Source organism: Schistocerca gregaria, chromosome 8 (assembly GCF_023897955.1).
Source record: "Schistocerca gregaria isolate iqSchGreg1 chromosome 8, iqSchGreg1.2, whole genome shotgun sequence".
NCBI classification, from domain to species: domain Eukaryota; kingdom Metazoa; phylum Arthropoda; class Insecta; order Orthoptera; family Acrididae; genus Schistocerca; species Schistocerca gregaria.
The window spans coordinates 373,360,410-373,482,305 of NC_064927.1; the positions used below are offsets into that span (position 1 = coordinate 373,360,410).

The 121,896-nt window shown below is 39.8% G+C and overlaps 1 protein-coding gene across 3 annotated transcripts; it reads right to left on the minus strand.

Moving 5' to 3' along the window:
• Positions 1-44,522: 44,522 nt before the first annotated feature.
• LOC126284500 (uncharacterized) lies at positions 44,523-121,663 on the minus strand. 3 transcript variants are annotated; one of them, XM_049983474.1, is made up of 4 exons: positions 121,568-121,663; positions 66,686-66,768; positions 51,781-51,939; positions 44,523-45,934 (listed from the first exon to the last, which is right to left on the minus strand). In XM_049983474.1, exons 1-4 carry the CDS (start codon positions 121,605-121,607, stop codon positions 45,716-45,718), a joined length of 501 nt encoding a protein of 166 aa, XP_049839431.1. In that variant the 5' UTR covers positions 121,608-121,663; the 3' UTR covers positions 44,523-45,715. The 3 variants fall into 3 exon arrangements, with proteins under 3 accessions (XP_049839431.1, XP_049839429.1, XP_049839430.1); XM_049983472.1 differs by having other exon boundaries at positions 121,356-121,583; XM_049983473.1 differs by lacking the exon at positions 121,568-121,663 and adding an exon at positions 121,362-121,561.
• Positions 121,664-121,896: the final 233 nt, after the last annotated feature.

The window sequence follows — 121,896 nt, forward strand, 5'->3', positions numbered from 1 at the left end:
ACCCCCCTGATTTCAAAGACGCAGGAAAAAAACCACAGTAGATACAACAACCAAAACTGCGCTACATTGTAGAGCATCTCAAAGAATTTATTTATTTATCATCAGTACACCTCTAAATGTGCACCATTTGTAGCACAGAGAATATCGAGTCTGTATTCAATTTCTTGGTAAGTTCTTTCTAACATTTCCTCTGTTATTCTTGCAATCACATTATTGATACAATGTTGCAATGTAGGAATATCGTCCGCTTTGCTCACATACACGTGATCCTTCATTAATCCCCACATGAAGAAATCAAGCAGTGTAATGTCAGGAGAACACGGTGCCCAGGCAATGGGTCCTCTACATAGATGAAAGGCTACCTCATCTGAGAATAAATATCTTTGCAGGAATCTAGCATCCATATCAATACCCTGCAGCATATCCGCAGCAAATTGTTGTCAGCATTGTTTGTCGTTTGGCGTCAGATGCTGCAGAATTTGCACTTCGTAAGCACATATACGAAGAAACTGGTGAACTACACGATGCAGTGTTGATCAGGGTACATCAAGTTGCCTAGGTGCTTGACAAATTGACTTTCGTGGGCTTCTGAGAAACGTTTGTCTGATGTCCTCCACTGTCTCTTCTGAAACTCCGTAATGTGCACTGCCAGAATGTTTCAGAATACTTCCTGTTGCCAGAAACTTCCTATACCATTAATTGTTTTCACACCAGGTGGATCACATTCACACAGACAAGGATAATTTCTTTGCACAGTAATCACCGATTTTGCTCCTGCAAACCACACTACTGCTTGTGCACACTGCTGCGGAGTCACCATTTTCACTTCATGCAATCATGCAGCACTCTGGCGACGATACTTGACACTTCTGACGCGGGAATATAAATTCTTTGAGATGCTCTACAATGTGGTGCATTTTTCACTGCCTATCTACTGTGGTTTCTCTTTAAATGCTCTACAATGTGGTGCATTGTTCACTGTCGTATCTACTGTGGTTTTTCTCTCCTTGGTCCTTGTAGTCTGGGAGGTTTGAGTGGGACATCCTGTATTTCTTACCAGATCGTAACTAATACGTGTACCAAATTTGAATCATGCATGTATTTGTACAGTTTTTCCACTTGTATGTCTATGGATCTTCGCGCATAGAGTTTGTAGTAACGAAGTAATAAATTTAAATGCCTTGCATGATGCGATAGTTTTACACAAATTCAGTGTTTATGATGTCATATCGCCTAAACCAAGTGGCGTACAGTGGTGTTATTTCCTCGTACATTCGGTGTTACATATGAATACTGTCTTCAAAATAAGTCATGAATACAGTTATCCAAATCTCTTCGCAACTGAGACCGTTTGGAGCATTATGTGCTGGGCACGCCAACCACCTTGGGTTTTGAACATCAAAAGCTGCTGTTGGACAGAATGTGGCACGATGGCCTTCAGGAGGACATGCAACAACTTTATCAATCACTGCCGAGCCGAGTAGCTGATTGTGTAAGGGCCAGAGCTAGAGCAACGCGTCACTGACTTTCTCAATCTGTGGAGCTGTTTCTCTTGAATAAATCATCCAGTTTTTCGGAAATGGTAATAATTTGTTTTTCTACACATGTATATCATATCTACCAATTCGGATAATTCCTTCGCAGTTTTCATTTTTTCTCCTGTTAGTGTAAATTGTGAAGACTATAGAAAAAAGAAAGATCTTAAACGGAAGACTTCTGCTCTGAAAAGGGCTATGTAGGATCTCGTTATTACGAAAGTATATCTCTTCATGATACACAGCATCTCACTAGCGATTTTTGAAGATACCAGTAATGTTCTCGCGGTTATTAAAATATCCGTACCAAAACGTGCCTCTGTTCTCTCTCTCTCTCTCTCTCTCTCTCTCTCTCTCTCTCTCTCTCCAAACAATAAAACCTTGTAAGGCTTCCAGACTGATGGAGAATACTAAAGAATCGATCAAGTGTTTTGTATGCCCCATTTTTCGTACACAAACTATATTCTTTTAAGATTGTTCCAGATTCTTTAAGATTTTGATGCTGGCATCTACTTTCCCTTTTTTCCTGAGTCATAAAGTCTTCTGGCTGATTTGATGGGGCCCGACACGAATTCCTCTCCTGTGCCAACCTCTTCATCTCAGAGAAGCACTTGCATCGTACGTACTCAATTATTTGTTGGATGTATTTCAATCTCTGTAAGTTATTCCCTGATATCTTAACAGATGTCTTATCATCCGTTTCTCTCTAATTCTGTGCAGAACCTCCACATTTCTTACCTTATCAGTGCACCTAATTTTCAACATTCTTCTGTAGTATCACATCTCAAATACTTCGATTATCTTCTGTTCCGGTTTTCCCACAGTCCATGTTTCACTGTTATAAACTATAGGCTTTGAACGTACGTACATTCTCAGAAATTTCTTCCTCAAATTCAGACCTATATTTGGTACTAGTACACTGCTCATGGCCAGGAATGCCCTTTTAGCCAGTGCTAGTCTTCTTTTGATGTCCTCCTAGCTTCGTCCGTCATGGGTTATTTTGCTACCCGGTCAGTAGAATTCCTTAACTTCAACTACTTCATGACCATCAGTCCTGTGTTAAGTATCTCGCTTTTCTTATTTCTGCTGCTTCTCATTAATTTCGTCTTTCTTAGATGTACTCTTCATCCACATTCTGTACTCATTAAATTGTTCGTTTCACGCAGCAGATCCTGTAATTATTCTTTACTTTCACTCAGGATAGCAATGGCGTCAACGAATTTTATCATTGATATCCTTGCACTTGAATTTTAATTCCACACTTAAGCCATTTTTTAATTTCTAACATTGCTGCTTCGATGTATAGATTGAAAAGTAGGGGCTAAAGACTACATCCCTGTCTTATGCCCTTTTTAATCTGAGCACTTCTTTCTTGGTCATCCACTCTTGTAATTTCCTCTTGGCTCTTGTACATGTTGTATATTACACGTCTCCCTCTATGAGTACCTCTATTTACCTCAGAATTTTGGACATCTTGCACCATTTGACATTGTTGGACGCTTTTTGCAGATCGACTAATCCTGTGGAAGTGTCTTGATTTTTCTTTAATTTTGCATCCATTGTCAACCGCAACGTCAGAACTGTCTATATGATGCATTCGCTTTCCTAAACCAAAACTGATCGTTATCTAACATACATTATACACACCAACGTGAATAGTCGTTTTGTTGCCACTTCCCCCACTGATTATAGAAATTATGATGGAGTGTTATCTACCTCTTCTGCCTTACTTGATCTAAAGTCTTCCTAAGCTCTTTTAAAATGCCTATTCCAATACTTTATCCCTATCTCTTCTAAAACTACTCTTGCTTCTTCTTCTATCACATAAGACAAGTCTTCCCCTTTTTAAATAGCTTCAAAATACTCTTTCCACCTATTCGCTCTCTCCTCTGCATCTAATAGTTGAATTCCCATTGCACTCTTGAAGTTACCGTCGCTGCTATTGTCTGACTTTTGTACATGCTCGGTCAATCCTTCCGACAAACTGTTCCTTTTAGATTTCTTCACATTTTTCATGCAATCATTTCGCCTTAGCTTTCCTGCACTACCTGTTTATTTCATTCGCAAGCGACTTGTATTTCCCGAATTTTCCTGAACAGTTTTGTGTTTCCTTTTTTATCTATCAACTGAAGTTTTTCTTCAGTCACCCATAGTTTCCTCGGAGTTACCTTCCTTGTACCTATATTTTTCTTTCCAGTTTCTGTGATTGCCCGTTTTAAGGATGACTATTCCTCTTAACTGGTTCATCCTGACTAATGTCTTAAACTTCAGCCTACTCATTACTAAAGAGTAAACTGAGTCTATATCTACGTCTGGGTAGGCCTTAAAATCCAGTATCTGATTTCTGAATCTCTGCATTTCCATGACGTAATCTAAGTGAAAATTTCCCGTACACGCCGGTCTTTTCCAAGTATTCCTCCTCCTCTTGTGATTCTTGAACGAAGTGTTCACTGTTCCTAGCTGAAATTTAAAGCGAAACTCAATTAGTCTTTCTCCTTCCTCATTCCTATTTCCAAGCCCATATTCTCCGTTAACCCTGTCTTCCAGTCCCCAGTGGCTATTACATTTTAATCTCCCTTTACCTACTGACTTATACGTTCAACGTCCTCATGTACTTTCTCTATCACGTCATCTTCTGCTTGTGACGTCGGCATAGATAAAAACTATAGTTGTTGGTTTGTTTTCGATTCTGATAAGAACGACCCTGTCACTGAACTGTTCACAGTAACTCACTCTCTGCCCTACGTTCCTGGTCTTAATTAATACTACTCCGATTATACCTTTCTCTGTTGATTTTGATATCACCCTATATTTATCTGACCAGAAATCCTTTTCTTTTTCGCATTTCACTTCACTAACCCTGCTGTACCTAGATTGAGCCTTAAAATTTCTCTTCCCAGATTTTCTAGCTTCCCTACCACATTCAGACTTCTGACATTCCACGCCCCGAATTGCAGAACTTTAGCCTTTCTTTGATTATTCAATCTTTTTCTCATGGTCACCTCCCCCTTGGCAGTTCCCTGCTGGAAATCCGCATTGAGTATGAAATCCCTCATGAGGACATCCAGCAAACCTATCAGTCAATGCCAAGCTGAATAACTGCTTGCATAAGGACCAGGGGAAGCACTTTCTCTTGAATAAAACATTCATTTTTCTGAAATTTTTGTCATTTGTTTGTATACGAACATCATGTCTACTGATTTCAGTCCCATTCGAATTGTTCCTTCGTGGTCCGACGTTTTTTTCGCCTTTTTTGCAATGAGAAAAAGTTCATTAAAGCGAAGCTGTTTTGAGACCTGGTCGACGTAATAAAGAGTATTGTCGCGGATGGAATTGACGTCGCGTTATTATGCAAGTACATTAGTATGGGGTTACAAACTGTAAGCTAAGACGTCACACACGCAGAATGTATTTAAATATTGGTGGAGGTGGACGAAGAAGGAAGAGATGCAGATTGATGGATAGAAGAAGAAGCTGAATTTATTTGATGGAGAAGATTTCAAGTAAGACGAGTAGATTATAAGAGATCAAGATTTGTCTAACCGCAGTCGAGTTTCAAGAATTTGTATTAACTTTTCGGACTCCGTAAAGTGACGGGCGAGACAGATGAAAGAAAAATATAACGGCAAGTGCAGCCACAAGAAAGATTTTGTCAGCGAAGAGGAAGTGGTGTGTAGACTCTTTTGGACAGACTGTCGCAGCTGAATGAACTGTATTTATAAATAAGAGCCTGTTAGGTGGACTTTGTACTTCCATGGTATAGGAGTAGCGTCTTTGATTAGAAATCAAAACGCCCTCGGTCCCGTAATCGAAACACTTACATTAGAACGATCACATAGATAACGTTGCGGGGAAAGTAAACCAAAAATTGAGTTTTATGGGCAGAGCATTTGGAATACGCAACCGGTCTACTGAAGAAACTGCCTACACTACACTTGTGCGTCCTCTGCTGCGGTATGAGATCCTTAACCGATAGGACTGACGGACGACATCGGGAAAGTCCAACTCGTTTTGTATTATCATGAAATAGAATGATATTGACGATGATAACTCTTTGCACAACGCATCGTCTTCAGTGATGAAGCTACTTTATTTTGTGGGAAAGTGTGGCTGACCAAGCATAGACTGCCCATATAATTACACAAGTTAAACATTTTAAGCAAGCTTCTTCCACTAATTTCAGGACTGTCATATTAACTGATTAAGTGCGCTTCTTGTACCTGTATCTGAAGCTTTTATTCAATACTAGCTCAGTAACCAACTTTTATTCGTGTATCTCCTCCTTCTCCCTCTCCAGTCCGCCCGCTGGTGGATCCATCTTCGGACATACGAAACATCTCCAGATTTAGTGCGTTGCACATCCACTTTGGAACTTTATCACGGATGAGGTGTATTGTGGATCCACATCTAAACATTGCTCTGGATGTAACGCATGGTGGATCCACACTTGAACATTAACTCGGGACTACACTTGGTCTTGGGAGACATCCACGACACATTCACATACACATACATACAGAAAACAGAGTAAACGCACAGCAACTGTAGAACATGTGGTAAGAGGTGACTGGATGCATTTGAGTACAGTGCTATAGTATACTATACTGTCCAACCAGAAAAATTGTGCATTTCAACTGGGTGTTGACAACTGTACTACATTTCCAAGCAATTTTATAACACATGGTGAGAAGTGATGTCATGATCACATGTGCAGAAGTAACATGAAATAGATAAAGTTACGAAAAATACGTATAAAGTGAAGGAAAATACTCCAAAATGTGGGGGGAGGGGGAAATTGAGGGAGTACTTGCATGTGTTTTGCTCGGTACAGGAAAATTTTTGTACATGGGAACGAGTATGTGGCAGTAAGAAGAATTCGAGAAGTTGACGTGGAAGAACTTGAAACCATGGAACGAGTCACTTTTCGTCGACAGAGATAAGACGGCTGGAATAGAATGTTTTAATGTGGATGAGTGCCAAATATAGAGTAGTAAATTTATATATGTCGAAATGCAAGCCGTATTTGACCCCAAAATTATTGGCAACCACTTTAAAGATTTTAATAAAGTGTCCTTAGCTAAAGAGCGTTGTATTACCAGCTGTGGGATTTCAATGTACAACCACAGAATAGATCGCATGTTTGATTCTGTTCTGGACTGTTTCGGTGTTTGTAACTCTAACAAACAGTACTTACAATGTGCGTCTCTGTATTCTCCCACAACCGCGTGGTGCCAGCTAACAGATAACTCACAAACAGTTGCTGTGTCGTCTTTTAACAACGTTCTACTGTAAATCTATTTATGTAATTGTGATACAAGCGAGTTGACTGCTGTCTTTGATGCTTTCCTGGAAAAGAGGACCATCTGCCACTAAATTGAATTGCATCTGCGTTAAAGGATGTTAGAAAATGGATGGAGTGATCGGCTGAGATGGGGTTGTAAAGAGGTATGATTTAGTTGTAGACTGATGATAAATTTTAAGCCGGCCATTTATCACGTATTTCACCATTTTTTCCGTTGTCCTCTCGTGGTGTATCAGTTTTGTGGTATAACCTGTGTTCGACTCGTATAAAACTGCGTGTTCTGTGAGTGACTTACAGCACTCTCTACCTGAGCACATTAACAGCAAACCTCTCCAACCACAATAAAAGAACTTCCAACTCGTGTGTGATGAAACAGGTCCATCTATAGAAAACCTCTTTCAGTAGCCTCGCTTAGACGAACAAAGATTTAAGCGATTTGCTCCACTCCCCTGCTTCATCTTCTGCACAAATTGAATCTTCAGTTTCATATGGGAACGAAGTGACTGTTACTATACATTTCATGTCCGTCCTATTCAAAAGGCTTGCATGTAGATCATCGGGGAAAGGGCAAGTCTTCGGATTATTTAGTAGGTTGGTGCATAAGATGCGCAAAAATCCCCCTACAATATCAAACAGCACATGGGTATGTCAGCAATATGATCATACCGTGGAAAAAATATGAAAAACGTCATAAAATCGGTAAAATTCGAGGAAAGCCTAGTGTAATCACGAAAAATTGATGTGAAATACTTAAAAATTGTGGAAAATACAATGAAATACGTAAAATCCCCAAAAGATGATCAATCGTAATCGTAAATTAGTCACTTTGATTGAAGTACGAGGAACATGTAGATCGGTGTAGGATGCTGTGTGGTATACATTGATATATGTATTCCAGAGTTAACCGTGAGTGGATGTACTGTGCAGTCCTCTATCTACATTTGCAATCTACAGTATGAAATTCTCAAACTAGTGGAGATACAGAAATTGGGAAGCATACTGGTGTGTCATGGGTTGGTGTTAAAATTACGGAAAAAACTAGTAATATTAGTAAAATTTATTACACTGTCAGCTGAGGTGCTGACTGCAGTACATTGTGCCATATCGATGGTGTCTTTTCCAACCCATCCATCCACTGGTACACTGTTGATTACCACATAATGATTGGCTGATGCCACCTGTTTGAAATGGAGAGAGAGTCTTGGTGAGAGCAACCACTTCAGGGGATGGTCTGCACAAAAGAGTGATCATGTGCATGATTTCAATACGAGTAATCAATCGAAACAGAACACCGTGACATCTACTACCCAGATACTGTGGAAGATGAACTTAAATATAGAGGTCATCAATCACTTTCGTGTAGCTGTTTGGAAATGCTCCACAACGCTGCAAAAGTCTTAGAGTTTCCATATGACACGATGAATTGGAAATTTTTGTCAATGAGAAACATAGCCTTTGTCTTATTTCATTCATCCTGTGTGTTGTGAGAGCAGTAGCAGCATAATTTACACTGAGCAATGTCTAGCTTTCTGTGAAAGCCAGTGGATTGAGACGTGTTAATGTGATTTTGGTCAAGGTGGAAAAACAAAATATATGACGGTGTACAAAGTTACAGTCATACACTGCCTGGATGTGTTGCAGCAGAAAACACAATGTATCAGACAACAACACAGCGACCCTCTCTCGCGACTGATAGTCTGTGGGATATGATCCTCCTACAGTACAGGCGATGAAACTTTACACTGACCTGTGAAAGTGACTTTGATCACTGGCCACCTGCTCCAGTGGACCAACACATGTGTATTTAATGGGGTTGCCACATATGGCCAATGTCAACACACAGACAACACCTGTTTTCGATGTATCAGAAGAAAGAGATGCAGTAAAATCTTATCGAGTTAGTGGAGTTTTATAGTTTGCAATTTTTCTATGTCTGATGGTGCAAAATAATGAGGATAGAGAGAATTTTTGGGTGACAGACATGAATGCTCCCTGAGCGATGCAGATCTTCTTCAGACTGCAGTACCGGTATGTAGTTTGGAGAATTACTGTAATGCAGTCGCAAAATCCTCATCCTTCTTGCAGTTCCCGCAGTAGCTCATACTGTCTTTTCTACTAACACCTGTTGCAGGAGGAAGCTTCGTTGGCGGAGCTACAAAAACATGTCCCCATTTCCAGTGAGTAGAACAAAGCTTCAGGGACGATGGGGCAGAGAATGAGGAACAGTTACGAGATGCTGAGGAAGTATCCAAAAAGCCACACTGGAGTTTAGCTATATGGGATCCTTAGGTTCAAAAAAAGTGACTTGTTTCGTGATATGGGAGCATCACAAATATGACTCACCTGTCGCTGTGGTCCTTAAAAGACTTCTTCATAGGATTCACTGCAAGTATGTGCTTGAACACTATCAGTGACTCTTGAACCAAGACCGCTTTTTATACGGGATGACGATAACATTGTTATTGTGATTGTGTTCTTAATAGCACAGTCCTTACATGAAATGTATGTTGCCAGTGATATAATCCTTTTGCAGTTAGCTTAATATTCTCAGCCGACCGTTGTGATCGAGGGGTTCTAGGCGCTTCAGTCTAGAACTGTACGACCGCTACGGTCGCGGTTTGGAATCGTGCCTCGGGCATGGATGTGTGTAATGTCCTTAGGTTAGTTAGGTTAAAGTAGTTCTAGTTTCTAGGGGACTGATGACCTCAGATGTTGAGTCCCATAGTGCTCAGAGCCATTTGAACCTTTCTTTTTTTTAAATTCTCATTTCAGCTGCCTGGTGAGTGTTCTATCACCGCTGAAAAAAATTACTCGCCATACAAAGTGACTATCATGTTCAATTTAATTAATTGGGCTATAAATGTTATTTAATTAATCAGGCTATAAATTTTATATTAATGGCATAGTGTCTGGCGGGTGGAAGCTGTGGCTGGAGTACCACAGATATGATTTGGGAGTGGGAGTGGTAATCAGACATATTTTCATAGTGGTGATATCTTTTAAAGAAATTTTAATCTTCCACCTGTACAGGGAGACACGATCATCGTAATAAAATCAGATGTATTATCTACACATAAATTTATAAAGTTACATGTATTATAAGCCTCATATTTATAACTTCTCTGTGATGTTATCTGAAGAGACTTCGTATGTGGCGAAGCATTTGGTTACTTTAATGGAGTTCGAAAATGAGGAGGCATCCTGTAACAAGGTAGATCTTGGAGCTCCATCATGGGCCAAAAAGGAGTTTAATATTCTAATCAGGACATAAAACAAAACAAGCTGATTCGAACCGATTTGTTTTCTACCTGCTGAGAGAATACTAATAAATGTAGACTACACCACACTGTTACAGGATTTTCACAAGTAGCTATGTGAAAACGTGTGTGTGTATGTGTGCCCCTATTTCTTCTGTCTTGGAAAATAAACTGTATAAAAAGGAGAAACCTACATTTTGCGTGGAAAATAATTTGAGATGTATGGCCAACAACATTGCTGTCTCGGGTTTTCAAACTGGTGGGCAGGGGGGGTCTACGTTGAAATGGAACCGGTTAGAATTACTGGGTATATCCAAGACTCAGGTGTTTATTTCGCAGTGCACCGCATTTGGCGGTGTTTGTTTCACTGTACACCGCGACTTTCGGCAGAAGTGGTCACGAGGCTTCTGAAACTGTAAGTTGCGAATTATCTCAGCCCTTGATGGGCAGTTAAGTAAAAGAATGCACCAACCTGTCTGATCTAGCTTACAGCAGGGGAAGGGGGGGGGGGCTGGAGAAGTTAGCAGTGTGCTGGATTAGTGGGGATAGAAACGGACATGTGTAGTGTGTTGTACACTACTGCCCATTAAAATTGCTACACCACGAAGATGACGTGCTACAGACGCGAAATTTAACCGACAGGAACAAGATACTATGATATCAAATGATCAAATGATTAGATTTTCAGAGCATTCACACAAGGTTGGCGCCGGTGGCGACACTTACAATGTGCTGACATGAGGAAAGTTTCCAACCGATTTCTCACACACAAACAACAGTTGACCGGCGTTGCCTGATGAAATGTAGTTGTGATGCCTCGTGTAAGGAGGAGAAATGCGTACCACTACGTTTCCGAATTTGATAAAGGTCGGATTGTAGCCCATTGCGATTGCGGATTATCGTATCGCGACATTGCTGCTCGCGTTGGTCGAGATCCAATGACTGTTAGTAGAATATGGAATCGATGGGTTCAGGAGGGTAATACGGGACGCCGTGCTGGATCCCAACGGCCTCGTATCACTAGCAGTCGAGAAGACAGGCATCTTATCCGCATGGCAGTAACGGATCGTGCAGCCACGTCTTGATCCCTGAGTCAACAGATGGGGACATTTGCAAGACAACAACCATCTGCACGAACAGTTCGACGACGTTGGCAGCAGCATGAACTATTAGCTCGGAGACCATGGCTGCGGTTACCCTTGACGCTGCATCACAGACAGGAGCGCCTATTATTGTGTTCTCAACGACGAACCTGGGTGAACGAATGACAAAACGCCATTTTTCGGATGAATCCAGGTTCTGTTTACAGCATCGTGAAGGTCGCATCCGTGTTTGGCAACATCGCGTTGAACGCACATTGGAACCGTGTATTCGTCATCGCCATGCTGGTGTATCACCCAGCGTGATGGTATGGGCTCTGCCATTGGTTACACGTCTCGGTCACCTCTTGTTCGCATTGACGGCACTTTGAACAGTGGACGATACATTTCAGATGTGCTACGACCCGTGGCTCTACCCTTCATTCGATCTCTGCGAAACCTTACATTTCAGCAGGACAATGCACGTCCACATGTTGCAGGTCCTGTACGGGCCTTTCTGGATACAGAAAATGTTCGACTGCTGCCCTGGCCAGCACATTCTCCAGATCTCTCACCGTCTGGTCCTTGGTAGCCGCGCAACTGGCTCGTCAAAATACGCCAGTCACTACTCTTGATGAACTGTGGTATCGTGTTGAAGTTGCATGAGCAGCTGTACCTGTACACGCCATCCAAGCTCCGTTTGACTCAATGCCCAGGCGTATCAAGGCCGTTCTGACGGCCAGAGGTGGTTGTTGTGAGTACTGATTTCTCAGGATCTATGCACCCAAACTGCATGAAAAAGTAATCACTTTTCAGGCCTAGTATAATATATTTGTCCAATGAATACCCGTTTATCATCTGAGTTTATTCTCGGTGTAGCAATTTTAATGGCCAGTAGTGTAGAAGATTCAAAATGACGGGTGTTTGCACTGGACGTATTGATAACATTTCCTATCACTCCAGATGCCCTCCTAGGCAGGGTGTGGTGTACTCTGGCATATCTGCACATCCATGACCGCAGGAACTCTGACATCTAGGCATGACAACTTATTACTACGGATTGGATCGCGGTTTAAGTGTGTTGTTTATTGCTTCTCAATACATCACAGTGGGATTTGTTGTTGCTGTCACGCAGTATTCCCTTCCTCCTTCCAAGTGTAATGGAAAGGACCAATTTAGGAATTCTATAGTGCTTTAAAAAGCAATCACGATGTCTTAATCCGATTGATAGTAATCTCTGATATCTAGCCATGACAAATTATTACTAGCGTCTGGATCACTGTTTAAGTGTGTCACTTTTAGTGCTTTTCAATACATCATAGTGGACTCTGTTTTTCAGTGGTATTTGTAATTGTTACTATCCAATCGCATGGTAGGCCATCCCCCGTTCCGAATGTAGCGGAAAGAACCAATTTAGGAATTCTATAGTGCTTTAAAAACCCGATCGTGACGTCAAATTCCCGATTGCTGGCGATCTGTGACATCTATCCATGACAACTTATTACTACATATTGGGTAGATGTTTAAGTGTGTCATGTTTAGTGTTTCACAATCCATTGCAGTGGACTCTGTCTTGTAGAGGTACTTATTGTTGTTGTTACTTTCCCACCTTGCAGTAGGCGCTTCCACCTCCTTCCGAATGTAGCAGTGGGAACCAGTTTAGGAATTCTATAATGCTGTAAATACCCAATCGCAATGTCAAATTCTGACTGATCAATTTTTTTTTCGATAGTTATATTGCAAGCACGCTTTTGTCCAGCCCCTCCCACAAATTGTTTAGGGACATAGCATGCAACTGAGATGAAATTTGAAATTTCCGGATATGGAATTCATACCAAATGACCTAACTGTGTCAGTATCCACTGATAGGAGGCAAGGGAAAACAAATCCAGTAGGGTTTGGAAACTGAGTAGTTGCAGGATCGACTCCCACCAAATACTCCAATCCTAGCATCCACCAGTAGGAGCAAAGGAAAAACTGTCCCACACAAAGGGTTTCGATTTAATTAGTTAGTCAATCAATGTGATAGAGTGAGGGAATATTTCCAAGACATCCACAGCTGGGGGTTTACCAGGTAAACGCTGCTTTGTTAACAGTTCAGTCCACCTGTGACCGTCGGCATATGCAGATCCAGTAGTGGCACACGGCATGACATGGCGCTCCTTGAGAGAGAGAGAGAGAGAGAGAGAGAGAGAGAGAGAGAGAGAGATAGGGAGAGAGAGAGAGAGAGAGAGAGAGAGAGAGAGCACGTGTTTCAACAGGAGTGCCTCAGGTATCCATATAAAAGGTGTGCAGCCACCTGACACTTTTGTTCTGGGATTAACGTGGCACTTTACATAGCTTTGGGGCAGCTGATGACCGAAAGCAGTGCACTGAGTCTGCTGACATTTCCAGGTCTCTCTGGTGCGCCCCAGCTCTGGGCAGCCTGCACAGATGGCAAGACACGAGAGGATTTTCCACATAAGTTTAAGTAATCTTTGACAGTTTGATTACGAGGGCTATTCGGAAAGTAAGGAACGATAGGTCGCGAAATGGAAACCACAGTGGAAATCAAAACTGTTTTATTTGCAACAGTGAGCTTCAACTTCCAGCTACTTATCTCCATAGCCGCCGGTCCGATTTACACGTTTCTTCTAGCGTTGTACCAACTTTCCAATACCATCGTCGTAGAAGGCAGCCGCCAATGCTTTCCGCCAATTCTCTACGTTGGCCTACAGCTCGTTGTGTGCCAAAATGTTGTCTTCGTAGTCAGCGGTTTATGTGAGCAGAGAGGAAACTCAGAGGGAGACAATTACGGGCTGTATTGAGGGTAATCAAACATTTCTAATTGAAAACGATACAGGAGCATCTTCATTGCCACTGCAGAGTGCGGCTGAGAATTGTCTTGAAGAAGAAACCGCACGACAGTTATGTAATGTTGGCTGCATAGCTTCAGGCGTCATTTCTCGCCAGGCCCTCGTACTTGGCGGAAGACACGATTGTTCTAGGTATCTTTTTGTGCTCCCTGGGTGCTCAGAACTAAGAAGAACGACGTAACGCGATCGACGGGCGTACTAGAGACACTGCCCAGCACACCTGAGCAAAACTTCATCTGATTTTCACTGTGGTTTCCAATTCGCGACCGATCGTTACTTACTTTCTGAATAACCCTCGCACATGTTTCCTTCTATGACCAGAACGAAGAAGATCCACGATTGTTTAAATATTCCACAAACTTCAATCGATTTCTTGGCAAATTCTTTAAGTAAACCATATTCCACACACCACTTTGTATCCTGTATATTGTTCAAATAAACAGTATTCAATATACTGCAGTAAACTTTCAGTCAATTCTTTAAATAAATAAATAAACTATATTCCAAACACTGCCTTGTATCCCATAAATTGTTTAAATAAACAATATTCAACATATTGTCTAAATTGTTTAAACAATATTCCATACACTGCAATCAATTTTCCACCAATTTCTATACCTGAATAAATATACCTTTCATACACTACCTTGTATCCCAGAAATTGCTTAAATAAACAATATTCCACTCATTGTCTGAGTTGTTTAGACAATTTACTATACACTGCAATCGATTCCCCACCAAATTGTCAGTCAACTCAGTCTTTTCCCACCAATTTCCAGGTAGTGAGGGGGAAGGGAACGGATAGGCGTTTCCCAGAGTGGGCAGGTGTAATTAATTGGGCGAATTAAACCATTAGTGACGGAATTAATTTTTTCGTGATTTTTTTAAAAAAAAATCCAAGTGTAGACTCTCTGCCGGTCTTCCTGAATTTGGTTCTCTTTTTCTAGCGTTACGTCTCTATATCCGATGGGCATCCAATAAGTAATGCAACAAATTTTTTCCTCAGGCATGTACGCTTGAAAAACTGTGGAATTTGTCGTGGAACATAGTGTAATATTCTCGCTTCAGCCCCTATAGTTCCATAAAGTTCCGATAGGTGGGTAACTATATTCAGCCTTCAAAATTGCGTCTGTACCATAGATGAGTTCCATCTGTCATTGCTTTTCTTGTGGTGGAACTCCAGAGCGTCGCAGATGTTCATAGGTGCTTGCAAAATGTCTACGGAGACCTAACAGAAGCCGGCCTTTGTGGGCGAGCGGTTCTAGGCGCTTCAGTCCGGAACCGCGCTGCTGCTACTGTCGCAGGTTCGAATTCTACCGCGGGCATGGATGTGTTTGATGTCCTTAGGTTAGTTAGGTTTACGTAGTTCTAAGTCTAGGGGACTGATGACTTCAGATGTTAGTTCTCATAGTGCTTAGAGCCATTCGAACCATTTTGAACCTAACAGAAAACGATAAACAGTTACCCTCAGCGTGTTCATTACCACAAAAGTGCAAACGAATTTCTCCTTCTCGATGGCAATGCAACTCTTCACACACGTCTACGCACTGTAGAGGACCTCGAAAATCTTCACTGGACTGTTAGCCCTCATCAACCCTGCAGCACGCATCTCACACCTTCCGACTTCCATCGGTTTGTCCCAATGAAGACTGTACTCCGCAGGAAACAGTAGTGGTTGATGAAGAGGTTATTTATGCAGCAAGACGTTGGCTCTGACATCGAGCAGTAGAGTATACCACGCAGGCATACAGGTCCTCCCAGTAAGGTGGCGTAAAGCGGACACAATGAATGGACATTATCTTGAAAAATAGGGTGTTGTATCAAAAACAGCAAGGAATATGATAAGGGTTGGAATCCTGAAAAAAATCCAACCGGTTTCCAGAAAAAAATGTGTTGGATTACTTACTAGGCGTAATAAGTTGTAATAGTTATAGGTAAATAAATAGTATATCTAGTATGACTAACAGTGCTGTGCAAATTATCTACTTCCATTTCAGTGACGGCCGTGTCAGATGACGGGCATCAGCTGTTGTCGTTGACATAGTGTGACATCTACAAGGTAGATACCTATATCGTGTGTATCACGACCAGTGGTCGAATCTCTGAATGGTGCACGCTACTTTGGCAGGCAACTTCTCCTTTAGTTAGAGTGACAAAGTGTACATAGTCTGTGCTTTAAATGGCCCTTAGAGGCTTGTTAACAAATGATTCAAATAGCTCTGAGCACTATGGGACTTAACTTCTGAGGTCATCAGTCCCCTAGAACTTAGAACTACTTAAACCTAATTAACCTAAGGACATCACACACATCCGTGGCCGAGGCAGGATTCGAACCTGCGACCGTAGCGGTCGCGCGGTTCCAGACTGTAGCGCTTAGAACCGCTCGGCCACCCCGGCTGACAACAGCTTGTTAACAGACTGAACACTGTACCCAAGACATACCATCCTATTCACGACAGTAGACATGGTGTGCTCAACTGAACTGCATCGACTGTGAGGGTGCAAGTTTGCCTTTGCCTCCAATATACAGATGGCTGTACCAAGCAATTGCATGTTATAAAAAGTGTAGTGAGAAACATATTTCTGATCAGAACACAAAAAGTGTGCAAGGCATGAGAGAGGTTCTAAACCTTTTTTCGAGGACTTTGTCTTTCTTACTCACAAAAGGCGATTGAAATACCTGGACACTGTAAAGTCCCACTGGTTAGTGAGTAGTTAAAAATGGTTTAAATACCTGTGAATATCTTGATTTCAGTGTCCGTTGACGACTGCATACATGAGTTAAAATATGCTTGTTCAATAAATACAGGATACCATAATGGATTTCACTACAAAGATGTAGGTCATAACTGAAGTAAAGTATGTAGATTTATTCACTTCAAAACCTGTATCTTATGAGCTCATGATCAATCTTCGGTGTAATAAGCCTCGTTGTTCCTACTACAGCTAACGGATGGTAGCACATACTACACTGGCGATATTAAATAGTCCAGATGCAGTAATTTCATATAAATGCTTGTGTGTGGTCCCTTGCATTGTTCAACATATTATACTCAACGAAGTACGAATATAAAATCACATATTATTCTACCTTTTGCAATATTAAATCAAGCTGTTTAACACTCCGAAATAATCCATCACTGCACTGTTCTTATATGCTGTTTTAGACTATGTCCAACACTCGAGTTGCTTTATTGTAAATCCAAACGTGAATCATGCACGAAGAACTTATCTCAATTGTATGCACAGATTTTTCCTCTAGTGGGTCCAACACTCATCTGCCCTAAAAATACTCGAGGCCTAGTATTTATACTCTTCCTACAATTTACTACTGGTTATGATAATGCAGAACATAATTTGTAATATGAAACAGTTTTACATCATCAAACACTCTATAATATTCCCTACTTAGCTAGATAACCTTAAGACATTCTCTAAACACAGAAAAAACACATTAATATTGAAATTGGATAAATAAACATCTTAACATTGTTAAACAATCAATTATCTATATTTTGTTGATTAGACTCGAGATTTAATTCCTACCATTTACAGATGATGAGAACGAAATATATTATTCTTTTATCTAACTTTTTCCATATATTTATTTCCTGGATCTGATTCTGATTGTTTATGGTACAAAGAGTATTGTAACTACTATTGTTTGGTGTTGCTATTATTCTTCTTAAAGCCATTTTCCTATTATCGAAAAGTAATAGAATTTAATTATAGCTGGAGATTTAAGAGTATTGATCTAGTAATACATAATGCATGGATGGTAACCATACGCCTGGAATGTTACAACACCTATTAGCAGATATTATAGTGGGCCTGTCCACCCCTCGTTTTTGTGATGTTTGGAGTCGACTGGGATCTGAATGTGTGTGAGGAAAAACGGCAACTCACTGTAACTCAAGATTCAAAGCAGAGGGGTTCAGAGCGAACTTGACGTTCTTGTTCACCCCGAATGTGTTCCATTGGGTTCATGTCAGAACTCTGGGGAGGGCAGGGCAGGGTAGTCTATTTCAGGAACACTATCGTCCACAAACAATTGCCTCAAACGTACTGCTTTATGACTAGGTGCACAGTCATGCTGATAGAAGGAGTCATCGTCTCCGAACTCCTCCTCTAGTGTATGCAATACACATTCCCGTAAAATGTGTTCAAATGCTTGAGCATTTAGCGTTTTCGTAAGCACAATAAGGGGACCTCATCCTAACTACATCCCCATACCGTAACACCACTTTCTCCTCACTTCACTGTTGGCGCTGCACATAACGGCAGGTGAAGTTCTCCAGGCATTATCCAAACCCAAATCCTTCCATAGGATTATCACATTGTATAGCATGATTCATTATTTTGAATCATTCGCCACCAGCCTTCTGCTGTCCAGTGACATCACTCTCTATTCCACATCAAGTGTCACTTAACATTAACTACAGAAATGTGTGGCTTACCACTTGGCCACCGAACCCTGTTATTTTTAACTCGCAAAATGCAGTCATTGCGCCATCAGAACTACTGGCACGACTTTGGAAGTCACAAATGTTTACATCTGCTGATATCAAGCGATTGTTTTCAGTAAACCTCCGCAATGCTCGAAGGTCGCTCTCCGTTTATAGATGAGATTTGAATGTTCTTAGTTTAGCTGTGACTGTTCCTTCGTGTTTCCACACCACAATCACAACACCAGCAGTCGACTTGGGCAGCTTTAGATAAGTTGAAATGTCACTGCTGGATTTGTCATTAAGGTGGCATACACTGACTAGTCCACACAGAAGCCACTGATCCCTCATGACCGACCTATTTTCTTGTATACTATTTCTCTAATAATAACACAACTTTACGAACTAGAGGTTGTACAGAGTTTCAGGGAGAGAATTGGAGAAAGAAATACAGTAGAAAAAGAATGGGTAGCTTTGAGGGATGAAGTAGTGAAGGCAGCAGAGGATCAAGTAGGTAAAAAGACGAGGGCTAGTTGAAATCCTTGGGTAACAGAAGAAATATTGAATTTAATTGATGAAAGGAGAAAATATAAAAACGCAGTAAATGAAGCAGGCAAAAAGGAATACAAACGTCTCAAAAATGAGATAGAAAGGAAGTGCAAAGTGGCTAAGCAGGGGTCTATACAAGGGCGATGTAATTGAGGACAATATTATGGAAATGGAAGAGGACGTAGATGAAGATGAAATGGGAGATACGATACTGCGTGAAGAGTTTGACAGAGCACTGAAAGACCTGAGTCGAAACAAGGCCCCCGGAGTAGACAACATTCCATTGGAACTACTGAAGGCCTTGGGAGAGCCAGTCCTGACAAAACTCTACCATCTGGTGAGCAAGATGTATGAAACAAGCGAAATACCCTCAGACTTCAAGAAGAATACAATAATTCCAATCCCAAAGAAAGCAGGTGTTGACAGATGTGAAAATTACCAAACTATCAGTTTAATAAGTCACAGCTGCAAAATACTAACGCGAATTCTTTACAGACGAATGGAAAAACTAGTAGAAGCCGACCTCGGGGAAGATCAGTTTGGATTCCGTAGAAATACTGGAACACGTGAGGCAATACTGACCCTACGACTTATCTTAGAAGATAGGTTAAGGAAAGGCAGGCCTACATTTATAGAATTTGTAGACTTAGAGAAAGCTTTTGACAATGTTGACTGGAATACTCTCTTTCAAATTCTGAAAGTAGCAGGGGTAAAATACAGGGAGCGAAAAGCTATTTGCAATTTGTACAGAAATCAGATGGCAGTTTTAAAAGTCGAGGGACATGAAAGGGACGCAGTGGTTGGGAAGGAAATAAGACTGGGTTGTAGCCCCTCCCTGATGTTATTCAATCTGTATATTGAGCAAGCAGTGAAGGAAACAAAAGAAAAATTCGGAGTAGGTATTAAAATCCATGGAGAAGAAATAAAAACTTTGAGGTTCGCCGATGACATTGTAATTCTGTCAGAGACAAAAAAATGCCTCTGAGCACTATGGGACTTAACTACTGTGGTCATCAGTCCCCTAGAACTTAGAACTACTTAAACCTAACTAACCAAAGGACATCACACACATCCATGCCCGAGGCAGGACTCGAACCTGCGACCGTAGCAGTCGCGCGGTTCCAGACTGCGCGCCTAGAAAGGCTAGACCACCGCGGCCGGCTGTCAGAGACAGCAAAGGACTTGGAAGAGCAATTAAACGGAATGGACAGGGTCTTGAAAGGAGGATATAAGATGAACATCAACAAAAGTAAAACGAGGATAACGGATTGTAGTCGAATTAAGTCGGGTGATGCTGAGGGAATCAGATTAGGAAATGAGACACTTAAAGTAGTAAAGGAGTTTTGCTATTTGGGGAGCAAAATAACTGATGATGGTCGAAGTAGAGAGGATATAAAATGTAGACTGGCAATGGCAAGGAAAGCGTTTCTGAAGAAGAGAAATTTGTTAACATCGAATATAGATTTAAGTGTCAGGAAGTCATTTCTGAAAGTATTTGTATGGAGTGTAGCCATGTATGGAAGTGAAACGTGGACGATAAATAGTTTGGATAAGAATAGAATAGAAGCTTTCGAAATGTGGTGCTACAGAAGAATGCTGAAGATTAGATGGGTAGATCACATAACTAATGAGGAAGTGTTGAATAGGATTGGGGAGAAGAGAAGTTTGTGGCACAACTTGACCAGAAGAAGGGATCGGTTGGTTGGACATGTTCTGAGGCATCAAGGGATCATGAATTTAGCAATGGAGGGCAGCGTGGAGGGTAAAAATCGTAGAGGGAGACCAAGAGATGAATACACTAAGCAGATTCAGAAGGATGTAGGCTGCAGTAGGTACTGGGAGATGAAGAAGAATGCACAGGATAGAGTAGCATGGAGAACTGCATCAAACCAGTCTCTGGACTGAAGACCACAACAACAACAACACAACTTTATCCACTTCCTTTTACACTTACTGGTCTGCCTCTAGTGACATCTGGAGATCAATTTCGCATTATGTAGCGGTGTCCGTACACTTTTCATAAGATAGTGTATGTTCCATGTTATGGTGAAGATTTCCATACTGGTTACTTCTGGTTTCAAATAAATCCCACTGCTGATATGTTGTAGAGGCAACTGCTTTCTGAGTTCAGAGACTTCGATAGGAATGCTTCGGAAGTTAATTATAACAAATGGTTCAAATGCCTCTAAGCACTATGGGACTTAACATCTGAGGTCATCAGTCTCCTAGACTTAGAATTGAAACCTAATTAACCGAATGACATCACACACATCCATGCCCGAGGCGGGATTTGAACCTGCGACCGTAGCAGCAGCGCGGCTCCGGACTGAAGTGCCTAGAACCGCTCAACCACAGTGGCCGGCGATGTTAATAATTACATTTTAAAATTCCACGTATGCTATATGGCCTGCTGTTCTAATTTGTTTATCTATTGCGTGTTTGGTTTCTATTACGTGTGACGATGTTTCTCCTGACTTGACAAAACATGCGTTCTACACCCACTCTGCCTGTCAGTGATTTTTTGTAATGTGTAATAGACATCTGATCTACCGAGGGCGACTTTAAAAGAGTCCACCCAGTGTGCAGGCAGACGAGATCATCACAGGGCCGTTTAGTCTCTCAACTCGGGTCCACCACAAAGGACTCATCCAGTCCTTGGAACAGATCTGCAGATTGACAATTGAGACATGATGAGTGAGACTAGTTTATTTGCCACCTCCAGCAGTCTCCGTAAGGAACAATAATTTTCTTAGATCTCGGCCGACAGGCCTCTTTGGTGCATAAATGAGGAAAGAAAAAAACATTAGTTTTTGCTATTGCAAACAATAACTCTTGTCCACATTACATGAAAAGGTACATTGTTAACAAAGAGAAATTTACGCAAGGATAGTAACACGCAAATCCAGACATCTATAAAAACGGATGTCGGGCAACAATCGCTCTGGGGGTAACAACCACCTACATAACATAGTTAAGGAAGTGTGACGTCATAACTAGATGCGTGGAAAACTGCCGCATCATGCATGACGCTTGGAGTATTACTTCTGTACTACTAACAGTATTCCCAATAAATTTCATAGACAGTATCCACTGATACTGTTGAATGTACCTACAGAAGTATATCATGGTGCCAAACATAGATCAGGAGTTGTGACGTCATAAACTCTGAGATGCGTGAAAGACTGATGCATTGTGTGTGACTCTTAAATTTATTAATTCCTTTCTGCTAACTCTCTTCTCAACATATTTTGCATGTCGTATCTACATGTATCGCTGAATGTAACTACAAAATTCGTCATTGTATGGCACACAGAGATATGACATCATAAACACTAAGGTGTGTGAAAACTAGCACATCATACTTGAAGTTTAAATTTATTACTGCTATGCTACTAACTCTATAACAACATATTTCGCAGACAGTATCCTCATTTCCCACTGAATGTAGCTACACAAATACATCACTGTACGACACACCTACAGTGAAACTGTACTTCATTCATAAATAACAAGTTACAAGCAGCAGCTGTTTTCTGTGATTTGTCAAAGGCATTCGATTGTGTAAACCACAACATCCTTTTAAATAAATTAGAGTTCTATGGTGTCACGAGCAGTGCTTCGAAATGGTTCAAGTCATACCTCGCTAACAGGAAAGAAAGGGAGTCAGTGAAAGTGACTAGTGAATTAAGTCATCAGTCATCATCAGAATGGGAAGAAATTACATGTGGTGTGCCACAAGGATCCATCTTAGGGCCATTGCTTTTTCTTGTGTACATTAATGATCTCTCATCAGTTACACTGCCAGAAGCAGAGTTCGTTTTGTTTGCAGATGACACAAGTATTGCAATAAGTAGTATGTTGAGTGTAGTTCGAGAAAGATCTGCTAATGATATTTTCATGGACATTAATAAATGGTTTAAAGCCAACTCACTGACATTAAACTTCGAAAAGACTCACTATACGAAATTCAGAACCTGTAAGAGGTTTCCACCCAGCATATGCATAAAGTATGAAGAAGAGCAGATAGAAGAGGTCGACAGTCTTAAATTCCTGGGATTACAACTTGATAATAAATTCAGTTGGTAGGAGCACACCACAGAACTGCAGACACGCCTTAACAAATTTGTACTTGCAATTCGTGTGTTAGCAGACATAGGCGACATAAAAATGAAAAAGCTTGCATACTTTGCCTACTTTCATTCTATAATGTCATATACCGACAATCCTTCTTTCCACGTACAATACGAGACTGGAATAGAAGGGAGAACCGATAGAGGTACTCAGGGTGCCCTCCGCCACACACCGTCAGGTGGCTTGCGGAGTATGGATGTAGATGTAGATGTAGATGGTATAACATTTTGGGGTAACTCTTCAAGTCAAACAAAAGTTTTCAGAGTCCAAAAGCTCGTAATACGTATTATTTGTGGAGTAAATTCACGGACATCCTGTAGAAACCTATTCAAAGAACTGGGTATACTAACTACTGCCTCTCAGTATATTTACTCTAATGAAATTTGTCCTAAATAATATATCTCTTTTTCCAACAAATAGCTCAGTTCATACATACAATACCAGGAACAAAAATGATCTGCACAAGGACTTAAAACTACTTACTTTAGTTCAAAAAGGGGTCCACTACTCAGGAACACTCATCTTCAATAATTTGCCAGGAAACATAAAAAATTTAGTTACAAATAAAGATCAGTTTAAAAGTAGCCTGTAAGACTTACTAGTGGCCAACTCCTTCTACTCCATTGATGAATTTTTTAATAGAAACATACAGGGTGTTACAAAAATGACCGGTATATTTGAAACGGCAATAAAAACTAAACGAGCAGTGATAGAAATACACCGTTTGTTGCAATATGCTTGGGACAACAGTACATTTTCAGGCGGACAAACTTTCGAAATTACAGTAGTTACAATTTTCAACAACAGATGGCGCTCCAAGTGATGTGAAAGATATAGAAGACAACGCAGTTTGTGGGTGCACCATTCTGTACGTCGTCTTTCTGCTGTAAGCGTGTGCTGTTCACAACGTGCAAGTGTGCTGTGGACAACATGGTTTATTCCTTAGAACAGAGGATTTTTCTGGTGTTGGAATTCCACCGCCTAGAACACAGTGTTGTTGCAACAAGACGAAGTTTTCAACGGAGGTTTAATGTAACCAAAGGACCGAAAAGCGATACAATAAAGGATCTGTTTGAAAAATTTCAACGGACTGGGAACGTGACGGATGAACGTGCTGGAAAGGTAGGGAGACCGCGTACGGCAACCACAGAGGGCAACGCGCAGCTGGTGCAGCAGGTGATCCAACAGCGGCCTCGGGTTTCCGTTCGCCGTGTTGCAGCTGCGGTCCAAATGACGCCAACGTCCACGTATCGTTTCATGCGCAGATTTAACACCTCTATCCATACAAAATTCAAACGCGGCAACCCCTCAGCGCCGCTACCATTGCTGCACGAAAGACATTCGCTTACGATATAGTGCACAGGATTGATGACGGCGATATGCATGTGGGCAGCATTTGGTTTACTGACGAAGCTTATTTTTACCTGGACGGCTTCGTCAATAAACAGCACTGGCCCATATGGGGTACCGAAAAGCCCCATGTTGCAGTCCCATCGTCCCTGCATCCTCAAAAAGTACTGGTCTGGGCCGCCATTTCTTCCACAGGAATCATTGGCCCATTTTTCAGATCCGAAACGATTACTGCATCACGCTGTCTGGACATTCTTCGTGAATTTGTGGCGGTACAAACTGCCTTAGACGACACTGCGAACACCTCGTGGTTTATGCAAGATGGTGCCCGGACACATCGCACGGCCGACGTCTTTAATTTCCTGAATGAATATTTCGATGATCGTGTGATTGCTTTGGGCTATCCGAAACATACAGGAGGCGGCGTGGATTGGCCTCCCTATTCGCCAGACATGAACCCCTGTGACTTCTTTCTGTGGGGACACTTGAAAGACCAGGTGTACCGCCAGAATCCAGAAACAATTGAACAGCTGAAACAGTATATATCATCAGCATGTGAAGCCATTCCGCCAGACACGTTATCAAAGGTTTCGGGTAATTTCATTCAGAGACTACGCCATATTATTGCTACGCATGGTGGATATGTGGAAAATATCGTACTACAGAGTTTCCCAGACCGCAGCGCCATCTGTTGTTGACAATTGTAACTACTGTAATTTCGAAAGTTTGTCTGCTTGAAAATGTACTGTTGTCCCAAGCATATTGCAACAAACGGTGTATTTCTATCGCTGCTCGTTTAGTTTGTATTGCCGTTTCAAATATAACGGTCATTTTTGAAACACCCTGTATATTCGTACTATTAGTATTGTTATTTCAGCATTAAAAAAAATTTACATGTTCCACATCCACAAGGATCTCTCTCCTTATTTCAGCTTAATTTTTTTTTTTAAATTGACATGTTCCACATCCACTAGGATCTCCTCAGCACGGATCTATGGAACGAAAAACTAATCTAATCTAATCACACAATTCAAGAGAGATGATGTCATAAACACTGCGAAACGTGAAAGATTTCCGCATCATGCATAAAGTTTTATTACATTTGTTCTATACTACTAGTAGACTCGTACAGTCGAGTCAAATTAAGGAAATCGCTGACACACTTTTGACAGCTTTCAAGTGCGAAGCGCAAGCGGCTTGCACAGGCGAAAACAGTAGCCGACTGTAGAGCTATAAAGAGGCGTTGCCATAGAGACGTTTAGAAAAACGCGTTGTAGACACGCGAAGCAGCTGCGCCAAGCGTACAGCAGTTGATGGGATCGTGTTTCTTACTCGTAATTTGGATACTGTACTTATGCACTTGTACTGTTTCATAATTTCAAGGCGTTTTCACGAATTTTTTTCAATACTTCACTACAAAAACAGTTATTTTTTTAGTTTCTAATTTAAAATTTTCAAATGTATACTTCGCCAATTCCGGGTTTGATGAAAGAAACAAAATATATTGTATGTAAAATTTCAGAAAAACTGAATTGTTATACTTTTTTCCCGCTTTATAAAATATATATAGAAAACTATTCCACTCATTCTGAAGAATGCCGCTGTATACAAAATCACACGGATATTTCCACCTTTCAATCACAAATACACTCCTGGAAATTGAAATAAGAACACCGTGAATTCATTGTCCCAGGAAAGGGGAAACTTTATTGAAACATTCCTGGGGTCAGATACATCACATGATCACACTGACACAACCACAGGCACATAGACACAGGCAACAGAGCATGCACAATGTCGGCACTAGTACAGTGTATATCCACCTTTCGCAGCAATGCAGGCTGCTATTCTCCCATGGAGACGATCGTAGAGATGCTGGATGTAGTCCTGTGCAACGGCTTGCCATGCCATTTCCACCTGGAGCCTCAGCTGGACCAGCGTTCGTGCTGGACGTGCAGACCGCGTGAGACGACGCTTCATCCAGTCCCAAACATGCTCAATGGGGGACAGATCCGGAGATCTTGCTGGCCACGGTAGTTGACTTACACCTTCTAGAGTACGTTGGGTGGCACGGGATACATGCGGATGTGCATTGTCCTGTTGGAACAGCAAGTTCCCTTGCCGGTCTAGGAATGGTAGAACGATGGGTTCGATGACGGTTTGGATGTACCGTGCACTATTCAGTGTCCCCTCGACGATCACCAAGGGGTGTACGACCAGTGTAGGAGATCGCTCCCCACACCATGATGCCGGGTGTTGGCCCTGTGTGCCTCGGTCGTATGCAGTCCTGATTGTGGCGCTCACCTGCACGGCGCCAAACACGCATACGAACATCATTGGCACCAAGGCAGAAGCGACTCTCATCGCTGAAGATGACACATCTCCATTCGTCCCTCCATTCACGCCTGTCGCGACACCACTGGAGGCGGGCTGCACGATGTTGGGGCGTGAGCGGAAGACTGCCTAACGGTGTGCGGGACCGTAGCCCAGCTTCATGGAGACGGTTGCAAATGGTCCTCGCCGATACCCCAGGAGCAACAGTGTCCCTAATTTGCTGGGAAGTGGCGGTGCGGTCCCCTACGGCACTGCGTAGGATCCTACGGTCTTGGCGTGCATCCGTTCGTCGCTGCGGTCCAGTCCCAGGTCGACGGCACGTGCACCTTCCGCCGACCACTGGCGACAACATCGATGTACTGTGGAGACCTCACGCCCCACGTGTTGAGCAATTCGGCGGTACGTCCACCAGGCCTCCCGCATGCCCACTATACGCCCTCGCTCAAAGTCTGTCAACTGCACATACGGTTCACGTCCACACTGTCGCGGCATGCTACCAGTGTTAAAGACTGCGATGGAGCTCCGTATGCTACGGAAACTGGCTTACACTGACGGCGGCGGTGCACAAAAGCTGCGCAGCTAGCGCCATTCGACGGCCAACACCGCGGTTCCTGGTGTGTCCGCTGTGCCGAGCGTGTGATCATTGCTTGTACAGCCCTCTCGCAGTGTCCGGAGCAAGTATGGTGGGTCTGACACACCGGTGTCAATGTGTTCTTTTTTCCATTTCCGTGAGTGTATTACAGTGCGCTGTCACGGTGCGTATAGTCGCTAATGACATCACAATTTAAGAAGAACAGTGCTGTATATACCTAGAACACTAGAGGGGAAAATTATCTGTACTACCCACTGTTTCGGCTGCCAATGGCTCACAGAGGAGTGCAATAAGCAGCAACAAAATGTTTTGCTCATTTGCACAGTAACATAAAATGTCTGAAAGGTTGCGAACCAAATTTTAAATATGATTTAAAATTATTTTTAATGTAAAACACCTCCTATTCCACTGGCGGATTTCTACTTCAAAACTGATACCCAGCAAAAAAAAAAAAAAAAAAAAAAAAAAAAAAAAAAAAGTGTAATTGCATATGTAGGATTTAAAAAAAATAATGAGTTCATTGATGTTAACACTAATCATGTAAACATATCGTGTAAACTCACTCGTTCCACATCATTTTGGTAAAATAACCGTTGAAATGATTTATGGAAGATTTAACTATCTGTGGTGTTTATGTTGTCTCACGCGTAGCTCTGGCTGGCCGAGACTGACATGCACACGAAAAATCGTTTGTTTTGAAAGGTTCATTGTTATTGGTCCAGAGCAAGCAAAGACGTCAACAGATTTCCGTAGGTGAACATGTATGTGTGAGCGAATTACAACTTTGTTTGCTGTGGAGGGATGCCCCCCCCCCCATTCCCCCGTGCCCCCCTCAATTTCAAATTTTCGTATGAGTGCCTTTTGCACCAGCCACAGAGTTGGACACGATTGCACGTACATCTTGTTAAAAGCAGCGGAAAATGCCTCTATCATAGCACAAAAAGCGAATATGCTCCTCTTTATTAAAGTACTCTGACTGAAAAGTGGGGGTACCAGCTACCTCGTTCTACCTTCCCCAGAAACTTCAAATTTTTTTAAAAAATATTGGCATGCAAACATAGTCGCACTCTTTTTAAAAGTATGTTTTATACTTCTGTCAATCGGGGAAAGGACGACTATAAATATCCTAAAGTCAGTGTACCATGCTCTTTTTCACTCAATCATAACATATGGCCTCATATTCTGGGGCCACAGTTCTGACTCCAACAAAATATTTAAGCTCCAAAAGAAATCTGTCAGGATAATGTTATTTAAAAAGCAGAGAGACTCGCATAAACAAATATTTCGAAAACTAAGTATTTTTCCACTTCCATGCTAGTACATATTGGAGATACTAAGTTTTACCAAGCTATATATTGGCAGCCTGAAGCAGAATCTTGACTATCACCAGCACGACACTACAGGGGAATACTTGCTGATACAGTTTCCCCATTCTTCCAAATTATATGCTGTTAGTGGGGATTAAAAAATTTAGGCTTAAATCGATATTATTAAAATATTGTTTTTATAACTTACGTGAATATTTTGAATGTGATTTTTCTATGTAATATCTTTGCACAGTTATCTTTCTGTACTATAATTCATCTTCAAAAAGTAAACTTCTGTAAGGCCTAATTGACTGTTATAAATTAATCTACTTGTATGTACTTATTATATTTATCTAGTAAATCTTTTTATAAATTATAAGTTATACTTATCTGTACTTAATTTCATTTTTAATGTATCCACAAATTTTATTTTTAATTTTCAACAACTTGTGAGTATACTAATACTATATCTTGTAATCTATAACTATTATACAATTGTGTAAGTCTAGGTGTATTTAATTTGGTGTTTTGAATTTTTTAAATGTTTAGCTACTATAATGTGCTCTCTGTACACAAAATGATTCAGCGTATCAATAAAGAATGAATGAATGAGTGAACTTGCAACTCACCTCGAATTCCCACAAGCTCCCCTAACTGTAACTCGCTCTCACTCCCTAGCCCATTGCTGTCAAGTCTCTCATTTTCATCCACTCCCAGTTGCTGCGTCTCACTCACTCATTTGGCCCAACTCATTGTCATTATCTCTTTGTGTCTCTCTGTTACTGTCTCCTGCCTCACAGCCACAGTCACCTTCATTCTTTCCTACTACTAGTACCTCCTCTTCCTGCCTCCCCTTTGCTGTCTCTTACTGCTACTACCTCATTCATTCTGTCCCACTGTTGCTGTCTCTTCTCACTGTCACTATATCTCTCTTCCTCGTTGTCATTCTCATAGACTCTGTCTCTCATTATCACTGGCTCTCACCTGCTTCTACTTTCTCCTTCTCTTTATTCCTCTCCCATTGGCACTGTCTCCCTCACTCTCTTCCTAGAACTGTTCTCTCACTGTCTGCTACACTCTGCTGCCACTATGTCCCTCTCTCTCACATACTGCTATTGTCTCATTCGATCTTTTTATATAACAACCACTGTCTACTATCTTCCAGTACTTGTTACCTCTCCATCTCTTTCCTGCTGCTACTGTCACCTTCCCTCTCAACATGTGCTACAATAGGGGCATTTTTTCGCTGGTCTCTCTCTTTTCCCTGCCACAACTGGGCGTGGCACTCATGGAAAAAAATTATGTATCGGTATAATTTTGACAGTTTATCTACTTGAAGCTGAAATAATGCAAAACTAATTTTACGGCTCAGACAGGGTTTTACACGCACAAAAATATTTCATGTCCTTCAGTACTACAGTGTGGAGTTTCCATAACCCTTCTGATGATAATTGAGACACTTGACACTCCTCCGTGCCGTGTCACTTTGTAAACTACGTTTTCGCCTCACATCACATTTTACATGCATATTTTACGTTCACAAGTAGCGTAACATTGAACCTCTATCTCTCAGAAATGGATACGAATATCTAGAAATTTTCAGATTTATTCTAGATCAGAATCATGGGAGTATACCATAAAAATTACATCAATTTGCCGTGCACAACCATCTTGGTATCCACGACCGGGGTTTGGGTGGCTCCTGAAGGCGAAAAAATGGCAAAAAACGCTTTTTGGTTATTTCCTCAGGAAGATCTGTTTAGTTCAAATGCGTTATTCATTTATTCTCATATTCATTCACTAGTATACCCGTCAATTTAATTAAATCATGGCTTTATAACAGGTATATCTGTCATCAATCAATCAATTTAATTTTTACTTGCATATTTTACATGTACAAGTAGGATAACTTTGAACCTCTGTATCTGGGAAAACGATAAAGATAGCAAAAAAAATTTTCAATGTTGTTAGAGATCGGATCTTAGGAATACATCGTAAGAAGTTCAGCTATTTGATGTGCGTAGCCATCTTGGAATCCGAGGCTGGGGTTCGGTATCCAAAAATCATCATTGCAAAAAATTTTTAAGACTGCGGGTAATACAATTTGATGAATCGTTTCTGCAAAATGCATTATTCAATCATTCATCACGGGTATACCCGTCAATTTAAACTAGGCGATATCACAGATATAACCATCACCATCAGTCAATTTATTCAGCAAATTTTACGTGCTTATTTTACTCATACCAGTAGTGTAGATAAAGACATCAAGAATATTTTCAGGGTGTTTGTAGATTTGGATCTTAGGTATACATCGTAGCAATTTCAACTATTTACTGTGCACAGTCGTCTTGGTACCCGCTCCTGGCGTGTGGTCCACTGCTGACGGCGGAAAAATGGCGAAAAACACCTTCTTGCCGGTTTTGTCGGGAACCACCCATGAATTTACGCAAATAAATCACTCTGTAATTCATTCATTCACGGGTCTATTTAATTAAATCAGGAGTTTTTCACGGCTATACCCGTCATCAACCAATCTGTTTAACTTTTACGTGCATGTTTTACGTGTAGAATAGGGTAACCTTGAACCTCAGCATCTGGGAAGTTTTCAGGATTGTTCGAGGTCGGTATCTGAAGAGCACATAGTAAAACTTTCAGCCATTTCCTGTGCATCCTCTGGTGGGTTTTGGTCCGCTGGTGACGACGAAAATATGGTAAAAAACCCTTTTTAGGTTTTTTTCCAAGGAACCGCCCGTGAATTGATCGTGCCTCCATAAGTCCCATCAATCCAACAATAGAACACACTACATGCAAATAGAACCAATCGATTTGTTCCATTTGCCTAAACAGAGCAAGTATGTAATATTCGTACTTTGAGCCTTCACTGTAGGATAGTGACACTAAGAAAATCCTTCTGTTGGATATAGAAATGGTCCCTAGCCCAAGGGCTGTCCTAAACACTTGACCCTACCTTTTCACCACCAAAGAACCCGCGGCATGAGCCCCGGAAAATCTCGTTTTTATGAGCGACGTTTTGGAACATATTGTTAAGCTTACTGTTCATGCATACTGATAATTCACATTTCTTTACCATTCCTGGAGAGATAGTTCGGTGTAGAGTTGGGCAATCATGTGGAGCACTCTAGAGATTTGGTGGCGGCCCCAGCTGCCTAGTATGTTCCATAACCGTGCCGACAACTCACTTGGCTCGGCATCTCACTGGCCCGCCACATGCAAATGCAAGGGAGAGTTCCCCATAATCTAGGTGTGCGTTTCTAGCAGTGTGCCAATTATTATACTTACCGTATTTATACTTGTCTTTGGGTGAAAGTAATGCAAATCTGTAAAACTGCGATGCTTAAGAATTTTCCTTTGACCGCCACGTCCTGATGTCCTATAGTTCATTAATATTTACTGGAATATGCCATGACGTCATTATTTATATCAATCCCAACAAGCTAACCTCATCAAGCTGACAGATACACACAGTTCAGGTGGAAGCGTGGACAGACTGTCACTTTGCTAAAAAAAAAAAAAAAATCTAATAACTAGCAAGAACCATATTTAGAAACAATGTCTTCCATTGTAATGAACATATTTTTGTCTTGCACCTTCCTGGACACATTTGTACACTATTTTTGCGTAATATGTCGTGACATCATTAATTTACCACACACTTCATTACGTTAGTATTTCCAGCGATTTTGCATTATGTATCGTGACGTCATTGATTTGGCCACACACAGCACTGTCATAATGTCTTACCAATGTTCATGACTATATTCAACAGGCCCGTGTTAGAGGAGTTCTCTACCCTGCAGTATACACGTTGTCCCTCTGTTGCTTAGATGTATCTACCTCAAATGACTCTCAGTGGTTGGACATACTGGTCACCTCTCTAGGTGTGTGTTTTGAAGCGATGTACCAATACTTACAGGCACAGTAACTTTCATGACAGCACACACTCCGCTGCAGAGTGAAAATCTCATTTTGTAAATAGTAACTTTGGTTGGAAATCACTAAACCTCACATATTTGCTATGATAACATAAATTTATTGATGTCATTATTTCTATCAACACACTCATTTAATATATAAACTATGACATCACACACAGATCATTTAGTGGTGGCTTAGCCATGGTTTATCTATTGCAGTGTAGTATTTCTTTACATACAGAATTTTAAACTGGAAGTCAATAGTGCTTATAGAATTACCTATGACATCATTTTTGTACCAGCAAGTTCATTTCTGATACATACACTATGATATCATACAGACACTAGTAATGTAGGGATGGCTTACCAGTGGTAAATAATTCAGGTATGTGCTACATTATAACTGGCTGAGAATATCGTGACCACCGGGAGCGGTGTGGTGAACTTTCCCTAACTGTATTAAATCTTGGAAAAATTTTGAAAACATGGAAAAACACTTGAAGTTGCGGAAAATAAGGAAAAATACGAAAATGAGTGTAAAACACATACAAGTATTGAAAAATTGTGGGAAAAATTGTAATATTGTGAGTGAATGAGAGTACCTACAAACTGCCAGGTGTGGTCTCTGCTGGAGCCTTTAATGACGAAGTACTGGAATTGTTATTATGAAGCGCAACTGAAGTGATGTGACTTAATGTAAGTACAACGATTTGTTATTGTTGTTGTTGTTGTCTTCAGTCCTGAGACTGGTTTGATGCAGCTCTCCATGCTACTCTATCCTGTGCAAGCTTCTTCAACTCCCAGTACCTACTGCAACCTACATCCTTCTGAATCTGCTTAGTGTATTCATCTCTTGGTCTCCCTCTACGATTTTTACCCTCCACGCTGCCCTCCAATGCTAATTTTGTGATTGTCCATGTTTCACTTCCATACATGGCTACACTCCAAACAAATACTTTCAGAAACGACTTCCTGATACATAAATCTATATTCGATGTTAACAACTTTCTGTTCTTCAGAAACGCTTTCCTTGCCATTGCCAGTCTACATTTTATTCCTCTCTACTTCGACCATTGTCAGTTATTTTACTTCCTAAATAGCAAAACTCCTTTACTACTTTAAGTGTCTCATTTCCTAATCTAATTCCCTCAGCATCACCCGATTTAATTTGACTGCATTCCATTATCCTGGTTTTGCTTTTGTTGATTTTCATCTTATATCCTCCTTTCAAGACACTGTCCATTCCGTTCAACTGCTCTTCCAAGTCCTTTGCCATCTCTGACAGAATTACAATGTCATCGGCGAACTTCAAAGTTTTTACTTCTTCTCCATGAATTTTAATACCTACTCCAAATTTTTCTTTTGTTTCCTTTACTGCTTGCTCAATATACAGATTGAATAACATCGAGGAGAGGCTACAACCCTGTCTCACTCCTTTCCCAACCACTGCTTCCCTTTCCTGCCCCTCGACTCTTATGACTGCCATCTGGTTTCTGTACAAATTGTAAATAGCCTTTCGCTCCCTGGATTTTACCCCTGCCACTTTCAGAATTTGAAAGAGAGTATTCCAGTCAACATTGTCAAAAGCTTTCTCTAAGTCTACAATTGCTAGAAACATAGGTTTGCCTTTTCTTAATCTTTCTTCTAACAAATTATTAACAAATAGATAAAGCTTGATCTTCTCCCTGTGCTGCCCCACTCCAAGGTGAACACCATCCACTCAAGTGTCACAGTTATAAAAGATGAAGATGGGATGAAGGGTGCTTTAATCTCATTGGTCCAGATGGAAAGGGAAGGGGTTGGGGTTCCCCTCAGTGACCTTGGTCAATCCTCAGTGGTTCTCAGGGAAGGGGTTTGTGGGAGTGACCTTGATTATAAGTCGCCCAAGTGTATAACTTGACACCAGAAGTCCTTATCAGTGACAATGAGGTGAGGTAGTTATATGACCCAGTTCTGTCCTTGTTGTATTACTTCACTCAGTGTTTGAGAGTGAAACAGTAAAGAAACAGCTTGAAGGTGGTTCATTGAACCCTCTGCCAGGCACTTTATTGTTGATAGTAGAATAATCATGTTGATGTTGATGTAGAAATTGAGAATGTGTGGAGCATTATGTGTAAGGCCTGACAACCATCATGGGATTTTGACAATCTAATGCACCAGTCATGGAATTTGTCATGATATTCCTCTGCAGGACATCTACCAACTCTGTTAATCAATGTCAAGCTGTATAGCTGCTTGTATAAGGGCTGAGGTGGACCAATGCATTACTGACTTACTCAGTTTGTGAAGATATTTCTCTTGAATGAATCATCCATTTTTTCTGAAACTGTAATAATTTGTCTGTCTGTACATCCACATCACATCTACTGATTTCTATCAAATTTAGTTAATATCTTCATGGCGCACCTTTTTGTTTTTCTTAGAGTGGACTTCAGTGTATGAGATATATTTTTGTGATCCACATGGTTAATGGCTTTGGTAAGCTCACAAATTATACCAAAAGGATAACAGATCTTATAGCAGTGCCAGCTCTTCTTTTAAGTTCTTTGTTGTCTCTGACAAAATTACAGTGTCATCAGAAAACCTCAAATTTTTTATTTCTTCTCCCTGAATTTTAATTCCTACTCCAGATTTTTCTTTTTTTCCATTACTGCTCGTTCATTATATGCATTGAATAACATCTGGAATAGGCTACAACCCTCTCTCACTCCCTTTTCAACTAGTGCTTCCCTTTCATGCCCCTCATCTCTTATAACTGCCAGCTGGTGTCTGTATGAATTGTAAATAGTGTTTCACTCCCCGTATTTTATCCTTACCAACTTTATAATTTGAAAGAGAGTATTCCAAATGACATTGTCTAAAGCTTTCTCTAAGTCTACAAATTCTATAAATGTAGGCCTGCCTTTCCTTAACCTATCTTCTATGCGAAGTTGTAGGGTCAATATTGCCTTGAGTGTTCCTACATTTCTCTAGAGTACAAACTGATCTTCACTGAGGTCAGCTTCTACCAGTTTTTCCTTTGTTCTGTAAAAGATTCAAGTTAGTATTTTGCAACTGTGACTTATTAAACAGATAGTTTGGTAATTTTCACACCTGTCTGCACTTGCTTTCTTTGGAATTGGAACTGTTATATTATTCTTGAAGTCTGAGGGTATTTCATCTTTCTCATACATCTTGCTTGCCAGATGGAAGAGTTTTGTCATGTCTGGCTCTCCGAAGGCTATCAGTAGCTCTAATGGAATGTTGTCTACACCTGGGGCCTTTTTTCAACTTGAGTCTTTCAGTGCTTTGCCAAATTCTTCACACAGCATCATATCTCCCTTCTCATCTATGTTTATGTCCTGTCCCATTTCCTTAATATTGCCCTCAAGTACATTTCCCTTGTATAGACTCTCTATATACTCCTTCCACTTTCCTGCTTTCCCCTCTTTGATTAGGACTGATTTTCCATCGGAGCTCTTGATATTCATACAGGTTGTTCTCTTTCCTCCCAAGGTATCTCTAACTTTCTTGTAGGCAGCATCTATATTACCCCTAGTGATATATACTTCTACATCCTTACATTTGTCCTCTAGCCAGTCCTGCTTAGTCATTTTGCACTTCCCGTTGATTCACTTTCACCTGCTTCATTTACTGCATTTTTATATATTCTCCTTTCATTGATTAAATTCAATATCCCTTGTGTTACCCAAGTATTTCTACTAGCCCTTGTCTTTTACCTACTTGATTCTCTACTGCCTCTCCTCTCTCAAAGCTACCCATTCTTCTTCCACTGTATTCCTTTCCCTTGTTCTTGTCAATCATTCCCTAATGCTCCCTCTGAAACTCTCTACAACCTCTGGTTCTTTCAGTTTATCAAGGTCCCATCTCCTTAAATTCCTGCCTTTTTGCAGTTTCTTCAGTTTTAATCTGCAGTTCATATCCAATAAATTGTGGTTGAGTCCACATCTGCCCCTGTAAATGTCTTTCAATTCAGTACCTGATTCCAAAATCTCTGTCTTACCATTATATAATCAATCTGAAACCTTATGGTGTCTCCAGGTTTCTTCCATGTATACAACCTTCTTTCATGATTCTTCAAACAAGTGTTAGCTATGATTAAATTATGCTCTGTGCAAAATTCTACCAAGTGGCTGCTATTTCATTCCTTTCTCCCAGTCCATATCCACCTAATACTTTTCCTTCTCTTCCTTTTCCTATTATCGAATTCCAGCAACCTTTGACTATTAAATTTTTGTCTTCCTTAACTACTTGAATAATTTCTTTTATCTCATCATACATTTCCTCATTTTCTTCATTATCTGCAGAGCTAGCTGGCATATATACTTATACTACTGTGTTGGGTATGGGCTTAACTTCTATCTTGGCTACAATTATGCATTCACTATGCTATTCTTAGTAGCTTACCTGTGTTCCTATTTTGTTATTCATTATTAAACCTACTCCTGCATTACCCCTATTTGGTTTTGTGTTTATAACCCTGTATTCACCTGACCAAGTCATGTTCCTCCTGCCATTGAACTTCACTAATTCCCACTATATCTAATTTTAACCTATCCATTTCCCTTTTTAAATTTTCTAACCTGTCTGTCCAATTAAGGGATCTGACATTCCACACTCCGATCTGTAGAATGCCAGTTTTTTTTTCTCCTGATAATGACGTCCTCCTGAATAGTCGCTGTCTGGAGTTCCTAATCGGGGACTATTTTACCTTCAGAATATTTTATCCAATAGGATTCCACCATCATTTAATCATGCAGTAGAGCTGCATATCCTTGAGAAAAATTATGGCTGTAGTTTCCCCTTGCTTTCAGCCATTCACAGTACCAGCAATGCAAGGCCGTTTCGCTTTATGTTAAAAGGCCAGATCAGTCAATTATCCAGATTGTTGCCTTTGCAACTACTGAAAAGACTGCTGCTCCTCTTTAGGAACCACAAATTTGTCTGGCTTCTCAACAGATACCCCTCTGTTGTGGTTGCACCTACAGTACAACTATCTGTATCATTGAGGCACACAAGCCTCCCCACCAACGGGGGTGGGGGGGGGGGGGGGGGGGGCAGTATTACAGCTTATGAGTGAACTGATAAATTTTGTAATGTCCTTATGGGTTGTGTTTTTATAACTGATACCTGTTGGTGGTGCACACAGTGTCTGCACAAGTAAATGTAACACATTTGTATTTGGTCGTTTATTTCTGAGTTCAGTGTTTATGGCCACTGTGAGGAATTAATCATTGCATTTGGTGATCAATATTTTGACAATGTCATAATATCTGTCATAGCTATTTTCTGGGGACTCCATTTTATTTGAGTCACTGTTTTTGTTTGTTTCTTGTTAAATAATGTTCCAAAAACTTTTTCCTTTATTGTTAGTGTTTCATTTTAGGGGAATATTGCATGTATCTCTCTGTTTTAACAACACATGGAGAAGTTCACAATACAGATGGTAGCTGAGTTCAAAACTTGACTATGGATTATCCTCTGACTTAGGCAGAGCTCTCTCTTTCTAGAACAAAATGCACTTTATTCCCAGAAATTATTTACTTCTTATCCTTGCTGCTATTTGTTTTAGGAGAAATTAAATACTATAAGAATATGTTTAAGAAAGAATTCAGTTTTCCAACACTGTCTTCTTTCTAAATTTCTCCCCAGAAACTTCCCTTAATTTCTCTCTAAATGCTGTCATTGAGTCATTGTTTATGATTGTGCGATGCTTTATTTTTTTTCTTTGATCTGTTCTATTTTATTGTTAACATTTGAGGGTCATAATCAGGTAAACTACTGAGTATTAGGTTTACATCAAAACCACAGCAGGTTTTTTAGCTTGAAATGAATTGTCAATAGATGTTACACTATGTCATTCAGTTCTCATATAGAATGTACACATAGCCAATATGCTACTATTTGACATTAAAGTCTCTACAAACAGTGATTCTCCAGTTATATCTGCATAATATTACTGAAACTATTTCATCTGCTTTGTGAACTGTATGATACTTCCTTCTGATGGCTTTTAAACAGTTGGTACTCAGGCTTATATAGTTGGTGGACAAAAATATCAAAACACAAAAAACGCACCACATTACAATGCCTAATACAGTATAAGAACATTGATGCCATTAGAAACAGCTTCCAGTCATCTCAGACTGTATAAATACAGGTGCAAATGGTTTTCAGGTGATTCTTATACCATTCTTTTTGTAAAATAGTGACAACTTGAGATAACAACAATGTGGTTGGATAGTAATCATGTACCCTTCTCTCCATAGTAGACCACAAACACTCGATAATATTCAGATCTGGTGGCTGTGGTGCCAGGGTAGATACAACATTCATGCTCATAGAAAACCAGTGATGGATGATGTGAGTAGGGTGGACAGGAGCCCTCTTATCTTGGAACATTAAAACATAGGATTGTCCTGATCAGCTAAAATACTAAGCAGTACTGAGATCTTGCAGAGTAACCACAGAGCCCAAGGAATACTACAAAAAGGCTGTCAAAATCATTACCAAAACCGCACCATGTTTCACTCTTGGAATGTAAACTCAGCCAGAAGTTGAAAACATTGTTCAACTAGACTCCCCCAACCAAATGACAATCTTCCATTGCTCCATAGTCCAGTTTTTATGGCTTTGTCACTACATTTTCCTGTTATGGAACATTTGCATCACTGATAAGTTGTTTTGGAATTCCAGCTCACCCTGCAGTTTCCATCTTATGTAGCTCACTTCATGCTGTTTTGGTGCTGACAGGTTTCGTGAGTATGAGTTTCAGCTCTGCTGTGGCTTTTGCACTGTCATGACCATTCGAAACATTTATCTGTATAGTGTCTTAGCATAGGATGCTTTTCTTCTTTCTCTGTATGTAGTATAAATCCTTGATATGGTGCCTCTTTAAACACCAAACTCTTTTGCTCTCTTGGTTACAGGAGCCCCCACCATAAGGGCACCAACAGTTTGTCCACATTCAAATTCACTTAGATATCACATAATGCACTCACAGCTGCACAGATCACTATTCTGACCATGAATGACACTTGCAACATGTTGAGGACATTGCACAGGAGACAGTGACAGTCAAATAAAACAGCACAACCTACTGTTCACTAACATCTGTATTTATGTTCAAGCATACATTTCTCTTGGTGTTTCCATATTTTTGTCCAATCCCTGTATGTTTCATGATCTACTATGGTGATACAGCGTCACATTATTGTGACAAGCTGTTCAACACAATGCCCATTAATTTCAAGGGCCTGAAACTTGACTTTATTTTTTTATCATTTATAGCCACTCCCTCTTTCTTCTTGTTGGTTGTATAGTAGTATGATACTAGCTTATTTCTGCCAAGATGAATCTGTTAAATTTCAGTAATTTCCATCTGATGTTCTCATATGTATAACAATTTTTCTGAAATTATATACATCCTTCAATTTTTGTGTGTGTGGGAGAAGTACATCCTTTCTGTTTGCTGCCATTAATTTCAGTATCTGTTTCATCCATGGGTACCTGGACACTAAATGTGGTGCTACAGATGAGCTTGACATACGAATAGAATTTCCTTGAATTTTGTGAGAAGTCTTTGTAAGATTCTCCTACATAATCAGTGATTTTTGCTGCAACAACCTCATGGTCACTGATTTTTGGTTTGGACATCCTCAAAAAGATTAGGACTATTTATTGCCATCTAATATATTTCTCTCATTAGTAGATTTCCAAACTATTTGCTGTAAGTGGATTTTCATAAAAAGCATTCAGCATTGTTTAGCGGTACGTTTTGTCATGTCCACCACTTACTAAACTGTGATTATCCCTTTCAATTGTTGGATGATTACAGTTAACTCTAATCATTGCAATCTGATTAGGGAATATATGTATTGGTAAACTGAGGTTCCTTCTAAAACTTCAGTTTCATCTGAGAGTGAGTCTGGTGGTCAGCAGAAAGACCTGTTTATAAGTTTATGAAGAAGAAAATATTATAGAATCAGCCCTCTTTTATAGGGAATGTATAGTTTACCAGTGGATCTACCCCACTGATAAACTGTGCCACTTGTTTTGAAATGTAACTACACTCCTGGAAATGGGAAAAAGAACACATTGACACCGGTGTGTCAGACCCACCATACTTGCTTCGGACACTGCGAGAGGGCTGTACAAGCAATGATCACACGCACGGCACAGCGGACACACCAGGAACCGTGGTGTTGGCCGTCGAATGGCGCTAGCTGCACAGCATTTGTGCACCGCCGCCGTCAGTGTCAGCCAGTTTGCCGTGGCATACGGAGCTCCATCGCAGTCTTTAACACTGGTAGCATGCCACGACAGTGTGGACGTGAACCGTATGTGCGGTTGACGGGCTTTGAGCGAAGGCATATAGTGGGCATGCGGGAGGCCTGGTGGACGTACCGCCGAATTGCTCAACACGTGGGGCGTGAGGTCTCCACAGTACATCGATGTTGTCGCCAGTAGTCGGCGGAAGGTGCACGTGTTTGTCGACCTGGGACCGGACCGCAGCTCTAGAAGGTGTAAGTCAACTACCCTGGCCAGCAAGATCTCCGGATCTGTCCCCCATTGAGCATGTTTGGGACTGGATGAAGCGTCGTCTCATGCGGTCTGCACGTCCAGCACAAATGTTGGTCCAACTGAGGCACCAGGTGGAAATGGCATGGCAAGCCGTTCTACAGGACTACATCCAGCATCTCTACGATCGTCTCCATGGGAGAATAGCAGCCTGCATTGCTGCAAAAGGTGGATATACACTGTACTAGTGCCGACATTGTGCATGCTCTGTTGCCTGTGTCTATGTGCCTGTGGTTGTGTCAGTGTGATCATGTGATGTATCTGACCCCAGGAATGTGTCAATAAAGTTTCCCCTTCCTGGGACAATGAATTCACAGTGTTCTTATTTCAATTTCCAGGAGTGTATTTTTATGGATACGCATATGCCTTTCATAGCTGCATCTCTGTTGAATCGGGCTGAAAAGTGATTATTGAAAGTAGCCTTTTTTAAATTATATTTTCACACCAAGCTACAGTTTATTAGAAGATTGAGTCTCATTTACTTAAATTATGCACATCTAATCAGTTAGGCACATATTACACTCAGTTATTGTCCTATAATCTGATTTTTTGATTGCTGTAAGCAAACACTAAAATGACACAAAAATTCTTGTGTGGCAAACAAATATTTAACATAGTCACAGAATTATATCTGTACTACACTATCAGTCAAATCAGAATGAAAATGATGTGCACCTGTAATTATAATTTGGAAATAACATAGTTCATGTCTGATACCTTTGCCACAGTAAGCATTATAACAGTTACAACTTCACAATTCAATGAATCATTTAAACAGTCCTGGAATAAACTTCTGGACATGAAAATTTAATTAAAATGGTGTCCACCTTACCTTGTATACAAACTTACACTAATTATACCTATACGCTGGATATTGTTGTTTGCTGGATTTTCATAGCTTACAATTGTAGACCTACATTTCTGAGTAATTGAATATTGGGGGGATATTCATTTTAACTAGTACTTTTATGTATTGTAATTTATGTTGAATTATGCTAGCTAGTTTAGCTAATATGGAATTTTATTTCTGTAACAATGTTTGTGCTAAGAAACTAATTACACTGAAACTAAATGAGAGCAAAAGTTGCTAACATATTCTCACTAATAGCTGTATAAGTGCTATAGTTATTTATATGCCTTTTTCAGCTACTCTATCATTAAGTTAGTAATCAGGTGTGTGTTTACAAATGAACAATGATAGCAAAAACTGAGATTACAAGTATTGTGTAATTAACACAGTTTTCATATAAACTAATCACACTAAGAGATAATGGAACAAATGTCATAGATAATAAAATTAGTTTGAATAAGCTCTGATTCAATATTCAAAGTCTTTAGGTACTGTGTCCATTCCATACAAATGATAATATTGAAGGTATTTTAAAATGGCAATAATAATTTTTGTGCGAGAGAGAAATATAACAGATGAAGGGGATCCACCTGCTTTGTTACAACTTCAACTATAGTTACACTTCATATTTGAGTTACTCTGAGGTATTCACAGAACATGGCTCAGTTTGATTGTGAATCATTATTCATGTATTCAAAGATACTGTTCTTCTACTTTTTATGAACTGCACAATTTAATTTGTCTATCACAATGTTTCCAGTCTTTGCTTCAAATTGATATTGTGTCAAGATCTATTACAATTTTTATCAGATAACACTTCCAAATCAATAACTGCATCATCTGAAATTCCAACTAATAGCATCTTCTAAATTTATGAAGATATTAATCTATTTCTGTGGGTAACTTCTGGCCCTGTATATGATGCTCCAGTCTACAAATCAGACACATTGATAGATGTTTCATACAAATATATTTTCTGTGGTAGACTTTGGTGAGCTAAGTATAAATGAACAAGAGGATGCAAAAATGTAGAATAGCAGAAAATCTGAGAGCCCACAGACACTAACCTCAGCACAAGGGTGTAGAGTAATTCAGTATCAAATACTAAAAACTGTTTTATAATATCATTGTCAGAGCCTTTGGTGAATGTTGTGATTCATTTCAATGTACTGTGATTAGATTTTTTGGGTTAGGATAATGATGGAACTGTATGTGGTGTTACCTCTGTGTATTACTTCAAATATAATGGGTGATTGGTATGATGTGAAAAATATATTTTGTGGTTCAGTGTGTGAAGGAATCTAATATTATGTCCTATGCTTTGCTCCTTTACCTGTGACAACCTATAAAATATACGAGGTCTGTTAAAAAAATTCCAGAACTCCATTCACAAAAATTTTCTGCACTTACCTTTTAATTATTGTGCATGGTCTCCTTCCAAATCTCTCTACCACAACTGATACACTGCTCCCAACAATGTAAGCCTCTTGCTGGATTATGTGAAGTGCCATCTATGAATTTTCTTTTGTCTCATCTTCATTGCAAATCTTCATCCTTTTAATGAGGTTTTCAACTTTGCAAGTAAAAACAAAGTCTACAGGAGCCATGTCTTGAGATTATGGGGGATGAGGCAGCACAGTGATTTCGTTTCTTGTGGAATAGTCATGCACCAACAGGGATGAATGTGTGGACACATTATAATGATACAAGAGCCATGAATTGGCTTGCCGCATTTCAGGCTGTTTCCTTCTCACATTTTCTTGCAGGCATTGCAACACATCATGAATACCACTGATTAACAGTTTGTCCATGTGGCATAAATTCATGATTAAATAATCCTTCAAAGTCAAAGAAATCTATCAGCATGGCTTTGACATGTGAGCCAACCTGACAAGACATTGAAGGGCATCCTGAATGAGGGTCATCTTCAACTTTTGTGGGGTCATTTTTAAACCATGTGAAACATTTGTAACACTTAATATGACTTAATCACATACCACTGCAGGCTTCCTGCATCATTTAGTGTGTCTCTGTAAAGGGTTTTTTGAGTTTCATGAAAAATTTAATGCAGACACATTTCTTCTGTTCATTACACATTAAACGTAGGTGTGTCTAGGTATGCCAACTGCATTTTGCTCCAACATGCAATTGGCAGGAAATTAGGAATGTTCCAAAAATTTTTGAGCAGGCTTCATACACAAGCCAGAGCTTGCTTTGCTCATTGATCTCTCCCCCTCCCCCCTTCCCCCTCTCTTTCTCACCTCCTCCTCCTCCTGAAATTTCATTCAAGTAAAGATTATGAAATACTTCAGAGAAGATTACTGCATTTACAAAAATATTTTTTTCCCTTTTCACTGCACACAAAAGCAGCTTTGTGTATCTTGCTAGAAGGATTGTAGACTTAAGTAAAAAGAGAAAAATAATCAAACTTCTGCATTTCCATAATCAACAGTGTCCTCAACCAGCTAAAATCACAGTAACATCCATACAAAGGAAAATATTATACTTAACACGAGGAACTTCACAGTGCAATAAATGTTAATACTTGTTCATTAAGAGATGACTCATCATATAATAGTTAGTGGTACAAAATGTTCAAATGTGAATAACAGTTTGTATGTGGAAATGTTATACTATGAAGTTATTTCATTAGCCACAGAAGAACAGCTCAGGAAGTAGTTTGAAAATGAACAAGTACATTTTAACTGGTAATCATTAACTCAAACATGAATGCAACTGCAACAAAAATTAAGAAATAGTATAAAATAAAAAGTGATGCCAATACTGTGATACAAATGCTGCAGAATAAGTTTTACAAGCATAGACAACAGGAATACTGTCCTTACATCCTACTTAAAGAGAAAAATACCTTTATTGATGGAATATTGGAATGTAGCACAACGTTTCCTTGTGTAAGCACAGTTATTCATTTTTCAACCTCAGGTGCAGCAATAGATTTAATCATGAGCATATTGTAAGAAAACAGAAACTTACTTACTGTTCAATGGTTTTACACATTAATTATGAAAATCGAGTTGGGGCATACATATAAATAATCACAAATGAAAACATAAGATTTCGCTATTAGATGTAATTCTTAAAAAAATGATGAGAACACAGCTACTCAAACTTACACAATAAATTACCATATTGCGTATTTATGCATTTTATTCATGATAAATATAACAAAATAAATTATGAACTCACAGCTCTTCAACTTTCCACAGTAAATAATACATTAATAAGTTATATTTACATATTACCTGCTTTCCTCCTGTAGATTACCTTTAACCCTGCAGATATATGTATTGCTGGCATAAATTCGTTTATGTGTCTTGAGGGTCCATGACCAGTACTGTATTACAAAGTTATCAGAATAGAATCTTGTTCCGTGTCATATAAATATTACAACTGTGATGACTCCCTCAGTGCTTCAGTCAATTAAATTGGAATATTTGAAAGAACACAGTCAGCTTCAGCACTTATTGCTCTCCTACAGTTTTTGGCAGGTATGGCATATTGAGATAAAATGAATGTACTAAGTGATGTAGCATTAACAGTGATGTGAGACAGTCTATGTAGAAGAACTTTTGGTTGATTTTCATGACCATCTAGACAAATGCAGCTCTGGAACGCAAGCTCTGGCGTGACCATTGTATCTTGACATCCTCTCTATAGCACCAGACAACAAAAATATCACTGAAGAAGAGTACACCTTCTAGTATTGAGATTATTCCTGCACACACAGCACCAATAGTCTTCCTCACTTGTAGCAGACACACTCCAGAAGTGATGAACATAATGCAACCAAATACTGATGACAGTACCATCTGGAGCACATAAAAGTAAGAATTAACTTTAGTTTTTGAATTAACACTACAGTTTCTAAAAACTACATTGTGTAAGATTATGCATTTTAAAATCATAGCATAGTTATGAGAGAAACACAAAACTTTTTTTTAATACTTGAAATTTTTATACTACATATGCATCATGCATTGCCAATTTTCTTATGACTAGAAACAGTATTTTGTGCTTAATCCATTTCACATAATATGATAATCTGTTTAATCATTTTGGATTTGCGAGACAAACTGTGGATGCCTAGACAAATTTTTCATTTAAATTTAATCAGAAGGTTTTGATTCCCTGTTGTCATTACACTTTTTGCTGATCCAGTAATGTTTTCAGTTTTGTTAATATGCCTATTAAATGCTCAATAGTTCATGTTTATGTACATAAAAATGCACAAACACTCTGTGGTTCTTTTTCCATGTTTCACTGTGTCACTCCCAGCTATTAGAAATCTGAGGAGAAGCAAGAAATTAAAGTGTTATTTGATTAATAGTGATTTGAAGAACTACTTTTAGTGAATGTTCCCATATCACTGTCACCAAATCATCATTTCTTCCAGTTATTATGTGCTGAAAGAATAAGAGTTAATTCGAAACTACCAGCTACATTGGTCAAGCTTAGACAGTATATCTATTGCTTCTGTATACTGTACAAGTCATCTGGACTGCACACTTTCAAAGGAAAATTTGCCAGTACTAAGCAAAGTTTCAAATTACAACTCTTAAATCTCAGGAAACAAGTTCACAGTGAAGCAATAGCACAGTCAGCTAATATAAGCCATACCTCTGGGAACCTCTTTAACAAATACCATAAAACATGTACAAACACATATGAGGAAGCAATAAATACAAATCAGACATGAAGGACAACTGATAAAAGACCAAGAAACTATTTGTAACATTCTTAACAACCATTTTACCTACCCAAATGGCACCATAACTCCAGACACAGATCCACTCAACATCCTAATACTTTGCTACATAGCAGATAAGGACTCAGAATTGGTGGAAGTAAAATAACAAGGGATCAACAAAATAATTCTATGGCTAAAAAACAAACACTCAGGTTGTTGGGATGGTCTTTACAACACAGAACTTAAAGAATGCACAAACATTGTAGTTAAATCAATTACATATCTTGTCAGTTGTAGCATCAAAGAAGGTCATATCAATACACTAAAAAGAATCAAAGATTGAAGACCAATATCTCTGACTTATACATTTAGTAAGATTTTTGAATCAGTGATTTTAGAACATCTTAGTGTGTTTCCACTACAAAGAATGTCCTTGCAGAGACCCAACATGGATTTTGTAAAGATCTCAACACCACAATAACTGTCACAGAATTTTTGCACCAACTCTAGCTATATAGATGAAGGAAAGCATACTTTAGGCATAATCTCGGTCTCACAAAGGCTTTTGAACTCATAATCATGCACATCTCTTTCAGAAACTTAGGGCATACACTGTCATGCACACATCTCTTGAACTCCTGTCGACTTACCTAAAAAACTGTAAACTTTGTACAAACACAAAATAATCAAAATGGGATCAGAAAAATCAACATTCAGTCCACATTGAGGTGACAAAAGTAATAATATGTAAATAATAATATATGAGACCTTCGTTTGCCTAGTGTAGTGCAACAATGAGATGTGGGATGGACTCAACAAGTTATTGTAAGTTCCTCTAAGAATTATTGAGCCATGCTACCCCTACAGCATTCATAATTGCAAAAGTGTCACCACTGCTGGATTTTGTGCACAAACTGATCTATAGATTATGTTCCATAAATATTCAATGGGATTCATATTGTGCAGTCTGGATGGGCAATTCATTTCCCCCATTTTTCAAGAATGTTTATGATGAAGCAAGCCGGGATCTTTTTGCTTCCTCCCTTGTTTTACCATCTGTCTCCTTAAAATTAATTTCTTCATTTTTTTAACTAATTATGATTAACATACATGAACATAATCTGCATTTTCATAAAAGAGAAAGGTTGGCCCTCAGTTTCAAAGAATATAACACCAGATCAAATTTTGTGCTTAGTTTTTTGTGTATGTCATCAATTTCCTAATTTATTTTGACTATTCCTAGTTAGTATCTTTTGTTATAGGGTGAAATCAGTAATTGTTTCATAACTTAAATACTACTCTTGACTTATAAACAAATATAAATTCTGTACTAATTATAAACATTTGGAAGATGAAACAATGGCGTTCTTTAAGTATTTATTTGGCTCTAATAAAAAACATGTTTGCAAAGCCAGCCCTAAATTAATTCCAAAGTAAATAACAGTTTTGTCAAAAGTGTTTTTTGTGTATCTATATCTGCTAATTTCATGATTTAAACAAGTAATACGGCTTAACCCTTGTAATAGAAGAAATTGTTAAAAAGACGGAATTTTTCTATATATTCAGATAATTGAATGAAGTATGTCCCAGTTGTAATTTCTGTAACTCAAACATTGAACAATGTTTAGTTCCAGTACCTATTATTGTGATGATATAGAAGGGCCCAATTTTTGGACTCGAGACAGTCAGCCCGCAGCTGATTTTCAGATGAGAAACGCATCCTGGTTAAGTCAACAATAATGCATCAGCTTATCTGTGAAATAAGTGTAAGAGAAATAGGCCATGTGTTAAAACAATGATAGTGTCTGTTCAACATGTATTGTATTATTCTACAAGAACTGTGAACTGTGTAGTTCAGTTTTTACTGCTCACAGATATTCAACAGTAAACTGTTGTAGCAGTATGCTCACATATGCCTGCAAACTATTAATGAGGCTTATCAAAGTTAACCAGCAGTGGACTGGCCATATAACTGTGTGTTGTTGGGGTGGGAATGAACATTGAAAGTAAAGAACTGTGAAACACAAATGTGCATCTGTTGGCTACATCATTTAAAGTAGTCAGTTTTGAACTCCTCCCCCCCTCCCCCCCCCCCCCTCACTTTTCTGCCAGTATAGCAACACAGTATGTTGACACTGAGGACAATCAACAAGGAAATAAAGCAGGCAAATGTCACATGTTCTTCAAACCAATTGTGAACAATTGTGGCCCGGTGACATGGAGCATTGTCATCCACAAAAATTGCATTCATTGTTTGGGAATATGACATCCATCAATGGCTGAAAATGGTCTCCTAGGTAGCCAGACATAACCACATCCAGTCAATGATCAGTTCAGTCCATGTAAACACAGCTCATGCCATTATGGAGCCACCACCAGCTTGCAAAGTGCCTTATTGGCAACTTGAGCCCATGACTTCGTGGGATCTGCATCACTCTTGAACCCCACCATTAGCTCTTACTAGCTGAAATTAGGGCTCATCTGACCAGGTCATGGTTTTCCAGTCATCTATGATCCAACTGATATGGTCATGAACCCAGGAGAGATGCTGTAAGCAATGTCATGTTGTTAGCAAAAGCACTCGCATTGTGCATATGCTGCCATAGCCCATTAATTTCAGATTTTGCATCGTTGTCCTAATGTATAAGTTCTTCACACATCCCACATTATTTCCTGTAATTATTTGATGAAGTGATGCTTCTCTGTTAGCACTGAAAACTTTATATAAACACTGCTGTCAGTCATTAAGTGAAGGCTGTCAGCCACTGCATTGTCCATAGTGAGAGGTTATGTGTGAATGTGATATTCACACTCTCGACACTGGGGATTTTTGAATATTGAATTCCCTAATGATTTCTGAAATGCCTGTCCAATGCACCTAGCTCCAATTAACATTCCACTTTCAAAGTTTGTTAATTCCCATCGTGTGGCCATAATCACCTCATACACCTGTTCACATGAAGCACCTGAGTACAAACTACAACTCTGCCAACTCACTGCCCTTTTATACCTTGTGTATGCAGTACTACCCCATCTTTATATGTGCATACTGCTCTCCCATGACTTTTGTCACTTCAGCATATGACAGAAACAGTAATGCAGGGTGTGACACTGGGGCCAATATTATGATTATTTGCTTTTATTGTGTATGTAAATAATATGCATCTTTCAAATTCCCATATACCTGCTCACACTGAAGGCACCTCTCTACTGTTTTATGGTGACCATGAGATGGATATAACATATTTTTCTATATACGGGATATGTGAGGCGATTAAATATTTTAGTAACCAAGGCCCAAGAGCAAGTAACATGAAACCATAGTTACTGGAGTTAAAATAAGTCAATTCATGTCAAACTTATGGGAAATATTTTTGGAATTTCATCTACAGACCTCAAAGACAGTGAATTTCTTGGTCTACACTTGTATGCCAGTCTTTGGTGAGAAAACCATGTTAACTACATATGTGGGACAATAAACAGTGCATTGTATTTGTGTAGCCAACTGTCCAAAATTGTATGTAATGAAACACTAAAAAACAGTGTACTATGCCATTTATAAGCTGTGGGGTAGAGTTGTAGGGATGTGCTACTGTTGTGCACTTGAACTGAAGAAAGATGTTAGGCTGATACATGGTCGGGGATATAGGTAAACCTGTTGTGATTCTCTTGTCAAAAATAAATATCTCACTGTGCTATGATGTACATAGTTGCAACACAAGAAATAAGAACAGTTATTACAGTCAAAGAAGAAAATTATAAGTAATAGATCACCATCCATATATCAGTGGCTCAATGTTGTACAACGAACTGCCAGAATCGATAGGACTATGTGCTGGGGATCCATTTAAAACAAATTTAGAAACTTTTCTTGTAAGTAAATCTGGGTTCATTGAAAGAATTCTAAGCTATATCTGTTATTTATTAACCTTTGTAGGTAAATATGTTGTTACTAAACCTTTGTACACAAATGTGATATGTATTATATCTTTGTAGCATTATTACTTTTGCAAAAGCCATCATTTGATGACTGCATACAAAAAGAAATAAAAGTATATGTGGCACCAATGAGATCGACACCAGTATCAATCTGAGCATCATCTTTGAACTAAGCAAAACATTATCTTTGTGCAGTTTCACCAACCAGTTCTCTCTAACCCTTACTTGTGTGTAGGGTAAATAAATGCACTCATGATTATAAGGCGATGTTTGGTGCATCTCACCCGAACATCCACCTCATATGTATTAGGATTACAAATCTGAATTGTTGTTTATGTTTGGGAATGAAAATGTTAAAACAGATATATTAAATGTTAATTCTTAATAGCTGCTTGTCTACTGAGTAACGAGATCACACTAACTAACAAGCAAGTCAGTGCTTGTATTTGGTTGTTACTGAGCTTTTCCTTGATGAATATGCCCAGTGATATTCTGCTATGCAGGCTACTTAACCTTTCTTAGTTGAAGCACATACATACAACTGAATACATCTGTTACACTTGGATTTCAGAAGAGAATAACTCATGAAGTACAGTTATGAACAATATCATCTCTAATAGTATGTGTTTGTACATGATTATTTAACTTACAGAAATATAAAATTGATATACTATTGTGAAAAGTTATATAAAAATGGTACAATTACATATATTTGTTGTTTGTTAGTTTTGTGCAAAGAGAACTTAGAGGAAAATGTAAAACTGTTATTCATGTTTTTAATATTTTAATTGGGGAGAGTACTCATCTCCTAAGAGAACTTTTTGCATTAATTTACAAACAGTCAGAAACTTCCACAAAATTTTCTGTTAATACGACTTCCCTCTTTTTTTATAACAAAAAGGTAATGAATCCTCATAGTGGTAGGTAAAATACTTTTTTAAAATACTTGTAAATATATAACTTTGTCATGTTTATTAATTATAAAAGCATTATCCCTTATCTCTGTTTCAAAAAAACTTATTACTGTACCGGTGCTTTGCCTATTGGCTGTGTAAGTTCAGCAAAAACTATAAGTCCATTGATCATAATAAAACCAATTGTTGTTCCATGTACTATTTCTGTTTTCAGTATGGTGTTTGTTATATCCTCTGCTTCAGACAGCAATCCAGCAGCCAAGCATGCAAACACCTGAAATGCATCAATTTGGTCAATATCAGCTGTTTATGTGTAAATAAACTGTTGTACCTGTAAGGCTAGCAATCAGCACAGTAAAAAAAAATAGTTTCATAGCATGCATGTTGTCGGTGTTATGTTCTATCCAAATTTACACTGTACCTGCTTCTACTGCACCAGGAATTAGGAGAGTGTACACACCAACTCCCCTCAGGAAAAAAAATTGAATTAAATTTTTAGAGACTGAACTTGCATCTTGCCCTGTCCAATAGACATATTAAGTGTGTATCAGTTCAAAGAAAGCTAGAGCATCTAATTGCATGTTCACCTTCAGCAATATCTAAACTGCAAGCAGTCATCATAAAGTTTTGATTGTGATTTTAAAATCATAAAGTTATATAATTAAGCCCCTGTTTATTTGCAAAATCATGTCTTCAGTACTGGTACACACTGAAATCCCCATGCCTCCTCTTACTGTACCATGTTGCTAGAGAAGCCTACATAAAGTAGGACAGCCCTTTGATAAGGTATTGTGTAGTAATTTTTTTCTTCAACACACTTAATCATTGGCACAGTGTTTGGATGATGTGGATGCATGCGGTGTTGTTAAAGAAGTCCAGCTGACATGTCTTTCTTTGAAGAACCATAAATAACAAGAGAAGTAGAGTCACTGGTGCAGAAAGACATACATACCACAATCAAGATAAGGTAGAAAACATGAAAAATCAGGCATGGATCAGTTTTCAGCATCTTGCATGACATGTTGAAGATGATAAAGCTTCCCACTATATTCTGCAACTGCTCACATCCATTAAAGAAGCCTGCTGAACTGAGGCAGCAGTGGAAATAATTCACCTGTGTCAGAACAATCCATATAACTTCTTTAGCTGCCCATCACCAATATACAAAAAGAAATCAAAGCAAGCAATATGGATTTACCACCACTAAAAGACCCAACCATCATTTGGCAAGGTGATGCAGAGTGTTTTCTGAGACTGCCATGGTGTGACTATGCCCACAAGGGGCAAACCTTCACAAGAGCAAACTGCCAAGATCACCCAATGAAGCTACAGGAGGCTTTCAAAACAAAGTGTCGTGAGAAGCTACAAGGGAGATGTTTTTGCTCCATGACAATGTCTTAGCTCATTCTCCACTGGACTGCTACTTATTTTGACTATCAAATGTGACAAGTCACTCAATGAGTTCTTCATTGGGTGAAGATACCCCATCCCCCTCCCCCCTTACTTTGTCTTTCTCTGTGAATCTAATACAAATTGCCTCCTTCAAGCCACCTCGCCAGTCAGGTCCTGGGTACACTCTTGCTTCTACAGTCTATAAATCAGGGTAAATAATGTGCATTCCTTTATATAACTTATAGACTAGGGATTTTCAAACAGTGCATTGTGGCTCCCAGGGATGTAGTGGACTTAACAGTAGGGACATTGCAGACTTGGCAGTGGGGACATTGTGGTGCTTTCATAACAAAAATTGTTTGGTTAATTTGCTTTCTGAGTGAAGGAACAACTTGTGCACTAGTAGTTACTCCTAGCATGCCAGCAAGTAACTATTGTTATGACAAGAGTAGAAGGTGGAATGTAGAAAAATAGATAGAAGTTGCAATATCAGAACTTGTGCCAATATGATGAAGAACTAATGACGAAGCAGCAAGTTAATCCTTTATATTGATTTCATTGCAACAATAAGATGTAATGACATAAAAAATAGATTCAAATGTGTTACGTCAGCAATCAAGAAAGAAATATCTACTCTCAATCATTTTCTTTAAGGTTAAGTTTATCCCCCCCTCCCCCCCCTCCCCCCCCCCCCCCCAACTTCATATTGGGTGTTATATACTCAGGAGAAGAAGAACTTCTCAGCTGAGATCGCTATAAAAGCTTTGTTGTAGATAATCGGTTTTGGTAAAACTAAGCTACCATCTTCAGATCTTCATAAAGATTATTGCAAACATCTTGTGCCAGCTACACAGAAAATCTTTTCATTGAATTTCCAGGTACTTAAACATGAAATAAGCAATGTATTGTCATATAAAAAATTAAAAAATTAACAATTACTGTGTGAATCACAATTCACCAAAACATCATTCCCAGCATATAAGATATCATGTTTACCAGGGCACCACAAGACTAACTGCCAATAGCTAAAGCATGAGGCAAACTCCTGCATTGGCTATTAACAGTTAGTCTTACAAATTCATGCATTGGCTATTGACAGATAGTCTTTTGGCACCCTGTTTATGGAAGATACGAAAATGGTAATTTAGTTTTACCAAAACCAGTTATCTACAATAAAGTTTTATGGTGATGTCAACTAAGTAGTTCTTCTTCTCCTAAGTAATCACTACAGATCACCCCTTCAAGCTCAGTATGAATAAACTAATGGGTGTCATGTGTGTAATGTTTAAGCCAAGGTAGCTGTGGACTCACAAAGTTTGAAAACCACTGTTATAGACAAAAGAAACTTTTAGCTGTTGGAGTACCCATGGGAGTAAGAACATTTTGCATTTGGTTCACCATTGTAAGCCGAGGCAATTCTTGTACTTATATTATTACACAGCACAAAACAGACAGCATTGCAAGGGAATGGTAGTAAATCGCAAAATAGTTTTGAGACTCATAAATAATGGCCATGGGTACATTTGCTGCTAGTCAGTGCTCGTTATCTGTCCTGGCTTTCTTCAAACAGATACTTCATTAAATCTTTCATTGTGGGGTAGGCCAGGATGCAAGTTTGGTTTGCCAAGATCATAATTCTATTTTTGTAGGGTTTGGGGGTGGGTGGGGGATGCTGCTGCTGCCCTTGCTGCTGTATTTACATGTTATTTTGGTGCCAGGCAGGCATTATTCACATAGATGTGTGTACTTTCTGTTATCGCATATTTGGTAGTTGTGGACAGAGGTTGGTAACTCAAGAAAAAATGCTGCAGCTAAATATACACCACTATCAGAAGCTTTTAAAATTAAATGCATCTGTGGTCTTTACACTTTTCTTTTTTTTTTTTTTCGAAGTAATGACTTTTAGTAGTTTACTTCACCATTTAACTTATTACAGAAGGCCAGTAGACAACACTGTGAAATGTGACATTGATATTGTTTTAAAACTTGTGATTTGTTATTGTTACAAAAGTGGCAGCACAGAAATTGGCCAAGTAGTTTGTTTACAGTGAATGTGTAATGTAACAGTGCAGCAAAAAAAAAAAAAAAAAAAAAAAAAAAAAAAAAAAAAAAGAAAAAGAAAAAAGAAAATTTCACAAGGAATTTTTCATCTGATGATTTTTTTTTCAGATTTCATAAAGGCTTAATCCAAGAATACCTCAAAACCCTTCTTTCAATTTTAAATGTCACTTACCTTCAGGAGAAACTGTTTATAATTGTTATGCAGCATTTATTTTGTGGTCTTGCTTCCAAAAGTAGTGAACTTTGTGAGAGTAGAGTGGAACTGATTGGTGCTCCAAAAATAAATAAATACAAATCAGCTCTACATGCAGCATGATTAAGGAGGATCTGTATGTAGCTTTCCACAATACAGAGGAATCTTTAGGAATACTGATGACTGAAGATGCAGAACATTTTGCATTAATATTTATGTATGAAAAGATCCATTCCTAATGGATTCTGTACAATTTAACTGACACTCAGAAACAGGGTTGTAAATGCTAAAATAAATTCAACTGAGAAAATTCAGAACCTGAGTACAACAACAAAGTCAAAACTTGGAGATGTCTGCATGATCCAGAAACCAAGCAGCAATAAACTGTTTGGGGATTCCAAGATGAACCAAAACAAAAATAAATTATTCAATCAAAACAAATTTCCAAAATATGACCATTTTTTTCTTTGCTTACATTGGACATGTTGCAACCAATGTTTTAGACTTTTAGACAATTAAAAAAATTATAGAAATATAAAAAAATTGGCTTTAATATCAAAGTGGGAAAAATATCAATTTTAAAGGCAAATAGTTTGAGAAACAATAAAATGATTTGTGCAAAAAGTGATTTTCTTTCATTGTTTTGCTAAAAATTTAAAAGGCAGCCTTCTTACTGTTAAGCAGTATGGTGGCAGTTTATTGTCAATACCGTATATAGATTAAGTTTCTATGATACTCTTGTCTTTTGTTAATGTATACGTGGATCACTGCACATCCTTCAAGGTACCATTGCTCGACAAGTATTACGGAACATGATGAATGTATGAATGAATTAACAGATCAGATGGTGAAGGGGCTTATACCCATAAAACATGCAAATAACAGTGGTAGTGGTACTAAAACACCAATAAAATAGTTCATTTCTTTGAGAAAAACCTTGTAAAAAAAAAAGAACTGGAGGAAAACAAGTGAACACTTACAGGAGGCAAATCCTTGTGCAAAGTGATGAAGAAAATGTCTAATGATTCTTAAGTTACAGGTTTTATCAAGTTTCTTAACATCAAGCCAGTAAGTGTGATGTCTGTAAATAGGAGCAGCATCTTTCATTAAAACCCTATACAAACATAATTGTATCACTAATCTCTTGACTGTTAAAGTATGCTGTTGTCAATGCTGGAATAACTAGAGGCTGTGGAATAAAAAACTTGAATATATGCAGATATGAAATGGACCACAATACCAAGTATTAACAGTAATGTTTATTTCATCCTTCTTCCTTTAATTGTTGTTATTTTAATTTAAAGCACGTTAAATAGGCAAGTGAATGTTCCTATCCCTATAGATATTGAAATGTATATTTTGAAGACAGAAATCCCAAAGTTCATTTGGCCTTCCTAACTGTTATGTCTGGTCTAGGTTTTCAATAGAAGAACTTACATTCTATCTCATACTTATAAAAAGCGTAAGAAAGAAAGGTAACTAGTCACCCTGTAGTTTAGTTTTTGAGTGACTGACAAATACAAGAGGCATTCAATCAGTAATGTAACACTTTTTTTCTGAAAGCAGATTGGTTTTGTATGAATGCAGAGTCTCGTGGTAATAATATTGAATAAAATGTTCTTGGGTTTCCAAAAGACACTATATCAAATCAATCTTCAGGCCTCCAGCAAAATCCATCAATTATTGAGACCAGTTAAAGATGCAGTAGGTCTCAGAACACCTGGAGTGTGGCCAGAAGTACACCGGACAAACAGTGTACACTGTAGAACAATGCAGGAAAGAACATGAGAGGTATTATCGCCTACACTATCCAGAGAAATCGGCTTTAGTTGAGCAAGTGTTAGAAAACGGTCACTACATAAAATTTGACAATATCTCTATCATGACCTGCACTAATGGCTTCTGGGACAGTTTAATAAATGAAACTATTGAAGTAAAAATTACCGCAAACACCCTGAACAGAGATGGTGGCTTGTAGTTCAGCACTGCGTGGGATCCAGCGATCATATGGTTGAAGAGGGCACATCAAACGCCGACTCAAAACATACCCATATATGGCAATGTCACGGGCACCAGTGACATCACAGCGGGCAGCTAGCATATATAAGGGTGCACCAACAGCCCGCTGGCAGTCATAACACTTGACAATGGCCAAGGAGTGCTTGGCCAAAAGCTCCTGGAGTTTTAAGCAATTGACGGGGTCAGAAACCTGAGAACATTTTATTTAGATTGGTTTTATTCAGGATTCCAATACAACATATTATTTCCCAATCTTTCAGCTACAAAACCCTATTTTTCAACATAATCTCTGTTCAATGCAACAGCCTAATGCCATCTTACTGACAGAGCCTAGATACCCAAATGGTGTATAGCCTCTTACTTTACTGCTCAACAACACAGCCAATAACTTGTGTCATCAATAACCTCCTCATCATTCATGTACTGCTTTATGTGGAGTGCATCCTTCATTGGGCCAAACAGACAGATGTCAAAAGGTGCAAGACCTGGACTATAGAGTGGATAAGGGAGAACAGTCCAATGAAGTTTTATGAGCTGTCTCAGGTCTGCAGACTTGTATGAGACCTTGCATTGGCTGGGAGAAGGAGAAGTTCATTTGCATTTTTCTGGCAACAAATACACTGAAGTCATTCTTCAATTTCCTAAGGGTAGCACATTACACCTCTGATCTGATGATTGCACCATGAGGGAAAACACTGAACAGAATAACCCCATCAGTGTCTCAGAAGACTGTCATGACTTTACTGGCTGAGGGTGCTGTTTCAAACTTATTCAAAGGAAAGGCATCACTCCATGGATTTCTGTTTCTTTTCTGGTTCAAAGTTGTTTCATTGCCTGTGATGATGTCTGAAAAAAAAATTGTCATTATCAGCCTTGTAATGAGCAAGCAATTCAGCACATATTGTCCTCTGTTGCTCTTTGTGTTCTTGGCAAGGAACTTAGTGTTTATTCACACCTTTGAGTACCCCAGCTGGTGGACAAGTGTATCAGCACTACAAACAGGGATGTCCTGCTGTGCAGCAAGGTGTTTGATTTGCAGTCAACCAGCACACAGGACATAGGACAGGTATGTGTGATGATGATAGATGCCTTACCCAGTGACCACCGTGCTTTTGTTCACTTCACTGTCAGGTCTCTGTAGACATTCTACAAGTACCTACAAATTTCTGCAATACTCTGGTTTTCCACCAAAATAACCTCAATGACAGCTTTCTGCTTGGAATGCACCTCTGTCATTGACACCATTTTCAAGGGTACATGTAGGGCTTCCACCAATTGGAACTTCATGAAACTATAGAGGTTTTGGCAGGAATATTGCTCAATGTCCCACACCAAATTCCGCATATTTTTAACTGAAATTGGCCAGGAAAAAAGTGTTGCATTACTTATTGAATGCTCATAATACATGACGAGCTTTGGAACAATGTTGTTCTTTAGAGATGACTAATACAAAATATAGATTCACAGAAACATAGACATCCTTGATCTGTCATTCAGATTGGCTGAAGATGAGGGACTGTGTTGAGTGTGAAAAACTCCTTACATCTCTTACTTGCAGCCTTGGTGGCACTGTGTGAAGTTCCACTCACAGACATTGCTAGTATTCAAACCCTGTATTTCACTAGAGACAAATTAGAGAACATACTGTTCTGCAGATTTACTCAGAAAAAAGTTGATTGGTGGAACCAATCTATTTCTCTGCCCTGCTTTAACATACAAGACAGCTTTTGCACTTCTCCCAAATAAATAATTACTGCCCTCTAGCTATCTAACTACATTCAGCAAGATTCTGAGACGTGACCACTGTATTGGAATACATATACCACAAATAATCGATACACTGCCTCCATCTGGTTTCTGGCGATTTATGCTGTGCTCTGGTGAGAAGACTCTTTCTATTAAAAACATGCACAGTCACTAAAGTGGAATACTTGCTTCAAAATTCAAAAAGCATTGGCACAATGGAATGCATTTTCTCTAAGTCTTGCAGGCTTTATGAAATGGAAAAATAGCTTTTATGATCACTGAGGACCACTCACTCCTGATGTGATGTACTTAAAGTATCAAAACATCACCTCCACTCCAAAAGGCCCACAACTCACTTGCTACAGCGGTGAGGGTTGTTGGCCCACTCCTCAATTTTGCAAGCTCCCAGCCACCCAACAAAACTGTTTCAATACTCAGACTTTTCAGCTAGTTGACAACAAGAGCAAAATACATGCATTTTCATTGCCAGATTCCTTCTCCGTCTGATAGCAGTCCTCAGCAAACTGCTGCTTCCTTCCAGGTTTTCCAAAAGTTTGTTTCAACAGATGCTTCAGCATGCATCATAATGGGAAAGACATTACTGGAAACTGGCTCTGGTGTCCACAGTTGCCATGAATGACATGTTACAAGTACAAGTGGAGTGGGTAAGAGAGGAAAGGGGATGGGGATGGAGAGGAGGATGGAGGAATGACGTAAAGAGTGGCTGAGGGCTGGGAGGGAGAGGCAGCCAGACAAGTGGATCAATCTGCTGTGCCATGATGAGGAATATGACATAACAATGTAGACACACTTATGTATGTGCATTTGGTGTTAGTTAGTTCTGAAAAAGGTCATTGTTTGAAGGCTGAGCAATGTTTTGAGTCTTTTTAGGTGCCTAATAAACAAATAATTATTTTTAATGTGGTCAGTTTTGTTGCACATACTTCAAATTCATACTCTATAGATTGAGTTCCAATGAACACCGATAGTGTTCAGATCATGTCCTAACAGATATACATATTCTTCAATGAGCAGATACTTTTCTACAGATACATAAAGTTAAACTAAAAACTTCAATGCATTGTCAACACTAGAATATCTTTGGTTGAACTGCATTCACTAAAATATGTTATAAACATAATTTCCATCTTATCTGACAGTAATATTCCCATATTATTAGGCACTGACTTAACATTTTGATAAACTAGCATGAAATATGACACACTACTCTGTGGTGGCATATTATGTGTGCATTTCATGTGTCATAATAGGGGGTATATTCCTAACATTAAGTTTGCTACCATTGACATATAGAATTTCTCTTTTTGGTGTGTTACTATCTTTCTAGTACATAAATCTGATGTAGCTAATGATAACACCTTTGCTCCTAGTTGATCAAACTTTGGAGAAATTATGGAATTCTCTATGTGTGAGCATAGCTTGTCAAACATGAATGGGCAGCAGTTTGGCTAATCCCTTGGCAACACTGGATGCAGTTGTCACATCTGTGTGCACAGCTTATTCACAGACTCTAATGGATCAATGGATTCATCTTGTACACTGGTGAAGAACTCACCAGCAAGGCATACTGGTTGAGCAACATAAGCTCTGATGTAGCTGCTTGGAGGTCTTCCTTCAGGGATGCACGTAGACCTAAGAGAATGATAGGTAGTGTCACTGTCCATTGTTACAAATCATGGTATCACAGTGATACTTCATGCCAAGTAAGAAAGTAAGTTCTTTGAAGAGATATGATTCAAACTGTCTCCCTGGTCAATTGTGATCCACAGGGGTGTACCGAAATGGCTGATTCAACCATGAAAGAATGTGGTTGTGACAGCTTCAGCAGTTATATCAGTTATTGGGAGTACTTAAGGCCAGCATATATAATGGTCTACAGCTATGATACAGTGAGTGAATCCTTCCAATGGTGGAAGAGATTCTACGACATGATCAAATTGTAGATTCAGAATGATGAAGCTTCCCAGCACTGATCTGACAAGTCTGCTAACTTTGTTGCATTAATAGGCCATGCGTTTTGTACAAGCTGCTTACAGTCTCTGTCCATATATGGCCAGACAAGTACTCATTTCAGCATCTGTGCTGTGGTTCTAACCCCTGGGTGTATCATGTTGTGCAGCAAGGTGATTGCCTTTTGTCAGGACTTGGCAGTCACGAATGGCCATGGTCTGTTGTCAGCAATATCACAATATAATTGGACACCTGACAGTGGTAGTGTGATGTGACAGGGTTGCATGCCTGATGTTTGTGTTAACAAATTAAGTAATTAATGATCTGATTGTTGCACTGCAGTGAGAGCTTCAAAGCGAAATACTTCAGAAATAGATTCTATGTCTGAGAGCCCATCAACCGGCACACTCAGTTTGTCTTCAGCCAGTATCCATCCATGCATTGTTGTATTGCAGCACTTATTTTGGAGGCAGATGCATCAACCACCAGTGCAAGTTGTGCCTACAGTACTGGGTGCACCAAGAGTGCTGCTTCAGTCGTGGCAGTCTTCAAATCAGACATTGCCACATCAGCTTCTGGATTCCACTGAAGTTTATCCTTAGGTCTTGGTCTGACTTGTACGAATTTGTCCAGTAATGCAGCTAGGAGTGCATAATGATAATAATAGTTCATGACACCACAAAAGTGTTGTAGTTCCTTGATTGTTTTATGTCATGGAAAAACACGTATTATGTCTACCTTCTCTTTCGATGGCCAAATTCCTTGAGGATTAATGGTATATCCAAGAAATTGAACATCTGACCCAAAGTCGCATTTTGACGTATTAATAATGAGTCCATTGTCATGTACTATGCTATACTTCAATGACTTGGATCCAAATTGGTGGTGGTACTTTCATAGCTGTATGTGAATAGCTGCATTTTCCGTTTGAGTGATAGCGATGGGATTGGCAACTGTTGTCCTGAGCTCACAATGCAGTGACTTGTGTGGTGAGTTTGATGGTCTGAGCTTGTACCACAGCAAAATTGCTGTCTATCAGCAGTTGTGGGCTAACTGCTGCAACACACACAGATGGATACATTTCAAATATACTATTGGCAGTTTGTACTAGCTCATCTAGATTGCTGGTGCACACAGCTAAAATCTTTTGAGCGTCAGGTGGTACCCATGTAGCCAAATGCTCTGCAAAAGTTTGTCACTTGCTGCATTGCTTGCCAATGTATGTAATTGGTGCAGCAGCTACGATGATATGCAGTCACCCAGTCTCTGGTACGAAGTAATTTTGTCAGTCTCTTCACCTCAGACTGTGAAAGTCAAATGATTAAGATGTCCTTAATTGCTCAATATTGGTTCACATTTGGCAGTGATAACAGAACACTCTACACTTCCAGTGCCATTTCTTCACTGAGTGCTGTGACAGCATACACAGGTGTACCACAGGGCTCAATCCTTGGACCCTTTCTCTTCCTTATATGTATTAATGACATACCACAACTCATTAACTCCCATATTGTAAGCTATACAGATGACATGTCAATCTTATTCTATGGAAGTGAATCTAATGGGCTAGAATCTCTTGCTACTAGGAGTGTAACAGAAGTAACAAAATACTTCAATGATCAGTGACTCAAGATGAATGTCACCAAATCTCACCTACTGGCATTTAAAACAGTCAGTTCTCACCACAACAATATGAATAGTGTGTGTAATATCTCTGCAACAGAAAATGTTAACTGTAATTTCCTTGGTGTGTATGTTGATGAAAATTTGTGGTGGACATACCACATTAATTCCGTATGCAGAAAAGTCAGTAGTGCCATATATTTCCTCAGCCAGCTCGCAAAGATAGTACCTAGCCAAGCACTGAAATTAGTATATTATGGAACACTTCACCCCTTTTTCAGTTATGTAATTGAACTATGGGGCTGTGCAGCCGATGTACATTTAAAAAGAATGTTACTACTACAGAAAAGAGCAATAACACATATACATGGGATGGGACATAGAGATTCATGTCATGAAGTGTTTGTACAGCACAAATATCTGACAATATATTCTCTGTATATCTTCAACATAGTTGTATTTTTTATAAGTCAACAAACAGAAGTTATCAAGGGCAGTGATGTACATGATCACAACACTAGAACAAAGTGTAACTAACAGAACAACATTAAAAATGACTGATAGAAGTCCATCTATCAGTGGTTTGATCTGGCATAACAAGCTACCAAACGCTCTAAAATTTAAATGGGAAATGTTTTTAAAACAAAATTAAAATCTTTTCTAATAGAAAAATGTTTATATTCTTTCACTGAATTTTAAGACAGTGATTGTAACAACTGTAACATGACAAATATAAAAAATAGATATAAGAATACAAAATATAGTGTATTTTATAAGTGTAAATATAACCATAGTATTAAGTCTGACGTTTGCAAAAGCCATCATTACGATAGCTCCATGCAAAGAAAATGTAAATAAATAAGTATATTTTCTGTTTGCCACAGTGAATCATGACAGGAAAATTGGCTTTCTAACTGTGAAAGCATAGCATTTTTAATGCCTATGGCTGTCATGTATCATGTCAGGCTCGCCAACTGCTTCAGGTTAATAAAACTCACTTTGTTAGCCTTAAAATAACCCATAACACAAAATGACATTAAACTGACAAAGCAAACAAAACATCAGGACAATATCTCAGAAAAAAAACAAAGAGTAAACATACATCACAGGTTGAGCCAGAAACGGTCTTGCATGGAACCATGATACATACACACGCTACACTAGATTGAGTACACTTCACAAGTTTTCAAAAATAGGAATCACACAGCCAACTGGTTGCAAATAACTGTTTTGTACACTGAGCTAGGTTTTGACACCTCTAAGGATATCTTCATCAGAACAAAATTTTGAGATACACTATGAAATAATACATAGGAAATTAATTATGACAAAAAATATTAAACAAGATGACAATTGTCATAAAATTGCATTGCAAGAGGGTAGTGGTCAGATTTTCAAGCAGATATGCTCATATTCCTAGGCAGGAACAACATCAGACTGATTGGCCCAGAGGCTTACATTGCTGCCATGAAAACAAAACAAGTTGTGCTACCTATTGGACGTGGCCAGCAACAAGTGCCCATTTGCAACATTATAACATAAATAACTGGAAAAACAACAGTTAATTATAAAAATAAAATACAAAGGAAGAGAGCTTCAGATATTTTTGAAAATACACGGTCAAGCAGATGAAGGATAACTAAGAGCCATCTATCTGGCTTTACAGAAATTACTGTTATGTAAAGGACAGAATAACATAGAAAATTTTGTGCAAATATCTATAAAATCCAAAAAATATCTGCATGAAAGTAACTTTAGTAGCGTACATCAATGAGGTTCAAAGAAAATAATGTTTTGGAAATAGAGGCAGGAAAATATAGTAAAAAATAAAGGAATAAAAATTCTGTGAGTGGTGAACGAAAATTGTAGAAAATTTTTTTGTTGCATAACTGTAACAGTTTATTGAGGATGAGGCCATCATCCTCAGAAAGATCTTTTAGTTTGTCCTATATAAGTAACAAGACATGCATCACACATGGTTTTAAAAACACCTGAATGGTGTACAGGAGCAGCTGTGCACTTAAGATTGAAAATAAGATTTTTTTGCAAGTTATTGTTAGTGGAAAAGCTAATTTTGCATCCATATATTTTAATCAGAAGACAACGAATTCTATAATAAATAAAGTCTAGAGATGAAATAAAGAAAACATTTTTCTACTTGTTAGTATCAGAAACAGCACTGGTGCCTAAAGTGGCCATTTAAGAGTCAGTTTTAACTTTGAAGGTCTTGTCAGCTCTCAATAGATAACAGCCATTATTAACTGCAATAGTTTTTATTATATTAATCTCTCTGCTGAGCTTGTCTGGTGATAAAGGTACAATTACTGCAGGATGAATGGCTGAATGGAAAAATGATTCCTTATGCGAATGAGGATGCACTGAACTATTGAGCACAGTTTGATCTGTATTAGTGGTTTTTCAAAAAAATGCTGATAGAAAGTCTGTCATTGTCAATAACAATACTGAGGTCCAAGTAATTAAGCTGATGATTGTTATTTTCTAATTCACATTAAAACTGATTTTTATGAATACTATCAAAAATTTCAAACAAATGTCGAATTCCTTCCTGGGAACTACTGTATGTGATCAAAATGTTGTTTACATACCAAGAATATGATAAAATACTCAGATCAGCAGTTGAAAAACTACTAAAGAATTACTCTTCCAGCAGATTGATGAAAATATCAGTGAAGATGCCTGCTAGTGTGTTACCCATCGCTAGACTATCAGGCTGATGGTACAGTTTGCTATTGAAGTACAACTATATTGTTTTCACTTGAATACATATATGCTATTTGCAAAACTTTTTTTTGCTGCACAAATCATCAAAGAGATTTATTTCTGTATTTCATTCATTTCTGCATTAAAATTAGCATCTAGAAGAAGTATAGATTCCTTTTTGTCATAGGAAATTACTTGTAAATACCTCTATTACTCTCAAATTGCAGTGGGTTGTTGGCAATAAATTTAATTGATGAATATATGTATTGTGAGGTTGTGGTTAAATAATCCCAGCTGCTTTAATTAATAGCTGCAAACTGTATGTTTGTAGACCTACAAATAATTCTAATTATTTTCTCCATGTAATGAATAAATTTTGGCTGAATGAGAGATTATTCCAGAATATTATCACATGGGAAGTTAGCGAATGAAAACATGCTACTGATTTCTTTACCTCCAAAGCTCACAATTATCCTTATGGAAAAAGTAGATGAATGTAAACATTTTGATCTGTATACTATGTGGAGTTTCTAGTTAAGATTTCTATCTTTATTGTAACCTGAAAACTTATAACTTTCTGCCTAGTATATTATGTTTTGTTGGTGTACTTCGTTCATAGGAAGTGAAGTATTTTTTACATACAAAATTGGATATACTGTATTTATTTGAACATTAAAGGTAGACCATTTGTGTGAAACCAGTTAATAGCTTCAACAACAATATCATTTACCATTTTTCTTATGATGCCTCTTTTCTTAGTTTGCAATAATTTTTGTTTTGGCAGGAAAATAACTAATCTTCTCTTTCACATTTGTAATACATATACATGGGCGATCGCCGAAGTGGCGTCAAATCAAAAGACTTGCACCAGGTGAACGGTCTATCCGACGGGAGGCCCTTGTCACACGACATTTGATTTCATTTCATTTCATTGGCATAGTGAAGTTTCGAATCATGTGGCATGGTTTGATGGCTCAAATGCTAAGAACATTGCTTAAAAACTGTATAGTCCTTGACTGGGTGCTAGTCCAATGCACAGTTTTAATTTATAAGTAATGTTCGTGTTTATTAATGTTCGTCTTGATTTACACTTAAGCCAGCAGTAGTTTGAATTAATAAATCAATAACACCCTATAGCTGGACTGGAGACTCATGTCTATTCAACATAGTGCATGAGCATACTTTCCCTGTGAGCACATTGTATTTTGGAAACTACTAATGCTGCCACATTAAAAGTTAAATGTTTCATTAACCAAAATTGTTAGGAGAATAATTACAGTTATTTTGGACTAACCAGCTCAGTAATCTTCATAAAAAAATGCACCCTTGTACAAAGTGCTGTTTTGTTGCCTCTTGTTCTTAACTCGCCTTCTTCATCTGAAAAAAAGCAAAAAATGGCATAATAAGCTTACTTTACACTGCTGTATTAATTAACATTTTAAATATGGTAAATACAATTACAGCAGAATTTGAATGTTTTAGGAATAAAGGAGACAACTCACTGAATAATAGAAGCATTGAGTCATTGTCAGGCACACAAAAAAGAATTAAAACTTTACTAGCTTTTGGATAAATGCTTTAACAAACTATGTCACACACTTGTGCAGCTACATTGTGGCAGCTGAATATGCAGTGACAGGACTACAGTTCAGTAGGTAGACTGGGCTGAGGTTTTGTGTCAAATAGTGTGGCTAGAGCAAGGAAAGAGGTGGTAAGCAGGAGAAGGGGATGGGGAAGTGTGGCTCATGGTTCAGAGGGAGGCAATAGATGCTCAGGATAGGAATGTAGGAGGGAGAGGCTGTACACATATGAGATAGGAATGAAATACATGGGCACCAGAACCACTGAGTTCATGTGGCACATGATGATGAAGGGGTGGAGGAGTGGATTGGGAGGGCATGACAGGATAGATGAAGGAGCTACTGTAAGTTAGATGGTGTGGAAGCAATGGCTTTGTTGAGATCGAGACCATGACAATTATGGCAATAGAGGATGTGTTGCAAGGATAATGCACATGTATATATAAGGTGTAAAACTTTGTTTCTGCCATTTGCCGATAGGTGGCGACAACGGTATGTAGCAGTCGAAAGAAATAGATCGCAGGCATCAGGTAGTTAGCTTGGACCTCACATAACCTCATTCAAACATTAGTCAATTTGTGTCTGCATCATAAAGTTGTTCTTGACTGAAAATGTCAGTTTATGACATTCTCATCATTTGTGGGACATGTTACTGTTTTGTTTCAGTATGAAGAAAACAGCAGCTGAGTCTAATCAAATGCTCTCAAGTACATATGGTAAGGATGCTATTAGTGAAAGAACGTGTCATGAGTGGCTTCAACGCTTCAAGAACAATTATTTTAATGTTGTAGACTGGCATAGTGGTGGAAGAGAGAATGTTTTCGAAGATGCAGAATTAAAGACATTGCTGAGTGAAGACTCACATCAAACTCAAGAATAATTTGCACGATTAGTGGGAGTGACACAGCAAGTCATTTCAAAATGTCTCAAGGGTATGGGCATGATTCAGAAAGCAGGAACATGGGTCCTGTGTGAGCTGAAACCAAGAGACGTTGAACGACATTTATGTGTTTGTGAACAGTTGCTTCAGAGGCAAAAGCGGAAGGGATTTCTGAATTGCATTGTGACTGGGGATGAAAGGTGGGTTCATTATGATAACCCTAAATGCAAAAAATCATGGGGATATCCCAGCCATACTTCCACATTGATGGCCAGACTGAGTATTCATGACTCTGTATTTTGTGGGACCAGCTCAGCATCATGTGCTATGACATGTTAAAACCAAGTGAAACAATCACACATGCTCATTATCAAATGCAACTAATGCATTTGAGCAGAGCGTTAAAAGATAAGTGGCCACAATACAGCAAGAGGCATGACAAAGTGATTTTGCAACACAACAACGCTCAAACCCACATTGCAAAAGAGATATAAACATACTTGGAATCGTTAAAATGGGAAGTCCTACCCCACCTGCCGTATTCTCCAGACATTGCTCCCTCTGACTATCACCTATTTAGATCAATGGCATATGGCCTGGCTGACCAGCTCTTCTGATCTCATGAAGAAATCACAAATTTGATCGTTTCGTAGATCGCTTCAAAAAATGAACAATTTTTTCAACACAGGATTTGTAAACTGCCTGAAAGATGGAGAAAGTAGTGGCCAGCGATGGAAAATACTTTGAATGATACATGTGTAACCAATTTGTTTCATTAAAACCTCAAATGTTGAGGAAAAAATGGTGGAAACAAAGTTGTACACCTTGTAGTTGATAAAAGCAGATGTTTTGGGAAAGACCCAAATGACACAGGTAGTGTAGTATCCATTGAACTCAAACATGTTGTGCTCTGCAGTATATTCTTGTAATGGTTGGCTCTTGACCACAGTTTGACAATGGTCATTCACTATGATAGGCAGCTGGTTGGTTGTCACGCACACGTTAAATGCTGTGCAGAAATTGCATCAGAGCTAGTGTACAACATAGCTGCTTTTATGTGTGGCTCAATCTCAGATGGTACAGGATAAGCCTGTGACATGACTAGGCTAGGATGTGTGCTGGGTGGTTGAATCAGACATATCTTGCACCTGGGACTTCCACAGGAATGTGACCCATGTGGTAAAGGGTTGGGAGTCAGGGTGTCATAGGAATGGACCAAGATGTTGAGTAGGTTGAGTGGGTGGCTGAATACCACTTTTAGAAGGGTTTGGAGGGATTGTGGGTAGAATGTCCCTCCTTTCTGGGCACAACAATGGATAGTCAAAGCCCTAATAAAGGACATCATTTAGTTGCTCCAGCACAGGATAATGATGGTTGAAGAGGGGGTAGCTTGTTCGCAATTGATTCTGAGAGGTGGAGGAGGACTAGGTGTGTGATGATATGGCATGGGAAATCTGTTTGCAGATTAGTTTGGGGAGTAATACTTGTGTGTGAAGGCCTTTTTAAGACCTACAGCACACTGACAAAGGAATTCTCATCACTGGAGATATGTTTTCCACAAGTGACCAGGCTAAATGGGAGTGATTTTTTGGTACGGAAAGGATGACAGCTGTCAGAATGTAGGAACTCTTTATGGTTAGTGGGCTTGATGTGGATAGAGGTGTGGATGGAGTCAACAGAGAGGTGGAGATCAGCATCCAGAAAGGTGGCACATTGGGCTGAATAGAACCAGGTGAGGAGGATTGGGAGAAGTTGTTGAGGCTGTGGAGGAATGATAACAGTGTGCCTGGGCCCTGGATCCAATCATGCAAATGTCGTCAATGAACCTAACACTCATTCACGCAAGTGCAACTCACACACGTGACCACAGTCTATGGCAGCTGAAGCCACACTACAAGCAGCAGCAGCACTGCACGATAAGAAAGACAACTGGGTGGGTGTAACGAGGAGGCTAGGGTGGGGAAGCCCCACCCTCCGCCTTACCCCGACTCAGTTATCTCTTCTATCATGCACTGCTGCTGCTGCTCGTAGTGTGGCTTCAACTGCCACAGACTGAGGTCATGTGTTTGTGAGTTGTGCTTGCATGAGTGTGTGAGTACATCTGTCATCTATTTTTGACAAAGGCCTTGTTGGCCGAAAGCTTATTTTGTGACAGTATTTTTATTGTGCCTCTCTGTGACTCAGCATCTCTGTGATGTGGTGAGTAGCAACTATCCCTTTCATAATAGTGTTAGATTCCATCCTGTTTGTGCAATGAACCTAAGCCAGACAAGAGATTTGAAGTTTTTGAGAGACTTAGAAAGTTTCCTCTAGATGGCCCAGAAACAAAATGATACAGGAGGGTGCCATGCAAGTGTCCATGGTCATGCCACCGAGTGGTTTATATGTCTTCCCCTGAAAGAAGAAGTAGTTGATTCAGTGTTTCTGCCATTCAGTGAGATGTACTTAACATTTCAGTATTATTTAGTATCATGGGGAAAAGGGAAGTAGCTCAGTGATAAAGTGCCAAACTACAAATTTCAGCACATTGAGTTCAATCCTCTTGTCAGTCCTAAAGTTTTTATCTCTTAGTTATCACTTCTTTCAGCTATGGCAGTGTTTGATAGTGTGAAAAATGCACTACAAGGAAACGGCATGTGAATTCTTACCCAGCCTAAGGAAAACACACTCAATACTGTAAGACTTGGTATATTTTGAACAAAGATTAACATTACAAGAAGTCATACAGCAAACTGAATAAGTAAGATGGTGTGGGCCATTAGGTTACAGAGTCAAACAACTTGCAATGGCAGAGATATGTCATTTGTACTTGTCGACATCACAACTGTATTAGAGCCCTCCTAACAGGCAGAATGCAGTATGTAGAGAGGCATCATCAGAAGCAAAAGTAGAGTTCATTGTACTTCCAAGTAGTATGACACTGCTGCTGTTATTCACAATATATATAAATGACCTAGCAGAGAGTATCTGATGAAACCTATATCATATATGCAACCTATAGTTGATAAATGAATATGAATATGAATATGGACATCTCAGTCAGAACTTAGTTTGTGGTGTCATTTACAACTTTTTCCTTGATAGCCACTATGGAATAAAGCTTTATATTGCTCTACCACTCTGCATCAGGGGAACAGAAGATGAAGGAAAATTGGTCAGAATTAAAAAAGTTTATGATAAATAAATGTCTTTATAGCATAGAGGAACATTTTGAATCCTTAAATCACTAACTGATAGTTGTATTGTCAATATCATGTTCTCACTCTCAGTTCTATGTCTCATTTATACTCTTTCTAACTCTAATTATGTGTAATATGTGTTTTCCAAAATGTACAAAATATATATAAATCCATCACATATGGTACATATTGAAGGAGCACGTAAAAGAACAACACATTAATTTAATGTTTTAATTTTCAACACATTATATAATGTTAATTTTATGTGTTTTAATTCAATGTTTTAATTTTCAATGTAATGTTAATTTTATGTGTTTGATAGAAATTTGTAATATTCTGCTGTGCATATTCTGGACAGTATAATGCAATTCCTATATCATATAAATGATGAAAAGGATGATAATAAATGAAATAGTGAGAATCTGGAAAACATTAGCAGACATTTGCAGCAGTTGGAATGGAGCATTATTATAAACTGACGACATCCATACAATATATATTGTTCCCCAATGAGTAAATAAATAAATAAACACAATGTATCAGGCTAAAGATATCAATGATAAATTTAACATATTCATGAATGAATTTGTTATGATTTTTGAAGCTGTATTTCCCAAGAGAATTTCAAAAAACTCCAATCTGATTGATTACAGGAGACAATGGCTCACTACAGGAATCAGAACATGCTGTAATGCAATGAGAATGATTTATGTCTCAGTCGGAAATTCTGTCAAACCCCTGGATAGTGGGCACTACAAATTATATTGTAGCATCTCAAAGAGTGTCATCAAAAAATCCAAGAGCATCGTTTTTAAATCTAAACTTAACAATCCAAATAATAAAATAAAAACTATTTGGAAGGTAATCAAATGGGACACTGGAAAAATTACAGAAGATACAGACAGTATTGAAGTGTGTCATAATGGAAGCATGGTAGATGAAGGTGATATAGTTACTAATATATTCAACAACCATTTTTTGCTGGTTATAAAGGGTCTAGATTTGAAGCTATGAGTCTTCTACAAAAAAAAAAGTGCAGAAGAAAATTATTCAGATGCATATACCCTACATTAAAACTGAAGAAACTGAGATGGTAACAAGGCAAATGGAAAATAAAAATTCCACTGGTGTTGATAATATAGCTATCAAAGTACAGAAGCACTGCTGCAAATTTATTCTTGAACTTCTCTGTCATATATTTAATGAGTCCATAAAAAAGTTACTGTCCCTAATAGACTCAAAGACAGAGTTGTGAAACCACTGTTCAAAAAAAGGCGATAGAGCTGATGTTTCCAACTACTAGCCAATTTCATTGTTAATATCTCTCTTTAAAATTGTAGAGAAACTGATATTCAAGAGAATTGTGGATCATCTCAATGAAAATAAAATCCTTATTAAAAATCAGTTTGGATTCCGAAAGGGTACTTCAACTAAACACACCATTTTTTCTCTCTCATTTGTCACTCCCCCTTCCCAATAGCTGAGTGGTCAGCATGAAGGACTCTCATGCCAAGGGGTCCGAAGTCAACTCCCCAGCTGGGTCGGGCATTTTCTCCACTCAGGGACTGGGTGTTGTGTTGTCTTCACCATCATCATCTCATACCCATCAATGCACAAGTCACCAAAGTGGCATCAGCTCAAAAGACTTGCACCAGGCGACTGGTCTACCCTACAGGAGGCATTAGCCACACAACATTTCCATTCTTTCTCATTTGTCAACCAACTCCTTGAATCAATAAACAATGAAATATTACCAGTTGGAATCTTCTGTGATTTGTCTAAAGCATTCAATTGTGTAGATCACAGAATTTTATTTACGAATGCTGAGCACTATGGATTAAATGATAAAGTAAGAATGTGGCTTGAGTCGTATATAGACAACAGAAGGCAAAAGGTAGTTCTGATCTATTCTGCAATGGCACCTGCCTGCTCTAATTGAGTGACAGTAAAACGTGAAGAGCCACGTGGCTTAGTGCTGGGTCCCTTACTCTTCCTCATCTTTATCAATGATCTGCCATGCTGTATGACAAGAAAAGAACTCTTCACCCTATTTGCTGATGACACAACCATTATGATTGCCAAAATAGCCAATTGCAGCCTGGAGAACACTGCAACCACTGTATTCAAAGAAGCTGTAGACTGGTTCACTTCAAATGGTCTGTCACTCAATATGAACAAGATTCAATTCATACAGTTTCAAACAGCAAATAAAAAACAGGAAAACATTGAAATAAAATGTGGTGACAAAGAAATATTGAGAGTTGAAATTTCCAAATTCCTGGGGTTAAACATAAACAACAATTTAAACTGGTCAGTTCACATCAACAACCTACAGAATATAAAAGATCGAATTCCACAGCATTTAGTTTTCGCTCAATTTCATCTCTTGTGGCTTGGAAACAATTAAAGCTACATACCTAGGATATTTCCAGTCACCTATGAGACATAGCATCATAGTTTGGGGTAACCGTCCTAAACAAACAAAGTCTTTATTACACAGAAAAGAGTCATCAGAATTATGGCTAGAGTGCACCCCAGATGCTCTTGCAGAAACTTATTCAAACAGCTCAGGATCCTCACCATACCATCTCAGTACATTTTTTCACTAACGTACTTTATGCACAATAATAATACAATTTACAAAACAAACAGTGAATATCATGATCATAATACAAGAAGTGAACATGATCTTCAGAAAGTTATAAAAAATCTCAGCATGGCACAGAAAAGAGTACATTATTCAAGCATAAAAGTATACAATAAACTTCTATTTCATATTAAAACAAACCTTAGAGATGTGACTAAATTTAAAAAAAAACTGAAACTTTGTCTTTTGACTAGTTCTTTCTATTCTTTGCACAAATTTTTCGATGGTGTGTAACAATTAGTGCAACATATTTAATTTTAATCATTCCTATAAGAACTGATTATGTAGCATCGACTTATCAGTTGATGTCAGAATGCTTTTTATATGTGTTAGAATGTAAGACTAATAATTTGTTTGTATAATCATTATTACTATTATAATCTGTTTTGTTGCTTAAACACTTGAACATCATGTATCTGTTTGTATATGATTTAGTTTGTAAGCCACATGACCATTTAGATATGGTTATTAGAGTAATAATCTCACAAGTTCTACATCCTAGCAATACATTTGCATCAAGCATCTATGGAACACAAAAATAAAGAAATAAAACTTTGTTGATACCTACTGTTGATGTTTGGCTAGCACACAGATTTGCCTGCCTGTCTAATATGGTACTATCTTCACCACCATTCGAGCACAAGCTCTTTTTTCCATGAATGAACCAATGGCAAACGGATGCAACAACAGTGCAGATTGTATTTGAGTATTTCTCAATCAAACCTCCAAACCATGTTCTCCTACACTTGCTTATGAATTATTCAACAAACTTCCAGAGTACTGTATTGGACAAGAGGTACTGACCAACAGAAGATATTTATTTTACATATTTCCAGAAAAGTCAGTAACTATTACACTTTGTGATTTATTTGTAAACAATTTGTGCTTAATAAACTCCACATTGTTGAAAAAGTACATTTACAAAAGAGGTGACAAGGATTTTTTTGCAACTGTAACCAACCTCTTCCCAGAATAGGAATTGTCTTACTCTTTTGATGAATGTTTCAAACACAGTGGAAAAAGCAGTTCATTAAGCTCTGAAAACAGCAGCTTGAACAGCAGCATGAGTTCATGCAGAAACTGATAGATCTGGTACATCTACATTCTCTTCTAGAAATTCTGGCTTTCCACCTGTTCAAAGAAGCTCAAGAGGACTGGAAAATGAACCAAAAATGTTTAGCCCTTCATTTTCAGGCAAATGCTGTTAAGTTCCCTGAGTGACACAAGCCTTTCTATTGTCTACAAACCCATGGCTCTGTTACCCAGTGCAAAAATTGGCTTCTTTATCAGTGCTGCCCCTCACCACTGTTCATTTGCTTTTAAGTGAATATTTTTCTACAAAAATGGTGGCCACTTATTTAGAGGTACTTCAACACTGTAGGACAGCATTGGATACCTGTACATTGCAGATTGCAGACCTGTGAGGCCTGAGTAGAAAATGCAAGTTTACATGTGGACTATCACATGCAGAATCATTGGAGCTTGATATGGTTATTAGATTAGCACCAGACAATGCAGTGTGTGCTCGAGTATTACAGTAGTCAGATTCTTCTTTAGCTGAAATTTTGGATATACTATGCCTAGATTTCTCAAGAAGATCAGGCTTCCATTTCTGCAGACTGAAAGACGTCAGAGATGCAATTTGATCTAGTCCATCTGATGGTGAAACTGCGCACGGTCCAGGTCTGCACTGGAGTGGTTCCTGCTTGACTAGACTGGAGTCAAACTCAATGCCATAAGAGTTTTCCACTTAACCTTGAAGAAATTTTCTGTACATGATAGATGTAGTTTTCCACATTATAATTATGTCTGTCAAAAGTTTTTTTCAACAGGAGCATGTAGCAGAATTTTGTCAGAGCCAGCTGTGCTGTCAGCTGTGAAAGCATTGGTGCAAGTAAATATCACAGAGTCAAGGATACCACTACATTGTCATACACTGTTTTAATGGTTGTGGTATCCCATTGCGTTCCTGTTTGATACAAGGTTTTAATTGCTAATCAGCCTACAAACCTGCTGTTGGGGGTCTCCACCCTTAAAATCAATAACATTTAAGCTGTAGACTTAATCTCATGAAATTTTGATACTAGACCAGATAGTTACAGACTTAAGATGCAAGTAAATAACCAAACCCTACCTTTCTTTGTAGTAGTGGAACCACCATTAGAAAATATTTTTGGCCTGAATGAATATAAGGCCTTCGTGTCTTCTTTTCCATGGCTAGTCTAACCAACTCAGAATGCCTGTCCGTGTGCAGAAGCGGATTCCTTGTATCTCCAGTATTCTCTCTTGTTTTCTCTAGGCCTGTGACAGGCTTCTAATTTTTGCAACATTACATTAAAAGAATTGGCCTGATATCAACAACACTTGTGAGATAGGATAAAGTAGAACTGGATCTCTTAGAGGACCCAAAAATACTTTCACCCAGTCGCTTTAGTCAATGTGCATCACCTTTAGACATTGTTCACAACCCAGCTAGTGAATTATACAAATCTGAGGACTTCAAAAACATGATAAACATTCAGTCAATTGTAGGCTCATACCCTGCTTCTATGTAACACTGAATTATTTCCAAAACTTGTTTCAGAGGCTCATTTTTACTTTTCATGTAAGACACTTCCAAAACTGTTATGCTGTTAAATATGCCTTATGGTCTATATCAATCTAATAGGTTACCTTTTGTCATCACCATGGTAATAGTAATCTTTCATAAATTTTTATCAAACAATTGCAAGCATTCCACAGTACATCAGTTATCTGGATGATTTAGTTAGTGGTTATAGGACAGATTCAACAGAAGCATATGTTGAGTCTTAGATGAATATTTTCCACCCTTTTGCAAGATGAAGTAAAGTGTGATTCTTTCAAATATTCTTTTAAGTTTTCCAGTAAGTATATGGGATATATCCTTATTAAGAGGCCTTAAACCAATGTCAGAGAATGTAGCACCAATTTCTTATTCTCCTGTACCAAAGAACATAAAGGATCTGTAACTATACTTGGGAACAGCTGGAAGGTATGGGAAGATTCCAGCTTAACAATCAATGCATCCAAGTTGCTGACAAGAATAATATATAGAGGCATGGAAAAGAAAATTGAGGATGTGCTGGATGATGATCAGTTTGGCTTTTGAAAAGGTAAAGCTGCCAAAATGCAGCACTGATGTTGTGCTTGATAATGGAAGCAAGGCTGAAGAAAAATCAAGACACAGTCATATGATTTGTCAACCTGAAAGAAGCATTTGAGAATGTAAAATGGAGGAAGATCTTCAAAATTCTGATAAAAATTGAGGTAAACTATAGGGAAAGATGGGTAATATACAATATGTACAACAATGAAGAGGGAACATTAATACTGAAGACCAAGAACAAAGTGCTCTTATTAAAAAGGGTATAAGACTGGGATGTAGTCTTTTGGCCCAGCTGTTCAGTCTATACATCAAAGAAGCAATGGTGGAAATGAAAGGAAGTTTCAAGAGTGGGATTAAAATTCAGGGTCAAAGGATGTTGGTAATAAGATTTGTTGATGGAACTGCTGTTCTGAATTAAAGTGAAGAAGAATTGCAGGATCTATTGAATGGAATGAACAGTCTAATGAGTATAGAAGATGGATTGAGAGTAGATCAAAGAAAGATGAAAGTAATCAGAAGTAGCAGAAATGAGAACAATGAGAATCTTAACACCAGAATGGGGAGTCATGAAGTAGATTAAATTAAGGAACTCTGCAACCTATTCAGCAAAATAAACTCAGGTGGATGGAGCAAGGAAGATATTAAAAACAGATTAGCGTACACAAAGAGGGCTTTCCTGGCCAACATAATTCTATGGGTATCAAACACCAGCCTTAATTTGAGGAATAAGTTTCTGAGAATGTATGTCTGGAACACATCATTGTATGACAGTGAAACATGGACTGCAGGAAAACCAAAACAGAAGAGAATCAAAATATTTGAGATGTGGTGCTACAGAATAATGTTGAAAATTACATGCACTGATAAGGTAAGGAATTAGGAGGTTGCCCTGCAGGATCAGTGAAGACAAGAAGAAAAGACAGGCTGTTGGGACCTGTTAAGACATCAAAAAATAGCCTCCATGTAAGGAAGTTGTAGAGGGTAAAACTGTAGAGGAAGACAGAAATTGGAATACATCCAACAAATACTTGAGGGTGTAGGTTGCAAATGCTATTGTGAAATTAAAAGGTTGGCTCAGGAGAGGAATTCGTGGTGGGCCACATCAGACCAGTCAAAAAAATGATAAAAAAAAAAAAAGATAAAGGTGGGAGGGGGGGGGGGGAGGGGTAAGTACCTGAATAGTTCACAACAGCTTATCCCATTCACCTCTGAAATTCTTGCCGTATCACAAGAAAATTTGTTCGAGATAGAGATGGCATTGGTAATTCCATTTGGTATCCAGAAATTCTGCATTTTCCTGTATGACAACAAATTTTATCTGGTCACAGAAATTTTTGTTGATATTTGGACCTACATCAAAGTTGTCTGAATGGATGGACATCTCAGGAGCTATAATGCTGGGGTCTTATCAAATTACCTGCAGTTCATTCATTATTGTACATCAGCATAGCACACAAATGTAGACATACTGTCATGGGTCCCTAAGGATTCCAGAGAGAAATTTACTTTCACATTGATTCACAATTTTAACAGCCAGTAGAAATTTTAACATCACTTCCAGAGAGGTAGCAGCAGCCACACATATGGATCAGTTCTTGAGACAGGCTTGTTAGTTGACACAAAACAATTACCTTTGGCAGTGTCCTCGGACCCTCATTGTTTCTTTTCCCAAAGCCATGTCTTTCATCTTTCTAAATGAGTCCTATTATTGAATCAAGGTGACCTAGAGTATTGAGTGGTGATTCTGTAGGTTCTGTGCTCCCACATATTGTTACCCCTGCATCACTCCCAGTGAGAATTTCCACAATGAAGAATCTGGTACGGCAACATGTCTGATGGCTACGAATCAGTGTGCATATTATGCACATGGCTCAACACTGCCAAGCTTGTCAGAGACAGCAAGAGGCACTGTCCCAAGTCTACCAGCCATGGCCTACACTTACCCAGCCATGATAATGGGTGCATGTGGATTGTGTGTCCATTCCATGGGGCCACATGGTTGATTTTAATTCAGTTATGTTATCATTTTCATACATTATTAGGACTACAACAGACCATGATGGAGATACAACAAAGACCATGTGCACTATATTTTTCTAATGAAGGAGCCCCTGGTTCTCTAGTCACCAATAATGGACACAGTTCTTAACCCCCTGGTTTTCAATGGTGTTGCACCTGGAGAGGAATCAAACATATTACTGTATCTCCATTTCACCCTGGCTCTAATCACATGTCCAAATGTAAAGTGTGAAGTTTAAAATGGAAATGAAAAAACAATTGAGATCCATGTCTACTGATTCTGTGCTACTTTCATTTTTATTCTCTTATTGGGTAACAATGATCCACAATCAAAGCCTGGTACAGCTTTTCTGTGGAAGCCCTCATCGCTCCTTTTTAGATCTGTTGCATCCTACTTCAGTACAAGAAGGGGATCAGCCAGATCTTTTAAGGTGGTTGACCCCATCTGGCCACACACATTCAGACATACACCTGGCTGGATATATGACTCCATCATCACCCAGTGACATTGCCAACTGGTTTAGGTGGCCACACATCTAAGCATCTTTTGCTGGCATCTGTATAAGCATATTTTGCAGGCATCTAAATTAACTATGTTTGCACCATCCAGGGCAGACTCCACCTCCAGACCTTCCACACCAACATATGGCAGCCTGCGTCATCCACTTGAAGAACAACAAAAGAAGATGTGAAGTATGGTTCAAGGATGATGTGCCAAACTGTGCGCACCTGGCATTCCCAGTTCTCCAGCTGCCATACATTACCGAAATGGATCTGGAGTTGGACAATACACAGAAAGTGTCCTCAGAACCATCAACAAGTAACAAGTTGGAAGCACTGTTGCCTCCTGTCTCTCCAATTTTGGAGCTGGGAGCAGCTTCTCTACCATCAGCAGCATCTGAAGCTGCACACAAGCCTTTGCAGTAGTCCACATTATGACCATCTCATCCCCTGCACCAACCAGTATGGTTCTGGCTTTATGTACTGATTAAAGGGGAGACATATCTTGTAATCCCAAATCCCACTGTATATATTGATAAATCAGTTGATATAGATATGGATGTGTACAGTAATGTTGCTAGTATAAATTCACTGGCACTCAGTCATATTGCAAAACATCTGCAATAGGTTTAAGGGCTGCTGAAGACAGTCAAGGCATGACTTGTTATAAATCAGATAATGTTTATAGTATGCTCTCCAGTGTTCTTATTCTTGATAACCCCATGCTAAGTGTGTTTTTTCCTGGACTGTGATTTGAACCTTGTTGCTACTTACTGCTGATGTGTGGCTAGCACACAGAATTTCCTGTCTGCCCAATGCAGTACTGCCTTCACTCACTATTCAGCTGTCAGCTGGTTTTCAGCAAATGAACTGACAGCATATCATTGCATTGATAGCATAATTCGTATCCCAATGCTTCCCAGTTGAATATACAGCAGTGTTCTCCTGCAGTAACTTGTAAGTTATTCAACAAAACTCAACCTGAGCAACAGGTAACCTCCTGCAGAAGTATTGTGCTGAGTGTATTTCAAGAAGAGTCAGGAACTGTGTGTTCAAGGAGCATGCTTATAACACTGTCTGCCTGGGAATAGATATTTAAGTAAGCACAATTAATCAATCTCCAGTTAAGTCTGCATAACCTTATCAACACTGCCACTTAACTGCCTGATGAAACTTAAAATTTTCGTTGCTAGTGGTCTGTAACTTGTTGTTAGTGTAAGGTTTTATGTTTGTGGCACACCATGAAAAATTTGTACAACTCAATATATATTAACCTGTAATGTCTACAAAATAATACCAATTACTGTGTACATAAAACTAATGCTCTTTTCCTTTCGTTGAAACTATTTAACATGTCATTATCTTGAATCAAAGCAGGATTAACTGCCTAACTTTTTGTTCTCAAATTACTTTTGAGCCATTAAAGACATTTGTAATCTGTTTTCATCTAGATCGACAGTGGCCTGTGACACATGAAGCAAAACAGCAGTGCAATTTCACGGAGGAGTAAATAAATAAATAAATAAATAAATTCGTTAATAATTGAGATACAGGCATCCAATTTGTTTCTTAAGTGAAACTATGCAAGTTTTTGCCATTGAATAGTAGTTCTCAATGAGACAGCTTCAGTGATATAGCACTTTTATAAATCAAACAAAGAATCACAGAGCAAAAATACATTGGAAATTGGGGTTTGTATGCTTTCGTGGCCGTTGAATGGCTTGCAATTTGGAAATTTATCCTGTTCTCCGAAGAAACTTGCATCACTGATGCAATAGATACATAATTTTTACACTATTCTTAATAAAACTTGTGTTGCTTAGATAAGAGATACGCCATCAGTTATGTGTCACCCTTTATAGGCTGTAAGTGGAACCACTCTCTGCATAGATCAGGTTTGTTATAAGGAATTTTGCAATTAATCCACAGAATCTTGCTTGTAAAACATCCACATAATCAATTTTTTAGCAATGCATGAACTATTATCATGAGGACAAAGCCATTTAGTAACGAAGAGTTGGTAGAAATGCTCTTAATTTATGGTAAATATCATCAGATTGTATCAAAAGCTGCATAACTGTAAGCAGAATGGTTTCAAAGTATACACCATCCAACATGTCTCAGTTTCATTCAAACTAACAAAACAGTTCACAAGACTCCAGGTTGTATGTGAAGAAAGAATGCAGCCAAAAGAGCTATAGAAGTAGATGGCGAAGTAAATCGGCATGCCAGTTCTTGGCAAATACAAAGAGAGGTTAGTTTCAACCAAAGAAGTTGCATATTTTGTATACATATAAATATCACTTATTACATATTTTCCTGCTTCCATATTTCTCTATGTCAAGGGCTACATGACAGTGATTTTCAACAGTGTTTTGAATACTGTTAGAGTGGTCTTCAGGAAAACAATAATTTTTTGGGAAATTATTAATTAATGATGAGGCTGCATTCACAAATCATGGGAATGTAAATTTGCAAAACTTGCACAGTTAATTAATGTAAAACCTACATTGGCTTCATTATGCATCCAATCAATGACAGTGATGTGTTAATGTGTAGACTGCCTAACTGGACAATGCATGAATGTCTCTTTTTCTTTTAATTGATGGTACATTAAACCTGGAAAACCAGACACGGTTTTTGATAACTTTGCCTTGTTATTAGATAATGTGCCCTTAAGAGTGTTATAACATCAAGTTGAGCAAATATATTTCTAGGACAACACAATACATGTAAGTCACAGATCACGTAAACAAAGTAAGATGTGTGTAGACTGTAATAGTCAAATCGGCACTGAGTCCAAGTCTAGCGGCCACTGGCTGACTGGCCGCTAAGGTGGCATTTTTGCTGCATGGCTGGCAAACAGTGCCACATGTGGAGGATGCACATAACTGTGTGGCGGCACTTTGAAAGATCGGTGAGTCGCAACACTTTTCCCCCCTTTGAATGTTTTGCACTGGTCTTGATGGAGGTGGCCTGTAGATTGCTAATGTCCATAGGTGTTGTTTGACTGGCCATAAAATCTTGAGGAGGAGGCTTCCCGTACAGTGTCCCCAATGATAACAGGTCGAAATGACAGGAGATGTGGGGGTCGAATCTGCTGGGGCCCCATGCCCCAATCTGCCCATTGCAGCAAGTCCGGTTGTTATAACAGGAGACATGCGTGATGTATCGGCGTCCGTAGGAAAGGAGGCGAGTAGAGTTGCTCCGACAGATGATGATCATCTGGTTCCTGCATGGGCATATCTCCTGGTGGTGTCAGTTCTTGTGCTGGCACTGAGATGATGGTGAGAGGGCTGTGTTGTGAGTAATAAGAGATTCCAAGATCCCAAGCATCAGGTAGAGCCGAAGGTGGTGTAGCGGCATTCGGAACAGGTATTGCCGGCACACGAGGACGAAGCTGGTCCAATTGACAAACTGCAACACCGTGGATTTCACACAGGCATTGTCCACGGTGTCGTAAGATGTGGCCAGGACTCCATTTTGGCCACCTGCCGTATCCCCATACCCATACAAGGTCACCGATGGTGAACCGGCCAAGCAAAGGCACCTGCGGCCATGATGTGGAAGGCTGCAGAAGATGAAGGAGTGTGTGGGGCTGTCGGCCGTGTAAGAGCTCAGCTGGGCTGTGGCCGCCCATGGGGGTGAAACAGTAAGAAGCCAGGAATTGGAGAAGTGCATCATCAGCAGCAGAAGAAGTCAGGAGTTTCCTCATCTGAGCCTTAAATGTGCGGACCAGTCATTCTGCCTCACCTTTTGACTGTGGATGGAAAGGAGGGGCCGTTACATGAATGATGCTGTGATGGACACAAAACTCCGTAAAATCAGAAGAGGCAAATTGCGGACCATTATCAGTAACAAGAGTAGGGGGAAGGTCTTCCAAAGAGAAAATGCGAGCTAGAGCATTGATGGTTGCCGCAGTGGTAGGCGACATGCAATGGACAGTGAAAGGAAAGTTAGAATAGGCATCAATAATGAGAAGCCAATAAGTATTTAAAAAAGATCCCACAAAGTCAGCATGAATATGTTCCCAGGGCTTCTCAGGTGAAGGCCACAGTGACAAAGATGAATTCGGGGCAGCAGCCTGTGCCGCACAAGGGCCGCAGGCAGCAACCATGTGTGCAGTTTCAGAGTCAATGCCTGGCCAGTACACATGATGGTGTACCAGAGATTTTGTGTGAGAGACACCCCAGTGCCCTTGGTGAAGGAGGCGTGAGACCGAAGCACACAAATACGCCAGTACCACAACACGCGGCAAAGCATTGTTGCTGGAAAGGAGGATAACACCATCCCTAGCTGTGAGGCGGTAATGCAAAGCGTAGTAGTTCCGCAACGGATCAGAAGTCTTAGTGGATGGACGATCTGGCCAACTCTTGTGAATACAGCGTAAAACCTGGGAGAGGGTAGGATCAAAACCAGTAGCAACTGCCAACTGGTCCCTGGTGATGGGACACCAGTCCACAACCCGCTGCTAGGCAACATCCAGATGGAAACACAAAAGTTCGTCCCTATCAAATGCCAGATCAGGACCCATGGGAAGGCAAGACAGTGCATCAGCATTTGCATGTTGAATCATTGGCTGGAGATGAGACATGTAAAGAGCCCAACACTGGAGACAGTGTGCAGTCTTTTCGGGAAGCGACGTTGATGAATGAAACAAGGAAACAAGTGGTCTGTGGTCTGTAACAAGATGAAATTTGGATCCATAGATAAAAACACCAAACTTATGAAGAGCATAAATAATGGCCAAAGCTTTTTTTTCAATTTGAGAATATTTTCATTGGGCATCCGTGAGTGTTTTTCAGGCATAAGCAATGGGTTCTTCAGAACCATCAGAAAAATGGTGCGCAAGGACTGCACCAACCCTGTATTGAGAGGCGTCCATGGCAAGAACAAGATGTTGGCCAGGTCGATAAGTAGCCAGAAATGGGGCCTGTTTCAGCATAGTCTTCAATTTCTGGAAAGCCGCATCGCATGACGCGGACCAGTGAAAGGGCATGTTTTTATGCAACAGCCAATGCAGTGGCTGAGTCACCGAAGCCACAGATGGTAAAAACCTGTGATAGTATGCTATTTTTCCCAAGAAAGCCTTCAGTCCCTTAACAGATGTAGGGCGAAGAAGGGCATCGATCACAGCACCAGTTTGCTGAAGTGGACAAAAACCATCCCGAGAGAGTTGAAACCCCAAGTAAGTGATAGATGCCTGAAAAAATGTTGATTTCTGAAGATTACAGTTAAGACCAGCAGTCTGTGTGACATGAAGAAGTGTGCAGAGATTCTGGAGATTTTCTTCAGTGGTGGAGCCAGTGACAACAATGTCGTCCATGTAATTTATACACCCAGGAACAGGGAGCAATAATTGTTCCAAGAATCGCTGAAAGAGAGCAGGGGCGCTGGCAACCATTGGTATTGATAGGGGCTGAAAGGTGTGTTAAGGACCAGGAACTGCTGGGAAGCAGCGTTGAGAGGAAGCTGATGATAAGCTTCTAACAGGTCAAGTTTAGAAAAATACTGGCCTCCATCAAGTTTAGTGAACAAGTCTTCAGGTCGGGGCATAGGGTAAGTGTCAATGAGGCATTGAGCATTTACAGTGGCTTTGAAATTGCCACAGAGATGAATATTGCCATTGGGCTTAGCAACAACAATGCCAGGAGAGGACCACTCACTGGAACTGACGGGAAGCAAGACCCTTGAAGCCGTGAGACAAGCCAGCTCCCATTTGAGCCAATCACGTAGGGCCAGAGGAATGGGCCGAGCCTGAAAAAACTTAGGCCAAGCAGTGGGTTTGAGCGTGATATGAGCTTCAAACTCGTTTGCACAGCCTAACCCAGGAGAAAAAAGGGACAAAAATGTCGTCAACAAGGAATCCAATTGATCATAAGGAATAGCATCAGAGACGATATTGACAGAGTCATCTACGGAGAACCCAAAAACACAAAAGGCATCGAAACCAAAAAGTTTCTCCACATTACTATGGTCGACCACAAATATGGGAACAGCGTGAACAACAGTTTTGTAAGACACCTCAGCATTAAATTGTTCCAAGAGAAAAATCTTCTGTTTATTGACATCCATAATTGATGTGACAGGTGATAGGATTGGAGAACCCAACTAAAGATACGTCTGAGAATTGATGATAGTGGCAGCAGAACCAGTATCCACCTGCATGTGAACATCCTGACCAAGGATTTGGACAGTGAGGAATAACTTCCCTTAAAGGGAAGAAGTGCCATTGACAGACAACACAGAAGCAGAATCAGCATCACGTTCATGAATGTTAGGTATGCAGTCGGATTTGCAAACCAATGACACATGACTCTTCATTTGCATTTGTAACACACGGCCCAACATTGGGGACAATCCTCCCATAAATGTTTTGTAAAACACTGTGGACATGAAGGAAGTTGCCATGGGTTTTGCTGCAGTTGCTTAGAGGTTTGTTTATGGTTAGGCCGAGGATGCATTTGGGAGTGTACTGTGGCCACATCGGCCAGCAGGGACACGCCACACGTGTCATCAATAGTGCACAGAGGTTGTACTTCCCCGACGTCATCCCATCCCTCTTTATGTGCTCCAGCGGTGTGAGAAATTTCAAAGACTGAGCAATGATTAGGACTTCATCTAGAGTCGAATTTGTCAACTGAAGGGCATGTTGCCTAACTTCCTTGTCAGGTGCCAACTGGATAATAGCATCCCGTACCATGGAATCGGTGTAGGATTCTTTGTGAACGTCATGAACAAATTGACACTTTCAACTGAGGCTGTGAAGTTCAGCAGCCAAAGCATGATAGGATTGATTCAGTTGTTTTTGAAAACAATAAAAGGCAACACAAGAGGCTACCATATGCATATGATTTTGAAAATATATGGACAGAAGTGAGCACATTTCAGCAAAGGACAAAGACACAGGATCTTTCCAGGGAGCCAACAGCGACAACAACCAAGGTGAAATCCATGAAAGGGACAGAGACTTACATGTTTGGTCATCCGTGACATGAAATTCCAAGTAGTGCTGCCGAAGACATTTTTCGGAATCAGACCATTCTTTCGCCACCTCGTCTTAAGGAGGAAAAGGAGGTAGAGACATTGGATGCCGCCATGAAATAACGAATCACAGATGTGAGAAGCATTTGCTGTTCAATGAGACCTTGCAATAGTTGCTCTACAGTAGCCATGGAAACCTGTCTGTCAATGATGAAAAAGGAAAATTCACTACCTCGTTGCCAATTGTTATAACGTAAAGTTGAACAAATATATTTCTAGGACGACACAATACATGTAAGTCGCAGATCAAGTGAACAAAGTAAGATGTGTGTACACTGTAACAGTCAAATAAGCACTGAGTCCAAGTCTAGCGGCCACTAGTTGGCTGGCCGCTTAGGTGGTACGACTGCTGCATGGCTGGCAGACAGCGCCGCATGTAGAGGACACACGTAACTGCACGACAGCACTTTGAAAGATCGGCGAGTCACAACATAGAACTCATCAAGTGATGTGGTATTAATGTTATGGGTATGATGTCCATAATACTTTAGTAGCTCAAGATGCAGTAAATTGTTCATTTCCAAACCAGTGGATGGGAAAAGGCAGTCCTGTTCAGAGGTATCTGGTGTGATTGCCTGAACTGATGCCATTAGACTTCTTCCTCTGGGTCATGCAAAACATACTATCTATAAGGATGTTCCAGTTACTGTGGAGGACATAACAGATCAAATTACTGCTGCATGTAAAGTGATTACTCCAAGTATGTTGACTGCAGTGAGTTCATCAATGATCCAATAAAAATTTCATGATGCAAACGGTTCTCACTTTGAACATTCTTTTTTAAAAAATTTACCAACATCAGTATGATAGCACATAATAATGTCCTGATTGGTTTTGTTCAAAATATTTGGTCTTCTTTATTTCAGTCAGTATTTTAAACAATGGAAAATTCAGGATGGAATAATGACAATATAATGAAAAGGATAGTTGCTTCTCAACACATAGCGGAGATACTGAGTCGCAGATAATCCCCACAAAAAGACAGTCAAATGAAGCTTTCAGCCAAACATGCTTTCGTCAGAAGAGACAACACACACACACACACACACACACACACACACACACACACACACACACACACACAAATGCAACTGACACATCCATGACAACAGTGTCTGGCTGCCAAGGCCTGGCTTCAGCAGCCAGAGACTGTGGTCATATGTGTGTGAGTTGGATTTATTTGAGTGTATGTTGTCTGTTGTGGTGAAAGCCTGTTTTTATGAAATCTTTGTTTGAAACTCTTTTTGTTGTGCCTGTCTGCGACTCAGCATCTCTGCTATATGGTGAATAGCAACTATTCTTTTCATAATATTGTCAGTCATTATGTTTTTACCAGAGTGCAAATAACACAGCATCTGTAAAAAAATGATTTCCATTTAAAATAATAAAATTTATTTTCAAAATTTAACAAATTTGTCCTTAACAAGCATTCCTTTCCAAGCAAAATAAATCGTCTTGTGAAGACATCAGCACTAGTGATATCAGTGATCAGAGTTTACATGGTGATGAGGAATAAGACATTTCAGTTTAGAACCTGGTATAATGTGATTGTGCAGTAGTACTACCTGTCTCAGTAAAGGTGTAAGACACAATATCATGTCATCTACATTAATGGCATGTCTGCTTATGCCATTTAGGTAAATCTTCTATACCATTTGACTACCTCTTATGCAACAGTACTATTTCACTCCCCCTTGACTACTCCAAGATGGCACATGAACAAGTCCACAATCCATTCATTACAGATTTACTCAGCAATGCTGCCTCCAATTTCCACATCAAACAGTGAGTGAGTTCCAGCACTGATGCCCACATCCTCTTTGATGTCTCATACAACAGAATCTGACCTCTCATCCCCATGTCCATGAGCAGCCCTATCTTTGACCAGCTTTGCAACATGGCTTACTTGCGGATTTGACCAGTGGTATGGCTCATAACCAAATGATTCATTTACATGAAATGTATACACCCTTGGAATATGAACACCCATCAGCTGTATAATGGGATGACAACAATGAAAATTAGTGCTGGACTTTGACCCGAACCCAGATTTCTGGCTTTCCACAAGCAATCACCTAACCTTTAGGCTATCTGAGCACAACTCACAGCCAGGCTCAAACTTACACATGCTGTCAACTATGTGTTTACAACCTGTTCTCAAACATAGAATTCTAATTTATTTAAAAGGATGTTGGGGTTGACACAATCGAATGCCTTTGACAAATCACAGAAAATACCTGCTGCTTGTAACTTGTTATTTAATGAATTAAGTACATTTTTACTGTAGGTGTAAATAGCCTTTTTGATATCAGAACCCTTCAGAAATCCAAACTGTGTTCTTGATAATATGTTATTTGTAGTCAGATGGTTGAGAAGCTGCCTGTACATTACTTTTTCTAAAATTTTTGAGAATGCTTGCAAAGGTGAAATTGGTCTGTAGTTTGATGGCAACTCTTTATCCCCTTTCTTGAATCGAGGCTTAACATCTGCATATTTCAGCCAGTCAGGAAATGTCCCAGTTATAATTGACTGGTTACACAAGTAACTTAGAGTTGTACTAAACTCACAAGAACATGCCTTAATTAACTTTGTTGATATTTCATCGTAACCACTAGAATGCTTTGTTTTTAAAGATTTTATTATGGAAGTTATTTCCTTTGGTGAATTGAGTGACATATTCATCTATCTGAAGCTATTTGTAAAGGCTAGTTTCAGATATTCACGGGCATTATTTACTGATCCTGACAATCCCATTCCATCAGTAACGGATATAAAGTACTTGTTAAATAGATTTGCCACACTATGCCCATCGGTTATTAATGTGTCATCTACTCTTAGTGCTATTTGCTCCTGTTCCTTTCTGGTTCTTCCAGCCTCCTCTTTCACTATATCCCATATTGTTTTTATTTTGTTCCCTGACATTGCTATCTTCTTCTTGTAGTGTATTAGTTTAGATGTCTGAATTACTTTTTTTAATATTTTACAGTATTCCTTGTATTTAGCTAAATCATCAGCATTGGAGATATTCTTGGCCAACAGATACATTTTCCTTTTTGTCTTACAGGAAATCTTTATTCCTTGTGTGATCCATGGTTTTATTATAGACTTCTGTTTAATTTGAGTAACTTTTAGAGGAAAACAGTTTTCAAACATGGTACTGACATTGTTCATGAATGTGTTATATTTTTCATTCATGTCATGATCACTATAAACATCTTTCCAGTTCATATCTTTGAGCAGTTTTCTAAAACACTCAATTTTTGGTTGATTGAATACTCTCCTGTACTCAGATTTAGTAGTCTTGATAATCTGCTTAGAATTTACATCTAAAACAAGGAGCTGCATGTCATGATCCGACAGTCCATTTATTACAGGTTTTATGATATGATTTTGTTCCTTTGATTTGTCTATAAAAATGTTATCAATGGCTGTCCTTGAGGATTTAGTGATCCTAGTTGGAAAGTTTACAGTGTGAGTTAGATTGAAAGACAATATTACTAACTGCAGCCAATGTTTACTGGAAGATTGAATTGGAAAATCTGTATTAAAGTCACCAGCAATCAAAATTTCTTTGTTTCTTACTGTTAAATAACCCAAAAGAGCTTCTAGATGGTTAATGAATAGATTATAATTTCCTGCAGGTGCTCGGTAAATAGTTACTATTGTATAGGGTCTGTTATGGAACTCTACTTCTGTTGCACATGCTTCTAGATGCTGCTCTAAACAGAATTTATTAATGTCAATGTTCTTGAATTTATGGCAGTTTTTAATAAATGTAGTAACTTCTCCTCCATCCATATCTACTCTGCAGAAGTAGGAAGCTAGCTTAAATCCTGAAATATCTAACATATCTATACCAGTGGTCACTTGATGTTCAGAGAGGCAGATTATGTCAATGTGGTGAGATGAATTCATTTTATCGATACAAATGAGTAGTTCATCAACTTTATTACTGAGTCCCGGAATGTACTGGTGTAATAAGGATAACTGATACTGCATACTAATGGCATTATAACTGCTTTGGTGAAGACGAACTGGCAGTTTCTGATTACTTTCTGTTAAACATTGTTTAAATGGAGGCTTTATGCTAAAATCTGACTCCTGTTCATCTGTTTTCTCAAACTGAATGTGTCTGCCAATCTCTCTTAAAACGCGTTTTCTATCCCCCTTCCCTATCGTAAAAAAGGCATCCCTCTGACACCTGTGACCACTGGTATTTTACCACTTGTGACAGTGTCCCCCCTTAAGTTTCCTGCAGTCAAGTCAGACAGTTTTCCCTTCCCTTTCCTATTGAGGTGAAGGCCATGCCTAGTGTAGTCCCACCTATCAATAGCATCCACAGGAATCAAACCAATATGGGACCCTATATCCGTCCAAAGCAGCCACTCCAACTCCAAGTTCGTCCTCCCTACAGAAGAGTTCAAATGAGGCTGATCATGGCAGGCTTGCTGGCATGCAAATGCACCAAGGTTGGAAATCATATGCAACCTCCTCTCAGTTGCTTTGATGTTCTGAGGGCATGATTTTGACATGTGTGCCTTCACCTTGTTGATCCTTTCCCAGAATCAGAAGGTTACAAATACATACTGTCAATAACTGATCAAGTCTCATGATGGGGCAAAGCTGTGCCTCTGAAAGACATCACAGTGAAATCCAAGTGTTCATCAACATATGGACATCTTGCATCAGTTGTCAGGAAACAATAACACTAGATCAAGGGCAGAATTCAAATTTATCTGTTTGAAGCACTCTGCCACCTCCAGGGCATTACCCAGAATTATACAACTGTGTACCACACACAGAATAATGGGGTCATAGAGAATTGGCTTCACACTCTGAAGACTACATTCATGTGCCATGGTAGATAGGCCTTGCTATGGGCGCTGCTCAGTGTTCACATGGAATTGAAGGAGAACCAACAGGCTACCCTTGTGGAAGTCTTGCATTGCAAATCCTTAATGCCCCCTGTAGTAACACAATACACATTTCCATCTCACTTCATCTTGTGTAGACCGGGAACTGTCTGCTAGGCATGCCTGATGTGAACTGACTGGGCATGGCCCTTGCTGCCTGAGTTGTTGTTCCGCTGGCAGAGGGCGCAGCTGAATTCTCGCGTGTATTCTGGTGGACGGTACTTTACTTGCAGCAACTACTGTCCCTGATGCACCATGCCAATGTGTGCCTCCTGCGATCTTTCTGGTGCCTACTGCACTCCTCCTCCTTTAGGGGGGTGAAGACACTGTGATCCACTGCGTCAGAAGGTGGAGCAATGACCTCCACGTCCATTGCAAAGCTGGAGTCGGGGGGATCTGCCAACCCTTGAGCCGGAACCTTCGAATATGGTTGGAAGTGACCCACACAAAGAGGCCCCCACTGTCCCACCATCAGAGCCAGGGACAGAAAGGGTGACAAGCCATCAAACTCTGGATCCCGGTCCACCACAAGAGGCGCAAGACCCAGTGGCGAGGGCGACAGGGAAGGGACGACCACAGATGAACCAGCCTCCTGAGAAAGCGGGCCTGCAAAGGGGGCTGGCTCATGACGGGGCATCTCTAATGATGGCAATGCCAGTGCTGGAGCTACTGGAGGCTGCCAAGGCTGAGAGCCATCGCAGTGTGGTGAAGTCACAGGTGGGAGGAGCGATAGCATCCCCTGATAAAACAACATGGGTGCCTGAATGGGGAAGCCGGCGCCCGAGGGGTTGGAGGGTGGGTGGCCAAATGTGGATGTAGCTGATTTTGGTGACGACATACCTCCCGGTCCCCTGCCTGCAAGGTATAGAGTGAGCGGCCATTGCGGCGCACGAGCACCACCGGTATCCAAACCCACGTGCCCAGACTGACATACCAAGTCGAAAGCCAGGTACCCCATTTTATGAAGACTGGTAAGGACCAGGCCAGAGGAGGTGCAGCTGAGTCCTAAGTTGTCGCCCGTGGAGGAACTCTGCAGGGCTGCGTTCTCCCATTGGTGTGGTCCGGTATGCTGTCAGGAAAAACATCAATGCCTCCTCTGCAGGAAATTCATGCACATACTTTTTCATCTGCATCTTAAATGTGTGCCCCATGTGCTTGGCTTCCCCATTCGCTTGTGGATGAAAGGGAGGAGAGCAAACGTGCTGAATACCGAAGTGCCGACAAAAATCCTGGAAGATCTGCGTAATAAACTGAGGTCCATTGTCCAATACCAAGGTGACTGGCAGACCTTCCACAGAAAAGATTTTTGCTAGTGTCTGGATTGCAACTTCTGAAGTGGCTGAGGAGCAGTGAACCACGTATGGGAATTAGCAATAAGCATCAATGACAATGAGCCAAAAGCCATTGAGAAACAGGCTTACAACATCTATGTGAACACGTTCCCATGCCTGGGTTACAGGCGGCCATGAAGAGAACGCTGACCAGGGAGACACCTGTTGGCTTGCACACTGGGAACAGGCGGCCACCAAGCTCTCAATTTCTCTGTCAGTACTGGGCCAGTACACATGTCTGTGAGCCAAGGTTTTAGTACGGGAAACACCACAGTGGCCCTCATGTAATAATGTGAGGACCTCCCTTCGCGAACTTGCAGGAACAACCATGCGAGGAGCTGTATCATCAGTAGCCACAAGGAGAACTCCTTCCAAGACTGAGAGGTGGTTTCAAAGAACAAAATAGTTATGAAGAGGGTCCGAGGCCCAACCTGGAGGTTGGGATGACCATCCCTGCTGCCGTTTCCCTGTTGACTCTAGAACTAGTGATCGGGAAGCCATCAACCACTTGGTGGGATGCCACATCCAAATGAAAACACATAATCTCCTCCCAATCAAACTTAGGATCCGGGTCCACTGGAAGACAGGAAAGAGCGTCGGCATTGGCATGCTGCCCGGTAGGGCGAAAATGAATGTCATAATGGTACTTAGAGAGGAACAAGGCCCAGCGCTGCAGTCTGTGGGCCACCCTATCTGGTATCTGAGAGGCGGGGCCAAATAACAATATTAATGAATGAGATTTTCACTCTGCAGCGGAGTGTGCACTGATATGAAACTTCCTGGCAGATTAAAACTGTGTGCCCGACCTAGACTTGAACTCGGGACCTTTGCCTTTCGCGGGCAAGTGCTCTACCAACTGAGCTACTGAAGCACAACTCACGTCCGGTACTCACAGCTTTACTTCTGTCAGTATCCGTCTCCTACCTTCCAAACTTTACAGAAGCTCTTCTGCGAACCTTGCAGAACTAGCACTCCTGAAAGAAAGGATACTGCGGAGACATGGCTTAGCCACAGCCTGGGGGATGTTTCCAGAATGAGGCTGTGGCTAAGCCATGTCTCTGCAGTATCCTTTCTTTCAGGAGTGCTAGTTCTGCAAGGTTCGCAGAAGAGCTTCTGTAAAGTTTGGAAGGTAGGAGACGGATACTGGCAGAAGTAAAGCTGTGAGTACCGGACGTGAGTCGTGCTTCGGTAGCTCAGTTGGTAGAGCACTTGCCCACAAAAGGCAAAGGTCCTGATTTCGAGTCTCGGTCGGGCACACAGTTTTAATCTGCCAAGAAGTTTCAACAATATTAATGGCTTATGGTCAGTGATTAACTGAAATTTCGTGCCATACAAGAAAGAGCAAAACTTGGTAACAGCATAGACAATGGCCAAAGCTTCTTTTTCCACCTGGGAGTAATGGGCCTGCAAGGGACTAAGAGTTTTAGACACAAATGACTGTGCCTGCTCGGAGCCATCCATGTTGCAATGGGCCAGGACCACCCCCACCCCATACTGTGAAGCATCTGTAGCCAGGACTAATAGCTTATTGGGGTCAAAAGTAGCCAAACAAGGCGCTGATGTGAGGAGGCCCTTCAACGAGGTGAATGCTCACTCGTATACAGGTGACCAATCAAAAGGAACACTCTTGCACAGAAGGCAGTACAGGGGGTGGGCTATGGTGGAAGCCCTGGGAATGAACCAGTGGTAATAAGCAAACTTGCCTCAAAAAGCTCGTAACTCTTTCAGCAAAGCGGGCCATGGGAGGTCGACGATACCTTGGACCAAACTTCCTAGTAGCTGGACGCTGTGCTGCGAGATGGTGCAGCCCACATACTCAGTAGACGGTTGGAACAAGTTTGACTTATGCACGTTGCAACGCTGACCCACGGACCTAAATTTGAGAAAGAGGGTTCGAAGGTTGTGCAAGTGTTTCTTCATGCTGCGGCCTCTGACAATTATGTCATCCAGGTACTTAATACAACGAGGGATTTTCAACGTGATGTGCTCAAGATAACATTGAAATATCGCTGGGGCACTGGATATTATGAAGGCCAACCGCTGGTATTGGTAAAAGCCAAACGAGGTGTTGCAGACCGCCAGCCATTTGGAGTCCTCATCAAGTAGTATCTGATGATAAGCCTCTGGAAGATCGATTTTCAATAAATATTGGCCTCCCGCTACAGCGGAGAACAATTCATCAGAACAAGGCAAGGGATAAGTGTCCACCACCAATTGCGAATTAATGGTGGCCTTGAAATCGCCACAAAGACGTAATTTTCCCACGGGTTTCCTGACAATAACGAGGGGCAAAGCCCACTCACTAGAAGAAATGTGAAGAATGACCCCGAGGTCTGTCAGCTGGTCTAGCTCTGCGTTTACCTGAGGGTGGAGAGCCAAGGAGATCTGCCTCACGAGCCAACGCCTTCAACGTCAAGTGAGCTTCAAAGTCTGAAACATGCCCCAGTCCCTCGTCAAAGATATCCTTAAAGTCAGAGACCAAAGATTCCAATGATTGATAGGGAATGTCTTCGGAGACCAACTGTATGGTGTCTGTAATAGCAAAACTGAAAGCTTGAAAGGCATCCAACCCAAAAAGGTTAGCGGAGCTCGCATCACTGACAACAAAAAAAGTAAGAGTCCAAGTGACTGATTTGTAAGTAACGCCGGTAGTGAATTGACCCAGTAGGGGAATGAACTGTTCACCATAACCGCATAGACACCGGTAAACTGGCGCCAACAGGGGCTACCCAAGGTCGGAGTAAGTTTATGCATTCAACAAGGAAACTGTCGCGACCGTATCTACTTGCAGTTCTAATCGGCGTGACCGAACCGACACTTTGATAAAGAATTTGTGTGCTGATGCATTGGGAGCCTGGCCTGATGAAACTTCCCAAATGTCAATGTCCATGTCCTCTGTACCTGCTTCCTTCAATTCTTTTGAGGCTGAGCGGCAAACTTTAGCAATCTGTCCTTTTTTATTACATTTGCGACAAATGGCCCAATGCTGAGGATACTCTGACCGATCATGATGTATATAGCAAGACCAACAGGATGGTAACAGGGGCCAGCAGCTGAGACTCAGTTTACGTGCCGTGCGGGAGTGGCCATAACGGCCAGATTGTACTGCTCGCGCGTCGTCCATCCTGGACGCAGAGGATGTGGCCGCGCCTCCCTGAACCACCGCGACGTTTCACCACACTTCCAACTGTTGACCTGCGGCTAGCCACCACAACGTGCATGTAGCGGCAATAATATGAAGACAGCAATAAACACAATGCGTCAAAAGACAAGGATGAGGGTTCCTGCAACAGTGCTAGCTGCCGCAAAACTTGATACAGTGAGGGAGATATCCAAGACAAGAAAAGAGCATGACATACCACCGCATCGGAAACATGAAAGGCCTGGAAATGCTGCTGAAGGCAATGTTCATATGCATCCCAATCCTCCGCAGTCTCATCATACGGGGCAAAGGGAGGAGGGAACGGCACTGGAGCAGACTGCATGGAGAGCAACGCCCGACACACTTGTTTCATGGTTGCCAGGAGCTCCATCTGCTGCTCAACCAAAACCCACACTAAATCCTCCATGCCGTGGATAAGCTGCAAAACCGGAACAACGACGCAACACATGAAAGAACGATCTTACTCATTGCCAATTGTGTAGTAACACAATTCACGTTTCTGTCGCACTTCACCTGGTGTAGACCGGGAACTGTCTGCTAGGCATGCACGATGTGAACTGACTGGGCACAGCTCGTGCTGTCTGAGTTGTTGTTGTGTTGTTCTGCCGGCAGAGGGTGTGGCTGAATTCTCACGTGTCCTCTGGTGGATGGGACTTTACTTGCAGCAACTACTGTCTGTGACGCACCGTGCCGATGTGCGCCTCCCACGATCTTTCTGGTGGCTACTGCACCTCCCCCCCTCCCCCTCCTATGGAGTTCATAACTCCCCTGACACCAGTTCCCAGCCCAGCAGTCCAGCCAGCTTTAGTGCAGCAGGTGAAGTGTCACATCCACAATTTTCAGGTGTCACAACCTACTGTACACACTACCCTGAGAATCTTCCTGCACAAGTCTCTGTTGGACTACAACTACTAAAAGCTGTATGATGACACAATCCAGCCAATCTAACAACTGCTCTATTCTGGTTTGGTAACCATTGTACAAGTGGTCAAGCAGTCAAGACTTAACTGCCTCCCAAGAAAAACATCTGTTTTGCTCAATGTCTTGATTACAAGAGAGAGAAGTGACTGTGTTCTGCTCTGCAGATGCCTCCAGCACCCACTCACATGACCTTCCTCCCAAGCACACAGTTAGCTAAGCTGACAGTGTGAATTCACCAGCAACTTCAGAAAAGGGCTGAAGGTGTCTCTTGTCAGCAGCTTTAACCAGACCTCAGTTCTGAAAGGCAGGCAGTTTACGTCACATAGGGACAGCCAAAATCACTTGGGAGAAAACCTATAAAGACATGAACTAGGGCCTTTGAAATATTTTTTTAAACCAATTCACTAAATATTTTTTGACTGGCTGCCACCTTGTACAACATTGTTGAGAATGATCTATTGATCTTTGACATCTTGCACAGTAGTAAAACAACTACAGTTTCCTTACACAGGCTCAGACAGGCAAGGGTTCATCGTGACACCCGCACAAGAATCAGGATAACCACTCTCCTGTCAACACACCATTTTCACCACCTCTCCATGGAAACTTGCAGCACCAGTTTAAAAAGCAATGTCACTTTTATGCAGTACACTTCACAACAGTTTATACATGTTTTGTACCAAAGTTCCACCTGTCAACTAGCTATTTCACAGCCCAGTGACCTGACAGTCATCACCCTCTATGTCCATGACTGTGATCCTGAAGATATCTATGTCAAACTCATTGATGACCGTGACATCATTGTAATAACATGCTGTGATGTTCGTGATGCAGTTATTGCACTGATTGCTGGCTTCTCATCCACATCTGTCAACTGCTGCCACATAATGGACTATGCAGCTACATCATCATGATTGTCAGCAAAAGGTATGCTCACCATTACTATGCCAGCATATGCTTCTCTTTGGTTATTTCCTTACACCATGTCATTGAGTCCACCTCCACCATGCTCTGAAGCATCACCCCCAATGGTTCATCCAAAGTCACTGCCTGTGCCTAGCACATCTCACTTTGGCTATCCCCATTGGCCTTGTTCTCAACTGGCACAATATCATCTCTACACCAACATCACAAGGCAACAGACACCAAGAAATGGCCCAACTATATCCTGCTCTACAGCTGGCCATGACATGACTGGTCACACCCATCTGCACATGGTTCCCATGACGGTATGAATGATGACATTTATCAACCACACAATCATCACTTCCACCAGTGCTCTGCACTAAGGCAAGGAGCAGGGGAAGGGAATGGTGGGAAGGGGGGGGGGGGGGGGGGGGGGGGGGAAAGCTGTGTGGGGACATCATCACTAGAGCTTCCATGGCAGTGTGGAATATCTGTGTGCAGTATGAGCAAGACAGTTTGGTTTTGAGCTTGGTGTAATGTGGTGATGCTGTAGTGGTCCCTGTATCAATAAAGATGTATCACACTATATTGTGTTGGCTACATTAATGGTACATCTCCTTATGCCAGTTGGGGAAATCTGCCACAGTCTCATCCTAACCCTAACTGAATGACTTTCCAGTGATATAACTTTTTCTTTGGTACAAAACCTGTGTAAACCATTTTAAAATGTAATTCGTAAGAGTCACATTGCTTCTTAACCTGGTGGTGCAAGTTTCCCTGAAGAAGTGATGTAGACTTCTGGGTGGCAGGCCATTAAACAGCCACAGCATGGCACAAAAATGTCTGTGTTCAGTGTTCTTGTACTTCATGATTTCCAAAGTGTTATATCACTAAATTTGTCTCATCAATATCTGCTATTGTAGTGACAAAAAATAGCATAGTTGAATTTAAAATGCAAAATGCAAAGTTGATGCCTGTATCTGAGTTGTCAATAAAGCTGTAAGAATACATTTCTGTTTTCTCTCTCTCCCTGGTTGTTGTTGTGGTTTTTTTTTTTTGGTCACTGTTTTTCTAGATAAAAACAGATTGCAAATGCGTTTAACACATAAAGCTTAATCTGAGGGTAAAATGTTATTTTTTTATATTCCTGTTTGCCTTATATGTGCAATAGTGAAATCCATTTATAAAAGACACAGATAAGCACTTGACTTGCAGCAATTACAGGCCCACTTCAGTCCTTGTTGAGGTTTTACAGAAGAAAGGAGAGAGAGAGAGAGAGAGAGAGAGTATGTCTTATAATTCATTACTGGTACCGACTTCATATAGCTTGTACACTGCCTTTCAATTTGGGTTTAGATTCATGATTGTCTGTACAGAAAGCTGTATACGCATTCGCATACTAAGTGCTGGTAGAACTAAATAACTGAAAATATCATGTTCCTATGCTGAATCATGAAAGGAGGTTGTATACGTGGAAGAAGCCTGGAGATACTAAAAGGTATCAGATAGATTATATAATGGTAAGACAGAGATTTAGGAACCAGGTTTTAAATTGTAAGACATTTACAGGGGCAGATGTGGACTCTGACCACAATCTATTGGTTATGACCTGTAGATTAAAACTGAAGAAACTGCAAAAATGTGGGAAATTAAGGAGATGGGACCTGGATAAACTGAAAGAACCAGAGGTTGTACAGAGGTTCAGAGAGAGCATAAGGGAACAATTGACAGGAATAGGGGAAAGAAATACAGTAGAAGAAGAATGGGTAGCTCTGAGGGATGTAGTAGTGAAGGCAGCAGAGGATAAAGTAGGTACAAAGACGAGGGCTGCTAGAAATCCTTGGGTAACAGAAGAAATATTGAATTTAATTGATGAAAGGAGAAAATATAAAAATGCAGTAAATGAAGCAGGCAAAAAGGAATACAAACGTCTCAAAAATGAGATCGACAGGAAGTGCAAAATGGCTAAACAGGGATGGCTAGAGGACAAATGTAAGGATGTAGAAGCTTATCTCACTAGGGGTAAGATAGATACTGCCTACAGGAAAATTAAAGAGACCTTTGGAGAGAAGAGAACCACGTGTATGAATATCAAGAGCTCAGATGGCAGCCCAGTTCTAAGCAAAGAAGGGAAGGCAGAAAGGTGGAAGGAGTATATAGAAGGCTTATACAAGGGCGATGTACTTGAGGACAATATTATGGAAATAGAAGAGGATGTAGATGAAGACGAAATGGGAGATACGATACTGCGTGAAGAGTTTGACAGAGCACTGAAAGACCTGAGTCGAAACAAGGCCCCCGGAGTAGACAACATTCCATTAGAACTACTGACGGCCTTGGGACAACCAGTCCTGACAAAACTCTACCAGCTGGTGAGCAAGATGTATGAGACAGGCGAAATACCCTCAGACTTCAAGAAGAATATAATAATTCCAATCCCAAAGAAAGCAGGTGCTGACAGATGTGAAAATTACCGAACTATCAGTTTAATAAGCCACGGCTGCAAAATACTAATGCGAATTCTTTACAGACGAATGGAGAAACTGGTAGATGCAGACCTCGGGGAGGATCAGTTTGGATTCCGTCGAAATGTTGGAACACGTGAGGCAATACTGACCTTACGACTTATCTTAGAAGAAAGATTAAGAAAAGGCAAACCTACGTTTCTAGCATTTGTAGACTTAGAGAAAGCTTTTGACAATGTTGACTGGAATGCTCTCTTTCAAATTCTAAAGGTGGCAGGGGTAAAATACAGGGAGCGAAAGGCTATTTATAATTTGTACAGAAACCAGATGGCAGTCATAAGAGTCGAGGGGCATGAAAGGGAAGCAGTGGTTGGGAAAGGAGTGAGACAGGGTTGTTGCCTCTCCCCGATGCTATTCAATCTGTATATTGAGCAAGCAGTAAAGGAAACAAAAGAAAAATTTGGAGTAGGTATTAAAATTCATGGAGACGAAGTAAAAACTTTGAGGTTCGCCGATGACATTGTAATTCTGTCAGAGACAGCAAAGGACTTGGAAGAGCAGTTGAACGGAATGGACAGTGTCTTGAAAGGAGGATATAAGATGAACATCAACAAAAGCAAAACGAGGATAATGAAATGTAGTCAAATTAAATCGGGTGATGCTGAGGGAATTAGATTAGGAAATGAGACACTTAAAGTAGTAAAGGAGTTTTGCTATTTAGGAAGTAAAATAACTGATGATGGTCGAAGTAGAGAGGATATAAAATGTAGACTGGCAATGGCAAGGAAAGCGTTTCTGAAGAACAGAAATTTGTTAACATCGAATATAGATTTATGTATCAGGAAGTCGTTTCTGAAAGTATTTGTTTGGAGTGTAGCCATGTATGGAAGTGAAACATGGACGATAACTAGTTTGGACAAGAAGAGAATAGAAGCTTTCGAAATGTGGTGCTACAGAAGAATACTGAAGATAAGGTGGATAGATCACGTAACTAATGAGGAGGTATTGAATAGGATTGGGGAGAAGAGAAGTTTGTGGCACAACTTGACTAGAAGAAGGGATCGGTTGGTAGGACATGTTTTGAGGCATCAAGGGATCACAAATTTAGCATTGGAGGGCAGCGTGGAGGGTAAAAATCGTAGAGGGAGACCGAGAGATGAGTACACTAAGCAGATTCAGAAGGATGTAGGTTGCAGTAGGTACTGGGAGATGAAGCAGCTTGCACAGGATAGAGTAGCATGGAGAGCTGCATCAAACCAGTCTCAGGACTGAAGACAACAACAACAACAACATGCTCTATTATCTTGATGTAGTCCTTAATTGTGAGAAATGTAAACTATACTTCAGAAATTAATATTATATGGCATTAATGATGTTCCTCTTGCACGGAAGTGTTCATAACAGAAATTAGAGTGACATATTGACTAACTGTATCACATGAATGACCCTAATCTCAGAAATGGGGAAACATACAATGCACTGTCTCAAAAAGTTCAGAACTTGGTGTATTATTATACCTTTGGTACGTAAATGACCTTTCAATGACTTTAAATAATAGAGTAAAAACAGTAATTTGATAATGTCATGGCATAACATATTGCCCCAGTCAAATGCAGCCCCACTTTGAATGCTGTTCTCAAACACTGGATGAGTTGGTTGATGTTCTTAGACAGCTGGAAATCACCCAGACTACTGTCAAACAATTGGCAGCTGCTGTGAATTGGTGTGTTGGAAGAGCTCCTGTGAGTCATGTACCTGTGATACCGGTACCAGAGGTACTTCAAGTACTATCCTCTCCTGTGTATCCTCTCTCCTTCACCAAAAGTACAGGATTTGTCATTACTTTTGTGCTTGGCTGCATATGGCATCTCAGTGTTAGATGTGGGTGTCCTGTATGAGGTGGACTCAGGGTGTTGTATCAATCCTCCTAACCAACAGGTTTTAGGTGCTGTCTTTCATTGAAACTGGGGACTCACTTAACTTGTTTTGGGGAAACCTGTTTTATTCCAATGTCAAGAGGAGACAAGCACAAAAGGGCACAGGTCCATTAACACCAGCAGTTCAAACATACAGTGAGTGATGGTACCCCTTAGGGAAATGTCAGCAAGGAACAGAAAAATACACCAGCTACACTCAGTGTTTGTGCCTGGTGGTCTCATTCACCATGTTGAAGAGCAGCCATTGAGAGAACAGGATGCAATCAACTGCAGACCATGGTGGACATTGGAACAAATGATGCATATCATCTGGGCTCTAAAGTCATACTTGGGTCATTCCACCAACTGGCAGAGAAGTTGGGAAGACCAGCCTTGTGCATAGTTTCAACAAAGCTCACAGTTTGCAGCATTGCCCCCAGAACAGATTGTGGCCCTTTGGTTCTAAGGTGAGTGGAGGACTGAACCAGAGACTTCAGAGGTTTTGTGACAAGCTAGGGTGCAACTTCCTAGACTTGCACCACAGGGCTGAGAACTGCTGGGTTCCCTTAAATGGACCAGGTGTGCACTACATATCAGGTAACTAACTGGGTATGGCACGCAAACTAGGTCTTTTAAATTAGATGACCCTCCATCCAATCCAGATAATGAAATCTGTAGAAACTGAGAAGTATCAGAATAAGACTGAAAGAAATGTCTCCCATAGGTGAGAGTATTAAAATGCTAATGGTAAACTGCCAAATCATTGCAATAATGTTCCAGGGTTTGAAGTTCTCATGAAAAGCAATGAAACTCACATAATACTAGGTAAAGAAAGTTGGCTAAAACCTGACACTGCCAGCTGGTGAGATTGTTGGGTAAAATTTAAATGTATATTAAAAGGATACGCAAATTGGAAATGGAGGTGGATTATTTGTTGCAGTAGACAAGAAACTCAAATCCATCAAGATAGAAATTGAAGCTACATGAGAGATTTTTTGAGCAAGACTCAGTTTCAGTGGGCATAAAATGGTAATTGGATCCTTCTATTTCACAGCAAACTAATCTCTTAATGTAGCCAGAAACCTTAGAGAAACCCTCAGTTCACTTGTATGTAAGTTTCCAAATCATACTGTAATCATGAGTGGAGACTTTAATAATCCAACAGTTAATTGGGAAAATTACAGCTATGTTACTAGTGGGCATGATAAGACATCCTATGGAACATTACTAAATGCCTTCTCTGAAAACTACTTAGAACAGATAGTTATGGACTTCACTCATGTGAATACATATTGGATCTATTGGCAGCAATAGACTGACCTCTTTGAAGATGTTCATGTCAAAACTGGTATCAGTGACCATGACACAGTTGTTGCAACAATGAGTACCAAAACACACAGAACAACTGAAACAAGCAGAAAGAAATATGTGTTCAATAAACTAGATTTAAAAAAATCAGAAGTGTCATATCTCAATGAAGAACTTGAAACTTTCACCACAGGGTAGGAGCATGTAGAAGAACCATGCCTCTTTAAAAGAATAGTTGACTATGCATAATAGAAGGGTGCCTCCATGATATACAGTCAACATAAATATATTTCTATTGAAACAGAGACTACTATGTATAGGTTCACAATGAAGCATAGATCTACAGACAAAGAGATGTTAAATGAAATGTGTTTGGCTGTCAAGAGAACAAAGTGTGCTGCCTTCAGTGACTACTGTAACAGAATATTGTCAAATGATAATTCAGAAAACCAAGAGAAATTTTTGTTATATTAAAGGCTGTTAGTGGTGCTGAAGTTCCAAGGGTATGAGTAATCCGCCAACGAACATAATTTCTCAAGCACCAATACATGTGCAGGACAAAAACGAAAGAAATTCCAGAACATTACACAGCAATAAAAATCTCAGAAAAAATGAAAGTACCAATATTAAGTGACAGTCATGGAAGAGACTGTGCTCAAATACTGAAAGACAAACTAGGGCTCTCATACCAGGTAAAAAGCATAGTAAAACCTGGTGCCCTACTAAAAGAGGGGATAAAAAATACAGAAAATTTGACAAGAAGATTCAGTACATGTGATACTTTGATTGTAATAGGGGGTTCTAAGGACATAGACAAACCTCTCAATCTAATGTTGAAACATGTGGTAGAACCATTGGAACCAATACCTGCTCTAAGTCACAAAATGAATATCATTATCCATCCTGTACCCAGGAGATATGATGTTCAAAATTTAAATAGTAAAAACCTCCACCTGATACAGGCACTGAATTTAGCAAAAAATGCATACAAAAAAGAATTGCTGTGAACTTTGAAATAGGGAGACTAGCCAGAAACCACTTCACAACACATGGTTTACACCTAAACAAATGTGGCAAGGAGATTATCTGCAATAGACTGGCCTTCCCTACAACTATGGGGGAAAATAAGAAACCAAAAGTCAGAAACCATAAACAGATGCTAATAAGCAATTGGACAAAGACAAACAAGATGGGAAATAAAAAGAATAATAGTGGCCATACTGTGCAAACTACATTAGACAAATGGGTCACAAAGTCACAGAGACAAAACACAAACCCCCTAACCCCTCAAAAAGGTCAGGAACCTGAAAGGATGAATAATGTGATGGTGAACATTATCGAGACATCCCTCGAAAATGTCAATGTGATGCCTCAGCAGTGTGAAGCGCATGTGGATACTTTTCAGGCCCAACTGGAAGATGAGTCGGCTGCGAAGGGCGACCAACAGAACCAGCACAACTGCTCGGAAGTCAACATACCTAGAATACAGCACAATTTAAACTAAAGATCAGTGACACAGTAAATATGACTCTGAGCAGCCTGAGTAAACCACACTCAGACCTGAAAATCTATTATCGCAGTGACCAATCCTTGAGCAACAAAACTGATGATTTAAGCATTTTGCTGACCAGTGAACTCAGTGATATCTCAGTAGTATGCCTAGCAGAGCACTGGCTCTACACTGATGTAATTAAGTTAATCTGACTACCAAACCTCAAATTGTGCGAGCACTACTGCAGATCAAATGATGGACATTGTGGGGTTGCCATCTTCATCAAACAACATATTGAATATAGCCCACTTCCTACTCTAAAGGAAATAGGAACAGGCAAGATCTTTGAATGTGCAGCCATAAAGCTTACAGATCTAAATCTAATTGTAGCTACAATTTACTGTCCCCCCTCCAGTAGCATTAATGATTTTCTTTTACAAATGGACTTGTTTCTATCCAAAATAAGTCAGTGGAAACAGGATGTGATTATATGTGGTGACTTTAATATAGACTTTGTAACCCACAACAAAAACAGGGAAACATTGATTACAATTGCAAAAACTTGTAATCTGCATGGCCTTGTAAATGAGCCCACTAGAATAACACCGCCATCCAAGACCAAGTCAGCTCTAGATCAAATTTTTGCAAATAGAAATAAGCTTAACCCAACTCTAGAAGTATACAATGCAGGATTCAGCGACCACCAAGCTGTCATTCTATATGTCAATGTTAGCAAAGATGCCTCAAAATCCCAGTCCCACCTAAAACTTTATGAAAGTTTTTCACCCAAGAGAACTTGAACAAGCTAATTGCCCTCCTTAGTAGAGAAAAGTGGACGGAGATGCACACAGCCAATTATGTCAACATGAATCTTGACAAAATGATCCACCACTTTGAAGAATACTCCACATGTTATGTAAACAAAGTAGTGTCTCCCCCCAACTAACAGAATACTATAAAAACTATACATGTATCCTAAGAAGAGTGATAAGACAAGCAAAAAGGATGGCATTGACAAATCCAGCAATAAAGTAAAAGCGATGTGGCATATCATAAAAAGGGAAAGAGAGGAAATGAAAGCTTCACACACGAAAATAGAAATCAAACTCAACAATGAAACTACACTCCTGGAAATGGAAAAAAGAACACATTGACACCGGTGTGTCAGACCCACCATACTTGCTCCGGACACTGCGAGAGGGCTGTACAAGCAATGATCACACGCATGGCACAGCGGACACACCAGGAACCTCGGTGTTGGCCGGCGAATGGCGCTAGCTGCGCAGGATTTGTGCACCACCGCCTTCAGTGTCAGCCAGTTTGCCGTGGCATACGGAGCTCCATCGCAGTCTTTAACACTGGTAGCATGCCGCGACAGCATGAACGTGAACCGCATGTGCAGTTGACGGACTTTGAGCGAGGGCGTATAGTGGGCATGCGGGAGGCCGGGTTGACGTACCGCTGAATTGCTCAACATGTGGGGCGTGAGGTCTCCACAGTACATCGATGTTGTCGCCAGTGGTTGGCGGAAGGTGCACGTGCCCGTCGACCTGGGACCAGACGGCAGCGATGCACGGATGTACGCCAAGACCGTAGGATCCTACGCAGTCCCGTAGGGGACCGCACCGCCACTTCCCAGAAAATGAGGGACACTGTTGCTCCTGGGGTATTGGCGAGGACCATTCGCAACCGTCTCCATGAAGCTGGGCTACGGTCCCGCACACCGTTAGGCCGTCTTCCGCTCACACCCCAACATCGTGAAACCCGCCTCCAGTGGTGTCGCGACAGGCATGAATGGAGGGACGAACGGAGACGTGTCATCTTCAGCGATGAGAGTCGCTTCTGCCTTGGTGCCAATGATGGCCGTATGCGTGTTTGGTGCCGTGCAGGTGAGCACCACAATCAGGACTGCATACGACCGAGGCACACAGGGCCAACACCCGGCATCATGGTGTGGGGAGCGATCTCCTACACTGGCCGTACACCTCTGGTGATCGTCAAGGGGACACTGAATAGTGCACGGTACATCCAAACCATCATCGAACCCATCGTTCTACCATTCCTAGACCGGCAAGGGAACTTGCTGTTCCAACAGGACAATGCACGTCCGATTGTATCCCGTGCCACCCAACGCGCTCTAGAAGGTGTAAGTCAACTACCCTGGCCAGCAAGATCTCCGGATCTGTCCCCCATTGAGCATGTTTGGGATTGGATGAAGCGTCGTCTCATGCGGTCTGCACGTCCAGCACGAGCGCTGGTCCAACTGAGGTGCCAGGTGGAAATGGCATGGCAAGCCGTTCCACAGGACTACATCCAGCGTCTCTACGATCGTCTCCATGGGAGAATAGCAGCCTGCATTGCTGCGAAAGGTGGATATACACTATACTAGTGCCGACATTGTGCATGCTCTGTTGCCTGTGTCTATGTGCATGTGGTTCTGTCAGTGTGATCATGTGATGTATCTGACCCCAGGAATGTGTCAATTAAGTTTCCCCTTCCTGCGACAATGAATTCACAGTGTTCTTATTTAAATTTCCAGGAGTGTATATCTAATCTCGAAGTTGTGGTAAAATCTTTCAACAATTTCTTTATGAGCATAGCTGAAAGATTGATCAAAAATAAACCTAACACAAATTACCAACCAGCAAACCAAAAATATCACACTTGTGCAGAGTCAATTTTCATTACCAGAGTCACTGAAAATGATGTTGCAAAAACCCTCAGAGAGTTAAAAAATTCAAATTCACCTGGAATTGATGGTATCCCAGCAGCTGTAATCAAAAATTGTGAACACACAATTGCTGAACCATTAACACACCTCTGTGACTGTTCTTTCCAGGCAGGTATCTTCCCTGAAGCTCTGAACTGTGAAAGTTTCTAAAGTAATTCCTGTCTTCAAAAAGGAAGATAATAAAGATGTGAATAACTAAAGGCCTATCTCAATCTCATCCTGCTTTTCTAATGTTTTTGAAAATATAGTGTACAAAAAATGATGGACTTCGCTGAAAAATAAGATTTACTAAGTTCAGCTCAACATGGGTTGAGAAGCAACAAATCTACTGACACTTCAGTATATAATTTCATAAATATGCTATTAGAACTGTTAGATAGAACACAACCCATAACAGGAATATTTCTGGATCTGTCAAAGGCTTTTGACCACAAAATATTACTGGAAAAAATAGAACACTATGGTATCAGAGGAATTGCAAACAAATGGATTGCTAATTTTCTAACCAATGTGATGCACAGAGTCAGCATGAAATACACCAATAGACAAAGCAACTCAATAACCAAAAAACTACCAAGTAATAAAACCGTAAAGCAAGGTGTTCCACGGTGCTCAGTATTGGGACCCCTACTTTTCCTCCTGTATATTAATGACTTGAGCCTAAATGTTGATGCATACAAATCAATTATATTTACTGATGACACAACTGTACTCCTCAAAGGGGAGAATACAGAGGCTGTGCTAAAAGCTGTGAACTTGCCCACTGAACAACTCAGCAAATGAGCTAAAACCAACAGATTAACTATCAACACCAAAAATAAGCTTCCACGAACTTACACACAACACAAAATGCAAATTCCTCTCAGCCAGTTGTCACTGTAAATAACCAGCCAATAGATACCGACACTGTTTTCAAATTCCTGGGTCTGTGGGTTCAAGATAACCTGAAATGGAATACACATACAGGAAAGGTAAATGCCAGGATTTGTACTGGCTGTTATACATAGAGTGTACTGAAAACAATTGCTAGCCTGAAAACATTAACCAGTGCATACTACGCTTGCATACAAGCCCACCTAAAATATGGTGTAATATTCTGGGGAAATTCTCCAACTACTCTGAGCACATTCAGAATCCAGAAGCAAGCAATGAGGATTATTACTGGTAGCAAACCCAGAGACTCCTGCAAACCCATCTTCAGAAAGTTGGAAATCGTTACACTGCCTTGCCTCTGCATTCTTGAGACTAAAATTTTTCAGAAACCACATAGTGCCAACTGACCCCAGAGTGGTAAAAAATAATGAAATACATGACCACAACACCAGGAAAATGCAAATCTGCATGTTATATGTACAAACACTTAACTGTGTAAAAAGGGAGCTTTCCACATGGGCCTTCAACTGTTCAACAATCTTCCCACTAGTATTAAGTCCATCGAAGACAACATAAAATTTAGCAAAGCCGTGAAGTCATATTTGTTGTGTCACTGTTTTTACTCTGTAAATGAATACTTAGAACAGTAATCTTGCTATTTGTGTTAAATTGAAAACATTGAGCAATATAATACATTAGGATACTACAGGCCTATGACAATATATGTTAACAATGTTAACTGATATTTTCTGACATCTGCAACACACTGTGTACCATCAGGTCACATGGAATAAACAAATAAATATTAACAAAGGAAAACCCAGGAGAACTGCCCCAATTTAATCAGCCTGCCAATGAAAAGATGAAAGAAATAAGTATTAGTGTCAGTCATGATGAGAAACATCTGAAATCATTAAAAATGAACAAAGCTCCAGGGCACAATGGAATCCTTGTCAAATTCTATACCAAATTTCTGGCTGAGATAGCCCCTCTTCTAATTACAATCTATTGTAGGTCTCTTGACAAAAAAATTGTGCCCAGTTCTTGGGAAAAAATACTAGTCAAACCTGTCTAAGAGAAGGGTGGTAGAAGTGATCCACGAAACTACTGTCCAATATTGTTGACAACAATTTGTTGAAGTATCTTAGAACATATTCTGAGCTCAAGCATAGTGAGATGTCTTGAACAGAATGACCTCCTCAATGACAACTGGTATGGATTCTGAAAACATCAACCTTGTGAAATAGAACTTACTCTTTTCTCATGACATATTGCATGCTTTGGATCAAAACAGTCAGACAGATGTGGTATTTCTTTATTTCCAGAAAGTATTTGACTTAGTACACATATTCTTATTACCAAAGTATGATCATATGGGGTATCAAGTGGAATTTGTGACTGGACTGAGGACTTTTTGGTAGGGAGGACACAGTATGTTATCTTGGATGGAGAGTCAATATCAGATGTAGAAGTAAATTTAGGTGTGCTACAGGGGAACTGTATTGGGACTCTTGCTGTTCATGCTATATATTAATGACCTTGCAGAAAATGTTAATAGTAACTCAGACTTCTTGCAGATGGAGCAATTATCTATAATGAAGTACTATCAAAAAGAAGTTGCATAAGTATTAAGTCATATCTTGATAAGATTTCATAGTGATGTAAAGATTGACAACTTGCTTTAAATGTTCACAAATGTAAAATTGTGCACTTCAAAGTATGACAAAACACAGTATCCTATGACTATAATATCAGTGAATCAATGCTGGAATCAGTCAACTCACATAAACACCTGGGTGTAGCCCTTAGTAGGGTTGTGAAATGGAATGATCACACAGGCTCAGTTGTGGGTAATGCTGGTGGTAGGCTTTGGTTTATTGGTAGAATACTGGGGAAGTGCAATCAGTCTAAAAAGGAGAGTGCTTATAAATCACCCATGTGGCCAGTTATAGAATACTGCTCAAGTGTGCAGCACCCATACCAAATAGGGGATATTGAACATATACAGTGAAGGGCAGCCCAATTGTTCAAAGGGTTGTTTGATCCATGGGAGAGTGTTACAGAGATACTGAAAGAACTGAACTGGAAAAATCTTGAAGATAGACATAAACTATCCTGAGAAAGTCCATTAACAAAATTTCTAGAACCAGCTCTAAATGATAACTCTAGGAATATACTACAATTCGCAGTGTATCGCTCACATAGAGATTGTAAGGATAGGATTAGAATAATTACTGTATGCATAGGGGCATTCAAACAATCATTGTTCCCACACTCCATACACGAATGGAAGGGGAAGAAACCCTAATAACTGACACAATGGGACATACACTTTGCTATGCACCTCATAAGGGTATGCAGTGTATAGACGTAAACATAGACGTACATGTAGATATAGAAATAGAAGATAACTAATCAAGGACCAGATCTCTACCAGACACAGCCTATGCAAAATCTAAAAAGGTCTACAACTTCAAAATGAACTTGTGCTCTGTAATGGTTCATGATTCACAACCTGCTTTCAGTTTCAGTCCTGCCAGTACCTCTCTATTACCTTAAAAATGTAAGGAGACTGCCTGTGAAAGGCTATGTTACAAGTTTAAGTGCCTTGTTTTGCACCCCATTTTAATCTTCCAGGAAGGTTCAGGTCTGGAAATGGTCCACAGTGAACAGTTTAAGTTTTAAACTTACAAAAACTTATACTTTTCAGTGTTAAACAAATAGAATGATTTGATCTGTTAATACGTATACATTAATAATGTGGAAATAAAAGGACATAGTGCAACAATGATTGATAATTTATTTCTGAGACCAGCAGTGTTTTGTGAAGTAGATGTGAGGCTCATTACAAATGGTTTGTAGGTATGGCAGTTGACAATAAAATAAGAATTATATTGACACAGAACACTTTATTACATTATTGATAAAACACATGTAACCCACCAAAAGCATAGACCTTAAGCAAGTAAGGTGGAAAAAGACTAGTATATTACTTAAAGTGAGGACATTCCACACTTTTTATATGAATGTTCAACCATTGTGTTGCCATGCAGCTCCCCCTCCCACAGAGTGGAGCTTCCAAGATAAATAGATATTTGTGCTGGATGATTCTCCCAGCCCTGGTGCACACTGGGTGTAGTGATGGAGAAACAGAGTAAGTGTGCTGGGAGTGTTCTTCCTGTCATGGCACAGCATTGTCAGAAGCTGCATCTGCTGGCATAGGAAGGAGAGAATGGCTCCATCTGGGAATGGTGTAGGTAGGGTGGATGCAGCATGTTCCAATGTAGGTGCTGTATGACAGTGGATGGGATGGTCCACAACGTTGTCCACCTGGAACAGCTAGGCTAGCTTTACATGACCAGCAGAAACGATGGTTGCTTTATCATTAATTAAGGCCATTATAATGTGGCTAATATGGTTCAAAACCAGGTAGCAACCCATAAGAGGTGGTTGTAAAAGGGGCCAGATGAAATCTGTGTGTTGTATCACATGAGTGCACATAGATAGATCTTCATGGGTAAAAATGGGAGGGTCTTTGTGAGGTGACTCTAAGGATGGACAAAAACTGGAAATCTGGACTCTGAAAAGCTGGATTATGAAGGGTGCATCTAAAGAAGGGTAGCCTCATTTCCAACTGAAAAAAAATTCTGACAGAAGCCTGACAGTCTCACCATTTGCAAAGTCTGCCACTGATGCACCAATGTGCAGTTTGAATGCATCATGTAAACAATATAACACAAGGGGCATGGGAGTCCCCCAAATGAGTTGTAACATAGTAGGGCTAACTTGAAGTTCTGGTGCCAATGTTCCACAACGCCATTGCTGGTTGGCTGGTACAATGATGTATAAAACCACTTTTTTTTCTGCCAGCTTGCAAAACAAGGTTGACTCAGATTGTCAGCCCTGCTCTGTTGTCACACCTGTAGGGCAACCAGATGATGCTACCCATGCATTTAGAAATGATTGTGAAACAGTTTCTGCCATGTAGTGGAAAGAGGTACCCTCAGCTATGCATGTTATGGTGGTACATGGAGTATGTATATACACTGAAGCACCAAAGAAAGTGACACAGGCATGCATATTCAAATACAGAGATATGTAAACAGGCAGAAAATGGTGCTGCAGTCAGCAACAAATATATAAGACAAGTATCTGGCACAGCTGTTAGATCAGTTGCTGTTGCTACAATGGCAGGTCATCAAAATTTAAGTTTGCTGCTGTTTCAATAGCAGGTTATCAAGATTTAAGTGAGTTTGAATATGGTGTTATAGTGGGCATACGAGTGATGGGACAAGGCATATCTGAGGTAGCGGTGAAGTGGGGATTTTCCCATACACCCTTTTCACAAGTGTACCATGAATATTAGGAATCCTGTAAAACATCAAATCCCTGACATAGCTGTGGCTGGAAAAAGATACGACAAGAGCAGGTCCAACGATGACTGAAGAGAATCTTTCAATGTGACAGAAGTGCAACCCTTCCACAAATTGCTCCAGGTTTCAATGCTGTGCCATCAACAAGTTTCAACATGTGCATCACTCAAAGAACATAATTTGTATGGGCTTTCGGAGCCAAAGGTCCACTTGTGTACTCCTTATGACTACATGACACAAAGCTTTATGCCTCACCTGGGTCCATCAACACTGACGTTGGACTTTTGATGACTGGAAACATGTTGTCTGGTTGGATGAATGTCATTTCAAGTTGTATCAAGAAGATGGAGTGTTTGGGTATGAAGACATCCTCATGAATCCATGGACCCTGCATGCCAGCAGGGGACTGTTTAAGTTGGTGGAGGATCTGGAAAGTGCAGTTGGAGTGGTATGGGCCCCTGATACATCTAGATATGACTCTGGCAGGTGACACATATGTAAGAATCCTGTCTTATCACTTGCATCCATACATGTACATTGTGCATTCTGACAGGCTTGGGCATTTCTGACAGGACAATGTGGGTGCTCACAGGCTATTTGAATGTTGAATAATCTGTTCACCCAGTAATTCTTCAAATTCCTTTTTCACTGTGGTGTGTTTTGAACCTGTCAACTGGTTGGCTTTACAAGCAACCAGCTGTCATGGCATAGTAGTGATGTGGTGGGCAATGTTGCCATATTCCAGGCAGTAACACAGACAGATGTCTTGTTTTATCCAAGGTTTCTGCAGGAGTGATATCATTCTGTAGCTTACCTGTGTGAAACTGGGCTGTCTCAGTTGCAGTGATGCAGTCTTTAGTGTGTGTGCAACACATCATTGTCTGGACTAGTGCAAATTTTCTCTTATTCCATGGCCACTTTCCCAGTAAGTTATTAATGGCGTTCAATAAGGTAAGACCATTTAATAATGGTGATTTCATGCCCACAGAGGCACAAACAGGAGAAGTATGTGCTCATTTGTGCATGTCATGTGAATATGCAGAATGTCCAAAAATAGTCTCATCATTCAGTCTGAATTGCACTGTTCGTGTGGACACTCTAATGAGGAAATGAAATAGAAAGTCTGCACCAAGGAGAGGCTTGGCAACATCCAAATCAGGAAGATCCACCAGAACTTTTCTATGAAACCCAAATACACTGCCTCATTGCATTGTCTGAAAGTAGGTCTTTGAACATTGCTGGTAGGACACTAATATCAAATCCTACATTGATTAAATACTTTTGGGGCATTGCAGGTGTTCTGAAGATAAAGTGGTGTGATATAGGAAAGATTTGAACAGCACAGCAACTGTCAGCTGTGACAATGGCAATAACAGGGATGAGATCCTCTTTTTCAAGATGCAGGATTCACTGTACACATCAGGTCATATGATGAACAACTCTTTGCAGTCATGTATCAGCACTTTACTTCAAAACAGTCAATCACATCTTTTTTGTTGCTGTCTGCCTTTGAGTAATTACACAGGGAGGTGCATTTTTGAGCTAGCTGACCAAGACAGAAGTGATACCAACACTCTATGAGGTGCTGGGCGACAACACAGTGATCACTGTATTGCTTGGCATGCAGATTGTGTTGAGAGGTGCAGGAGTTTGCCAGAGTTGTTTGAGTCCACTGAGGTCATTTTGCAATGATCTGCCTAGTTCTATTAGTGGAAGCTGCCCTCCTCTACCAGCATCTTCTGTAACTACACTTGCAGTGCCTTGTCCAGTTCTTGGGGCCCTGATTGCTTTATCACATAGGAATAGGTTGTGCATTTGATCAACTACAGGTAAATGTAAGTCTACATTAAATCAAATTTTGAGGAGTTGCTTGCAACCACAGCACTCTTAGCTGCTAAAGGTAACTGGTAAATTCACATTTTCTTCAAGCTAATCTGCAACACTTCAGCTTCAAAAATCAGACCCCAGGGATGACACCAAGTTACAGAAGGTGATTTTTCACTGATAACTTCAGTCTTTAAAACTTGTTGTACGAGAAGGTCTGTCAGTTTACACAACCATCAAAGCACATCATCCTTAAGGTGTGTATATTTGTTCACTTTCAGCGTGTTGTGCATGACATCACACAATAATAACAAGGTATGACAGTCTAGTACTCTGATCGTCACAACAAATTGCACAATGTTATCCAAAACAGTTTAGTCTTCTAAAGAAAGTTCTAGGAGATGTAAAAATAGATTTGGTTGTTGAGGCATGTCAGGGTGATGAATTTTACATACAGAATGTAAAAAACAATGCAGCTTGTTAGTGGATTGTATATAGGCTCCATATCGTGCAAAGTGTCTGTCATTTGCCTGAAACTCAACATCAGCAGTGGAACTGTAGTGTTATCTCTGATGCATGCAATAGTTCTTCTCAAGCAGTGGTATCCACAGTCACCATTAAGGTAATATCACTTTTAATGTTTTTATCATCTGCCATTGTGTGTATGATAATCCATAATTAAATAAGAACTGTGTTAATACAAAATGCTATATTATATTATAGGATAACAGATGTGCAACACATCAAAAGCATACACATTAAGCAAACAGGTTACACAAAGACAAGGTGGGAACTGGAAAGAACTCCAAAGTAAATAAATCAACCATTCCACAATTTTTGTCTTAATGACCGACTGTTTGCATTGCCACAGGTTTATATGGCTGCTATGGTCAGATGGCAGCAAAAAAGCACAGCAGTAAATGCAAAGGCTTAATGTAGAAATGCTAGAAATCAGTGAGTTAAAATGGAAAGAATATAAGAATTTCCATACAAATGAGTACAAGGTAGTATATACACTGACAGAAAACAGTATAATGGGAGAGAGATTCTTTATAAGTGGGAAGAGGGGGGAAAAATGAGTTACTTTAAGCAATCCGGTGATAGGATTACTATAATTTGAACTGCCAGAATCTCAGTGTCAACAGAAATCTTTCAGTTATATGGGCCAGTGTCACATGAAGAGAGAGAGGAAATTCATGAGAGCTGAATGGGTAACTCATTATGTAAAGGAAGATAAAAATCTAATAATATTGGGGGACCGATTTTTAGGGAAAGGGATAAAAGATGGGGTTATGATAGAATCTGGGCTCAGTAATAGATGTGAGAGAAGAGAAAGATATTGTTCAAGAATCAAAAGAGAAGGATGTATACCAGTAAAATGTATGGTGGTACAGGAAGATGCCAGATGGATACATCATGATTAGACAGAGATTCCAATATCAGATATTGTACTGCAAGGTGTACTCAGAACCAGATATAGAGAGATCACAATTTAATGATGATGAAGAATAGAATGAAGAAGAGAATTGTCAATAAAAATCTATGTCTAAGGTGGTGGAACGCTGAAGTACACAGAATTTTGACAAACAAATATGGGCATGAGGAAGATAATTAAAAAAAACTTGAGTGACAGATGAAAGAGGGAAGCAGAAAAATGTCCCAGAAAAGAAGGAATACTACAGTATAAAGCATATGGAAATGAAATCAATACAAATTGATGTGCAGTGGAGCTAAATTAAAGTAGCAACAGAAAAATGTATGGTGAAATTGAAATGGAAAGGGTCATTGGAAGAACTCCTTCAGCATACAGAAAAGGCAAAAATAGTTTTCAGTGAAATGAAAAAAAAATAAGGTGTCAACATTAAAAGTGCATAATAAATGCCACTGTTAAGTGCAGAGTAGAGGATGGATATGTGGAAGGAAAGAGTACATGAGTACATTGTACATTGAGAACTTCTATGGGGGGGGGGGGGGGGGGGGGGGAAGTCTGCTGATGTAACAGAACAAGAAATGGATATCAGTTTTGGAGACACATGGAATCCAGTATTACAGTCAGAATTTGAAAGAGGTTTAGAGGACCTCTGATCAGATATGAAAGAAGGGATTTACTACATTTGTGTGTGGTCTGGATCATTTAATTTTTATCCCAAATAAGTAGTTGCACATATGTGTTTTTTGTTAAAATGTGTATTTTATGTATTGTTATAATTGATTCCTAAATAATAATAAAATAATCATGATGAAAGTGCTCAGATTAAAGAGGGCATAAGACAAGTATACAGCTGCTCTCACTTCTTATTCAACCCGCATATTGAAGAATGTGTAATGGAAATAAACAAAAGTTTCATGATTAAAATTCAGGATGAAAGTATATCAATGATAAAATTTGCAGGTGCTATTTTTTTTCTTAGTGAAAGAGAAGAAGAATTACAGAATGGAGTGAACACTATAATGAGTAAGGAATAAAGACTCAGGGTAAATCTAAAAAAAATGGCAAAATAACAAGTTTAGCTATAAACTCAACATCTGAATCAGAAAGAATATGGTAGATGAAGTGAAGGAATTCTGATATCTTGGAAACAAAATAATGACTGATGTATGATACAATGATGATATAAATAGAAAACTAACACTGGCTCAGAAGACATTCCTCACTAAAAGGAAGGCTGCTAAATCAGAAATTTAATTATTTCCTAAAAAATATTCTTACAACATTATGAAACCAAATGTCATTTGCAGAATATAATGGAAAACTGTAATAGAAGTGAGGAAAAAGGGATCAAAGTATCTTGTTCTAGGAAGAGAGAACTTCAGTTAATACAGAGGACTAGTGTTAGTCAAAAATATGCTTCAAATAGTAGTGCAAAATTCTTCATGTTGTAATCAAAAATGCAAAACTATGTACTACACACAAAAATTTTGAAGACTAAAGCAAAAACAGTTTATAACATTATTGGGCTTTAGAAATGAAATGAAATTCATTAGATCCACAATCCAGAAGACCAAGATGGATAAGTTAAGGAAGAGGAGGTGAGAAAGAAAGCCATAACACTGAGAAGTGAAAGAAAATGTCCTATAGAGTGAGTGGACAAGATCAAGTATGTTGTCACTGCCAGAGGAAGCACAATGCATAATGTTCTCTGTGACTAGGTTGTAAATGGACAGACAGAAATGGATGAGGCTCATTAGCAGAACCCGGAAAACTGGAACTGTACAATGACAATGATGATTGGATATGAAATGTATAAACTCAATAAGACAAATGATGATATTCTTCAAGATGTAAGAAAAAAACTAGACACATGATAATAAATTGAAATCAAGAACCTCAGTCCAAAGTAATTTACACTCAAAAGTGCTTCTCAGTCTGTTGACTTAAAAACTGTGGTGTCAAAGAGATAGAGGGGCTGGCCAGTACTTACCTCAGCTCAGTACAGCCGATAGAAACACAAAAAACAACCGAAAATTTAAGCTCCTAGCTTTTGGAATAAATGTTCCTTCATCAGGGAGGAGAGAGGGGAAAGAAAGGGAAGAAGGGAAAGTGGATTTAGTTACTCACAACCCAGGTTATGAAGCAACAGGGAAAGCAAAACAGGGAAGATAGCCAAGATCTTCGGGTGGGCGTTGGGAGAGGTAGTGCTCAAGGGCAGAGAGACCATGGGTGTGTGGGATGTTTGTGTAAAGGGATGTAGCATCTATGGTGACAAGAAAGGTTTCTGGTGGGAGAGGAGTGGGAATGGATTTGAGGCGTTCTAGGAAGTGGTTTGTGTCCTTGATGTAGGATGGGAGTCTGCAGGTGATAGGTTGGAGGTGTTGGTCTACCAGAGCTGAGATACGTTCTGTTGGGGCTTTGAAGCCTGCTACAATGGGACGGCCAGGATGGTTCTCTTTGTGGATTTTGGGTAATAGGTAGAAGGTAGGGGTACGTGGCTCAGGTGGAGTGAGTAAGTCTATGGAAGCCATTGTGAGGCCTTGTGAGGGACCTTGGATTTTTAGGATTTTCTGCAGCTCAGTCTGAATGGAGGGAATGGGATCCTGGGTAACAGCTTTGTAGGTTGAGGTGTCGGAGAGTTGACGCAGTCCTTCTGCCACATACTCCACACGGTCAAGTACCACAGTTGTGGAGCCTTTATCCGCCGGAAGGATTACAATAGAGCGGTCTGTTTTCAGCTGCTTAATGGCACGGGATTCAGCTGGGGTGATGTTGGGGGTTGTCGGAATGTTCTTCAAGAAGGACTGGGAGGCAACACTGGATGTGAGGAATTCCTGAAACGTCTGCAAGGGATGGTTTTGGGGGAGGGAAGGAGGATCCCTTTGAGAAGGCGGTCGGAACTGTTCTAAACAAGGTTCAACACTGGGTCTAGTATTTGGGGGCTGTGTTTGGGTGGTGAAGTGATATTTCCAGTTGAGGTTCCGGGTGAAAGAGAGGAGATCTTTAACCAGGGCAGTGTGGTTGAATTTAGGTGTGGGGCTGAAGGTTAAGCCTTTTGATAGAACAGATGTCTCTTGAGGAGAGAGGGATCTGGATGAGAGGTTTAGAACTGAATTGGAGTTGGTGATATGTGGCATTTGACTGTGGTTATAGTTGAGATTTGGTCTGTGTGGGGTATGTGCTGGGATGGGGAGATTGAGTAGGGTGGCTAGGCTAGGTTTGTTGGCTATGAGGGGGGTTTGTTGACGGTTCTGTTGTGGTTGGTGTTTGTGAGGGATAGGGAGAGGGACCCCACTTCTTAGGTGTTGCACTAGCACTGTGGATAGTTTTTTCAGGTGGTGTGTGGCATAGGACTCAAGTTTGCGGCTGGCTTCTAGGATGATGTTCCTGAGTGTGTTCTCCAAGCAAGGGTTTGAGAGGTGGAGGACTTTGAAGAGAGATAGGAGCTGTTGGGAGTGGTGGTTACATGAAGTAGTGTAGAGGTTCAGGACAAGTTGGGTAAGGGCTAAGGATTGAAGGTTCTGGAAGTCCAGGAGAGATTGGTGGAAGGAGGAATTGCACCCAGAGATGGGAACTTTTACGGTAAGTCCTTTAGGGGTAATTCCAAAGGTTAAGCAGGAACGGAGGAAAAGTATGTGGGATTGCAGTTTGGCTACGGTAAATGCATGTTTCCGGAATGAATGTAAATAGTGTAAATAATTTTTTTTTTTTTTTTTTTTTGTGTTTCTATCGGCTGTACTGAGCTGAGGTAAGTACTGGCCAGCCCCTCTATCTCTTTGTTAGTAATTGTTTCACATCTTTATATGAGATTTTCCATTAATTAGTTAAACTGTGGTGTCAGCTTATTTTGAGTACTTACTTTTTCATCTTCTGGGGAAATGCTCCCCAAGTAAAGGAAGCATTCATTCAGAAAAAGAAAGCAGCATTACCTAGTCAGCTTTAGTTGAATTTGAATTTACAACTTCAATGCAAAGCACTGAAATAATGTTCATCTAGACACTGGCTTCTTGATGTGGGTTCAGAGTGGAATTGTGTAGTCTGGTGCAGAGGTAATAAGGAAGCTTCCATTTGAAATAAAGCAAGAAAGTGATGGTGCTTGTAAATTCAAAAGAAAATTAATAATGTACACTATTAGTCACCCCTACATACTATGTGGTTATCTATATTCTGTATTGAATATTCTCATTAGTTGCAACTACTATTTTTATGACAGACAATTGGTTACTGTTACAATATTATGGAAAGGAAAATTACTTCTCACCATACAGCAGAGACGCAGAGTAGCAGATGAGCACAACAAAAAGACTATCACAAATAAGCTTTCGGCCAGTGAGGCCTTCATCAAAAATAGATGACTGACACACACACACACACACACACACACACACACACACACTTACTTCATTCACAGTTGTCACCTATTTACAGTAATTATAATAAGTCTTTGTAAAGGTATATTTTAATCAGAAGAGTTCTCCAACTGTGATGTTACCAAAGTACTACAGCTATTAAATTTTGAGGACCACAGAATGAGAGAGTTGTGTATGTAAAGAAAACATAGAGATATGATATTTGACTGTGTGATTTTATGAGCAGTTACAAGTACAATAATTAGGGAATATAGCTTATAATTCATGCATTTGCTGTCCATTTTCTGTCCACTTATTTTATTACAAAATATTGAGTTCCTGCCTCTTTTGTATCCTTAAGAGCCACTAGAAATAAATTTACATAGAGCAAAAGACAGTTCTATTGTATTACACCATTAGCCACCTGAGACCCAAATCCAACACACAAACACACACACACATACACAAAACACACACACACAGAGAGAGAGAGAGAGAGAGAGAGAGAGAGAGAGAGAGAGAGAGAGAGAGAGAGAGAGAGAGAGAGATAGTGAGAGAGAGAGAGAGAGAGAGAGAGAGAGATACATACAGACTTTATTCACCTACTTAACTATTTTCTCAAGTTACATGATATGATTAGAATAGCATTATGTCAATAAAAAAGACAATGCAAGAAATCTTGTGCAAAGACAGATATGTCTTACCAAGCAAATAAACAAAAAGTAATACCTTTCATAATCTGAGGGAAATTGAAATGTAACATGTATTTTAACTTGAAATGAACAGAACATTTCATTAACAGTGTATGTGTTGTATTAGTACAAAATAATTATGAATGTTTACCTGTATAATAAATATCTGTTTTATGGTTAATATGAATCAGTTATAAAAAAAATAATATTAAAAACTCAGGAACAAAGTTCATACATATTTTCATTATGGCAAATTAGATCAAACTTTTGTGAAAAATGAGAAAACTAAAATCCTTACTAGTACCAATAAGAGTTTCTTGCATATTCCAACAGGGGTTGTATTGAAGTAAATGTAAATGAAATATTTTGTTGGTTATCATTTACTTATTTGTCCAGCTGTGTGCTAATTATATTGCATGGGTGCTGAATCAGTCTACATGCAAGATTGATATTATCCCAGACAAACTGAACATCATACGTATATGTATAAAACAATCACTATATACATACGTGATTCTCCATCTGACTCACTGTTGCTCGAGCCTGTCATCAGCTCTGACTAATGCAGGCTGATAAGAATGTTTCACAGCTGTGAAGACAGATTGCTGATAACAGGTTCTTATCAGTTTAGGAACCAATACTGTATATGATATTTGTGCAGCATTTATCTACAGCAAAGAAAAATGTTCTGAATAACAAGAAAACTGGGTAACATTATATTTCCATGAATCATATTCATTAGGTCTCACTGAGAGGAACATCCATGACATGGGAAGAATGCAAAGCTGAAGTTGTCAAATACTGCAGTACAGAATTATCGATATAAATTATAGCATAAT

Excerpts from the sequence above, each read along its gene's own strand:
- LOC126284500 (XM_049983472.1), bottom strand. The coding sequence starts at position 121,437 with ATGATAACCAACAAAATATTTCATTTACATTTACTTCAATACAACCCC. Across the intron at positions 51,940-66,685 it reads TTATGAAGATTACTGAGCTG|GTGTTTGCATGCTTGGCTGC; the intron begins GTTAGTCCAAAA and ends GATGCATTTCAG. Across the intron at positions 45,935-51,780 it reads AGCCAATAGGCAAAGCACCG|ATGGTACTGTCATCAGTATT; the intron begins GTACAGTAATAA and ends TATGTGCTCCAG.